At 46.8% G+C, this 137,172-nt stretch overlaps 16 protein-coding genes, 1 long non-coding RNA gene and 1 pseudogene across 29 annotated transcripts; 7 read left to right on the forward strand and 11 right to left on the reverse strand.

Annotated features, from left to right (window-relative positions):
- Positions 1-14,667: 14,667 nt before the first annotated feature.
- Positions 14,668-15,648, reverse strand: LOC120648278. Its single transcript, XM_039925002.1, has 2 exons — positions 15,251-15,648; positions 14,668-15,082 (listed from the first exon to the last, which is right to left on the reverse strand). The coding sequence occupies exons 1-2, from the start codon at positions 15,646-15,648 to the stop codon at positions 14,668-14,670; spliced, it is 813 nt and encodes a 270-aa protein (XP_039780936.1).
- Positions 15,649-22,017: 6,369 nt separating this feature from the next.
- On the reverse strand, positions 22,018-24,996 carry LOC120647411. The gene is made up of 2 exons (XR_005664782.1): positions 24,492-24,996; positions 22,018-23,630 (listed from the first exon to the last, which is right to left on the reverse strand). It is a non-coding gene; the product is annotated as an uncharacterized LOC120647411 (long non-coding RNA).
- Positions 24,997-25,438: 442 nt separating this feature from the next.
- LOC120647412 (expansin-like A1) lies at positions 25,439-27,449 on the reverse strand. Its single transcript, XM_039924192.1, has 5 exons — positions 27,131-27,449; positions 26,914-27,023; positions 26,613-26,791; positions 26,209-26,341; positions 25,439-26,107 (listed from the first exon to the last, which is right to left on the reverse strand). The coding sequence occupies exons 1-5, from the start codon at positions 27,273-27,275 to the stop codon at positions 25,859-25,861; spliced, it is 816 nt and encodes a 271-aa protein (XP_039780126.1). The 5' UTR covers positions 27,276-27,449; the 3' UTR covers positions 25,439-25,858.
- Positions 27,450-32,239: 4,790 nt separating this feature from the next.
- On the reverse strand, positions 32,240-35,884 carry LOC120647413 (4-coumarate--CoA ligase-like 4). Its single transcript, XM_039924193.1, has 5 exons — positions 34,483-35,884; positions 33,051-33,196; positions 32,862-32,929; positions 32,677-32,779; positions 32,240-32,558 (listed from the first exon to the last, which is right to left on the reverse strand). The coding sequence occupies exons 1-5, from the start codon at positions 35,693-35,695 to the stop codon at positions 32,445-32,447; spliced, it is 1,644 nt and encodes a 547-aa protein (XP_039780127.1). The 5' UTR covers positions 35,696-35,884; the 3' UTR covers positions 32,240-32,444.
- Positions 35,885-38,986: 3,102 nt separating this feature from the next.
- On the forward strand, positions 38,987-40,429 carry LOC120647415 (probable signal recognition particle 43 kDa protein, chloroplastic). Its single transcript, XM_039924195.1, has one exon. It carries the CDS (start codon positions 39,058-39,060, stop codon positions 40,213-40,215), a length of 1,158 nt encoding a protein of 385 aa, XP_039780129.1. The 5' UTR covers positions 38,987-39,057; the 3' UTR covers positions 40,216-40,429.
- Positions 40,270-46,505, reverse strand: LOC120647416 (thiol-disulfide oxidoreductase LTO1-like). 10 transcript variants are annotated; one of them, XR_005664785.1, is made up of 9 exons: positions 46,322-46,505; positions 45,923-46,190; positions 45,371-45,627; positions 45,169-45,281; positions 44,785-44,932; positions 44,605-44,629; positions 40,863-41,099; positions 40,699-40,770; positions 40,270-40,610 (listed from the first exon to the last, which is right to left on the reverse strand). XR_005664785.1 is itself a non-coding variant. In XM_039924201.1 (9 exons), the coding sequence occupies exons 1-8, from the start codon at positions 46,415-46,417 to the stop codon at positions 40,867-40,869; spliced, it is 1,053 nt and encodes a 350-aa protein (XP_039780135.1). In that variant the 5' UTR covers positions 46,418-46,501; the 3' UTR covers positions 40,270-40,610; positions 40,863-40,866. The 10 variants fall into 10 exon arrangements, 7 of the variants coding, with proteins under 7 accessions (XP_039780135.1, XP_039780132.1, XP_039780131.1 ...); XR_005664788.1 differs by lacking the exon at positions 40,699-40,770 and having other exon boundaries at positions 40,863-40,993; positions 41,086-41,099; positions 46,322-46,500; XM_039924201.1 differs by lacking the exon at positions 40,699-40,770 and having other exon boundaries at positions 40,863-40,993; positions 41,081-41,099; positions 46,322-46,501.
- A 1,203-nt stretch (positions 46,506-47,708) lies between these two features.
- LOC120647417 (sorcin-like) lies at positions 47,709-51,495 on the reverse strand. The gene is made up of 11 exons (XM_039924203.1): positions 51,463-51,495; positions 50,638-50,814; positions 50,464-50,522; positions 50,319-50,359; positions 50,185-50,216; positions 49,817-49,845; positions 49,238-49,274; positions 49,017-49,073; positions 48,528-48,604; positions 48,167-48,240; positions 47,709-48,050 (listed from the first exon to the last, which is right to left on the reverse strand). Exons 1-11 carry the CDS (start codon positions 51,478-51,480, stop codon positions 48,031-48,033), a joined length of 621 nt encoding a protein of 206 aa, XP_039780137.1. The 5' UTR covers positions 51,481-51,495; the 3' UTR covers positions 47,709-48,030.
- A 113-nt stretch (positions 51,496-51,608) lies between these two features.
- LOC120647414 (poly(A) polymerase I-like) lies at positions 51,609-57,293 on the reverse strand. The gene is made up of 14 exons (XM_039924194.1): positions 57,033-57,293; positions 56,814-56,904; positions 56,350-56,460; positions 54,997-55,094; positions 54,831-54,917; positions 54,607-54,743; positions 54,408-54,480; positions 54,261-54,306; positions 54,076-54,185; positions 53,780-53,887; positions 53,615-53,674; positions 53,136-53,197; positions 52,279-52,591; positions 51,609-52,179 (listed from the first exon to the last, which is right to left on the reverse strand). Exons 1-14 carry the CDS (start codon positions 57,195-57,197, stop codon positions 51,955-51,957), a joined length of 1,686 nt encoding a protein of 561 aa, XP_039780128.1. The 5' UTR covers positions 57,198-57,293; the 3' UTR covers positions 51,609-51,954.
- Positions 57,294-57,939: 646 nt separating this feature from the next.
- LOC120647418 lies at positions 57,940-68,664 on the reverse strand (annotated as a pseudogene).
- A 582-nt stretch (positions 68,665-69,246) lies between these two features.
- LOC120647420 (ubiquitin domain-containing protein DSK2a-like) lies at positions 69,247-74,088 on the forward strand. Its single transcript, XM_039924204.1, has 8 exons — positions 69,247-69,720; positions 71,496-72,230; positions 72,309-72,523; positions 72,621-72,734; positions 72,810-72,868; positions 73,032-73,060; positions 73,457-73,540; positions 73,685-74,088. The coding sequence occupies exons 1-8, from the start codon at positions 69,495-69,497 to the stop codon at positions 73,831-73,833; spliced, it is 1,611 nt and encodes a 536-aa protein (XP_039780138.1). The 5' UTR covers positions 69,247-69,494; the 3' UTR covers positions 73,834-74,088.
- A 275-nt stretch (positions 74,089-74,363) lies between these two features.
- Positions 74,364-77,243, forward strand: LOC120647421 (catalase isozyme C-like). The gene is made up of 5 exons (XM_039924205.1): positions 74,364-74,601; positions 74,730-74,826; positions 75,223-76,435; positions 76,566-76,659; positions 76,784-77,243. Exons 1-5 carry the CDS (start codon positions 74,587-74,589, stop codon positions 76,841-76,843), a joined length of 1,479 nt encoding a protein of 492 aa, XP_039780139.1. The 5' UTR covers positions 74,364-74,586; the 3' UTR covers positions 76,844-77,243.
- A 2,073-nt stretch (positions 77,244-79,316) lies between these two features.
- On the forward strand, positions 79,317-80,337 carry LOC120648279 (disease resistance protein RPM1-like). Its single transcript, XM_039925003.1, has 2 exons — positions 79,317-80,130; positions 80,243-80,337. The coding sequence occupies exons 1-2, from the start codon at positions 79,317-79,319 to the stop codon at positions 80,335-80,337; spliced, it is 909 nt and encodes a 302-aa protein (XP_039780937.1).
- LOC120647422 (disease resistance protein RPM1-like) lies at positions 79,760-82,552 on the forward strand. Its single transcript, XM_039924206.1, has 2 exons — positions 79,760-82,151; positions 82,242-82,552. Exon 1 carries the CDS (start codon positions 80,631-80,633, stop codon positions 82,098-82,100), a length of 1,470 nt encoding a protein of 489 aa, XP_039780140.1. The 5' UTR covers positions 79,760-80,630; the 3' UTR covers positions 82,101-82,151; positions 82,242-82,552.
- A 12,078-nt stretch (positions 82,553-94,630) lies between these two features.
- Positions 94,631-100,149, forward strand: LOC120647423 (protein NLP1-like). Of its 3 annotated transcripts, none has more exons than XM_039924208.1 (6): positions 94,631-94,869; positions 95,366-96,338; positions 96,568-96,615; positions 96,701-97,727; positions 98,143-99,646; positions 99,736-100,122. In XM_039924208.1, exons 2-5 carry the CDS (start codon positions 95,520-95,522, stop codon positions 99,027-99,029), a joined length of 2,781 nt encoding a protein of 926 aa, XP_039780142.1. In that variant the 5' UTR covers positions 94,631-94,869; positions 95,366-95,519; the 3' UTR covers positions 99,030-99,646; positions 99,736-100,122. The 3 variants fall into 3 exon arrangements, with proteins under 3 accessions (XP_039780142.1, XP_039780144.1, XP_039780143.1); XM_039924210.1 differs by lacking the exon at positions 94,631-94,869 and having other exon boundaries at positions 95,193-96,338; positions 99,736-99,823; positions 99,928-100,149; XM_039924209.1 differs by lacking the exon at positions 94,631-94,869 and having other exon boundaries at positions 95,193-96,338; positions 99,736-100,149.
- Positions 100,150-100,241: 92 nt separating this feature from the next.
- Positions 100,242-103,140, reverse strand: LOC120647424 (probable serine/threonine-protein kinase PIX13). Its single transcript, XM_039924211.1, has 5 exons — positions 102,825-103,140; positions 102,460-102,734; positions 101,675-101,810; positions 101,019-101,158; positions 100,242-100,925 (listed from the first exon to the last, which is right to left on the reverse strand). The coding sequence occupies exons 1-5, from the start codon at positions 102,895-102,897 to the stop codon at positions 100,398-100,400; spliced, it is 1,152 nt and encodes a 383-aa protein (XP_039780145.1). The 5' UTR covers positions 102,898-103,140; the 3' UTR covers positions 100,242-100,397.
- Positions 103,141-104,338: 1,198 nt separating this feature from the next.
- LOC120647425 (probable serine/threonine-protein kinase PBL21) lies at positions 104,339-109,124 on the reverse strand. Its single transcript, XM_039924212.1, has 5 exons — positions 108,297-109,124; positions 108,055-108,215; positions 107,772-107,961; positions 105,265-105,656; positions 104,339-105,117 (listed from the first exon to the last, which is right to left on the reverse strand). Exons 1-5 carry the CDS (start codon positions 108,376-108,378, stop codon positions 104,812-104,814), a joined length of 1,131 nt encoding a protein of 376 aa, XP_039780146.1. The 5' UTR covers positions 108,379-109,124; the 3' UTR covers positions 104,339-104,811.
- A 5,979-nt stretch (positions 109,125-115,103) lies between these two features.
- LOC120647426 (bromodomain-containing protein DDB_G0270170-like) lies at positions 115,104-120,757 on the reverse strand. Its single transcript, XM_039924213.1, has 9 exons — positions 120,368-120,757; positions 119,694-119,742; positions 119,513-119,600; positions 119,374-119,419; positions 119,193-119,291; positions 117,810-117,878; positions 116,911-117,223; positions 116,707-116,828; positions 115,104-116,517 (listed from the first exon to the last, which is right to left on the reverse strand). Exons 1-9 carry the CDS (start codon positions 120,638-120,640, stop codon positions 115,690-115,692), a joined length of 1,887 nt encoding a protein of 628 aa, XP_039780147.1. The 5' UTR covers positions 120,641-120,757; the 3' UTR covers positions 115,104-115,689.
- Positions 120,758-127,395: 6,638 nt separating this feature from the next.
- On the forward strand, positions 127,396-130,105 carry LOC120647428 (nucleoside-triphosphatase THEP1). Of its 2 annotated transcripts, XM_039924216.1 has the most exons (6): positions 127,396-127,545; positions 127,626-127,716; positions 127,849-127,936; positions 128,964-129,048; positions 129,147-129,303; positions 129,724-130,105. In XM_039924216.1, exons 1-6 carry the CDS (start codon positions 127,501-127,503, stop codon positions 129,837-129,839), a joined length of 582 nt encoding a protein of 193 aa, XP_039780150.1. In that variant the 5' UTR covers positions 127,396-127,500; the 3' UTR covers positions 129,840-130,105. The 2 variants fall into 2 exon arrangements, 1 of the variants encoding a protein (XP_039780150.1); XR_005664789.1 differs by lacking the exons at positions 127,626-127,716; positions 127,849-127,936.
- Positions 130,106-137,172: the final 7,067 nt, after the last annotated feature.

A 137,172-nucleotide genomic window follows, 5' to 3' on the forward strand; every position in this document is an offset into this window, starting at 1 on the left:
TTTCTTTTCTTTTCTATTTATGCCTGAGCGAAATGTTGAAATGTTTGGTAGGACATAGTACAGCTACTTTTATTTTGCTCCTCCCACAAACTAAAATTGATATAGTAAATCGAGAAACCGTTTCAAAACAAATCAACAAAGACGTGATGGGTCCGAGGAAGGAGTCCGAACAGCAAGACAGCTAGCTAGCTCTCGAGTCTTGAGAACCCTGGACCCCAAGCTTTGTGAAAACACCTGCGCTGCACCTGAACTAGACCTTTTTTTTTCGAAAGACCTGAACTAGACTTTTGAATTCCACGATCCACACGCAGCAGAAAGTACTACTAGCTTCCACAAGAATGAGGGCGATTTGTTTAACGAGTCAACCGCGATACCGGAACAGTTCAATTCCTGAGTCTCCCGGGTGACCTCGCTTGACCTGCTGACCCGGTCAGGTCAGTCACCGCCACGGCAATGGTTCCGCAGCTGGCCTTCGGTTTGAACCTGTGTGTACGCAGCAGCCCCCAAAGCAAACCGTGTCCAGGTTTCGCGTTTCGGTTTCCACACTGTCGCGGGTAACTGATAAAGGTCCTGTTCAGTTGAAACGCAAAAAAAAATTCGAAAGAATCTTACTAATTTGAAATACTAAATAAAATCTATTTACAAAATTTTTTGTACAGATGGGTTGTAAATCGTGAGACGAACCTAATGATGCTAATTAATCCATGATTAATTCATAATTAGCTGGTGGTACGGTAACATCATTGTTGCAAATCATAGATTAAGTAGGCTCATTAGATTCGTCTCGCGATTTACAGCACTGATTCGTCTCGAGATTTACAGCACATCCATGCAAAAAGTTTTGTAAATAGACTTCATTTAATACTCTATGTATGTGTCGAAATATTTGATGTGACGTTTTTTTGTGTTTACGTGGTTTATGGGGTGGGAATTAAACATGGCCTGATTAACTTTCAGAAAGCAATGTGAAGCACATCAGTCGTGCTGATCCGCTGTTTTCCACCTAAGGCCGCGTTTAGTTCCCAAAAATTCCCAAATTTTTCCGTCACATCGAATTTTTCAACACATGCATGAAGTATTAAATGTAGTTAAAAAAATAACTAATTACACAGTCTGACTGATTACCACGAGATGAATCTAATGACGTTAATTAATTCATAATTGGACATTAATTACCAAATAAAAACGAAACATGCTACAGTGTCGTAACCCAAAGTTTTTCGCGATCTAAACGCGGCCTAAACAATGGGGTTCACCACTGTGGCAAGTACAAGGGTGCAAGGCAGCAAGCATCCACTCCACCGACGCAGGACAGGTCGGCTCAATTTTCAATGAGGGCGGCTGACCTGGCACGCACACGGACAACGTACGCCACCATGTCGCCGGTGTCGTCTACTCCCTCCGTTCTAAAATAAATGCAATTCTAGAACTGAATATGTAAACCAAGGCTAGGTGCAAATTATCAAATTGCCCCTTGTCTTTTGTAAGAAAAATCTAGACATTAGCTTGTCTTTTATATGAGAAGTTTCCGAAAACTCCTGTCTTTTGTGATTACTTAGTCAAAATTGCATTCTTTGTAGGATAAATTTTAAATCATAAAATTGTATTTATTTTGAGACGGGTGGAGAAGTACCGCACACGCCCAGGTCACTAGCGGTGGCAATACGGACGCGTTTATTTTAGCGAGGAGCAGCTTTTGTTACCGCCAGGCTGCCACTGCTGCCTGCTTGCCCAGACGATCATCAGAGGACAGAGCACGCACGAACTCCATTAAAAAAAATTCAGCATCGGGCATCGGCTGCGCCGCCAGCTAGTCGCCGTCCTCGTGGTGAGGGCGCGTTTAGTTCCAAAAATTTTCACCTCGAAATTTATGACTCTATCTTTATACACGTGTATGAAGTAATAAATATAGTTAAAAATAAAACTAATTGTACAGTTTGGATGTACACAGCGAGATGAATCTTTTGAGTCTAATTAGTGCATGATTAGTCATAAGTGCTACAGTAACCAACTTATGCTAATGATGCGGTCAAAGGGCTCAAAAGATTCGTCTCGCGGTTTCGAGGTAAATTCTGAAATTAGTTTGTTAATTAGTGTCCGAAAAATCCTCCCGACATATAGTTAAACTGTTGATTTGACAACAAAAAATTTTTGGTTTGGAAACTAAACGCGCCCTGATCTGCTTCTCTCCAAGGGTCTGTTTGTTTCATACTACAAAGTTCATGGTAGCCACTTTAATTATTAATTAAAGATATTAAATTATTAATTAAAGATATTAAATAAAGACAGTTTACAAAATTAACTCTAGAAGTCCTGCGCTACGAATTTGGAAGAATTTAATGAGACATTTGACTGCGTGATTAGAGGATGGTTACTGTAGCAGCACTGTAGCCAATTATCAATTAATTACTGTTATTGGATTCATCACGAAAAATTACACTCATCCCTAAAAAAATTTGTAAATAGACTTCATTAAGTACTCCATGCAGTGAATTTTTTTTTTTGGAAATGTGCGCTCTAGGATTCCAGCGTCATACAAACAGGGACCGTCTGCCTCCTGGTGTGCCCTAGACCTAGAGCCACCAAAAGGTTTCTCCTCCTTCATCGAAGAGATTGATGAATTCCACTGGCAGTGCTCACGTGCGCTGAGGCAGTGACAGCCCTAGTTAAGCTTAAACAATAATAGTGACTAGTGAGTCTGAGGTGGCGGAACATTACAGTAAGCTGCCACGGATTCTTGGATGGCTTCCAAGTGGTCTCATAATTTATTGGCTACTACTTGGGGATTATTCAGACCCTCATCAGAGCCGTCCGTAATGGACTAGCGTGGCACGGGACCGGGGGTGCATGTTGATTTTACTCCTTGTGGTATGCTGTAGCACGTGCTGATTCGTGGCAGGCTATGATTAATCAAGGTGCTAATTGTGCTACTAGGAGTAGCTTACATGCATAACACGGCGCATTCTTGTCTTTCTTGCATGCTTGAGTTTTTCTTTTCTTCTGTACCGTACTCCTATTGCCTCTTTTTTTGGAGATACTAGAGAATTACCATTGGAGTGAGCCTAGCTCCTCGATTTACTTGCTGCTTCCCTTAACAACCACCTCATCTACTGCTAGAAAAAAGAGAGTTAAAAGTACTATCGGGGTGAGAAATCACACACAATTTAGGTGACGGAAAACTAATCCAATGTTCAGAGAGTAATTAAGGACTAGTACTACAATGTTGTATATAACTTGAAAAGAAATACTCGGTTATTTAAATTAAACAACGATCATATCGAGTACCTGATTGTCCAGCTTAATTACGCGATGCTCCGTGTATTGTCTTTTAGCACTGATCTGAACCGTGAAACATCTGCCACGACAACATCGATCTTAAATTAGATTTAGAGATGTGCTCCCACTTTACACACAAGTGGGCGCTAATTAACTTGCTCAGAAAGCTCCGACGAACATCGGTGGCAGCTGACGTGAGGGAGATCGAGATCAACAAAGTCTGGTGATGATGATTAAAGCGAATGTGATCTGAAAAAGGGGGGAAAATGCGTAAAGGTTATACTAGTACTACTTACTGGCGGACACTGGACGACGTTACTAATGCAAAGCTCCTGGTACAGTACATCCTAGGAGCCATCTCTTTCTGATTGTACGTGTGCCGACCAGGGTTTAATTAACCAACCGGTCCGGTCAAACCGGCGGGGTCCGGTACCGGTATATCGGATCGGTTTGGCCGGAAACCGGTAGAAACCGGTCAAATTCAAATTTGAATTCAAAAAACTCAGTTCAACCGGTTCGTACCGGTATACCGGCCGGTTTGATCGGTTTGAATTCAAATCCAAATTTAAAATCGCATGTGTAACCGGTTTGGAACGGTATACCGACCAGTTTGACCGGTTTACCAAGTGGGTCTTAATGTGCCGTCTCATTTTTTTTCCTTTTTTTGTTTAACTTTAAATGCCCGAAAAGTATGTTAAACGAACGAATTTTTTAGAAGATTTGACACCATTAGATTCGTCGCACCTTGAAATATTTTTAGGAATTTTTTGGGAATTTTTTATTTTTTGAATTCAAATTTGAATTTTGAATTTGGAATGGTTTGGTACCGACCCAAACCGGAACCGGACCGGACCGGTTTGACCGCCGGACCGGTTCCCACCGGTTTTGTAAACCCTGGTGCCGACATCGTAGATAGAGCAATCGACGACGGAGCGGAGTTTGCGACGGCACCTGATTCGCGTTGCACCACACATTAGTGCCGCCGACTATTATTGCAGGCCGCAGATGCATCCCACGGAGAGGGAGAGGAGACGATCGAGCGAGTTCAGACTTCACTTCAGACGCATCTTTTTCCTTGCTTTGCCTTTTCTTTTTCTCGTCAAAATTCCACGCTCTATCTTTCTCTCATGATTAGTCCAGCACGTTTCCTTTCAGTGTTTGAGATCTATCTCTTTTAACTTATATTGAATCTGTAAGTTTTTGGACCTGCTTCTCCTTGCTTAAATAACATAGTAGTGCTTCTGCAAAATTTTCAAAAAAAAATCACACTCTAATAAGTACTCCCTTTAGTTTTTTTTAAAGTACTCCATCCGTTCCAAAATGTAGGTCTTTTTGAATTTTCTAAATTTATAGTGTTTGCTATGCACCTAGATATAACACATGCCTAAATACAAAACAAAATATATAAATCGAGAAAAATCAAAATGACCTATATTTTGGAAGGGAGTAAGTACTACAGTAACTAGCACTAAAGCCGGCGCTGAATCTCCGATCCCCCACCAGAAAATAAAGGATGCACGCGGTTATTAGCAGCAGCAAATCCGATCGAGTCAATGATTATTAAGCAGGATGAGAAATCACAGCTGATCGATACTACTCCCTCCTTCCCCGTTTATAAGGCATGGTGGAACATGACACGGTCTTCTAAACAACACTTTGACCATTTATTTATCATATATTATATCACTTTTGATTATAAACTTATAATCATTGTAAAATATATTTGATTATGAATCCAATTATATGAAATTTGCATTATAAAAATAAAATTTTAATAGTCAAATTATTGGTCAAAGATGACAAGGTTTGAATCTTGATATACGTGTATGCCTTATAAACAGGGAAGGAGGGAGTACTTAAGAGCAGGACAAGGACATGTACCGAAGCACCACACAAGCACACTCCCGCTTGCATGCCGGGCAGGTATGTAGATAGACCAGGGACGGGCAGGTGCCATTCCGGAAAGCCAAAGCGGCCGGAAAGGGTTGGGTTGCGGCTGCAGGTGCTCATCTACGCGGGATTCGCTGACAACGCCCAGCCGCCGCCGCCACGCCCTTTCTTCCGTCCCATTTTCCACCATCAGCGCGTGCTCTGCTCTCGCTCTCGGTACGCAACGCCACCCAGGTTCTGTACGTGGCACAAGGCATCGGCAGGCCCAGGTCCGGCACCACTGGGATGTGATGTGACCGGTGACCACAGCAGCACTGTACTGTGCAGCACCGCCATGTTTTCCGGCGGTCTGTACCGTGCTGTACAACTGCTGCTTGTGCTTGCTGTCCTCCCTCCCCCCTCTCGGTCACGGGCTGACTCGTGCGTGCGTGCGTGCACGCGGCCCACTCACAACTTGAGACTTTGCAACACCCATCGTACTAACTCCAAATGAGGCCCAAAGAAAAGGGCTTCTCCGCATCGTTAAAGGATTTTTTGTCCTAAGAAAAGGAAAAAGGATTTGGGAGGGAAAGAAAAAGGAAACGCAAGAGATTGTAATCCCCAAAGACAACCATGTTGCTACGTGTGGGAACATTGGGAAAGTACCATGTGGCATGCGCCTAAGGTCTCCTGTTCGACTAGTGTACGTGTGGCTAGTCTGATTGAGGCGCGCCAGCCAGCCACCATCGCGTCGCGTTTGCGTCCCACGTCGTCGAGGGGTCGGTCGGTCATGTACCTACTCAGTACTCATGTGTCCTATCTCGTCTCATCCTCGATCCACAACGCTATGTGCACAAAGGCATTGTTTAGATTTGAAAACGCAAAATGTAAAATTTTTGTAAATTGCTTGTATGATGTACTAAATATAGTCAAAAAAATAAATCGCATTACACAAATGGACTGTAAATCGTGAAACGAATCTAATAAGCTAATTAGGATGTGATTAGACACTAAATTGCCACAGTAATACTACAGTAAACAAGCTCTAATGATGGATTAATTAGACTCATTAGATTCGCCTTTTGTTTACAGACGAGATCTGTAATTAGTTTTGTGATTAATCTACATTTAATACTTCAAATATTGAAAATTCCCTTCCAAAAACATAAAAATACAAAATGCAAAGTGAACTAAACACACCCAAAGTTTTGGTCTGGATTGTCTCCCGCCCATGTCGTGTCGTCTCGTCTCGTCTCGTCTGGGCTTCTGATCGCAGGCCCCTGTATGTCCCGTCTGGCAGAGCGGTTTTTTCTTTTTTTATATTTAAAAAAATTAAAATTTCAAAAATATATGTCCGTTTTGGAAAATTTCAAAAATATACCCCGGTCACCCTATGGGGGGCGACAGGGCTCAAATGTAATTTTTATCTTCTTCAAATTTGCAACAAAGTTCCTGGAGAAAAAAAAGAGGGGGCCTGTCGCCCCCCCAACGGGCGACAGGCCCCTGTCGCCCACCCCAGGGGCGACCGACCAGTGGGCCCAGCCTACAGGCGCCAGGGGGCCGGTCGCCCCTCCCGCGGGCGACTGGGGGTCTGTCGCCCCCCCCCCCCCCCAGGGCGACCGGGTCAGTCCTCCCTATATAAGGCCTCCCCCTCTCATTCCCTCCTCATTTGACCTCAAAAAATCCACCAAAAATCCAGAAAAAAGAGAGGGGTAAGGAGAAGGGAAGCGGCGAAGCTCTGCCGAATTCCGCACTTGTGATCTACAGGTAACTTCTGTATAAATTCGTTGATATTGTATAACAATTTAATTTAATTAGTGGATTAGCTGAATTAGATTTGATGCTTTAGAACACTGGTTTAGTATTACAATTTGAGTACTATTACAGACTTTTTCAAATAAAATAATTATACATTAGAATAGAATTATGACAGTACATTATTGATATTGCAGTATAAGACAATAGAATTATGACAGTACCTATATTTTCACGCATCGATTTGGTATACGATATGTGCATTGCTTAAATCATTGTTTTTTTATTTGGCGCACCACACAATAGCGCCAATGTCTTCGTCAGGATCAACCTACATTCCGTGGAGCAAGTGTAAAGCCACCGTACCCGAAGGAATTGATGTGCCAATGTGCTTCTGCAGTTCGTTATGCAAGTTCATGCAATCTGAGGTTTTAGGAGATGACTACGGCATGAGGTTCTTTATGTGTGAGAACTACGAATATGATCCACCTAAGCGATACAGCAAAGACCGGGCCAAGGTAGCAGGAGAACATACGCTATTTTTCTCTGTGACCTAACATTGAGTTATGATTCTAACTTGTGTTGGACAAAGTCTCCTCCGCCTCTTTGTGAGCAAGGTGGGCTGCAGAACGTTGGCGCCGAATGAAGCACGAGGAACAGCAAGAGGAGAAGCGCAAGAAAGAGCAAGAAGAGATCCGCAAGAGGATTGAGGAGGTGGATCGTAAGGCGGCGGCCGAACGTGAAGCTGACAGGGAGAGAAAGCGAGAGAGGGCACGCCGTGCGAAGGAAGCCGGGGCCGAAGCAATTAGGAAGGGCAAATATCCTAGGTGCACTCAGTAGAGTAGTACCATGTAATCCCGGCATTTTACATTCCATAAGGCATGGTAGGTTTAGATGCAACAAGAAATTATCTTGTCGCGTGCACATGCCACTACAATTAGTTGTTTATGTTTTAAGTTGAGAGCTTAACTTTGTGTGTTGTAGCCTTTACCATTAATTTGTAGTTATAGCCGGGAGTCTATGAAATCTTTGAACTTGTCCTTAATATTTTAGGAGCTTTTCATATCACTAGAATACTAAAAAACACACATTTTATTAATATAACGATAAGAATTAAGAACTAAGAAATACATCGGGGTCTGCTACTAAAAAGCACACATTTTCATGTCACTAGAATACTAAAAAGCATCCGGAGACCTCACCCGCCAATGATGATGACGACTACATGCTCGAATAGCTCAAAATAAGAACCATAGTGTATCTAGCTGCGAGTACGAGATCACAGGTTGCCACTGCTCAGCACGGCGATCACGGGTTTCAAATAGCAGTGCTCTTCCACCATTTCAAATAGATGTGACAAGACGGCAACCACACCAGCTCACCTTCAAAGCAGTCTCTCTGGCGAGGACGACGGACCTGTCATTCTACAGCGAAGGTCTGTGGCGTGTAGTGGGGAAGGCGGCATCTAGGCGCGATCGACCGAGCGGCAGCAATATAGTGCTGTGAGTCTGCATGCACAGAGATGCATCGAGTAGTCATTTCGAGCATCGAATCTAGCCTTTTCAATATTAGGTCAGCTAGCCTCTTCACTGTGTTGTCATGTAGGTTTTTTAGGTGCATTTACACTCCACACTCCGGGTATCAGACCTTTGTGCGCCTATAAATACTCCCAAGTTTGTGAACTCCCAGCACAACTCAAACACCAAATCTCATTGTATACCCAATGTCTGGAGGTGGGTCTAGCGGGAAGAATTACTATGGTTTTGGAAAAGGAAAAGGGGGAAGAAAGGGAGACCCCATAATATGGGAGGGGCCTCTTGGACCTGATTGCTTTCCGGAACCAGTGTTTGAGTTTCCGCCACAGCACAAGAGTGAATTTACCAATGAAACTCCTCTTCGACAATACGATAACCGTAGAGAACCGTGGCCAAAATGCAGACATGGTGCGGACTGCTTAGTGCAGATGTGCACCGACGGGATGGATGACGGTCGGCGTTTCTTTAAATGTCCACACGCATGGGTAATACTCGGTTGTTTCATTTCTTTATCTTCAATGAGACACCTTACATGAAATTTATTTTGCAGTCTTCCGATGCTCCAGAAAACTGTGGTTTTACTAGGTGGGTAGATCCTGCACCAATTGATTCTGTTCAGGAGTTCATCGAGTACCTCCAGATAAAGATCTTTGATCTGGAATGCAAGGTGAACCATTATGAGGAAGTGAGCGAGGGTAACAAAGACGACGAAGTTGATGATGCCAGCAATGCAGCTGGTTCACAGGATGAACCATGCACTATTCCTTACTGCAACTGCCCTTGTCACAAGAAGAAGGGCCCTGCGCCTCCGGCACCACCGCCTGCACCACCTGCAATGGGTGGATACTGCGGAGAAGGCTCAACGCAGTTTGCTACGTGGGGGTACGGCTACTAGGACTTCCCTAGTGCTAGTGACATGCTGCATCGTTGTGTTTGTTCTGTTTTTTTTTAAATTACCTAAGGCATGTTAGGTTAGTCCGGAATCTGTTTACCGTAGTTTGTAACGGGTTCTGACATGCCACTGCATGTGTGATAGCTGTGGACCGCTTATTTATACACTTCAACGTTCGTCACTGATCACTCTCGTATTTTCCATTACATACAATAGATGGTATGTTTATACTTCGATGCTCCATTACGACTAAGTACGATTCAAACTCGACATTATGTATGTAGCGAAAATGGCCTCTCATGCAATATTTCAATATAATGTTTTGGCGATTGATGACACACGCAACACTTGAACTAATGTGTTTGCTTAGATGATATACTCAGGCTTTTAGGTTCAAGTGATGACAAAGAGAAGAGAGGCGAAGCTAGGCCCGAAGGGCCGCCCCTACGGGGGTTCCGCTTGAGCACGTCTGGGAGTTTTTAGTATCACCGGTTGAACCGACGCCAAGCAAATTACACACGTCGGTGCATTGACTTGAGCACGTCTGGGAGTTTTTAGTATCACCGGATGAACCGACGTAAGGCAAAATGTACTCATCGGTGCAATGACAGAGATGGCCTGCGGGCTAGGGTTTGGCACCGGATGAACCGACGATAGGAAGTTTGAATACGTCGGTGCAATGGCAGAAGCAGACCAAGGAAAATGCATACATCGGATGAACCGATGATGCACCGGTTAATGGCGTCGGTGCAGTTGTCCAGAGAGTTTGTTTTTCAAGGATCAGAGGACAGTTGCACTCACCGGTTAAACCGACGCTAACATTACGTACACCGGTCGATTGCGTCGGTTGATTGCCCGTACACGTAACGGCTAGTTTTCAGTGGGCAGTTTAGTATCACCGGTTAAACCGACGATGGCGATTTGGGGAGCATCGGATTAACCGGCGTTAAGCGTTTTTCTGGCAGCTTTTCTCCAACGGCTATATTTGCTTGTGCTGCCTATATATACCCCCAAGGCCGGGTCATTTGAGAGTGCTGGAGTTCAAAGAAGTATACTAGAGCTAAAGATCATCTCCAACCACCATAGAGCTTCATTGTACATCATATAGGCTTAAGCACACTTGTTAGAGTGCTTAGTGCTTTATTAGGGATTAGTTCTTGCGAGAGCTCCCTTGAGAGAAGTCTTGCTGCGGCAAGCAAACACTTGTACTCGTCGTGTGACCCTCCGACTTGGTGTGGAGTGGCAACGACACTTTGTGCGGGGAAGGAGGCCCCTACTTGGTGTTAAAGCTCCAAGATAGTGAAGACGGTGCCGTGGTGACGCTTCGAGATAGACGGTGGCGGTGACCTCGTCTTTGTGACTTGGTGTCACTTAGCCTTTGCTTGTCGGGAGCCTTGGAGGCGTGGCAAGACGGTGATCAAGCGAAGAGACTCGGTATCACACTTGTTCTTTGTGAGCAAGTGGCCGTGGACGTAGGGAGGGACTTTGGTGTCCTAACCAAACCACGTTAAATCGTGTGTCTTGGTGTCTTCACGGGAGTTTGCATATCCTCTCCCTTACCGCTTTACTTACCGCTTTACGTTTCCGCATTTACTCTTTCTTGCTTACCTTTACTTTCCTAGTTAGTTTGATTAGGATTGACTATAGGTTGCAAGTCTTTTGGGGTAAGTAGAGGGTAGCATAGATAAACTTTAGTCATAACTAGCATGTGTAGGACGTGTTAGGTTTATCTTATGCAATTAGATTGAGCCCTAGGATAGAAAAGCGATTAGCGACCCTATTCACCCCCTCCCCCTCTATGGTCGGACACCCCGGTGATCCTTACAATGTACATGTCCAGTGAATGCAAGTTAGGTACGAGACATACATACAAGCATAATATAACATTAACAATACTAAATGCGAATACATCTTAAACCGATGAACATCATATGTTATAGATCATGGCATGAAATCATCTAGGTCGTCATCCCAGTTGACAGATGGTGGTGCTGCAGGTGGTGTAGTATGGCTCGACGAACCTCTTGGCTTTCCCTTTCTCTCTTTTCTGGATCTACGTTCATGTACAGGGGGAGGAACATCATGTGTTGGAGGCCATGGTTTGGGGGCATGAAGTCATCCATGTCGTCATCCCAGTTAACACAAGTTTGTGCTGCAGGTGGTGCAACATGACTTGACGAAACTCTTGCCTTTTCCTTTGTCTCCTTTTTGATTCTAGGTTCATGTACAGGGGGAGGAACATCATGTGTTGGAGGCCATGGTTTGGGGGGCATGAAGTCATCCATGTCGTCATCCCAGTTAACACAAGTTGGTGGTTGAGGTGCTGAAGCATGACTCGACGAACCTCCGGGCATCTGTTCTTGCGCAGGCCAAGTACTATCACCCGAAGATCTTATCCGCCTCCTTCGTCTAGTTTGCGGCATAAGTCCACCACCGAAGATACATACCAATTTACGGAAATTTGGTATCGTTTTGTTAATCAACTCCGTGTCCTCGGGGTAATCCTAGCATATAATTAAAAAACAATGTTACTGTTTCATAAATATGGATTCGAAATGACGGACGGGATTAGAACTGAATGAGAGTTACCTTAATGTGCATCTCATACACCTCTGGCCGCATCCATATCTTACAAGAACTTTGTAAGAATCCAATGATATTAGGATGATTTGCTAGTTCACATACTCTCATGTATATCTTCCGACGTTCTAGCAGGTGTCCCATTACATCTTGCGTCGTAATACCTCGAAATAATGTGAAATCTTTAAACTCTACTACTTTGGACAACACCATCTCTATCGTACCATTCGCTAACGGATCCAACTTCTTACTGATAACAAGATGGGTCATGATATCAAGTATTATACTAGATTTTTCTTCGGTCCATGAAAATCCTCCACAATTTGAGGCAGCCATTGCCTTATGCTGCAATATCAATAAGGTACTGTCATAATTCTATTCTAATGTATAATTATTTTATTTGAAAAAGTCTGTAATAGTACTCAAATTGTAATACTAAACCAGTGTTCTAAAGCACCAAATCTAATTCAGCTAATCCACTAATTAAATTAAATTGTTATACAATATCAATGGATTCATACGGAAGTTACCTGTAGATCAGGAGTACGCAATTCGGCAGAGCTTCGCCGCTTTTCTTCTCCTCACCCCTCTCTTTTTTCCTGAATTTTTAGGCTCAAATGACAGGGAATGGCGGCGAATGGCGGCCAGGGCTAAAATAGAGGGGAAGGCCCCTGTCGCCCCCCCAACGGGCGACAGGCCCCTGTCGTCCCTGGGGTGGGCGACAGGGGCCTGTCGCCCGGGGGGGGCGACAGGCCCCCTCTTTTTTTTTTTCTCCAGGCACTTTGTTGCAAATTTGAAGAAGAAAAAAATTACATTTGAGCCCTGTCGCCCCCCATAGGGCGACCGGGGTATATTTTTGAAATTTTCCAAAACGGACATATATTTTTGAAATTTTAATTTTTTTTAAATATAAAAAAGAAAAAACCGCTCTGGCAGATGGAGTTTTAGGCCCAGTTCACTGTGGCCCAGAGGGCAAAAGTACGAGAACTATCCACCACCCGGTTAAGACTTTAGGACTTCCTGGGCCGTACTGAGTTTGGGCTGCGCAGCCCATCTCTCTTCCTCAATACAAAATCTCTAACAACGTCAACCACAACGACGTCTGAAATAGGAAGCACAACAACGTCTGGCATCAGCGAGAATTTGCATCCAAATACAGAGCACCATAAGAAAAAAAAAGGAAGATACAGTTTCTAATGAAATGCAAAGAAAGAATCTGGATTTACATCTGAATTAAAAGCACAATGCGTCAATACCGACGACACCACTGAAGATACAGTTTTAGACATGCTGCCCATGATCTAATCTTCATTTAACTATTCAATACGCTTCAATACCATGCATACAACAAAGAAAAAAAAAACCACAAAGATCATGTTAGAATCGAAGCTTGTTAGACCGACCCAACGCAACACATTAACGCCTTGACTTAAAATCCATGTGACGCCGGACCGGCCTAACGACCTACGTGATTTAACAAAGATCCACTTCATGATTGGAAATGCGTGCGAATAGAAAGAAGAGGGTGCACATGCTCAATGCGGTCGGACTCGCTCGTTAGTGCACAAAGTTCAAATTGGAAACAGTTATCAGAATAACCAACAACAATCCATACTTTAGCTGTACTACTAGTGCTACTATATCGCAAGCAGGCCAAGAGCTGAAGCAAGAGTCTTGAGAAATCGTGCGTTACTCGTTGCTATTTTCTGCACTGATGCATGACCAAAGTTTAAATATCTGAATTTTCTACACTGAGTGACTTTTTTTTTACTACGAAACAGACAGCGGGGTAAGTTTTTTTTGCATGACCTAATCAAGCTGTAATGGTAACTAACCGCAATTGATTAGGTGCACCACCTAAGTTATTTGTCCTTTTCGTTTCATTTCATCTGCATCGTCCAGGTCGCGTTTGTTCGTTGGATTCTCTTTGCTGGCGGATGCTTTGCCGCCATTCCGGTCTGGCGGATGCTTTGCCGCCGTCAGTCGCGTTGGTTCAAGTTTGCTTCGGGCGGATGCTTTGCCGCCGTGGTTGGTTGTGCGGGTGGATGCTTTGCCACCTTTGTTAGGTCGTAGACCTTTGCACCTGGACGTTGTTGTTTCTGCTAGCATGTTCAGTGGTTGGATTCTGGTTAGAGGGATGTGTTGTGCCCTTTGTCTTCTCTGTTTTGCTCTGCTGTTGTTCATGTTATCGTTGTGTTTCCTCGTTTGTGTGTATGTTTTTCAGTGTTTCTCTATTTTTAGTCTTTTGTGCTCTTGTGCTGGTCAAGCTCTGCTTGACCGCATCGAGATTGTGTCTGTAACTGTTTTCTTCTTAATGAAAAACGTGCTCAGGCACGGTCGCGAAAAAAAATTATTTGTCCTTGGCACCCTAGTCTGTCTAGAAAAATCCGTTTTAGAATTGCATTTTTTTTTTGCGAGTGTATGGCAAGTGATTGCTATGTGCTGCATGACCAATGTTTAAATATCTGAATTTTACGTATGAACTTTTTCTAGAAACAAACGACAGAGTAGTTTGTCAAATACATGAGTTCAAATATTTTCGTGACATTTTGAAGAGAGAATTTGCAGTTCGGAGCTAGATTATCCGAATAATCCCCTACTTACATTTTCATTCCATTTCAGAACGATTGCTATACAACATGTACATTTTGCACACGATCTACCAAAAAAGAATTGGTAACATCACCCTACTTAAGGATGATGAAATCTTGCGTGATAATTTTGAAGGCAATTTTCCCTCCAAAACCACCGCGGGACGGATCAAAAGCACGGCGTGAGCACGTTGAGCAGCGACACCCTCGCGTTAACGAGCGCCCGGTACACCTGCTCGCAGCCGTCCTCTGCCGCCACGACGCACTCCTCCAGCCTCCGCAGCCGATCCATGGCCGCCTGCCTCTCCTCCTCCTCGTTGCAGCACTCCTCCAGAGGCACCTCCTTTGCAGCGGGTCCGGATTCGCTGGCGGCGACGGCCACCGTACGCCGCCGCCACCGAAGGAGGTCGGCCACCCACCACACCGGCACGGCAGCCACCTTCGCCGGAGAGACCGCCAACGGGGACGGCATTGCGCGCGAGGACGACGAGGCGGAGGCGGAAGCGAGCCCGGCAAAGATGGCGGCGGACGCGGCCGCTGCGGCGCACGTGGCGGCGGCTACGGCCTCAACCACCGCGGCCTCGCTGGAGTCGGACGTGGCCGCGGCGGACGTGGATCGGTGGGCGAGGCAGCGCAGCGTGGAGGCGAGGCGGGCGAGGTCGCGATCCGACCGGCGCCTGGCGCGGAGCGCGGCGGCGAGGCGCGCGGCGTCGCGGCGGCGGAGCGCGGCGTGCGCCTCGGCGAGGAGCTGCCTGAGCACGAGGAGCGCCTCGCGGAAGCAGCCGTGCGCGTCGGCAAGGAGGAGGAGGTCGTCGAGGAGGCGCTCGGTCCACGGCGCCGTCTTGCTCCGGCGCTGGAGCGGGTCCCGCGCCTGCGGGTGGTGGAGCAGGTCGGTGAGCCCAGCGAGGAGGCGGCCCAGGTGCGCCACCCCGTCGCCGACCCACGCCGGGCTGGCCGGCGCCGGCTCCTCCGCCCAGGCGATGAGCGCGTTGGCCGAGTCGTGCAGGCCCGCGACGACGGGGTGGAAGCGGCCGGGCAGGCTGTGGGAGCGGACGCGGGAGTAGGAGAGCTTCTTGTGGCGCGTGCGGCGGAGCAGGGCGGCCTTGGGGACGCCGAACGCGGTGAGCCGCCGGCGGAATCCCACTGCCATTTCGTCTGATTTGCTTTCCGGCGCCGGCGGTATGGGTTGTATTGTAGCTCGGTGTTTGACTTGGCGCCGGCCTTGGTGAAGAACGGTGATGGCGTATGGCAACTTGGATGGGTGCGCTTATATAGGAGGGGTCACCGCGCATGATTGGTAGAGCCCGCACGGGTGGGTTGGCTGCCATCGGCCATGAGAGGAGTGTATGGTGCAAGCTGACTGGCGGAGTGGGCACGTTGGATTTTCTTTTTTCTGTTTTACCACCTTGGTAGGGAAGTTTTTTTTTTTGAGGGCCCTTGGTAGGGAAGCTTGGAAGAAGGCTGGAAGCGGGAGGGTGCCGATGGCGATGGGACGAGGAGGCCCCGTGCGCGCAGTACTAACACCTAGATGTGGATGGTCCCCCGCCAGTGCGTGGGCGCGCCCGGGCTGGTGGCGCCCGCCATCTGTGGCGCGGACACGTGCTCCCCAGTCGGCGGTGCCTGGGGCCCCGCGCCGCCGGCCCACCTCGCGCACAGCTCACGCCCCGGCCCGCCCAATTCAATGCCGTCGTGGCCGCGCGCGTCGGCGTCGCGCACCGGACCCCCAACGCCCGCCCGCCGAGGCCTTGGCGGACGGGTGCACCGCACGACGTCGCGTCGAGGCCCCGGCTCGGGCGATCGGGACATTCGGCGCCGGTTGGCACGGACGGGACCGGGCCATCGATCCTGTATCTTGGGCGTTCAATGCGCGTCGCCCATCCATCCATCCATCAGCCTCTCCGGAGGAGGGGCCGTACGGCAGGGATCGGTATCGGTTCGTGCAAATCATTGGGGGCTTGCCAGCCTGCTCGCCTGCGGCGCCATACCCTCGACCCCCAGTCCTCCATGAATGAAAATGAGGTCGTGTTTAGTTCCCTTAAAATTCCAAAAAAATTCTAACGCTACAGTAATTTTGAACGTTTGATCACTAATTAGAAGTTTTAAGTGTGGATAACTAACAAAACTCATTCCATAACCCCCGGGTGTAATTCGAGACGATTATTTTAAGCCTAATTAGGACATGATTGGACAACTTTGTGCTACAGTAAATAATCTCTAATGATAGATTAATTAGGCTTGTTAGATTCGTCTCGCGATTTAGAACTCATCCGTGTAAAAAATTTTATAAATAGATTTTATTTAGTACTTCTAAATGTCAAGATTTCGTTTCTAAAAATTTTAGAAAATGGAACTAAACACGCCCTAATTTTGGTAGTGGTGGGGTTTCTTATCGCGTCTGAATCATTGGCGTCGCATGGCGCCCATCTCTGAACCGATCCTACTGTTCCTTGTGCTCTTGTTTGGTTGGGATCGCATTTTCAGATCGTTATTGTCATCACACCGGTAGTACTATTTGTGTACGCCTGGCTCTGGCTCTGGCTCTGGCTCCTCCCATCGAGCAGGTCGCGACCTAGCTGACCCTGCACCTGGTTGTTCTCTTCTCTCCGACACCGCAATTCTTGGTGCCCCGTCACATCTTCTCCTTCGGGCACGCTTTTGTTTCCATTGCATTTCCCTGTTCAGTTTACTCGCAACCTGGCACTTTTTGTTAACTGAAAAGCCTCTCGAGCGCAGAAAAGAATCTTTACCAGCGCAGTAGCGCGCCGTCAGTACGATGCACACATGCTATTTGCAGACCCAGGGCAAAATATAACTGAACTCTCCAACGGCCACCTGGTAATCTGTACCGCGGATTAAGCAGAGCTGCAGAGCATGAGCATGGCTGCATTTTACTAAGGTCCTGTTTGGAACCAAACTTTTTTCAGAAGTCCCTATCACATCAAAAGGAATTTTTATTATTTTATAGTATTAAATAAAATATGTATATAAATGTTTTTTGACAGCTGAGTGTTTTTTCGCGAGACGAATCTAATGAGCCTAATTAAATCATACTTTGCTACAGTACCATTCGCTAATCATAGATTAAGATACCTCATTAGATTCATCTCGCAGTTTAGCCTCAGGATTCTGCAGTTAGTTTTATAATTAACATTTATTTAATACTTTTAAATACTAAAAAATTTCAGGGACTTAAAAAGTCACTGAAACCAAACAACCCCTAAATACTCCAATAATCTTTGTTTGGGGGAATCCTTAAGATACTCCTCCGAATAGGCAGCTGCTACATCGATCTACATCGATGCGTGGGACTAAAGAAATCAGAATCTCCGAACCCCCGTGACCTACCAGGGCACGAACAGGGGGCGCAATCACATCAGATGCAGTGCCCTGGCTCTGCATGTACTCCATCTGTCCCTAAATAAGAATCGTTTTTTATTATCGTGTCATAAGTTTGATTAGATTTGTAAAAAATACGTACAACATTTAAACTTTAAAATAAATTTTATAAAAAACTAGATTCAAATATCTATCTAATGATATTTAATTTGTATAATAAATATTAATATATTTATATATATTTGATCAAAGTTATTTCTCGGGAAGCGAAAGCGACAGTTATTTAGGAACAGAGGGAGCAGTTCAATGCAGGACAACTGTGTGCTCCGATTAAAGATCATATCCACAAACAAATCCATCCATCTCTAAGTTCTCAGCCTGTTCTCAGGCTTCCGAGTGGGGCCGTCGTCTCCCAGCTTCCCTCGATGAGGAAGGAACGAAGGGCGCTAGCTGCTTCTTCCAGCAGCATCCGTCTCTGTCACTGCAAGGGCGACAGAGTTGAATGGTGTCAATCAGAGCGTGCTTTTGAGTAATGGTGGTTATTAACAGCTAGCGGCGATTCTTGATGAGCGGGCGACGATGTGGACGCCGCCGTCTTGTCTAGGGTCTGGGCTTGTGTTTAGAGGCGCAGGGAGTTCAGTTGATGCAGCGGTGGCATATAAAAAGTAGTTTCCAGTCTGAACCTCGGGACAGTCAACATGAAATCCAATCGTATCATCCTCTCGTTTGCAGTGACACCAAATTGACTTGCTCAGCACTTCAGCAGGCTCCGTGCATGAACGTGTACTCTCAGGATTGCAGTACTTCATACTCCATGACTTCGATCAGATTCAGACATGGAAATAAAGGCTTTAAAACGAAGGTTCACACATGAAAAGGGCACGTCATCGGAGACCGAACTCCGATGTGGATCCTTGGCAGTTCAACGAGGTCCAAGTCCAACTACTGGAAGAAGAAGATCGCATGTGCCCCCGTTGTTTTGTCTCGCATGCCACCGGCCGCCGATTTGGTCGGCTAACTTCAGCACGGTTGCGGAATCTGTTCCTTGTATGATGTGTGAGCATGTTCAGATCGTAGAAAATCTAACGATGGGTCTAAGCATGTGATGTGCGGCAGGTAGCCCCCGCTACTAAGCATCACTCTACTGGAGTATATAGTGCATTGTATAATAATAGGACGACGGCGGCGAAGGACTTAAGAAAAAAAAAGAAATGATGATGTGCAACATTGTCAAATTTAAATTATTCTTGACGATCTTGTATTGATAAAGCAACTCGCAACAAAAGAAATGATATTTTGCACAAATCTTTTAATAAAACAAGTGGTCAAACTTGGGATAAAAAAGTCAAACAAACTACATTTTGGAACAGAAGGAGTAGAAGGATGCCCTCAGTCTAGGGAGAATTCTAGCTGTATTTGTTTTTTTATTTAAGCAAGCATTATTTGCTTTTTGGATGAATCAGAAGAGATCTGTCAGATAACGTAAAACTATACGACTGAGGCCTTGTTTACTTGGGGAAATTTTTTTGAGTTTTGGAACTGTAGCACTTTCATTGTTATTTGGTAATTAATATCTAATCATGAACGAATTAGGCTTAAAAGATTCATCTTGTTGTTTACAGTTAAACTATGTAATTAGTTATTTTTTCAACTGTATTTAATACTTCATACATATATCCGAAAATTCGATGGGATGGATACTGTAGGGAAACTTTTGGGAACTAAACAGGCCTGACTGACTGAGAGCCGAAAACTCTAGGCCCGTCCTGGAACGCAAACGGGGCCCGAGTTGTCGTCAATATTCAAATGGGCCCAGGCAGGAGATGAATAAAAAGGCCCAACAGATTCCCACCAGGCCTGCAAAAGGCTTTTCTCCACGTGATCGACAACAGGCCTAACCGAGTAGGACTCTGCTAACTCAGCCCAGTCCCGAGGTTTGGGTCCACCACCGGCGGCCCGCCGGTGCTACTGCAACGTCACGTCCCCCCATAAGAAAAAAAAGGAAAGAAAAGTGAGGGAGAATTGCAGAAGGGCCGCTCTCAAAGCAGCAGCAGCAGCAGGAAAACAACCGGGCATCTCACTTGCGTGCCGAGGAACGTCCCCCATGATGATGATGGGCTAACGTCAGCTCAAGTACACGTATGGTGATGACTTGTTGCGATGCTCAATACTATATCGCCCACCTAAAAAGATATAATTGAACGATGGCGTCATATTGGTAATCTGACATGAGAGATGTTTGACAGTTTGAAGTTTGACATTTGTCGCCATGGACATCGTCTCAAGTCTGAACAGACTGAATCTCCCCCCCAACGCGCACATCGGCATTCAGACGTGTCCCAGTACCTAGCTAGAGCGCCACATGGTTCGCTCTTCATCTGCTGCGATGCTTCTTTGTTGCCTACGTTCTGTGATCTGTGACTTCCTTCCCTCCCCAATCACTGGATTATTTCGACACATGGTTTCCCGGATTTCTGCTAAGGGTCTGCTAATACTGTAGCCACCAAACTTCTTCAGCTCCGAGAGCACTCAATTAGTGACTCGCTCAATCATGAAACCGGCCGGATCATTTTGAAAGTAACATCAGCCATTTCTTGGAGCCTCATCTCAATTCTCACTTCTAAGTAATTAAATGTAACGTTGCCTTCCTTCCTTCTGTCATGAATAATTTTAGCAACCCGCTCCATCAGATAAAATGCGGAAAAAGTTGCTCCTGGACAACCAAATACTATAGAGCTGCTGGATGACATGACAAAAATCTATATATGCTAGAAATGGTGACGTTTCGAGAAGAAAATACCATGTGTCTCACTTTTTCTCAGGTAGCCACGAGTGACAATTAATTAACATAAACAAGGGCTGCAAAAACATTAGTACTAGTTGTTTAGTTCTATCTGATTGACAAGGATGACATAAACCAATCACCTAATAACTGTCAGAAAGGTGGTAGAAACTTGAAGTCCACAACGGCGAGACCGTTGGTTTAGGTTGGCCACCAATCTAGCGCACCTCATGTCACGATAAATCAGCTCATGAAGCTGATGTATACTTGCTCCCCCCTGTTTAATAGCCGCGTTGCAACCTGCTCCAGCGTACTGGATAAGAACCGAGAGGTATGCATAGTACTCTCTGAATCTGACCTTAGCTACAGACATCTTCAGGCTGGCTAAACAGATGCCCGTTTCGGTACACTGTATCTAACAAGGAGACGATCAGTCTCTGTGCTAGGTTTTGCAATGAAATTTCTCTCTGCTTGGTATGAACAGATTTTCTGAAGAGGTAGCACGAGACTTGCCTGCATTCTTTTTCCCTCAAGAAAAAAAACTTGGCACTGTGGTAGCTTTTCAACTAACTGCTCATCACTAACTCCAAGATTCGTGCACCTATAAGATGGTTCAACCATTCTGACGACCTAACTAGAACTGCATTGCGCCCTCTAATAATGAGCTGAGAACCCAGGGCTGGACAGGCTCAAACATGATGTGACGATGTTCGAGTTTAAGGACAGGAGCAGAAGGTACTGGTAGCAGTGGTATTAAAACATCCAAATAGTAGTAGCATTCAGATTAAAATTTGAATTGCCCGTTTGGATGGCTCCTAACAACCAGATTCGAGTCTCCTTTTTGTACTGGGTCAACCCGTATGATCGGTCACGACGCGGCAGCAAGAGGCCAAGTGTACTCTGCTCATTTCCTATGGCAGGCAGGCAGGCAGAAACAAAAGGGGCAGCGAATTATGCCACAGGGCCGGCGCCTGTGTCTCACTCACGCACCGCTTGTTCTGCCCGGCCTTGCTCCGCGGCCATTCAGAACTTACTTCTGATTCGCGTCAAGGAGAAAACTTTAAAGAAAACATCATCCATCCATATGGCGCTGCGCAGCGGCTACAAGTGTTGGACCCTCGCTAATCAGGACGCTGCCGATCGATTGATTGATGCTGCACGCTTTGATGTACGGCACGTCACCTAACCATTCGATTGGAATCTTTTTTTTTTAAAAAAAGGCCCAGGCATTTGATTGCCCTTCCATTAAAAAACATTTGCGTGCCCTCAGGCCTTTCTAGTCACCTACCAAGAGGACTACCAATATTGGCGCGCTAACTCCGCGCCTTCAGAAAAAATGTGTATGGTCTGTACAGTAAGTATACTGTCATGATCAACGGACAAATCTAATTTGTATTATTGAAAATAAATGTGGTAGTTCTTGTTCATATATAGCAGGTATATTTACAGTTCCGTCAAACTTAATAGATGGCTATATCAAATAGGGGAAAAATACTACAAATGATCATTTTCTGTTACATCCGTACATAAATAATTTGATATGAAGCATAATAAAAGGTACATGTGCCAAACTATCTCGAAGCATAAACTTTTTGCCTCCAATCAGCAACCAACACAACATATAGATAAAAGAAATCTACAACAAATGTGAGATTTTTATGAGATATCCTAAGTAGAAATTATAAGAATTTGCAGTAACAACAAAATCTACTAAACTAACTACAGATATATTCTAGAAATATACAACAATCTAAAAAATGATAAGTCATTTAAATTTGTCCAAGTGATACATAGGATCATGAATTACCTTTGCTGAACATGCAACAATGCACATGTAAACTTGTGATAAACACGCTAATGCAACTAAATCAAATAAGCAAGGATCAAACCATTGTTTGATGAACTTTACTGTGGTATGCTAATGTCAAACCCCCAACATCAAATTAACAATGGAGATAAACTTGTTTCAGCAATGGAAAATTTGCCCCTATGTTTTCTGTATTTTGGAATGGCAAGCTGCTTCAATCACATAGTAACACAGTGGAAACACCAACTTGTAATGAAAAAACTCAAGATCAAGCAGAAAGAATGTGCATATACCTTCCTGACACAATTTTGCAATCAAACTCTTTTGAACTATAGAAAAGTATTTGATATTGAGTGGTGCAGCGGAGAAAATGATTGGTAATATTTGTAATGCATGTACCATATACTACCAAGTGCAGGAGGAAGCCACTTGAAATAAAATCATTTTGAAACTATAGAAAAGTATTTGTAAGTGCAGGAGGAAGCCACTGGAAATAAAATCAGTTGTCAATAGGCCATAAGCACTTTGTCCTTTAAAATCATAATGATGACATTGCCAAGTGCATAAAATAATGATAATAACTGAATGTAAAAATTATGGCACTGGCATCATGATCTCTATCTTAAAGCATTGCAGTTGAATCCATTATAATCAGTAAACATAGCACCTCTCATGTGAAAAGGCATTGAAGATATGACCACGTCTTTTCAAGCACTCAAGCCCAGGCTGAGACAAATAAGAGGAAGTAAATGCTTATTTGTCTTCAAGATGATATTCCAAGAAAATATAATCTGCCAAAAGAAAAAAAATCGATACACCTCTCATGTGACTAAAGCAAGATATGGTGGATCCTGAATGTTATCATGTTGATAGGCCAGCTGCGCCATAAGCAGTTATATCGACCAAAACTGGTCAAATTTGGTATCTCACAAAACTGCATTGACCTCATGTATGCACATCACATTTACTCATAAAACACATGGTATAAATATGCATCTTAATAGATACAGGAAGGTGCATGAGATGTTCAAGAGCTACAATTTTATAATACTAACTTTATCTATTCTTAAATAAGCTACCATTGGTAACATAACTACTCAAAATAATGAGCAAATTTCATTCAATTTATGTTAACACACCAGCTAAATTTTACGCCAAATATGAAAAGCAAGTAGCTTTCAGTTCTGTACATCTCCTTGCCTCGTACCTGCACATTGATGTAACCAAAGTTAAACTTGCAAGTCTGTATCAAATTCACAATATTTAATTATTAAATGCTAATATGGAATATTGGCTTAACATAAAACAATAATCATAACACTTAAATAACCAATCTATCAGGAAATTTAGGCCTACCAAACTACGGAAACCAGCAAGACCGCATCCTTTAGAATTCTGACCTTTCCAATGACATCAAACTGAACTTTTTAACATTGAAATAGAGTTCAGTTATGTGTAATGTGTTTCATTTGACCATGTCCAGGAACATTTCCTCGACAAATAATCCACTTCTGCAGGCAATGACATGCCCACATGCACTGCATAACGTGTAAGAAACAAAACACATCTCATGAAGAAACAAAGCTATAACGATGCTCCTACAATCTTTTTTAAAAAAGAAATTGAGCTATATGCTGAAAAGCAACCAAGATGACAATATATAAGCATATTTTCAGGCTCCATTCAGAAGGCACATATATATTTTGTAACACGAAGAAAAAAATTTAAGTGTATATGACTAACGCGATAATGTAAATCGATCAAAGAAAATATGAAGTATCTGTAAAGTTTAAGGCAATCAATTTATATAAGCCTAGCTAAATGTGTCGAGAGAAAGAAAGGGGAGGGGGAGTAAAATAATCACATCAACCCTGCAAATGGGGATAGCGCTGGAGCTCCATAAACCCAGCCATCTAGGAATCAAAGATTGGACGGGATCGAGCAATCAGGGGAGAGAGAGAGAGCCACCAGCAAGGCAACCACACGGCCGCGTGCTTGGGCTCCCCAAGAACTGCGGCCACATTCACAGGTGAGGACGGATGTTGAGGCTGATTGGGATGGCACCAACCTCAGGGCAGCGGCACCATCTCTGATCCGAGCAGTCCCTCCGCGAGGGCCATGATGGCAGTGGCGGCGATGGCATGCGGAAAAGGTGATGGCTAACCGGTGCTCACCAGCCATAGCCATGCCTGGCCGCTCTGCGAAGCCACAGATGGGGTGGTGGGGGGGACTCACCAGGACATCAATATGAGGCTCGAGCAGAGAGGCGAGGAGGGATTGGGAGAGGCTCGTCCGACCGGAGCAGTGAGAAGAGGAGAAGAAGGCAACACGATCTGAGCGATGGGTGGTCTCCTGTCCTCGATTTGGTGGAGAGGCAAGGACGTCACCCCTGATAGGTAGCGAGTAAGCGGCGGTTGTCCGACTCCATCATGCGCGTAAGGTGCACGCGAGGGTCCGGCCGGAGTTTGCTTCGTGGCGACATGCTCGGCGCCTCCGTGCGGTAATTTTTTTTCCTTGCATGATAAAAGCCACACGCGGCGCAAAATGACTGGCGAAGCAGTCGAGAGACTCCCGGAGACCTCTTTTTGTTCGGCGATATAGAGTTAGATATTGCACGGTGCGACGCCCTCCCAGCCAGGTGTCACGTAGTACACTGCAAAAAATACGGGCCGGTACACCGAGCTTCTACTGTGTGGTCGACCTGACCGTCGTCGTGAACACACCGCGCACTGTGGACTTGTGGCGCGCATCGTGGCAGCGACGGGCGCAACCACCAACCGCGCGCTCGCTCGCTTGGTCGTCGTCGTCCTCACTCCTCGTCCTGTTCCGCTCTCACTGAATCCCGGAACGGTTAACGCCTTCGTGCCGTCCTACATGTTCACCAACCCATTTGCAACGAACAGGGTAAAGAAATGCAGGCATCGCAAAGCAACAGACAGACCATCAACTGTTCTGTACATTCACAGCTCAGCTCACGCAAGGCAAAGGGACAAAGGAGATAGGAGAAGTAGGCTGCCAGAAGCAACGAGCCATGTGATGCTGTTGAAATGAAAATCACTGATCCGCCATGGCTGGCTCATCGCCGATAGGGGGAAGTAGCTGTTGCTTCACGTTCAAGAAGGCGGCGGCGACAGCCCCGCCGCCGTGAGACGACTCGTTTCGTTTCGTTTCATTTCATTATTCTTTTTTTTTTCAGCCTTCGGGACTCTTAGGCTACTACTTATCCGACACATCAGCAGCTCATGTACATGGGGGGATTTGGACAAGGAGAAGAAGCGAAGGTTGCCGAGGGATTCGGGCTCTGATCGACGTCACTCTGTCAGTCTTGTCTGTTAATCGTCGTCTATCTCTAGTCCTCTGATCAAAGCCCGGCCAAACAGGCAGTGTCAGGGAGGAGGGTCGTGGCAGGAAGCTTCGGCTTGGGTGAGCATGCCGTCACTCCCACTCGTGCGTGTCGCAGGGGTAGCAGCCCTCTTGGGCGATGTCGGCGATCTGGACGCCCGTGTCGTAGACCTCGCCGGCACGCCACCGCCGCGGGAGCACCTCCCGGTCGGCCCAGACCCACTTGCCGTCGTACCCGCCGGTCACCACCACCCTGAGCTGCAGCGGCCCCGGCGGCGCCTGGCTCGTGCTCCACGCCGGGCCGTAGTCGCGCGCCATGAACTTCCAGTTGGACGAACCAACCTAGTACATCCGAATTCCAGGCAGAATCAGAATTCCATTCAAATCCAACAAAAGTGTCAAGCGAACTTGGATGCCGATTTGAACTTGTCTGCGTGTTTTACCTGCGCGACGTCGACGGCGACGATGTCGGTCTGGCCGCCCTGGTAGAGGAACCTGATGGTCAGCTCGGCGGGGGCGCGGCTCTTCTGCTCCACCCTCACCGAGAGGTTCCGGTGCTTGTACTCGCACGGCACCCTGCACATGGCGCGGCGCTGACAAAATTTGAGGGGACCCTCCGGTTTCCAATTCATTCGAGGGACAAAAAAGAAAAGAAAAGAAAATCCTTTGCTTCATCCGTGTTGGTTTATGGCTGCAGCCACCCAACACGAAAAGAATGGATATTTACTTCTCCTACAGTAATCTACCAGCAGCTGTTTCTTTGGTTCTTCTGGCGCTAGATGATAGTATGAGACGCATGGCGCGGTTGGTGAAAGAAAAAACACAGGTGCTTTTACTTTTGACCCACCTCTTGTACTCGACGTCGACGGTGCGGAGCTTGGCGAGGCGCGCGGCCATGCCGGGGCGCGCCATGGCGGCGAAGGCCGGGCCGCTGAGCACGAGGTCGGCGCGGTTGGTCCTGGCGCGGTCCGTGACGACCACCCGGGCGCCCGCCGCGGCGCAGAGCTTCCTGTCCTTGCACCGGACCTGCAGCCCAGAACGCACGCACGCACGCACGCCGGAATCGAATCACTCACTTGCTGGCTTTCTTTGTGGCGACGCGCGCGTTCTTCCCGGCCATGGATGTCGAGGAGGAGAAGGTAAGTTACCTGGAAGCAGGCGCCGCAGCCGACGCCGGCCCGGTACAGCGCGGGGCCCGCGGCGGCGAGGAAGCCGGCGCCCATGGACGCCGCCTCGGCGCCGTACCCGCATGAACCGCCTGCGCAACCGAACTCCGGTCAGAATCAGAGCAACAGAACCATAAGATGAAGCAAAGAAACATGGCGAGGTCGGGCGATCGGCGGCGGTGGAAGGGAAGGCGCGTACCGGCGAGGGTGAGCGAGGAGGCGTAGTAGGCGGCCCTGGAGCGGTGGACGCAGCGGTCGCAGGCGGACGCGAGGAGCGGTGGTAGCAGCAGGACGAGGAGGAGGAGCACAAGGGATGAGGCGGCGAGGTGGACAGGGACGGCCATCTCCCCCTCACTTGGGCCTCCGCGGGGAGTGGGTCGGGTCGATCGATCGTTTTGCTTGAATTGGCTCGGCAAGGCGGCGAGAGGAGGGGGATCCTTGTGCTTGACGACTGCCTTTATACACCACCACGACAGAGCTGAGCTGAAGGCTGAAGCTCCCACAGCATAGTGGTGTAGTACTAAGCGCCGGAAGGAGCAAGCCGTATAACTAACCAGGCTCGGTCGGCTAGACGGCGGCTACGAGTAGTAGGAGGAGCGAGGTTTACATCACGCCAGGCGGCAAGGAGGCCGTGCCAAAACGGAGCGGAGCGGGGGGCCACCGACTCCACCTCCTCCACGCCACGCCGGCCCGGCCGTATTCTGCAACACCGCGGCACGGGCGGTGTAGTGTCAAGGCGGACCACTGCCCTCGAGTATCAAACGTGATTTCCCTGTCTCCGCCAAGTACAGAGTAGCAGTGTATCAGTCATGTCGTCAGTCTCGAGCCCTGCTTTCGCAGATAATGTACCTTTTTTTTCTCTCTCCCCCCCCCTCATCAAAATTTTGCTACGATATTTTGTATTGGACTTTAACTAGAATTACTCTGCTTATAAATAATTTATTTATATAATAAAGAAGTATACTCAAAAAAGAATTTTAAGTAGGAATTCTAATGATACAGTATGAGCAATAGAACAGCCTTTTGGTCAACACAAAGGTACAGATAATAATCTCAAACGGAAGGCACACCACAGTTTCTGGAGCTCCAGCTGTTTCCGTTCTAGGACAGCAGGGGCCACCGTGGTCGCGGCACGGGTTCTGCTACGTTTAAATGGTTGCGTTTTTCTGGTACGTTCCATCAAATGACGTTCCGGACGGCGGTACACGGCGGCTCCTAGGGGTTTTCATGCTACACGTACTCGTTCCGTATCTACTGGTACACGGCTCATCGATACTATGAAATCTTTGCTACCCTCGGTGTGTACCGATTCTTGTCTGCACGCGGAATTTGCTTTTGAATTTCAAAGACAAAGGAAACTGCGATTCTTCACTTGAAAAGGACACGGCAACAATTTTGGTTAAAAAAGGATTTGTTCGCAGCTTCGATAGCAAAGCCTTTCTAATGGATTTGTTCGGATGTAATCTCGAAGTAAAATAAGAAACCAATCATAGCGTTTCTAAAATAGTACTCATATATATCTGATGAATAGCCTAAAACCTAATAAATAAATAGATGTGCAGATATACTCTAGGAAAATGTAGTATATACTGGACAAATAAAATACAAGTAAATGGATTATCTATGAGCAATGATCGGCGGGGGTGGGTCGCCAAAGCTTGTGCCGGCCGGTGAGCTTCCTTCTTGTTGCTGAGCGTTGGATTTATTCCATTTCTGGTCCACCCATTGTCGAGTCCGTTCTTCATCATTGCCTATTCTCGCCATTTGTTAAACCACTAATCAACACAGAAGTAATCAAGAAGCAGCTTCACAAAAAAAATGAGGGGAAAAAATTAATTTGAATAGTGTCAAGATGGCAAGATGAGGAGGCAGCGCGCGGTGCCGTGTGGTCTTGGCGTTCTTGCACGATCGCAGCATTGAAAATCCGCCATGGTGGGGGTTGGTGATGAACAAGGTGTGCTGCTAGCAATCCCCTTTCTTCGGCTCCATCAGACGGTCTTCGTCGACTGATTATTTTGTGGGGGAAAAGATTATCCCCGGCCGCCCGGGTGCTCGTCGGAGCCGCCGCCACAGCCAGCCTCCCCCATTTCCCTCCTTTACAACTCCGACCGACCAGTCGGCGGGATGCATCCAATCCAAGCATCGGTGACTTCACACTGGAGAGCTCCACGGCCGCAGAAATATCAGAGACACTTGAGGCACAAGATTTTGAACCGGGGTAGCGATCGCATGCATCATCCTTTGGAGTTTTGGACACAGAATTGACGGGTTTCGTTGCATCCGACTGACCCGGCTGACTGGTGTTGGATTCACGACGTTCACATGGAGTGTTGCCGATCGACGACTGCTAATCACTGCTGGAGCCTTCGCAGGGGGAATCTTCTTGCACAATGTTTGGACTAGAAATTAAACAGCATGCGTGTTCAAACATGAGAGCTGATCAAAGTGCGTGGCTCGCTTCTGTGACACAGCATGTAGCATGTATCGTCGGTTGAGTCTCGAGCACGTTTTCAAACATGCATGTACTACCAATCATACAGTACTGCTCCAATATACTTTCACAATCATGCTGTACTGTTGGTCTGTTGCAGGAGTACTTTCAGATATATACGCACAATGCGAGCATGCCTAACCTAACTTAGTGCGTGCTAATTGTGTATGCATAATTGCATACCGGTATCGTCCCCTTTTTGTGTGATAGGTATACAGCTAAAGCTGTGGTCAATCAGACAGACATATACTCCTGCTAATTTTATAGGGAAAAAAGTAGGAAGCACTACGAAATGGAGCGGCAGAAAGCAAGGGAGAACTTAGGGGGCGTGCGTGCAGAGAAAGGCCGGGAAGAGACAGCTGAATTGACCACAAGCAAGGGCTGAGGCTGAGTGGGGGTGTGGGGATAAAGACTGATGAATGGATGGGGAGCAAGAGCAATAGACCGGAAGTGGCCGCCGCCTTTGCATGATGTGGAGGGGAATGAATGAAGCAAGCAACGGCAGCCCCCGGCCGGAAAGGGCGGTCAGGCTCATCGTGTACGGCATGCCTGATGCTTCTCACACACTGAGTATGTAGCTGCTAAACACAATGCCGCAGGAGCAAATAAGACCACCGGTGAGTGGTGGCCTGCGCGGCCACGCCACACAGCCACACAAAAAAAACTGGAAAAGAAATTCCTCAGTGTTACGTTCATATGACATGATATGGGTGCCATGATGCATGCATCTTATATTCTCCCTCAGCTCCAATGAGGGACGGCGACACCTATCAGTTTTGGATAATGCCGTTGTGCAAGCATGAGGGCATCCCCGTAGTGTGTGTGTGTGTATTTTATTCCGTAGGCCATAACTCCATAACCGAAACAGCGCAGAAAATTAATGGACCTACTGTTTTAATTTCTTAGTGATGCATCACGTACTAATCTAATTGTTTGAAGCTGGTTTTTCCTTTCTTGTGTGTGTTTCTGAAATGTAGCAGCAGCAGTCTAGAGCAGACAGGTAGGTAAGAGGCCAAGGAGGGGGGTGGTTTATAGGATGTAAGAGTGGAACTTTCTGAAAGCTTTGTTTGGCAGCCAAGAGGAATGCAGTCTTTGTATGTGCAAAGCTTCTTTTCTTTTATATTAGTGAGTAGTGACTGTTTGGTTTGTACTTTGTAGGAACCCTTATAGCGGCATGTTCCCGGCGTCCAAGAATCATGGTGGAAATAGTACTGAGATTGGGTGATGATTCAACAATTGCAGTTGACATGCATGCAAAGGCTAACAACTCCATTGACCCATTTGATGAACGTTTTATCGGACCTGCAATTTCCATGTATGGCGAGCATACGACGCCGGACGCTACAGGCGACGATCCGGTCCCTTTTAATTTCTGAATGAACTAACCGTGACAGGCCGCGGCTCGCAAACTGCTCCCCACTTCCACACTGGCCTCTGGATTCGATCGCATCTCGCACCCGTCGATGCTTCGATGCGGCTAGCTTGTCACCCCGGCCGTCCGGCCTCGTCGCGGAATAGAAGTCGCTGGTCCCTCCTGGTGGGCTGGCGGCGGGCGCCCGTGACGCTACGGGACACGTACGGGGCGCCAGGTGACGCCCAGGTCGGCACTGCATCGACGGGCGCGACCACTCTGATTGGACGACGTTCGGCTCGCCGGACGCCTGGCCAACGCTTGCCGAGAGCCCCCTCCACTCCTCCAGTTCCGCCGCCTTGTCCAAGCTTGTGCACGCGCGCGTCGCGGGCGGCACCTCCGCCCTTCTCTCCGTTTCTCGTTCTACTGCTACCGCGCAAGCTGTACTGCTGGTGCTGGCAAAAATGCACGCTTGTTCACCTCCCAGGATCGCGTCGCGCGCACTGTAATCCGGCGACACGCCGTGCTTCCTGGGAAGGCTCGCCGCGTAGGCCCGGGCGGCCATGGGCCATCGCTGGGGCCCGTATGGCCGGCCGTATGTACTTCTACGGAGGCATGGCATACGACGCTCCCCTTATACATGCATGCATCTGCCAAAACCCAAATCGAGCTTGGAAACCTCGGCCTCGCAACCTTTTTTGGCCCAGGACTCTGCTCTCCCTGTCGAATCCGGCTTTGCCTCGACCCGGCTCCCCCTGCTTTTTCTCCAGTCATTCTCCTTCTTTTTCTCCGAACGATCCATGATCCGCCCCCCAGCGGTCGGTTTCGCCTTTATTCTGTCGGAGATCGGATCGGAGAAAAAAAGAAGCAGCAGGCGTGCGCGCCGTATGCGCCGAGCCCATCCCGGCGGCGCTGCGTCGTGATGGCGTCGATGGAACAGCAAAGGGATCGCCGTGCCGGCAAAAGTATTCCTTGTACACACACGTAACGCCGCCGTGCAGCAGCTACTAGTATAGTTGCGGGTGCGGCTGCGGCTGCCGAATCAACTGCGGCCAGCTGCGCCGACCACCTACCGCTGCTTGCATCGCATTCGAAGGTTTTCTTTCCAAAGGGCGGCTGATGTCTAACGCTCGGCCTGTTGCGAATAAACCCGATAAAGTTGTAACACTATGCTAACAGAGATCCTGGCGCAGGTGTAATAACACCAAAACAACGAGGCTGTTCGTTGGATTGGACTCCTGTGTCCATTTTTCACGTTTGTTTGAATCGCACGGCTCCTTTTTTTTTTCTTTGCCGAAACCACTGACTAACGGCCATGGCCCATGCTGCATTTGGCGGCCCACGGCCCACTGGACGCCATCAGGAAGCAGGGGATGTGGTAAACGTTCTGAATCACAACGGCCAGAAGCTACGAGTCTGTAGGACAATACCCCGTGAGGATCCGTGCATGGAATGAAAAAAAAAAATCTTGTGATACAACACTACAACTCGGAATTATTTACCAAATTGATTATTCATTCCTGGTTACAGACGCAATAACCTTGTACATGAACAGCTTACACAGGCAAATAGCCCCCAATGGGATCTTCAGTTAACACTCGCCAGTACTGGGAAAGTGCAGAGCTCACTGCCGCTTGATGCCAACACAGTAAATTCGGACCAGTAGACATCTCACAATTTTGATGTGGCGAGCTTGATGAGATCCTTCCTCAGTATCTTGCCGGACGCATTCTTGGGAATTTCTGTCACAAATGCCACCTTCCTAACCTTCTTATAAGGCGCTACCTGTTAACATTGCGTATACAGCAGCAGGTCAGAGAAATTGCGTCAATTAGACAAACGCCTGTCTATTTACCGTTGTTTGCTGGATCGTCTGATGATTCATGAGTCACATATTGCATACCTGCTTCGCCACAAACTCCATCACCTCGCGATCTGACAAGTTGCTCCCCTTCTTCCTAACTACGTAGGCCATCGGGAACTGGCCAACCTCACGATCAGGAAACCTGCCAAAAGCACCAATCCATTCAGAACCTGAAACAGTTAAGATGCCAACAGAGTGTTTACTAACATCTCGATGCCACTTACGGTATAACAGCGACATCTGCAATTTCCGGATGTGTTAGCAAAAGAGCCTCCAACTCTGCCGGAGGCACCTGTCCATACACGAGTTATATTTCAGATGCCAAGAAACACTTACTAGTTCAGAACTTTAGACTAAAATGGATCTCAGCACGAGTTATATTTCAGATGCGCTCACTCCTCAATGATGCTTACCTGATACCCTTTGTATTTGATCAGCTCTTTGAGGCGATCAACCACGAAGAGATACCCATCCTCGTCTATGTAGCAGAGGTCCCCAGTCTTGAGCCATCCGTCAGGTGTCAACGTTGACTGTGTTGCCTCTGTGTTCTTGAAGTACCCTGGGAAGATCAACATCGCATGCTCATCATGTATTAACCAACCTGTTCTAAAAGCAGTAACACGGAATCTACTGACTTGGACTGCACATTTCGTTCTACCAGAGGCCACTACGTATGTCTATAGCTGATTGGTAAGTTTGAACGACTCCCATGCCTCACCTCCTGTTAGCTAACGTTCTAAAATGAAAGAGAGACTATATTCTGGTAATTGAATCATTGGAAAGTAACAACTGAGTGTTGATGCTCCGAATCCTGAGCATTCTATCACATGTTTGGGAGAGAAAAGAGTCAAACTTGAAACCCTGCAACCCGTATAGGATAGCCGTCAATCTCGAACACATGAATATTTCAGTTAATCCTGTTGTTTTGCAGTGCCTTGCTTCTGCCTACACTTCTGCCTCTTCAGAAAGCCAAACCCTGATTACTCGTTCAGATCAACATATATAACCAGCAAAGTTGCAGTGTAGGATTAACCATAATAATCAACACTAAAATGGTGCTATTTCATACGTGTTGCTGGGAGCATGGGGACTAGTTAATAACCGTTTATTGACAGGTGAGACTAGATGCTAATGATACATATGAAGGGCACGTTCTCTGCAACTCGTTCTAACTGTATAAACTGACTGGGTTTTTTTTTTAGAAGAATTGACTCTGTATTTGTGAGATGAGTTCCACCTCAGTACAAATTTAGCGGTCTGGAACAGAATGAGCATATGGAGAGATTCATGTAAAATACATAGGAACTTTGTTGTTGTCTAAATACCGAAGACAACAATGCCATTACTCTCTGACTTGTGCATATTATGTTCTAGTACTCTACTAAAATGGTTGGAGTTCAATACTGGACTCCACTTAAAAAGGTGAGACTGGGCAAAAGGCATCCAGAAATTGAGAATTGAACACGATAGTAGTCCGGAACAGCTAGCACAGTTTACTGACAAAATGCAATTGGATCGCTGATATTAACAACTCTAATGAACCATTAGAGTTGAATGTTCGCTGATATTAGCTGACATATTATTGCAAACTAATTTCACATTTGGACTAATGAACCATTACTCTCTGATCTGTTTTCTTGCAAGTTGTGCAAGTATTATACTACTCCTACTTGCTTATCTCTAGACAAATGCTTATCGCAATTAAGAACACGTTTATTCAGTACGCTTATTATTTTAACCCCACGCCCTGATTAAAGACATTCAGAGTTGGTCAAATGCAATATATAAAATCATGGACATAGTACAAACTAATTATATATTGCGGTACGTGATTCCCGTTGTTACCTTTCATGACGTATGGCCCCCGGAACCAGAGCTCGCCTGTGCGGTTCACCGGGAGCGCCTCACCGGTGTCCGGATCGACGATCTTAGCCTCGGTGTTGGGCGAGAGCAGCCCAGCCGTGCCGTAGCGGCGGCTCTCCTCTGCAGAGTCCGTGGACGCGCCGATGGCCGTGCTCTCCGTGAGCCCGTACCCCTGCAGGATCTCCACCTGCGGGTACTTGTCCCTGAACCCCTCGATGATCTCCTTGCTCAGCGGCGCGCCGCCGGAGAGCACCTTGCGCAGCTGGCCGAGCGGCAGCGGCTTGGGGTGCGCCACCATGGCGACCAGGATGGGCGGCACGAGCGGCAGGTAGGTGACCCCGTACTCGTTGATGGCGCGCAGCATCTCGGGGAGCTCGTACTTGGAGAGCACGACGATGGTGGCGCCGCAGCCGAGCAGCCCCGTGGCGAAGGCGACGAGGCCGTAGACGTGGAACATGGGCACGGTGCAGAGGAAGGCCTCGGTCCTGTCGGAGCTCTCGAGGCGGAACCGCGTGATGATGATCTGCACCATGGAGATGAGGCTCCGGTGCGTGGCGACGACGCCCTTGCTGGGCCCCGTGGTCCCCGAGGAGTAGAGCAGCGTGGCGGGGTCGTCCTGCGTGACGCGCTCCCTGCGGCGCGCGGGGTCGGGCGTCGTGGCGGAGATCTCCCCGATGGTGGCGACGACGGCGGCGGGGTCGGAGGGGAGGCGCTCGAGCTCGAGGAGCACGACGCGGAGGCCAGCGGCGGGGAGCTTGGGGAGGAGGTCCCGGGTGGTGAAGGCGAGGACGGGGCGCGCGTCGGCGACCTGCTTGGCGATCTCGGCGGGCGTGTTGAGCGGGTTGGCGGTGGTGAGCACGGCGCCGAGGGACATGGCGGCGAGCGCGGCGACGGGGAAGTGGACGGAGTTGGGGGAGAGGATGAGCGCGGCCTGGCCCTTGCGGAGGGAGAGCGGCGGGGCGGCGAGCGCGGTGGCCGCGCCCGCGACGGCGCGCCAGAGGTCGGCGAAGGTGACCCTGCGCCCCGTGGCGGCGTCGACGAGCGCGACGGTCCCCGCGTGGCGGCGGGAGGCGAGGAAGGTGACGACGTCGAGGTCGCGGTCGGCGGGGAGCGGGACGTCGGCGCGCTTGCTGCGGAAGGAGCGCGTGGCGGCGCAGTAGCCGCTGCGCGGGTCCACCGGCGGCGGCGGGGCCATGGCGATCGGCGGGATCGGATGGATGGATCGCGCGCGATCTGCCTGTTGGCTCTCTTGGTCCCGGGTGGTGGCGCCGCGCTCTAGTCCTCCTCTGCTCTGCTCTGCTCTGCTGTGCTGTGCTGTGCTGGTGGTTGGTGCGTCTGCGGGCGTCTCTCTGCTTGGTCTGACTTGGCGGGCGTGGCAATGGCAAGGTCGCAGTAGCCCTCCTCCGCGTCCGGGCGACATGCCGAGATGCCGTCGCCGTCGCCGTCGCGTTCAAATGGTGGCTGGTGGGCCCTCTGGAAAGCGTGCAGCATGTGCAGAAAAACATACCCAAGTGGTTGGCAAAGCAGAGCTGCCGCTGACTGACTCGCACTCGCAGGCGTGCGACGACTGACGAGCGGGACCACATGCCCACATCCCGTCCGTGTGCAGGTGCACCACCTGTCGGTGCCGGGGTGAATGCGGCGCAAGGGTGGGTGCCTGGGTGGGCTAGACCTCAGAAGAATCTGCGTCCTTCGGTGCCCGACTGCCGTCGTGCGGCCTTGGGTGCAACCTGGCTCCTGTGCTCCGTCCCAGTTTAAGGAAACCGAGCTAATCGGCACTCATTATTACTAGAAAAAAAAAGTTTATTTTTGACCATCTAATTCTGACCTCAGTTTAATTTTGGCCATCGAACTCCAAAACCGGATATCTTTGGCCATCCAACTATCAAAACCGTTCAAATTTGACCATCAAACTATTTTTGGTGGGTGTTTTTAATTTTTTTTATTTACAATTAAGTTCTTAGATCTTAAAATAATTATTACTTTCTGTCCGTACCTCCGATTTATGTCATTGTTGCGGTCACGCATTCGTAACGGTGAGCTTTATTTTTTAAAATGTTCTTCATACTATTTTATCACTATAGTCCTTGGATCTTAAAATGATTATTATTTTTTCTAGTATCTCCGATTTAAGTGATTCTTGTGGTCATGCCTTCGTAACTATGAGTTTTGTCTTTTAAAATATTATTTATATTATTTAGTAATTGTTTATTTTACTTTTCTTATATTGTTATTTTTACACAACAATATAAAAAATAATATAACAAATAGTGATAAAATAGTATGAAAAATATTTTAAAAGATAAAGCTCACCGTTACGAATGCGTGACCGCAAAAATGACATAAATCGGAGGTATAGACAGAAAGTAATAATTATTTTAAGATCTAAGGACTTAATTGTAAATAAAAAAATTAAAACCACATACCAAAAACTAGTCGATGATCAAATTTGAACGGTTTTGATAGTTGGATGGCCAAAAATATCCGATTTTAGAGTTCGATGGCCAAAATCAAATTGAGACCAGAATTAGATGGTAAAAAATGGACTTTTTTCCTTATTACTAGCACACGTGCAAACAGCAAACGTACGGCGTCTGACTTTGGCTCTCCTCGGCAGGAGGTTGGGCCGTCTTTCATCATGCTCCAGAGCCAGCACGAAACTCAGAATTGTTTTTTTTTTCTGTTTGGGCAATGAAAGCGTTGCTGGTAATACAAAAAGGCACACGACGATTAGGTCTTCATATAATGCTTGCTTGGTTATCCGCTACTCCGGCGTCAGTCGTTCAGAATTCAGATAAGCTTCCCAGCGGCCAGCCAGGTCAGTGCCTGCGCCATCTGAGCCGTTCGAGAAACCGTTTAGCAACAATGGCAACACGACAACCCTGCGTCCAGCGAAATAGTAGCATCAATCTAATTGCCCCAGAGAAGGTTAGGCCCGTTTAGTTCGTGAAAAAGTTTGGGTTTTGACACTGTAGCAATTTCGTTGTTATTTGCCAATTAATGTCCAATTATAAATTAATTAACGTCGTTAGATTCATCTCGTGAAAATCAGTCAGACTGTATAATTAGTTATTTTTTCAACTATATTTAATGCTTCATGCGTGTGTCGGAAGATTTGATGTGACGAGTACTGTTGGAAAAAATTTTGGGAACTAAACGGGGCCTTATACACATTCGCTCAACTATGAAAGGGCACCCCGAAACATAGCACAAAAGGGGAGCTCGGATTCTCGGAAGGAGCAAACTTCCTGCACCGGATAATCATTTTTTTCTTTTTGAACCATCCAACACCAGACAAAAGGCAATGCAGTCTGCATTCAGTCTGTACCTAAATGTAGAACTGAACTGAACAAATGCACAAAACAAAAAAAAAATTGCTTGGGCCAACAGCTCAATTTGAACATGTGTTAGGTAGCGTTTGGATGTCTGTATTCCAGGCTTGGAATCGGCATTGGCATTGCCAGCCCTAAATACCAGCTGTTTGGGTGGTTTGGAATTCGGAATTGGAATTCCAACCCAATACCAAGCGGTATTCATCGCACGGGAACTCACTTGCCTCCAATACCGAGCCGGACCCCTTCGTATTCGCTGGCATTGTTCTTCTCCGTCGTCTCCCGCATCTTCGTCGCGTTCTCTTCCTCTCCGCCGCCCCTCCCGAGGGTCCCTCTCCAGCGAGTTGCCCCGCCCCCCTCCGGAGAGCCGTGCTACCCTTCCTGCGGCCCTCCTCCGCCGCCCCCTCCCCTTCCTTCTCTCTGGGTAGCCGCGCCGCCCCTCGCCTTCCTCCTCTCAGGGGAGCCGCGCCGCCCCTCGCCTTCCTCCTCTCAGGGGAGCCGCGCTGCCCCTCCCCTTCCTCCTCTCTGGAGATTCACCTCGTCAGGGGCTCCCCAGGCGGACCGACGGAGAACTGGAGGCCCACGCGTCCGCCTCCTCGCCAGGGCTCCTCGTCGGGGATGGGGAAGAAGAGTGCTGGTCCGTGTGCACGGCTCCTCGACGGCGCGGAGCAGGAGACGAGGGTAGCGCGGAGCAGGAAGGGGCGAACAGCTCTGGCGTGGAGAAGAACGGGAGAGGTGAGGCGACGGCGCGGTGGTGGGCGGAGGCGGAGTCACGAGTCTGCTTCTCTCTTTTAGCTGGTGTGTGCATCCAATTCTCAATTCGATGGTGTATGCATCCAAACACGATTTGTTATTTTTCATCTCGTCAAATTCCATCCACCAATTTCATCTCCATCCAAACAAAAACATTGGTATTAAACCCAATGCCAAAGCTAGTCAGATTTGGCATTTAGCCCAATTCAATACCAAGCCTTTCAATGTTTACATCCAAACAGAGCCTTATAGATATTTCTGGCCCATGAACGAAAAAAAGAACAAGACACCACAACACCACACGCCATCTGCGCCGTCCAATGCAAATTGGACGGCCGATGTCGCCCCAGGATCCACAACCCCATCGCCTTATCCACGACCACCCCTCCCAGACCCAAAACTTCGCCGCGTTCCCTCCACACGCGCCAGCGCCACCAGTCCACCATCACCACCTCCCCCGCCGGTTTCTACAATGGAGGCCGTTCTACGACATCCATCGCTCTCCCGCCTCAAGCCACCGAACCCTCACAGGACGCCATCGCCATCCCTCGCTTCCCCTTCCCTCCTTCGCCTCCGCGCTCGCCGGCTCGCCGCCGCCGCAGTGTTCCAGGACCAGAAGCCCAAGGAGCCAGCAAACAAGGGAGGCGATGAGGAGGAGGAGGCGGCTTACGGCGAGGTGGACCGCATCGTCTCCAGCCGCACGGTAAAGAACCCGGTGTTCGCGGAGGACGGCTCCGCCACCACGTCCGTCGCCACGGAGTACCTCGTGGAGTGGCAGGACGGGCACGAGCCGTCCTGGATCCCCGCGGAGGCCATAGCCGCGGACGTCGTGGCGGAGTACGAGACGCCGTGGTGGACGGCGGCCAAGAAGGCGGACGCCGAGGCGCTGGCCGCGCTGCTCGCGGACGAGACGCTGCAGCGGGACCCGGACGCCGAGGACGCGCAGGGGCGCACCGCGATGCACTTCGCCGCGGGGCTGGGATCCGAGGACTGCCTGCGCGCGCTCGCCGCGGCCGGGGCGGACCTGGGCCACCAGGAGCGCGCCGGCGGCGGCCTCACGCCGCTGCACATCGCGGTGGGGTACGGCCGCGCCGTGGCCGTGCGCACGCTGCTGGAGCTGGGCGCCGACCCGGAGGCTCCCGACGGGCAGGGGCGGACGCCGCTGGAGCTGGTCCAACAGGTGCTCGAGAAGACGCCCAAGGGCAACCCGGCGGCGTTCCAGCTCCGGCAGGGGCTGGAGGCGGCGCAGAAGGAGCTGGAGAAGGCCGTCTACGAGTGGGCCGAGGTGGAGAAGGTGATCGACGGGCGCGGCGAAGGCAAGTGGCGCGAGTACCTGGTGGAATGGCGCGACGGCGGCGAGCGGGAGTGGGTGAAGGCGCCGTGGGTGGCGGAGGACCTGGTGAGCGACTTCGAGGCCGGGCTGGAGTACGCCGTGGCGGAGGCCGTGGTTGACAGGAGGCAGGCCGCGGCGGAGGACGGGGAGGAGAAATGGGAGTACCTTGTCAAGTGGGTGGACATCGAGGAGGCTACGTGGGAGCCCGCCGAGAACGTGGACGCCGAGCTCGTGCAGGAGTTTGAGCAGAGGCAATCAGGATCCGCTGGTGGCGATGGCAGCGGCACTGCACCATGATGATCATGATGAAGGTGGCCATGTATGCTTCCTCCTGGCATTCTTCTCCTGATGCTTGGACTGACTGAGTTGAGCCCTCTCCTGATTCATGTATCAATAGCGATTTGGATTTTGTAGTAGGATGCAACATTTTGTGAGTGTCATATTTCGACCGAAATTTGCAGTTTCAGCAGATTTCATCCTTGCCCACTCCGGAAATGATTACTTTTTTTAATTCTCTCTTCGGATTAGAAGAAAACAACTCTTGCTAACCTGTTCCTCGGACCTGTCTCACATGAAGGCATCAGTTTTGCTAGTCTGCAAAACAGGATGCACAAGATACATTGTGCAGGTCTTTACAGGTTAGTGGATGACATCAACTCTAGACTGATCGAAAGGCTTCGCAGATTCATCAGCTACAAAGAACGAATGAAGAATTCTTTTTAGGGAAACGAATGAAGAATTCTGAGCATCATTTAAAAGAAAGGCAAAACTCTTACATACAGAAATGTAATATGTTCTTCCCATTAGTGAATAAATAATAAATCATCTCTCGTTGAATCCATCCTCGCACATCTGAAGTCCAGCTCTCTTGGTTAACAGAACTCTCTTGTTTCTAACTCATATTGCATAAACAAAAGGAGTATTGCCTCTGAAGTATACTTTACCAGACTATAGCAAACGAAATGCTCCGCCTCCGCTGAGATGCGCTGCAGGATGGCAACAATGGAAATTCAACCGGAAATTCTCTTTAGGTAGCTTGAAGTACGAACTCGAGCTTAGGGAATCAATCAGCAACCTGCCAAGATAAGATTCAGAGTATGTTAGTCCCACCCGGCGAAAATTCGGTGAAAAGAAATCAAAGCAAGTGAAAGCGCGATCCCACGGCACCGATATGACAAGAAGTTCAGTGCTCAAATCACTGTGAAAGCGCTTCTTAAGTCTGTGAAATAGTGGTTAGTGTAACAACCGCCTCGCGGACGGTCCGCACTGGGCCGGCGGACGGTCCGCCCGAGGTGACGCCCAGATATTTACCTCCTTGTGGGACCCGCCTGTCATATCTTCCTCCTCCCTCTGCTCACTCCGTCCCGAGACGAGCAGAGCCCGACCGCTCGCCTCGACGTCGCCCCCTCCCCTCGATCTCCCTTCTCCGGCCATCTTTCCTCGATTCCTTGCGAGAGTACCTTCCCGAGCCCCTCCTCCACCTTCTCCGACCCCTAGCCCCACTCCTCCCCGGCTGAATCGTCTCAACCACCGCGGGTCACCATTGGAGCCCCTTGAAGCTTGCTCCACTGTCGATCCGCCTCTCCAGTCGTCCTCCGCTCTAACCGACCGCGGGAACGGGTTTGTGGTAAGTTGCTTGTGCTCCCTAGCCTTGTTCCCCTTCCGTGGGTGCTGCCGGCGTCGGTGAGCGACCGCCGCCGCCGTCACCGTGCTTGCGGCCGCCTGGTGCATGGTGTCAAAGATAGGAGTCGCGGACGGTCCGCCCAGGGGGCCGGACAGTCCGCAGGTCAAGTTAGGTTTCGTCCAGAGACGGTGTCGTCTCTGGTAGTTTAGTAGAGTCGCTTGCGGACAGTCCGCTATATGGGAGCAGACGGTCCGCCGTTGGGGCTTGAAATTGTTCCAGAGACGATGTCTCTGGCGGGGTTCGCAGGATTTAACTGCGGACGGTCCGCCACTTGGGCGCGGACAGTCCGCAGTAGAGTCAAGGAGTTTGTCCAGAGGCGTTGCCGTCCCTGGTAGATCGATTATGTGAACCGCGGACGGTCCGCCAAGGGTGGCCGGACAGTCCGCAGGCGGTTTTAGAAATTGTTCCAGAGAAGTTGTTGCCTCTGGTGGGTGGGCGTAGGTGTACTGCGGACAATCCGCTAAGGGTGAGCGGACGGTCCGCCATATAGATGGAAGTTTGTCCAGAGACATACTTGGTTCTAGAGGGTCGGTAGATTAGTACGGCGGACGGTCCACCCCTTGGGTGCGGACAGTCCGCAGGATATTTTTAGTTAAAGTAAAGTAGTTACATCTTTGGGCTGCACTCATTTATTCCATATGCATACGTGTAGTATCCGCAGCTGAGGGCGCCGTATTTGAGGTGATTGCGGCACCGCAGGAGCAGCCGACGCAAGCCCAGGAAGAGAGGTGTGAGCACCCGGCCCAAGGCCCGGTTGAACCTAGTGTCGAGCAACAAGCGCAAGGCAAGCCCCGGAGCACAACCTATTAATTTTAAATTTATTCCATCTATATGTATATCAATTACTTGTGCATTACGTATAGAAATTGGTTGAAACTCTAGTTGCATGATCTCTAGGGTTCCTTGAGTTTATACTAGTATAATAGGACGATAGTAATGCTATGCTTAAGAGTTCTCGGTAGAAGTCGAGTGACTTCTTGTCACTCGCGAGATATAGGATATATAGAAGTTGAGTAATTTCCAGTTACTCGCGAGACAAATGATATGTCTACTTATATTACAGTACTTGCGTTTTGGAAATGGATATGGAGATGTGAGACCGGGCGGGGATGGTGTTTAGGTATGGCAGCAGGACAGCGTTCTTGGTTGTCTTAGCCCCGTCTGTGTCGGTTAAGGACGGCGGTTACGCTTAATTAATCGTTTTAACTCGGCGGGTCTGTCACAGTTGGTATCAGAGCTGAAATGCACCAGGGGGTACCAGCATAATTATTTTCGTGTTTTAAAAACTAAAAAAAAGTTTTAGAAAAGTATGTTTCCTTGCGCTTAAGGGATTAGCAGATGTTAGTTCGTAAGCCCTATATAGTGTAGGTTATATCAGGTGGCTATAAATAGAGTATTAACTAACTCCTAGTCATTTATTAGTGTTGTGTATATATATCTATATTGTGATTCTTCTGCAGGTACACTAATTCCGTTTACGTAGGAAAGATTAATAGTAAACGGCTAGTATATAGGGATAGTACGTATTGTGCCACCGAAGGATATCCGTATATTGTCATAGTGTGATTGGCAAAAATTTATTTTTGTGAGGACGTATAGGTCATGCATACATCATACCATACGTACTGTTTTCGCTTTACTCGTTTATTAGCATCTCATTGTATTGATCATATGGTGTTTTTTTTCGTTTAGGGGTTTATTGGGTGGGAACTAAATAAATAGGGCGAGCCTGAGAATTCCTCGAGCCCGTTCGATCCACGTGTCATGTCTCGTTACTGCCAGCCGGTCGTCCAAGCGGAAGAGTGACCACGACGACAGGAGCAATTATTACTTCCAAAAAAAGAAAAAAAATTCGACCATTAATTATTAGTATTAAATGAAGTCAGTTTGCAAAAATAACTCCACCTTTGTGCTACTTCACGAGAAAACTTTAATGAGACTTTTGACCGCACGACTAGACGATGGCTACTATAACATTACTGTAGTCAATCATGAATTAACTATCGTCATTAGATTCTAAAAAGTTGCACCCATATATGAAAAAATTTCACAAATAAACTTCGTTTAATACTTCGTGCATACAAAATTTCTTTTATGGCGCTAGCTGTGCTAGCGAACCAAACGGTGCCAAAACATTTCATTTCATCTATAGAATATATATCAACACGAAGAGGCTATCAAATGCGCTCCAACTGTTGTTTACTCCAGTGTCAACTTAAATTTCATATAAGCGGGAATGGCATTACATAGTACTGTATATATATACGTCAAATGAGAAAGTGCGTGTTTTCAAAGGATTACACATTTTACAGTACAAACTAGGACTACAAAATGGTTGTACAACAAGCTGCCTTGGGGTTTGTTTCCTCTTCTCGGAGAGCAAGCAGAGTTGCTACAAATTATAATGGTTAGTTGTCAAGTAGACTATACGACCTTCGGATGCAACTGCTCGAGTGCATATTTTGTTATATTGATGTCTGAAGACTCCACCGAGATTTTTCAGAAAGCTCTCAGTTTATAAGTTCAAAAGTTATAATATCAATTCGGTGCTATTTCCTTGGATTGTTCTGTACCCTCAGCAACGAAGCCTGATGCTTCTGCCAGAACTTCAAGCTCCTGATCACCGCTCAGGACCTGAGTAGGCACAGACTCAATTTGTAAACAAATGAGAAGAATTAAATCTGAAGGCAAAGTGGGTGCTGGTGTAAGTGTGTTTTATCTGCAACACAAACCCCCCAGCAACCGATAGATTAGCATCATTCAGTTTGCTCTATATAAAACGTGAAGTAGAGGTGTTGCAGACACGGAATTATATGTCAACATGACAATGACCTACGGAAGGGGGAAGGAAAACATAATGTCTTCATGCAAACATCAGAACTTCCTTACCTTTCCATTGATGAACCATGTTGGAAAACCTTCAAGACCAGCAGCTTGACATTCCGAACTCATTTTCTTTCCCTTACCAGCACCATTTGGGAAACACTCCACATAGTCTAGAATTTTTGTAGCTTCACGACCAAACATCTGCATGAAACAAGATTATCATATTACACATACTAGAATGGAGTATTCCAAGCAAGATTCATACCTACAATCCCTCACAAAAGAATAATGTTCTACAGCGGTGAAATCATTTGGTTTTTAGTAAGGTAGAGTCAACAAGGTGAACGAACATGTACCTGTTTTTGTTCATTGCAATGAGAACACCAGAATGCTCCATACATCTTAGCACCTATAGAGTGCAAATGTCTAGCCAATGATATAGCGAATGGGGATGATTCGGTTGTTATCTCTGTTTCATATGGTTCTAATACAAAATCATCTGTGCTGCAAAAAATGGAATCTTAAAGTCATTTCCAATAGTATCAACAAAAAGGAAATATGTAAGTTCACATAGTGTACTAAGGAAAAAAAGCAACAAAAAAAAAAGCAAAGCGGCAAGGCAAATGAGTGATTGCAGTCAAATGCACTAAACGCCTAATGCTCTTCATAGGTGTACCACGATTCAGTATAAAACCAATTCAGATACAAGAATGTCTGTGGCATCAATAAGGAGGCCTCACCCCTTCAACTGAGTAGTAGCTGAACCGTATGAGTTTGTCAAAGCTAGAGCTATAATGACAACTACAGCTAACTGAATACCAGCGAACTTCTGGATACGCTCAAAACCGAAGTCCTGGAAGTACAATATTGAATGTGGTTACTTAACTGGACTACATGGTTAAAGCTTCAAATGAATACACTATTTTCTTTGCGAACACATACCTTTACTCTGATGAAAAGTAGAGTGAACGAGAGAACTGCTGACAACAAGCAGTAAGAACAGGATACCCCGACGAATTTAGTGCTTAGAATATAAAGAAAATAAGCACTTGCAGTCGCCATAGAAGTAGCAATCAGAAGCAATGTTAACTGAATATCCAGGTCATACAATCCAGGGAGCAAGTCCGTTCCATTTTCTTGCAGAGAAAGTGCTGTAACCAAACCATATGCCACCAGACCAACTAAGGGAAGGGGTATCCCTGTCAAATGGAAGAGAGCCAAACCATTATGCATTTTATCAAATTATACAAATGTAGTTAGTAAAACCATATGGTTAATTCGGAAAAGAAATACCATAATCAACTACGATTTGGAATTAAAATGTGGTTATCATTGTATACAAAATAATAAGCAAAGCACAACGAGATCATTTATACAAACTCGATCCAAATCTCATGGCCCAATAGCTACTATTTAGTTTACATTTACCAATAAGCGGTCAGCAACTACGCCAAGAGATTGCCCTAAAAACAAAAAATTGCTACAAGAGATTACCAAAGACGGCGGAGTAGTCGCTGTCGAGGACGTCGCCGCAGCCTCCGCCGCTGATGGGGCAGAACGCCTCGGATCCCGTGAGCTTGAGGTACGTGAGGTACCCAGTCTCCAGGAACCCCAGCCCAGCGACACCCGCAGACCAGGTGCTCGTGGAAATGCCCAGCAGAGACGAAGTGGACTCTTTTGCGGGCGGCAGGGTAGGAGGAGCGGCCGCGGTATCCTGCTCCTGGGAAGAAGGCTCCGCACAGCACCTGAAGCGCGCCGTTCTCTGCACGAAGATGGAGAACACGAAACTGGATAACGCCGGGGAATTGGCTAACCAAAGATCTCCCTGGAGGTCGGGGGAGATGACGCTAGGAAGGGGGAGGCCAAGAGGGAAGGGAGGTGAAGGAATTATACCTTTATGCGCGAGGACGGGGAGGCCGTAGTGGGGACGGGTAAGCGAGTCGGGGACGGGAGGAAGGAGATGGCGAGGGCTGCAGAGATGGTCGCCATGGGCGAAGGTGAGTGCTGAGTGGTGACCGGTGAGGGGGAGGGGGAGGCGACCTGGCTCCGCCTCAGAGCAAAGCTCAGAGCTCTCTGGACTCTCCTGGTCTCTACGCTCGACTGTCTCGTGGGCCCACAAGTATTGGGCCTAATGGGCCTGCCAACCTTGGGCCTAATTTGGTAATGGGCATCCTGGTCCTACCTAGTTAGCCTATCATTTGGGCGGCTTTTTTATTTTTATATTTTTTAAAAAAACATTTTTTACATAAATATATTTTCGGTTTCACATTTTACAGTTTTATATCCCTACCGCTCGATAGGGGGCAGCAGAGACCTACATGTAAATAAATATAATTTTTTTTGCGCGGAGGCCCCTGGTGAGAGCCTGCCGCCCCCGCCTGCCGGGCGGCAGGCACCTGCCACCCGGTGGAGGGGCGGCACCTCGGGATGCTTTACTCCTAACCCCATGACGGTTCCGAGACGGAGGGGGCGGCAGGCCCCCCCTCCAAATATAAAAGCTGAGCCCCTTCCCTCGCACCCTCATTTCCTGCCCACGAGATCCAGAGAGAGGAGGGGTGAGGGAGGTAATTCCACCGACGAAGCCCTGCCGGATTTTTGATCCGAACTGCAGGTAACCAATATTTCTCAACTATTATAGACTTGTTTCTAAAATAATTATGAATTAGAATAGATTTAGTTTTTGGATAGTGAAATATAGAATAGTAAACTTAGAATGACAGTACCTTATTGCTATTGCAGCATAAGGCAATGGCTGCCTCCAATCGACAGTAAACTATTCTATATTTCACTATCCAAAAATTAAATCTATTCTAATTCATAATTATTTTAGAAACAAGTCTATAATAGTTGAAAAATATTGGTTACTTGCGGTTCGGATTCAAAATCCGGCAGTGCTTCACCGGTGGAATTACCTCCCTCTCCCCTCTCTAGATCTCGTGGACAGAAAATGAGGGTACGAGGGAAGGGGCTCAGCTTTTATATGGGGGGAGCCTGCCGCCCCCTGCCGGGTGGTCTGCCTGCCGCCCCTCCACCGGGCGGCAGGTGGCTGCCGCCCAGCGGAGGGGCGGCAGGCTCCCGCCAGGGGCCTCCGCACAAAAAAAAATTATATTTATTTACATGTAGGTCCCTGCCGCCCCCTGCCGGGCGGTAGGGGTATAAAACTGTAAAATGTGAAACCGAAAATATATTTCTGTAAAAAACATTTTTAAAAATATAAAAATAAAAAAGCCGCATCATTTGGTCCATCAACAAACCTGGCCCACCAAGCCCCATAAAAATGGAAAGTCACATGCAAGAGTGTAATGCCTAGATTAAATGATATTGCTACAAATACAGCCACAGATTGCCATGTCTTATTCTATATATACAGCCCAGGATTATTGTAAATTTGACACAAAATGACGGACAGCCAACCTTGAAGAAATTCAAGTAAAATGGCGGTACAAGAAGCCTTGTTTCGCAAACAACGAACTGAAAGAAGCCTTGTTTCGCAAATTGCAATACCAACCAGCTGCCGATGCTGAGGTTTGATTGGTGAAAGGTTCTTGCTTCACACTGCAGACTTTTTGTCTGTGTTTCCATGTGCAGGTGTCAAGTAGAAGCTATATCCTGCAGTTTGCCGCTGTAGGACGAGGTAGAGAGACAAAGTATCAATTTCTATGCCCTCAAGGAATATATATCTGAAGTGAAGAGCGAGATAGAGCAGCAGTGACACGGACACAGGGAATAGGAACTCACTGCAGTAAACAAATTGGTTAAAGTCCAAACTCACTCTTCCTTGCTTGCTTGTATCGAATGAGTTGAACAAGTTACTACAGAAATGAAGCAAGTAGATTAGTAAACCATAAATTTTACCACAGAACACATGGGAAATACTGCTTTAAAATTGCAAATCATGGACAGCATCATAAAAATTACAATTCATCGTTCAGAGAGAAGTCATAACTAATAATATAAATCATAAGATGATAGCAAAGTACCAAGTAAAAGACCACAAAATGCTTAAGATTATTTGATACGAACCGAAAGAATAGAGCAATCCTTTTCTACAAACAGTATAACTAGAGGTGAAGAATTTTAGGTACCACGGAGTACATACCGAGCTGATTGCACAAAAATGCAAAGTGATATAAATTCATCCAAATGAACCATCCCCTTCTTGCTCTTGTCAAAGCTCTGCAGACGCCAAGGTATTGGTATTGAGCATCGAAGGCAGTAAAACTAAATTTGACATCTTGAATGGAAAAAGAAAACATTGTATGAAGTCTAAGCCGTGCAGGTAGGAAATTAATGTTTTAGCACAAAACAAAGAGGAAGGAGTCAAGGTAGCAGTATCCATATTTCTGAGAGGCACTGAATAAAATGGTAAAGATTATGGGTTCATGCTATATAGCAAAATCTGCATCGGCTTTATGCCCCTGGCTTCAGTTGTCAACCACCCATAGAAAGCTGACAGTCCAGCAACACAAAGTTGGATAAATAACTCCTCTTACAAAGACTGTAAATTAAACAGGCTTAAGACACACTCTCTAAATCAAGACATGAATAATCGTGGGCCAAATTTACAGTAAAACTGAGCAGGAATTACCTCACAAACTGTGTAGAAAGCAGGTGAATCCAATGAGAAACCAAGTTTGATTAATCCCTGTAGTGAAGATGGATCATGGATGTAATTATTAATTAAAAAGGAAAGGTCTATGAAATGTTTCTCATACATGGAAAAGACGTGTGTGTAACCAACACAATGAACTAATATTGTTGAAGATACGCAGATTAACTAATCGAGACTAGAAGAAATTATTATATTACCTCATACACCTCCTCAAGACTGAGAAATCCACGACCCCTGAAGTTAATGAGAAAGAAACTTAAACAGGAAAAACTATGCATATGTTGTAGATGAAAACACACACCTTATGGTATAAATGAAAGAATAAGCATAACAAGATTGTCCAGCATATTTCATTTGTTTCCTAAACAAAAAGCCAGCATCGAGGATGATAACAGTGCTTTGAACTGAAACAAAGAACTTCGGTACTATGGAAGGATGGAGTGTTGTTTGATGCAACTTTACGGAGGTGATTATGGACGGGTCACAGGGAGATGGCCAAGGAAACTTCATGTTTCACAAGGAAATACAGTAGTGTTTTCTAGCTTAAAGAACACGTTGAATTATCATCTTTCTAGCCTAGCTACAAGATATCACATACAGAAGTATCGGTTATAGGTTCTTAAGAAGCACATTAAAAGACACTAAAACTCATGAAAAATGTAGATTATGACAAACGCTCAAGTAAGCACATCAACATTTTCTGTGCTTGACCCTCAAAAAGTAAACATTTCTGCGCTAGACATGACACCATTTCTATAACACATGAAACATAATACCTTTCTAGGGTGGAGAAGACACCTTGCACCTGCAAAATGAAAACAACAAGGAAATACAAGAGAGTCAAATAGGGAGTTTGCTGCTAGGGATGCATTACAATGAGCCCATTACTCTAAGGTATACCTATACATTGTAAATTATAACTTTGTACATCATATAAGGCCATTTCCTTTTCACAACTGAAGCTTAAATAGCATTCTCATAGGCCATTACACTTTCAAACAAGACGTGCACATTGTTTATTACAAAAAGAAAAAATTGCAGTATGAACCCCTGAATCATTCAACAAACTTGCATGAAATGCTTGCATCAGTTAGTAACACTAATTCCTGAATGTGCAGCAGATCCAAATATAGAGCCCAAATACCTTCTGAAGGAACTTGTTAAGAGCCAGAAACTCTGTGAAAAAACGCAGCAGTACAACGCGTCAGGTCAAAGCAAGTTAATATTTGAGCTCCATTAAAGCAGCTCTACATTTACATACGCAGAATTCTGGCTAACCTTCGAAGCTCATGGTTCCGTTCCGATCAAAGTCATACATCCTGCATGGAATCCCGTCCAATTAGGCTCAAGTCAGCACCCAATCAAACAATTGAACAGCAAAAAGCCTTAACAAAGCACAAACCAAGGGCGAGAGAAGAGTGACCTTATCATCTGCTGCACGACGGAGAGAGGGAAGTCAAGGTTGCCCACGGCGAGAGCGCTCTGGTGGGCGGTTCGATAGTTAGCAGTCAGCTCCTCTAGCAAGTGGGAGTTGGTAGGGGTAGAATAGAATTGGGGGGAAGAAAGCTGCGGAGACGAGGATGGAATGGAAGCGGACCTGGAGCTGAGGAGCGGTGATGTTCCCGGTGCGGCCGGCGTCCACGCGGTCGAACCACTCCCGGAGCACCACCGCGTTCTCCATCTTCGATCCTCCGGCCTCCAGGCTCTGAGAAATTTCTCCCAGGCTCTCCGGCGTGGCGTGGGTATCAAAAACAAGTTTCTCTCTCCTGATGTTCTACGAAGGCAAAATAGTAAAAATCATTCTTAATTATTGGTTTCAGCTCAATTTGATTTCTGAACTATAAAAATATCTAATTTACTCCTTAAACTATCCTAATTGAACCAACTTCGTCCCTGAATCCAATATGGCACGCCACATAGACTCCTCCTGTCATCGCCCTGAATCCAGTCACAGTTTGGAGTGTGAAATGCACTTTTTACTCTCCATCCAATCAGCAAATTTAACATGGGCAACTTCCGGCCCACATCGAGCTGACCCCTCCCTCCCCAACTAGGTCATCACCCCTCCAAGGCTCGATGCAGGCAGAAAGTTACCTGTGTTTAAACCTGCTCTATGGATGAAGGGTAAAAAGATATTTTACACCCCAAACTGACTGAATGATAAAAAGATATTTTACACCCCAAACTGACTGAATGATGACTGGAATGTGGCGTGCCACATCACATTCAAGGATGAAGTTGGGCCGGTTATGATAGTTCAGAAACTAAATTGAACGTTTTAATAGTTCAGAGACCAAATTGAGTTGAACTCATAGTTCAGGGACAATTTTGGCTATTTTGCCTTCTACCAACATGTGAGACTTCTAATTCCCAAATAGACATCTTTATTTATTTATTTTGAAAATAAGGAGTATGCAACTACCGGAGCAGGGAGCACCATGCGGCCTGGAGCTGTGGACCAGGTGTCGGAATTCCGTAGCCAGGTCACTCAGTCAACGTATCAACCTTTTGAGCTAAAAATACGTAAAGATAAATTTGAATTGTGAAGAAACCACTAGGGTCATGATCTATTACTACCCCTATAAGATATCATTCTCTCTCTTCATTTTAAAGAAAAAATAGACACTATTTTCTCCAGATAAATTTAACTACACCAATATAATGCGGCCGGTTGGCTTGTGGTGTTGCCACCCTACAGCGCCGGAAAAATCTCAACCCTCGCACTCAAGTATCAAAAAAAAAAAACCCTCGCACTCCTAGTCCTATATGTTTAGCAGCATTGACCGAAAACATGACAGATAGACTAATTTCTTCCCAGCGATGACTGCTGCGGTGCTGCTTCACTAAGGCTGAACACAATGCGGACGATGGCGGACGGGACGGATTTCATCGGCAAGATCTGCACCCGACTATATCAGAACACCAGAGCATCCTCATCAGATTCACACAGCGACTTATCGCTCATAGTATCCAGGATCACTTTTCCGATAACAAATCGGACCTCAGCAGGACTCCCATCTTTCAGCGACCAGTAATCGATCTTATGCAACCATCTTCGCTCATCATGTGAAGTCAAGTCAGAATCAAAGGTCCCAAATATTTCCAGCAACCTGCTCCTCTCTTTGTTGGATGCGAGCACCTGGAAACAAACACCACTATGTATAACGTAGACGACACGAGTAAACAATAGCCCAGGCTGTCGGGCGGTTCAGAAATAGTATGCTAAAGAAACACTTACTACTCCCGAAAATTGTGGAGGCTCTGAGAATCTGGCTAGTGATTGCTCCAGAGCATCAGAACATGTCAATGTAAGTACTGAAGTACTGACTAGTGATGCTAGGTGTGATGTTTGTTCCATAAGATCATCCAGTTTGGCCTGAGAAGGACCCAGTGTCTCTGGGACAAATGGAACTTGGGCTCCAGCTTCTTCTTTCAGAAATTCAATTGCGCTTTCCCATGATCCGAAATACAGAAGTGCAGCAAAAGCTCTTATTACCAGGGTGTCTTGTGGAGAAATAACCAGGGCAGTGTGAAATACCAGCAATGCCATCCTGCAGAATACCAGATGTCATGGGCGTGGCAGACAAAAAGCGCTCATGCTGAATGTGGTGCAGAATATCAGTGTATCTCAATTTAGAAACAAATAAGCTGTGGCTGTGCTTTGGCCCCGATGGGAAAACTGTAACCTGACTGCACAGGCATTTTCCACAGAAACATAGGGTAAAGTCTGATACTACTGCAAAGTCATGCATATATTTTCATATTGTGATCTAGAAATAAAGGAGATGCTGATGATTATATGAGTATGAGGTGAGGATACCAATTAGAGGTCAGAATAGCCACTGGACTACATATATACATCCGAATCTACTAGAACAGTCCCTAATAATGGCTTAAGTTAGCATCACTAGAAATCATGAGCAAGATTACAGACATAAAGGAACCACTATAACAGCCAGTTCAGTGAAAGCCAAATCAGCTGGCTTAGCATTTTAGCATACCTAGTACTCATCATTTCCTGAGAAGTATACAATTTACAGCTAAGAACAGCAGTAATAAGAATAATAAGCACAAAGGCATTTAAGGTTTCTTTACCACAAAGAGCAGTGGCAGGGCCGGTCTGCAGAGAATAATCTGTCAAGATTAGCCAATAGTTTCTGCGAATTTGAAGTCAACAGAATGAGATAACATATTAAGCCATATCTTAAAAGTCAAGTATCACCTCACATTAAACTAACATGAAGAACAACTATATAACCTTAACTCATACATGTGGTAACAGAAGTCTGAAAGGGTATCAATAGGAAGCAAATTCTGAAGCAACAATGCAACATATATATATCATACTGTTGATAGATGGCACAGAAACTGTAAATCATTATAAAAGTTTATAATCAGTAGAATATTCAAATAGTAGGACAAGGAAAATATAATAAGCCCTTCAATTCAGATTGCACTATTGGTAACACTCTATGGATATACAGAGGGACCAAAGGATAAGAAAAGGCGGACAATTAGCCAATCTAATCCTTGTTTATTCTAAAGCAAGATCAAACATTATCAGAGTTACTCACCATAAGCATCAAATCTTTGTCACTTGTCCTACCCTTCATCTGATCAGACAAATATGCTGCCTAAAACATAAATTGGCGTTCAACATTGATAAGTGAGCTGAAAATTGACAAGGTTGTGACAAGGAATATACTATTTTAGCAATAGGATTGTATTGTTAAAATTACCTGGAAAGGCAGTAAAATATCAAGTAGTCCATAATTTCTAAGTAACCTAACAGAAGGTTCTGCTGCCCCATAAGACAACATATAGCTCATTTCCATCGTCAACCTTGCCTACATAGTAGATGAGGCCAAAAGCAGAATTAAGAAGAAAAATATATATAAGAGAATATGCATGCAATCAGTATTTTAAATAGCGGACTATAGCGGCTGAGCAGAGCTCTTGCTAGATGTTGTAGCCCATTATTTAAAACAGTGCATACAATTGTTAATTTACTTTCAGGGGAGCTAAGAAAGTAAACCTTGTCAATATTAATTATAGATGAAGAAAGATCGTGTATCGCATTAGAAGTTTCACTGGAAAACTGGAAACCAAGGCGAGCAGCAATTCTCAAGCCACGTAAAATCCTGGCTGAAATATATTGATGTATAAATTTTACTGGGCTAGATAAGGTAATGTCAATAAAAGTGTTCCTTAAACACCTACCAGGGTCTTCCATGAAAGAAATATGAGCAGGAACCACTGTACACACCTGATTGTACATTTAAGGAGTTAGACAAAGGAAAAAGGAAGAGAAAACAGGACATTGCCGAGTCCATGCTTAAAATAAAGATGGAGGCCAGTGACTATTACTTTGTTTTTTCTCATATCCCTTACTCCATTCACGTAATCATAAATCTTGTAGTTCATTGGGTTAAAGAATAAACTGCCATACAAGTATTACAAAACTGTTATGAAATATCTCCTGAGATCCCTCACACATACAAAAAAAAATAAAGAGCACCCTTGAGGATTTGAAGCACTAGAGTTGCTTTTGAGTTTCAAAGATTACCCGTTTATTGTGAAGTCTCTTCTCATAGAATTCTTGCAGCGAAGGATATCCCCATCATCATAGCCACTCAACTCTTCCAAACAATCTACCTCTTTACTTTTATTCGCATGTTTATCAACTGTTCGAAAGCTTGAGACCTGTTAGAACAAATGAAAAATAATGTGAGCGAACATTGCTAGAAAAATCATGTGGACATGATGGTGATGTTTCTATGAAGAACATACCTCAATTACTGAGTCCTTCATTTTAAGCAGGCATATCGGAAAGCGTCTGCCTATAATCATACATCGCTTGAATATATTTTTCCTAATCTGTAAAGCACAGAAGTGTGACAATGGAGAAAGGACATCAAAACTTTCAGACAGTCATGATGTTTGAATGGACCAAAACCTGTTCGAGACTTGCAGTGGTAATCACATCAAAATCTTTAGGTACCCTTTTCAGTAGCAAATCTCTCACACATCCCCCAACAAGATAAGCTTCAAAACCTGTAATAAACTTTTACCTTGAATACTGCACACCTTCTTATATGCATTGTTTTATGATTTAACTAAGAATATTAATGCCCTCACAAGGAATCCAACCAAAAATCAAGAAGGCGAAGATGCTGAGTAAATGAGTTTCAAAAGCACCTCGCCGTAAATTTTGAAACTCTTGCTGCTTTCATCTCAACCGTAGATTTTGAATCAAATGATATACATGAATGGATGGCAATGGCAACTGAATCGTGATAGAATAAGACGTAACATTATGCATCATGGGGACATGTAATACGGAATTGCCCTCTTTTATTTGCCCTTGTGAAATGTTAGAGCTGTTCAGCTTGTGTACTTAAACAACAGAAAAAGGGGAAATAAATAGAAAAGAAGCATACTAACAGATTTCACTAATAATTTCATAATCTATGTAATATAGTACTCCCTCTGTCCATTTTTTATAAGTTGCACGTTTTGACTACAAATTTCTCTTGAAATACTATGACTCAAATACAAGCCCCCCCCCCCCCCCCCAAAGTTTAGTTCCACCCCCAACTAAAGTTTAGTCCATTAGCCCTCAAAACCCACCTAATTTGGACTAAAGCGACCAGCGAACTGTGAAAAGACCAAACTACTCCTCATTATGCGCATGCAAATACAGCGGCAAAATCCATGGGCAAAAAGAACATTTCTATATTTCTATGTGTGTCCCATCTAATTTTTAATCCTAGGATCCAAACAGGTATGGACTAAAATTTAGTCACCTAAAGTTTAGTCCGGACTAAACATCTGGACTTGTGCATGGGAATTTAATGTATATTCTAGAAGTTCTGTTGCCCATCAATGATTGCCTTAATTTTGGTAGCTGGTAGTTGGCATGTGTCACAAATTGATCAGGTTGCATATAAATAAGGGCAAAATAGCAAAGTGAATGGTAAAAATATGAGTTGAAGTTGTAGATGAGCTTATTTATGTAGAATTGGAAGGATTGCTTGATAGACCTTTATTTTAAACTGGAGTATGTATATTGTATTATTGTTGCTAGCAGCAAAATTCTAACCACAGGATGCGAATCCAGTTGTACCACTTTTATATCGCTAAACTAATATATGGTCAGTTACAAAGTTTGAATATTGAAAGGTATGCACGCCTTACATTAGTGTATGGAAGAAGTACTAAGAAGAAAATATACATGGGATGACTATCAGACTGACATATCAAAACTCTCGACTCACAAAAAGAAATGGCCCAGAGAATAGTTATACACCTTTTCGTCTGAGCTTTTTTAGAACAAACAATGCATCTTTAGGTATAGCATCCAGGTTAATGCCAAAAGCCCTCGAGTCAAAATGTCTCCATTTTGAAGGATCCACGAATCCTGCAGGAATGGAAAAGTTTGATATTTACACGCATACGCCAAGGTGGAAACATTGAAAAGTGTCTTTGGTTGACGAAGCTTTACACGCACCATTTAAATTAAAATGCGATTGTTACTAAATAGATTTATACCATCCAGTAGGTCAAAACCATCCAACGTGAATGTGAATGTGACCAAGAGCAGTAGAGCACTACATATATAGCTAATAAATCGGAAACAAGCTCTCCAGCATAGGGCGACGAATAACAATCGCAGAAAGAAGCAAGTGATATAAATACGATTTGCACAGGGGAGCGGAAGTATACGATCCCTGTAGCCAGCGCAGCGCCCATAAAGAGGGATGAAAATATCACCTGGCCTGAGTGTCCTAGGCGCGGAGGAAGAGCCGCCACCATTCCGCCGAGCAGTGCCGTCACCTCCCTTATCCGTGCTGTACTGCCGGGACTGACAGCAACACGACGACGTCAGCAAAAAGAAAAAGGGAAAGCTTCGATCGAGCGCCCCGCCGGCGAGGTGCTCGACGAAATGCTTGAGAGAAGGGGTGTGGCAGAGAGGCGAGTTCGGCGACTGACCAGGAGACCGGACGCCGCGGAGCGCAGGCGGGAGAGGAGCGAAGACGAGGAAGAGGGCGAGGGCGACAGGTCAGCGCGCCGCGGCGGCGTCGATGACATGGGCGCGGACGGCGGTGCGGCGCGATAGGGTGGATCTCTGATGCGCTGCTGCTTCCGAGCAGGCATCCAGTCCACAGAGGGAAGGGTTGTTGCTCTGGGCGGCTGCCGCCTGGACCCGCCGCCGTGGGTTTTTGCCCGCAAACCTGCCTGCCCGGCCCGCAGAGTAACACTGGGCGCCTGGGCCCAATTGCTTCGGACTTGCATAATCGAGTACATTAACATGCGGAAGCCCTGCAATTTCTCCATGGTTTCGACTTTATTAAATTCAGGCAAGTATTTCTATTTGTTATTTTTTGTACTCGTATGTTTATTTTTTGTTGCCACGCGTACATTGAAGTTTGCACTAGGGAGCTCTAGCTTCGCCTTTTGCACTATATGTATGTCCATTGGATAACTTTGTATTTATATAAATTTGTTTATATATGTACTATGTTTCGCGCGCTTGAGGATCGATGGACCTCGAAAGTGTCCTGCTTGGTTCTCAACCCCATGACTGTTGCCTGGATTTGTTGTCTTGTCGCTGGCACAAACCAAATTGCATCTGCTCACAAGAAAGCATTTTTCAAATATGAAACCGACTCACGTACCCACCAGAGTCATTATTCCTCCCGTACCCGCGTGGACATGAATGAAACCTATATAAGATTTAAATTTTGGATTCATCACAAACAAGTAAAACTGTTGCAAATAAGTTAAAGAGGGACTTCTAAGACGGAAACAATTCTTTAACATAGGATAACTAATAACACAAACACGTCTAAACAAACGACCTACGAGGACCGGACCGACGTGCACCTCGTACAACGAAGCGCGCCGCCGGCCGGGCCCGCCGTGCAATGCATGCGTATGCGTTTACATGGTGTAGTAGGGCGACTTGACCGCCGACATGTCGATCCCGCGGAGCTTGGCCGACGACTCGAGGTGGCCCCTGAGCGTGCTCGTCTCGCGGAACCTGACCACCTCCGCCCGCCACCTGGCCTTCTCGGCGATCTCCGAGAGCTCCGCCGCGTAGCTGCCCCTGCTGTCGCCGGCCTGCAGCTCCGACGAGTCGAGCGCCGGCAGGCCGTGCAGGCTGCGTTGTGTCGTCGCCCACTGCGCCTCGCGCTCCTCCCGGCCGTACTCCTCGATCAAATCGTCCACTGGGATTGAAGCAGTAGCCTCATCTTTGGTCTGCCCAAGCAGAGCTGACGACGGATACATGTTAGTGCCCATCCCTAGCCGTCTCCCGGTCTCCTTGGCAATGGCAACCTGTAGGGTGTCAAAGTAGTGTCACCTTGCTTGAACCATTTATATTTTAAGGTCTGTTGTGTAAACTAGTAGAATTAGGTGATGAAAGACAAAATGTACCAGTGATCATCTTCACATTAACACCGAGGTTGAGAGCACGCGTGATGGTGTCAGCGCTGTCTGATCGGGGTGGGTCAAGTAGAGGAAGCAGTCCGACAAACTCCCAAGGCTCTCCGGGGCTATCTTTGCTCTTCTCCGGAACTACCTGCAAAGCATGGCAAATGTCAGAAGACATAGTACGTTACTCGTAGATGTAAAATTGACTGTGTCTGAAAAAGGTAAGTCATGCCTGTCTTGCAACTGCAAGAGATCGAAGGCCACGTTCGGCGTAATTGTCGATCACAATGTGAACCGGGTTCCTGACGTTATTTCCACAGTTGCAGAGGTCCAAGATCTACATGGATATGGATTACATGACATGGTTAATCACAGATGTGATCTGTGCAGGAAGAAATTAAAGACAATTTTTTTAGTGGGAGACAATGATAAACAAACAACCTGCTCAGGTGCGCCCTTGCTGACACGGTGCCAGCTGCCGTCGGCGAGGTCAATGTAGGTGAGGGCCGTGCGCTTGTCGACGGGGTTGAAGGGAAGGAAGTGAACCTCCTCGATGCCGTCCCTGGCCTCCTTGGGATCACTGAGCATGCCGACCATGGCGGCGTCGATGGCGTCCTGGTTCTCCACCCTGGAGGCCCTGGCGGCGAACAAGACGACATCGTCCTTCTCAACGCCCGCGGCAAAGATCTCGACAAGGCTGCGGTCGACGCTGAGCTTGTTCAGGGTGAGCGTGCCGGTCTTGTCGCTGCAGAGCACGTCCATGCCGGCCATCTCCTCAATGGCCGTCATGCGCTTGGTGATGGCGCCCTGCTCCGACAGCCGGTGCGAGCCGATGGCCATGGTGACCGAGAGCACGGTGGGCATGGCGATGGGGATGCCGCCGATCAGGAGCACGAGGAGGTTGTCGATGCCGTCGCGGTACCGGCGGTGCTGGATGGGGTACATGACGATGATCTCGACGATGATGCCGACGGCGATGGAGGCGATGCAGAAGTTGCCAATGGACGTGACCACCTTCTGGAAGTGGCCGACATGGTTGGTGCTGTCGACTAGGTGCGCCGCCTTGCCGAAGAAGGTGTGGACGCCCGTGGCTATGACGACGGCCTCGATTTCGCCCTGCTTGCATGTGGAGCCCGAGTAGACGCTGCTGCCGGGGTTCTTGGTGACCGGGAGGCACTCGCCGGTGAGAGCCGACTGGTCGATCTTGAGGGGATCGCCATTGTCGGTGACCACACAATTAGGGACACTCTAATCGGGTACTAAGATCATCCTAAAAACGCAAAAACATATTAGACAATTGAGCCCACGAAGGCCTACGGTCTTCTTCCAATCTGAAAGAAAGGAAAGGACTCAAAAAAGCCCAGCATGCGGTCTATCCGCACCCTCTTTGGACTCGCGGGGTGGTCTCCGTCTCGCTCGAGGGCTCCATCGAGACTTTTGACCGTGCCCCGCGTCTCCGTCTCGCTCGAGGGTAGCGAACCTACCCTCGAGGAGGCAAATCATCTCCGCCTCGCTCGAGGTCATCCCTCAATGTAAAGGACAAACAGCCCTTCCGCTCACCCGCCCGTCGTACGGAGGCATTAAATACCAACCACTTCTCACAGCGCCCAGGACAGACGGCGTCAGGTCGCCATTCCCCACAGTGGCTGTGACCGGAGTCCCATCCGCCAACTCCGGACGCTGTGTCGGCACTGTGGGAACCTGCGACGCGGGACGAGACGTGCTCGGCACAGTTCCCGTTACTATTCTGCCAACTCCTGTTGTCCGGACCCACCCCCTGCTCGGGAAGGGGTCCGGTGTCGCCACGTATCCCCCAAAAGGGGATGCTCAGTTCTAGCAGCCGGAGGCCCGGACTTCCCTCCTCGAGGGGTCCGGGACCTCCACGTGACTCCCGGATCTCTTAGTGCACGCGCTAGCACTCCGCCCAAGGGGGTCCGGGACCGCCACGTGCCCCACTACCGCTGGCGCACATGTGTATGCAAGACTGGCCTGCAGGGCCCACAAAACGCCACCACGCCACATCTGGAAGATGGTACACCCTACAGCGACGACCACGCCGCCTGCTGGGGCTGGCAGGACGCCGGCGCGATCTCCGCAAGACAAAGGACGATGCCCAGGACGACTGCTACGCCCCACAGTGTACTTTCCACAGTGCTCGACCACTGCACCCCCGCGATTCGAGGGAAATACGACGACTTCCACGATCTATTGCGCATGTACACCGTCCCTCCTTGTGTCTATAAAAGGAGGAGACGTGCTTCCTTTAAGGGGGTCGTCGACACGCGGTCAGACCCACTCGATAGTCAGACCCACTCGATAGAACACAACACTCAGCACCACCAAACACCCGATATTGGCACTCGCCTCAATCGACTTCACCTCTAGCAGAGACTTGGGAGCTTCCCTCCCTCTCTCGCCTCGCCTGTACCCCCTACTACAGGCACCTCCGGTGCAAGATAATACAGTGCCCTCGCACACCCCCTTGCTGGACGTACGGTCCCGCGGCTGGAACCAGAATAAATCCGTGCGTTAATGTGTTGCCTCTTGCATCAACATCTGGGACAAGGAAACACGCGGCATCATCATTAGTTGGGATCCGGACCGCCGGGTCAGAACACCGTCAGCCATGAAGCAGGCGCGCGTCGGCCGGGACGATGTCGCCGAGCTTGATGCTTATGACGTCCCCGGGGACGAGGACCGCCGCTCCAGCGGCCGTCGCGGAGCACCTTGGTCCTGGGCGCGAGGTTGGCCATGAGCTCCTTGGCAGCGCTCCCGGCGTTGTTCTCCTCAATGAACGAGATGGTGGGGTTGAGGACGAGGAGCACGACGATGCCGACGAAGTCCTGCCAGTCCGGTGGCCTGTGGTCGCCATTGGCGAGCCCGATGGCGATGACCGCGGCCATCTCCATCACCCACGACAGCGGGTTCCACATGAACCCTAGGAACTTGAGCACCTTGCTCTCCTGCACGCACGGCACAATATAATTGTCACACACGACGCGAATTAACCTGAATCAGATCTAAACAGTATACACATAAACGGGAAAGAAAAAAAAAGAAAAGGAGCCAGATCAGGCTAGCTACGCTCGACGGATCGATCTGTTGGAGTAATGGGCTTGGCCCATTTATTCTAAAGCATTAAAAGAATTTAAAGCCCACTATTAATGCTAGAGAATCAATGTTTAATTCCGTACCGGGAATTGAGCAGGATCTCAACCGACTTAAAAGGTGGACTTCTTGTACACCACTTGTGAAGCCGGTAAGAGGAGGACGGTGAACCACACGCGCGCGCGCTCGCTCGCCTCGCCGAGCCGGGCCGTGTGACAGCAATTAATCGTGCGATTAAACGTGCAATTAAATCTGTAATTAATGGCCATAACCGCATCACCTAAATGACTCTGATGGTGTCCAGGTTCAACGATCCTGAGCACCTGAGTCACTATATAAGGAGTGCCATTCCCCTCATCCATCCTACACCAGAGCACTGAGGCAACTCGGCTCCTCTCTTCTCCCTCTCCAGTTGCAACAACTGAGTTCCCCAACGCTAATTTCTGCGCGCACAGAATTAGCGTGAGCAGGCCTCCGAAACCTTGCTCGCCTTGAGATCCTGCACGGGATAGGCGGGCAATCAGGTTTTTGGGTAACGCTTTAGCGTGACTGCTCAAAAATACTAAGGCTTTGCCCGATTGTACGACTACTTCCTGGTGGACGAGCCGAACGACTACGTCGACTACATTCTGGTGGCCGAACGACTACGTCGACTACATCTTGGTGACTGTTCGTGGGACTGCACTGCGAACTTCTTCCTGCACCGATTTAGTTCGACTACTTCGACTGAGGCCAACCGAGTAGATGTCTACTCCAGTTGGTAACAGCGCAGCCAATGCCTCCGGCAACGGCCCCGCTTTAGGGTACTCCCTGAAACTTTGGTTATTTATATTGTTTATGCTTATATGTGTGATAAGTATAAACATGTTCACATGTTTTATTTTACTCCCTAAAGTCATAGAAATATTGCTAGTTTATACATTTAATTTTGGAATTAAAATATACCAAAAATTGCCTAGATTTCTAACAATCCAAAAACCTGATTATGTTAATAGGCTTTCGGTATCTAGCTTTGCTGCATCAATCAAACCATCACCTTTTGATGGTTCAAATTACAAACGTTGGCAAGAGCGGCTTATACTGTGGTTAACACTATCGAGAGTGATCCATGTGAAAGAGGGTAAGCCTGAACAATTCTCTCCAGAGGAAGGGAGTGCGTTCGATGAGGCTGATATCCTCTTTCGAGGCTTGATCATTAGTGTTCTCGGTGATAACCTGGTGGATTCTTATATCCGGCTGCCAACTGGCAAAGCTTTGTGGGATGCTCTTGAGGCTCAATATGGAGTATCTGACGCCGGGAGTGAGTTGTATATCATGGAGCAGTTCCTTGAGTACAGGATGGTCGAAGACCGTTCTGTAGTGGAACAGGCTCATGAAATACATACTCTGGCAAAAGATCTCAAAAATTGCAGTAAAGAGTCCCCATGTGTGTTACCCAATAAGTTTGTGGCTGGAGGTATAATCTCTAAGCTGCCACCTTCTTGGAGGGACTTTGCTACTTCTCTAAAACATAAGAGACAGGAGTTCACAATAGATGGACTCATAGGGACTCTTGATGTTGAGGAGAAGGCGAGAGCAAAGGACATACGTGGGAAAGGAGTTGTTGGTGCTTCAAGTGCCAATCTTGTTCAGAAGAACAACTCCCATAAGAACAAGAAAAAGCCACCGCAGAACCAACCAAAGACTAAGAAGACAACCACTTTTAAGAAGAAAAAGAAGACGGGAGCTTGCTATGTGTGTGCTAGTACGGATCACTTTGCTGCAAAGTGTCCGAACCGCAAAGGCAACGACTCCGCCAACATGGTTATTAGCGAGCCTGGAGGAACTTCGGGGTACGGTAATTTATTACCTACTGTTCTTTCAGTCTTTGGTTCACCCGAGTGGTGGGTTGACACTGGTGCTAATATTCATGTTTGTGCTGATGCTTCTTTGTTCTCTTCTTACCAGACCGGCGGGACTTCCTCCTTACTGATGGGGAACGGATCACATGTGCGTGTTCTTGGTGTTGGTACGGTAAATCTGAAGTTTACTTTGGGGAAGACCGTGCAGCTGAAGAACGTGCAGCATGTCCCCACCATCAAGAAGAATTTAGTCAGCGGCTCTCTACTGTGTAGAGATGGTTTCAAATTAGTCTTTGAGTCCAATAAATGTATCTTGTCTAAGTTTGGTACTTTTGTTGGAAAAGGTTATGAAAGCGGATGTTTGTTCCGTCTTTCTTTGTCAGATGTTTGTAATAAAATTGCATACAATGTTATTAACGTTGATGAAACAAATGTTTGGCATTCGAGGCTTTGTCACGTTAATTTTGGTTGTATGATGCGCTTAGCTAATTTGAGCTTAATTCCAAAGTTCACTTTTGTCAAAAATTCTAAGTGTCATGTATGTGTTGAATCAAAACAAACTCGTAAGCCTCATAAGACCGCGGAGGCAAGGAGCTTGGCACCCTTAGAATTAATTCATTCCGATTTGTGCGAAATGAATGGAGTGTTGACAAAAGGTGGTAAAAAATATTTCATGACTTTGATTGATGATAGTACTAGATTTTGTTACATCTATTTGTTGAAGTCAAAAGATTAAGCTTTACACTACTTTAAAATCTATAAAGCTGAAGTAGAAAACCAACTTGAGAGAAAGATCAAAAGAGTTAGGTCAGATCGTGGTGGAGAGTATTTCTCAAATTTATTTACTTTATTCTGCGAGGAACATGGTATTATTCATGAGAGGACGCCTCCCTATTCACCTCAGTCAAATGGGGTTGCCGAAAGAAAGAACCGCACTCTAACGGATTTGGTTAACGCCATGTTAGATACAGCGGGACTTTCCAAGGAATGGTGGGGTGAGGCTATATTGACTGCATGTCATGTCCTAAACCGTGTTCCTACAAAGAATAAAGAGATAACTCCTTTCGAGGAATGGGAGAAGAAAAGGCCAACACTGTCATACTTACGTACATGGGGTTGTTTGGCAAAAGTGAGTGTGCCAATAACCAAGAAACGTAAGCTTGGACCTAAAACTGTGGATTGTATCTTTCTAGGTTATGCTATTCACAGCGTTGGATATAGATTTTTAATAGTGAAATCTGGAGTACCTGACATGCATGTTGGTACTATAATGGAGTCCAGAGATGCTACATTTTTTGAAAACATTTTTCCCATGAGAGATGAAACAAGTTTATCTAGGCAAGAGTTCATCAAGGATGATGGCTCTGCTGAGCCGATAGAACACAATGAACATACACTTGTAGAAAATCCTGAGGAGGATAACAATGATGCTCCGAGAAAGAGCAAGAGACAAAGGACTGTAAAGTCTTTTGGTGATGATTTCATTGTATACCTCATAGATGATACACCCAGAACCATTGAAGAGGCATATTCATCTCCTGATGCTGACTATTGGAAGGAAGCAGTAAGGAGTGAGATGGATTCTATTATGTCTAATGGAACCTGGGAGGTCATTGAACGTCCTTATGGATGTAAACCGGTTGGATGCAAGTGGGTGTTCAAGAAAAAGCTTAGGCCAAATGGTACTATTGAAAAGTACAAGGCTAGGCTTGTGGCCAAGGGTTATACACAAAAAGAAGGAGAAGATTTCTTTGACACTTATTCACCAGTTGCCCGATTGACCACAATTCGAGTGTTACTTTCCTTGGCAGCCTCTTATGGTCTTCTCGTTCATCAGATGGACGTTAAGACGGCTTTCCTCAATGGAGAGTTAGAAGAGGAGATCTATATGGATCAGCCGGATGGGTTTGTATCAAAGGGTCAAGAAGGAATGGTTTGTAAGTTGTTAAAATCTTTATATGGTCTCAAGCAAGCGCCTAAGCAGTGGCATGAAAAGTTTGATAGAACTTTGACCTCTGCCGGCTTTGTTGTGAACGAAACTGACAGATGTGTGTACTATCGCTATGGTGGGGCTGAAGGAGTGATTTTGTGCTTGTATGTGGATGACATACTGATCTTTGGCACTAGCCTTAATGTGATTAAGGAAGTCAAAGAGTTTTTATCTCAAAATTTTGAGATGAAGGATCTGGGAGAAGCTGATGTTATCCTTAATATAAAGCTGGTAAAAGAGATCAATGGTGGGGTGATTCTTACACAGTCTCACTATGTGGAGAAGGTGTTAAGTCGCTTTGGTTATAGCGACTATAAACCTATCTCAACACCATATGATGCCAGTTTAATTCTTAGAAAGAACAAAAGGATAATGCGAGATCAGCTGAGATATTCTCAGATCATTGGTTCATTAATGTATTTAGCGAGCGCTACAAGACCTGACATCTCGTTTGCTGTAAGCAAACTGAGCCGGTTTGTTTCAAACCCGGGAGATGATCATTGGAAGGGTCTTGAAAGAGTAATGCGCTATCTGAAGGGGACAATGAACTATGGAATTCACTACACCGGGTACCCAAGGGTACTAGAAGGGTATAGTGATTCAAATTGGATTTCTGATGCTGATGAGATAAAGGCCACAAGTGGATATGTGTTTACACTTGGTGGTGGAGCTGTTTTCTGGAAGTCTTGCAAGCAGACCATCTTAACGAGGTCAACTATGGAAGCAGAACTCACAGCATTAGATACCGCCACTGTTGAGGCTGAGTGGCTTCGTGAGCTCCTTATGGACTTGCCGATAGTTGAAAAACCGTTACCGGCAATCCTAATGAACTGTGACAATCAAACGGTAATTGTCAAGGTGAATAGTTCAAAGGATAACATGAAGTCATCTAGACATGTGAAAAGGCGGTTGAAATCTGTCAAAAAATTGAGAAACTCCGGAGTTATAGCCCTGGACTATGTTCAGACGGCTAAAAATCTGGCAGATCAGTTTACAAAGGGTCTTTCACGAAATGTGATAGACAATGCATCTATGGAATTGGGCTTGAGACCCACGTGAGTCATTCTATAGTGGAAACCTGTCCTATGTGATCGGAGATCCCGTGAATTAGGATGGTGAAACAAACTAAAGTCTGACTGTGAGAAGAGAACCTTTGTGAAAAGGGCTCATTCCGTGTATAAGGTGCATTTCTCTTCTAATCTGTATGGCAGGTTGGTCTATACCTTAATGTGTGCCAGGTGGTTTCTTTTAAACAAATGAGTTGTTTTCTTGAAACAAAGATGTTGTCCTACAGAACATCTGAAAGGAACACACCTATATGAGTTTGACCACTGGTCATGGTCTATGAGAATTGTGTATTCTCTAGAAACTCATGAAGGGCCTGGAGTATGACTTATAAGCTCCAAACCGCGGGGATGCTTTTGCAGCCTAGTACCAGTGTAGGGCTCTGGTCAAACTTGTTTGCACAAAACTGGCAATTCAAGGCATAGTCCATTGCACAGTTGTGAATAAGTGTAGCCTTTGTCCTAGATGGAAGTTCAACTTAACAGTCTCTGTCGAATACTGGTATATTAATGAGAGAATGAGGGTATTTCTAGTGTGGCTTGAATTTCTTGGTGGGGATTGTTGGAGTAATGGGCTTGGCCCATTTATTCTAAAGCATTGAAAGAATTTAAAGCCCACTATTAATGCTAGGGAATCAATGTTTAATTCCGTACCGGGAATTGAGGAGGATCTCAACCGACTTAAAAGGTGGACTTCTTGTACACCACTTGTGAAGTCGGTAAGAGGAGGACGGTGAACCACACGCGCGCGCGCTCGCTCGCCTCGCCGAGCCGGGCCGTGGCCGTGGCCGAGGCCGAGGCCGAGGCCGAGGCCGCGGCGAGGCGCGGCGCGGCGCGGCCGGCCGGACGGGCGGCGCGGTGCGGCGCGGTGCGATGTGATGGCTATTTTGCCGTTGACAGCAATTAATCGTGCGATTAAACGTGCAATTAAATCTGTAATTAATGGCCATAACCGCATCACCTAAATGACTCTGATGGTGTCCGGGTTCAACGATCCTGAGCACCTGAGTCACTATATAAGGAGTGCCATTCCCCTCATCCATCCTACACCAGAGCACTGAGGCAACTCGGCTCCTCTCTTCTCCCTCTCCAGTTGCAACAACTGAGTTCCCCAACGCTAATTTCTGCGCGCACAGAATTAGCGTGAGCAGGCCTCCGAAACCTTGCTCGCCTTGAGATCCTGCACGGGATAGGCGGGCAATCAGGTTTTTGGGTAACGCTTTAGCGTGACTGCTCAAAAATACTAAGGCTTTGCCCGATTGTACGACTACTTCCTGGTGGACGAGCCGAACGACTACGTCGACTACATTCTGGTGGCCGAACGACTACGTCGACTACATCTTGGTGACTGTTCGTGGGACTGCACTGCGAACTTCTTCCTGCACCGATTTAGTTCGACTACTTCGACTGAGGCCAACCGAGTAGATGTCTACTCCAGTTGGTAACAGCGCAGCCAATGCCTCCGGCAACGGCCCCGCTTTAGGGTACTCCCTGAAACTTTGGTTATTTATATTGTTTATGCTTATATGTGTGATAAGTATAAACATGTTCACATGTTTTATTTTACTCCCTAAAGTCATAGAAATATTGCTAGTTTATACATTTAATTTTGGAATTAAAATATACCGAAAATTGCCTAGATTTCTAACATGATCATGTTCTAACCTTCTTTTCTTCCAATTTGTTGGGGTCAAACATGGCGATGCGTGCCTAGGCATCCGATGTGGTGAGGCCTTTGTTGCTGCACTTGAGTTTGACGAATACCTCCTCCACCGGGTTGTTCTCCTGCTAAGTGGACGCAATGTTAATTAGATCGAAACAAAGAGCACAATTGAAGGCCGATCTCAGAACTTCAAAACTAGCTGACCAAAAACAACACTGCAAACCGGATCGACAGATCGATTGAAAGAGGAAAACGCCACAAACGAACGAAAAAGACGCAGATCGAATCAATTCTTACCAGATCGACGGACTCGTGCTTGATCTCCTCAAGGCCCTCGTCCATGGCGGCCGCCATCGCCGCGGGGCAAAACCCTGGCCGCCCTAAACCTCCCACGAGAAAACGGGGCGCTATCTGCTGCTGCGTGCTAATCTATCCACGTCTTTTTATTTATAGAAGAGCAGTAGTAGCAATCGGGCAACGAATAAACACGTAAGGAAATAGGATTTTCTTTCCCCTCCCGGCCCGGGCCCCGCCTCCCCGGGGGGCGTCTATTTATCGTGTTTTGCGATTAGAACCCGTCCAATCGCAGAAGCCGGCTGCGCGGGGAAGATGAACAGCGCCCCCGGCTCCGGTGGCGCCTCCGCCGCTGCCCTCCACCGCCGCCACGCTAACCAAGCTCGCCGCCGCGCGCCGCCGCCTTCTCCTCGCCCCCGCCGCCGGCACCGCCCACCAGTTGTCCGGCCCCGCCCCGCCGCCGGCGCTCCCGCGCCGCCTCGCCCTCCGCCGGCCGAACCGCCGCCACCGCCTGGCCGCCGCCGCCCCCGAACCCCTCCTCTATGGCTGGCGGCCATGGAGCCGCCCCACCCCCGGCAAACCGGAATCATAAGGCCGCTGCCGCCCTCCACCACCCCGGCCGCCGACGATCTCGCCGGCGGCCGCTCCGCTCCGCCCACCAACCACCCCTCGGACCCCGGCCACCCCTCCCCTAACCCCGGTGCCAACCACCATCGCTGGCTCGAGGTTGAAGAAGCACAATGCGCACGGGCCCACCTATCAGCGAGCTGTGCCTCCCTTCTGCAATAGCCTCCCCGCGCCTCCCCACCAGAGTCATTATTCCTCCCGTCCCCGGCTTGTGGGCTGCCTGCCTTGCCTTTTCTTCCACCTCCCCCCAACGCCTCGAGCCCGACCCCTCCAGCGCACGCGCTCTCCAAATAGCGGAGCGGAAGGGGACAGAAGCCACGAGTCCACCACCTCTCCCCCGTCGCGTCGCGTCGCGTCGCGCGAGCGCACTCCGAGAGCCGAATCGGAGCGCGAGGCAGCACCCCCGGGGCGGATCGAGCCTAGGGCTAGGACATGGGCGGAGGGGACGCCGACGCCGCCGGCGAGCCCGCGGCCGCTCAGGCGACGCTGCACATCCGGTGCACCAACGGCTCCAAGTTCGCCGTGCGGGCCGACCTGGGCGCCACCGTCGGCGCCTTCAAGGCGATCGTCGCCGAGAGCTGCGACGTGCCGGCCCCGCAGCAGCGGCTGATCTACAAGGGCCGGATCTTGAAGGACGAGCAAACCCTAGCCAGCTACGGTGCGTGCTTCCCCTCTTCCACTGAGACTGCTCTCGCCTTGGCCCGTGATTTCCCCCGATTGTGCTGTGGTCGATTTGATTAGTTTTGTCTCTGCGTGAGCTGCGATGTTGTAGTCCTCATTATCCGTCTCTGCTCCTGCTGGCGTGTTAGACGACGCAATGCCTGTTAATTTGTTTGTTGCCGGGAGGTCAACGAACAAGGAGGTTGGTCCCTTGGCGACGTGTACGTACGGAATGCTCCGTTATAGGATAGCGCAGGGAGGGTTGCGTGTTGATTGTCAGTTCACGGTACCAAAGATGCAGTACAAGAGAACTACATGCTGCTTTGATGATTTGACTGGAATGTAGTTCTGTGTATGTTGAAGCCATGCAAACGTTACCAAGTTGTATATGAAGCATTGCATGTACTACGCAATGCCAAGTTATTGGTTTTGCTGCATGGTCAGGGTAGTAGAGTTATAATCAGCAGCTGTGCAGAACTTATGCATATCATGCTGGGTGATTACATCAAGATGGCATCTTAGTGACCTGTGACTTGGAATTTTGAAAGTTCATCATTTTGATTTTTGAGTTCTAGACAATAATTTTAGTTGTGTCGATAGCAAATGATTCTTTTCAACCTTTATTGTTGTGATCCACGTGTAAGCCGTAAGTGATAGTAGTTACTTCTTGTCGTCTTTTGATGTTAGCATGAACCATCCTTTCTGTTTAGCGGGCACATGGCTGTTCCCCCATTAAGTAGAATTACTCTAGATGAAATAGAAAGATATGTATAAAAAGTATCAGTGCTTTACAAATTTGATCCATGGCCATCGAAACTTTTTGCACCCAACCTATTTTTATCTGCACTTGCAAATACCTGATCATATTTATATGGGTTATCTTGTTGTGCTCTTGTGGCAACATTTGTAATAACAGAGATAATTTCTCTATTTTTTGTACTGCAAGTTTAGAAACATTTGATTGGATATGTCTCGTACAACATCAAACATTATTATTGCTGTTTTGTTTTTGTGCTATCACAATAGATTATGTAGGTGCTTTGTGTTGCATCTTTGATTCCCTAATGGTTCATGCGCTTGTGGTGGAAGCTCAACAATCCAACAGTTTGACTGTTAACTAAAACATATAGGTCACCGTGATATATGTTGAGCATACTCAGTTGGTAAAGCTGAGGTAGAATGTTGTCGCTTGTCGAACAGTAGACAGTACAAGCTAAACATGAAACTTGCTTATGCTGTATAACTAGAGTTCTGTGCAGTGGTGAAGCTAGAGTAAAATGGAGAGGGGTGTGATAAGGCTATTGTTGGACTGTCAAGCCTGTGGGGGGGTGCAGAATATTATACTGAGGGGGTGCATATAAGGCAAAAATCTAAGTGAAGCAACTGATTTTTATTTTTTTGGGGGTGCAGCTGCACCCGGTACCTTGTACTGGGCTTCGGCCCTGGTTCTGTGGTAGAACATCAAATGTTGATAGGTGAGAATCTGTGGGAACTTTATGGAGGAGGCATTTTTTATTTTTTATTTGTGCCTATTCAAGTTTGTATTCACGTGCACAGCAATTTTATGTTGCCATTTACTACAAATTAGAAATCAGGACTTTCTGAGTTTGGTTAGCTTGATGATGTAAACACTTTGTGTGGCCGAGTCCGGGTGACAGCATGTTCAATGTTTTGATTTGGTAACAGCTTACCTGATTTTGGGAACTTCAATAAGCAGTTAGATGTTCTACTTTTATTCATGCTTGTAACCTTGCATTGTTTTCCTTTTTGAAGGTGTAGAGACAGATCATACGATTCACATGGTACGAGGTGCTGCGCCACCACTAGCATCAACTGCACCTGCAGCTAACCAAGAAACTTCCACTACTGCTCCTGCCAGTTCCCCAGCAGCAGGATTGGGTGGCTTGTTGCCAGGTCTTGGTGCTACAGGGGCTGCTAATAGTCGAGGGTTGGATTTGTTTGGATCTGGCCTCCCAGAATTAGACCAGATGCAACAACAGCTAGCCGACAACCCCAACTTGATGAGGGAAATAATGAATATGCCACTCATGCAGAATTTATTGAATAGTCCTGATCTCATACGCAATATAATAATGAATAATCCTCAAATGCGTGAGCTCATTGATCGCAATCCAGATCTTGCCCATGTCCTCAATGATCCAAGCATCCTGCGCCAGACTGTTGAAGCAGCTAGGAATCCTGAACTTATGAGGGAGATGATGCGGAACACAGATAGAGCCATGAGCAACATTGAATCTTCTCCAGAAGGTTTCAACATGCTCCGTCGCATGTATGAAACTGTCCAAGAGCCTTTTCTGAATGCAACAACAATGGGTGGTGAGGGTGATCGAAATGCAAACCCATTTGCAGCTCTTCTAGGAAATCAGGGGACTAACCAACCAAGGGACCCAGCCGCAAATGCACCAACTACAGCTTCAGACCCTGCAGCAGGGTCTCCAGCTCCAGCTCCAAATACTAATCCACTTCCGAATCCCTGGGGCTCAAATGGTAACTTTTGGATATTCCATCCTTTTCTTGTTGGTGGTTGTGTGTATTTTTGTTCTATCTAAGACTTAAAATTGACAGCTGGCTCTGCCCAAGGAGCAGCAAGGCCCCCTCCTGCTAGCAACACCAACACAAGGACTGCTACAGCAGGTGGTCTAGGAGGGTTGGGTTCAGCAGATCTGGGAGGTGTGCTTGGTGGTGGTGCTGATGCTTCCTTCTTGAGTCAGGTTTTGCAAAACCCAACTATGATGCAAATGATGCAGAATATTATGTCTAATCCTCAGTCCATGAATCAGGTATGATGCTTCAAGTGCTTTTGTTATGCAATATTTGATGAAGTGCATATTTCTTGTCCAGCCTTATACATAGAGTATTGATACCCCCTCGATGCAGTTGCTTAATATGAACCCAAATGTACGTAATATGATGGAATCGAATACTCAACTAAGAGAAATGTTTCAGAATCCAGAATTTCTTCGCCAGTTGACATCTCCGGAAACATTGCAGGTGATCAATTATACTGCTCTAGTTACATGTGCATCATGCAATTCTATGGAATTCTAAATGGTCTTTTTTTTGTAGCAATTAATTTCATTCCAGCAGTCCTTGATGTCACAACTTGGCCAACAACAAACTGGACAGTGAGCATCTCACTTTTGACCTCCAGCTCTTTCTATATAAGATACAATATGCTTATTGAGCCTAAAGCTATGAGATTGCCCCCCCCCCCCCTTTTTTCTGATATTGCTATGTATTGCTTTATGCACCAACTGCCTTTTTAATTCTTCTTGTTATTTGATTCAGGGAGCATACACGATCAGGCACTAGTGCAGGTATGTACCGTCTAGCTTATCTTTTTCATTTGCATCAGGAGTTAGGACTTACTGATGGTTGTTTGTTTACATTCTATGGATAAACCAGAAGATCACTTTGAGCATGCTTTTCCCATGCCATTTTAAATACCGGTAGTGAAAATTTCAGCATGAGATAGCAATCTTAAGTGAAAAATAGAAAAATAATTAAATGTCCTCTGGACCAAGTGGCAACTAGACTTTTTGAGCTGATCTGACTCCACTGGGATGGGATCCCTAGTCTTTGTGCCAATACAGTTTTATGTCATTCTTGGGGATTTGAATCGAATTAAACTTTATTAGACAGTTGGGTGCCTTTCTATGTGGATTTACATATGCTTGTACTTATTTAACAATTTTGTGGAACTTGAATGCTAGGCAATGTCAACCTCAACACCTTGATGAACATGTTCAGCGGGCTTGGTGCTGGTGGTGGCCTAGGTGTTCCAAATGCCCCTAATGGTTAGTATGTGTTTCATATTCTGATGTGTTACTGGGGGAAATAATGCTGCAGAGCTACCAAATGTGAACCTTTTGAGGATTTTTCTTTTGAATGGATGATTTCTTGAAGCTTTCACATTAAGCAAGTACTATAAAAATTTGCAGTGCCTCCAGAAGAGCTGTATGCAACACAGCTAGCTCAGCTCCAAGAAATGGGTTTCTTTGACACACAGGAGAACCTCCGAGCCTTGATCGCTACCGCTGGAAATGTTCATGCTGCAGTGGAGCGACTTCTCGGGAATTTGGGCCAATAGAATGTGATAACTGTACTCCCATCCTATGACCTGTAATTGGCATTGTAAGATCCTGTTTGGTCCATTGGTTTTACACCCGGTGAGATTTGAGAGGCGGCATCTAGATTCTGTGTTCTAAGACGAATAAACGAGTGTGCCAGTGGAACCTTGCATATAAATGGGCTATGGTGTCATTGTTAAAATTGGTGTTGTTGATACTTGGGTTGTTGAATTACCGGGTCTTACTGCAATGCACATGGCCGATGTCTTGTAGCCTCTTCTTACTTTGTGTTTGCTGAATCCAGAAAGTGCACTGATTCTTCAGAAATGAGAACTGATGATCGTTGGATAGCTGTCATCAAAATCCCTTTTCCTTTTGTACCTCTCTTTTTTGTCATGTTGTGACTTGGTAGAGTCGATTGAAAGCGAGATGAGGCTGCCTGAAGTTGGACAAACAGGCCCTGAACTACCTGTTTGGCTGTTTCAGTGTGAACGGCATCGGCAGCAGGCTATCAAATATAAGCCCCCTCCCCGTCTTTTTTCTTTTTTCTGGACACGGTGTGGCAAGCCGGTGAGCGTGTGGATGAGGCGCGGCCCATATCCACCCCCATCCAGGAGCTGCGGAGGCGTCGGCAAGGCCCGGAAAGATCGGGCGCGCGACAGAAGCCGCTGCGCCTCTCGTTCTCGCTTGCTTTAATATAACCGGCGCTGTGTCTGTGTGGCGGACCTCGCGCACGTACGTTGCTCGCACGGCTCAGTTCCAACCCGCCATCCATGGACCCCTACAAGGTACAGAGTACACCTGAGTCTCTAGGAGCTCGCTGCTCTGCTCTGTTTTTTTTTTTGAAGGATATGCTCTGCTCTGCTTGCTGCCTCTCTCTGGTGGTTGATCGGTGGTGGGTGTTTTGTTGGTGCAGTACCGGCCGTCGAGCGCCCACAACGGCCCGCATTGGAGCACCAACTCCGGCGCGCCCGTATGGAGCAACGACCACTCCCTCACCGTCGGACCACGAGGTGACTATCTGTTCCTACTTCCTACCCGTTGGTATACTAGTTCCCTGTATTTCGTGGGTGTCCAAGTCTGTGCTTCCATCTCCCCGAGTACTATTAGTGCTGTTTACCACGCCATAGGCACCGCATGCAACGGTTTTTCTGATTAGTTTAGCTGAATGCATGGTCCGTCCGTTCTTAATTACTCCTACTAGAAAGCGTGAGCAGCAGCAGGACGAAGCTGCAGAGGACGCGCGCTGATCGGCTGATGCTTGCAGTAGGCTGCTCTGTGCCCTTTGTTGGTGTGTTTGATTGAGTGCTATACGGTGGTGGGTTACTTACTGTTGATGATCGTAATACTAGTCACTAATAGCGATTGATGAACGACTTGTGGGGGGCTTTTAATAATATATTTATTAGGCCCGATCCTGCTGGAGGACTACCACCTGGTTGAGAAGCTGGCCAACTTCGACCGCGAGCGCATCCCGGAGCGCGTGGTGCACGCCCGCGGCGCCAGCGCCAAGGGCTTCTTCGAGGTGACCAACGACATCTCCCACCTCACGTGCGCCGACTTCCTGCGCGCCCCCGGCGTGCAGACCCCCGTCATCGTGCGCTTCTCCACGGTGATCCACGAGCGCGGGAGCCCCGAGACCCTGCGCGACCCGCGCGGGTTCGCCGTCAAGTTCTACACCCGCGAGGGCAACTGGGACCTCGTCGGCAACAACTTCCCCGTCTTCTTCGTCCGCGACGGCATGAAGTTCCCCGACATGGTGCACGCCCTCAAGCCCAACCCCAAGACCCACATCCAGGAGAACTGGCGCATCCTCGACTTCTTCTCGCACCACCCGGAGAGCCTCCACATGTTCACCTTCCTCTTCGACGACGTCGGCATCCCCGCCGACTACCGCCACATGGACGGCTCCGGCGTCAACACCTACACGCTCGTCAACCGCGACGGCAAGTCGCACTACGTCAAGTTCCACTGGCGCCCCACCTGCGGCGTCAGGTCCCTGCTCGACGACGAGGCCGTCACCGTGGGCGGGACCAACCACAGCCACGCCACCAAGGACCTCTACGACGCCATCGCCGCCGGCAACTTCCCCGAGTGGACGCTCTACATCCAGACCATGGACCCGGACCACGAGGACCGCTTCGACTTCGACCCGCTCGACGTCACCAAGACCTGGCCCGAGGACGTCCTCCCGCTGCAGCCCGTGGGGCGCATGGTGCTCAACCGCAACATCGACAACTTCTTCACCGAGAACGAGCAGCTCGCCTTCTGCCCGGGGATCATCGTGCCCGGCATCTACTACTCCGACGACAAGCTGCTGCAGACCAGGATCTTCTCCTACTCCGACACGCAGCGCCACCGCCTGGGGCCCAACTACCTGCTGCTCCCGGCCAACGCGCCCAAGTGCGCGCACCACAACAACCACTACGACGGATTCATGAACTTCATGCACCGCGACGAGGAGGTGGACTACTTCCCGTCCAGGTACGACGCTGCCAGGAACGCGCCAAGGTACCCGATCCCCTCCGTCCCGCTCACCGGCCGACGCGAGAAGACTGTGATCAAGAAGGAGAACAACTTCAAGCAGCCCGGGGAGAGGTACCGAGCAATGGACCCGGCAAGGTGCGAGCAACAAACTTGTTCGATCATCCATTCATTAATCAACGCTCTCTTCTCTACTGAACTGAAAACTGAAGAAGTGCATGATGCGTGCTCGATCGTCTGAACTGGACTGTACTGATTCTGACTGCAGGCAAGAGCGGTTCATCAAGAGATGGATCGATGCGCTGTCCGACCCTCGCCTCACCCACGAGATCAGGAGCATCTGGCTCTCCTACTGGTCTCAGGTAATATGCATGATTAATAAGCCCAGCTTCTTCAGATGATAAAATACACATCTCCATGCATGCACTCCATTCATCAAGGAAAAGACGATATCTGAATTTCTGACTGTCTGATCGATCGATGAAGGCCGACAGGACCCTGGGTCAGAAGCTTGCCAGCCGTCTCAGCGCCAAGCCGAGCATGTAAGACCAGCCAGCGACACCAAACATGAAAGGACGCCGACTTGAAACTGAATCCAGGCCCTCTTATCGGCGAGATCGATCGAACCTGATGCTACAAATATTCTAGCATGCATACTGAGTCTCTATTTGATTTTGTAAGAGGACATATATATGGTTCCGTCTCGTTTCTGTATCTCTGTATCATCATCATGTAATAATTTGTACTTGCCAAGCAGACGCCAGGAATTGGTGGGCTTGGCGCCGCCTGTTAGCAATGGGAGCGTGATGTTTCTGGTGCACCATGCATGGTGCTGTAATAAGATACTAGTTCCTTTGCTCTTCCACCTAGCCAGCGGAGCTGTGCTGCGAGAAACCTGTGCTGTAAACTGTTTTGCTACGATCCTTTTTTGACGAAAGTTTTGCTACGATCTTTGCTTAAGTAATAAGTCTGGGACTTTAATTTGGCCCTAAAATTCTTAAAAAAAAATATTTTGTACTTGCAGAGACGTTCCCCCATGACACTACATACACTTCTGTATTCGTAATTGTTGTATTCAGAATAAATTTCATATGGTAAATTAATAAATGTATCTGTTAGTACTTTTTTTGAATACTTAGTACAAACTGTACGGTAGCATACTATCACGACATAGGCGATCTATAAAACCTATAAAATTAGTCCCCACTAAGAGTCATTAACTCTATTTCTTTCAACATGCAAGCTATCCACGTCATCATCCACTAAGAACTTCTATTTATGCCTTCTACCGATTTTCTGTGCACAATCGCAAGTCACTATTGTAAGTCATCAATTCTAGCGTAAATGATTCCTCCACCACAACAAACACACCTCAAAGGAGCTAAAGAAAATCAAAAGTCGCCGCTGCAATATGAAGAAACCCAAAGATTGTCACTGCAATCGGGTTTAAATAACTCCACTTCACCTTCGGCATGCCCTGCCCTATTCGGCACGGCTGTAACTAAGGGCACCGTCGACTTCATATTCGACAACGCTGCCGCCGTGCTACAGGGCTTCAACCTCCATGCCCGTCGTCTGCTCCCCAACCAGAGCAGCATCTCGGGAAAAGGAGATGAAAGGTTTTTGGTGGTGTTTACGCTCATCTTCAAGGTGTTTGGTTTTCAATCTCCTTTTTTATGGTTTTCTAATGGAGAGGAAAAGAATAATGTAATAATAAGAATACAAAGATAAGGATTAAAGGGAGAAAAATAAAAAGAAGAAAAAAAGAAAGGAGAAAAGGCAAAGGTAGAGAAAATAAGCAGAAAAAAATAAAATGAGAGAGAAAAAGAAAGAAAAGTATAAAGAAATAAAAATAAAAATTTGTCTCATACTTTACTAGTATTATTTTGTCATTAACCTTCTATTTAGCTAAAATAATCTCACCTAGTTTATAAAAAAAAGATCTTCTTGGGCCATTAAATGGGCTTAACTGTAACTTTCTGGCCCAAAACAAGGCCTTCATCGAACGATTGGCCCACACGAGCGATCTAGCAGCTGCAACTGCATTTTTTTTCCTAAAAAAAAAGCAGCTGCAACTGCAAATCCCCAATTTCCGAGTGAACGAGAGCACCTTCTTCCCTACGACACAGGGTTAATTACGCAAGCTCAGAGCTCTGCATATTTTTCCCCCTCTCGTACTAACACAGTGAACCATATATAGCCCAGTTCTTTTTTATGAGTCCCGTGAGGCTGTCCGCACCGGGTTGGGATGCGGCATTTCCATATGCCCAAGCAGGTTTGTTTAGCCTGTTTTCTACTTCGATCTATTGGCGAGTTAGTTATTTATTATGTTCATCACTGAAAGCTTACATGGCCAACATGGTCGATGACAGTAATAAGCCAACGTGATAATCACGATCTACTCACATGGATCTCGATCGCAAAGCCAGCACTCTTGACCTCTGACTTTGCTTTATTGAATTGATCGGTAGCCAATAAGGCACCCATATAATGTACCAATAATGAACTTAGCAATTCTTCCATTAAACAAGACCACTAGGCTGCACCAGCGCTGGCTTATTCTACTCACCTTCTACGACAGCTGACAACACTGCCAATTAAAAACATTATTGTTGCTTCCTCAATTATTTTTCTTACTCCTTCCACCCTCCCTGTTGCTTACTAGTAGTTGCCCAAGTACAATCAGCACGGGATGAAACGAAGCATTGGTCGCTGACTCGTTAGTTTCTGCTCTTGCAAGGGCTTGCAGCATTGTTTTGCTCATCAACCGGATGCAATTCCTCCCACTCCATCGAACTTGATCTAGACATCAACAAAACCGGGACGACAACGCCTGCTTGTTCTTCAGCTGCTCGAATTCAGGTAAACCTTCATCAGACTTCATCAGTTAGTTTTTCCCTCCTTCAAAAGTTCGTAGCGTTGACCTGAAAGCTAGCTAGAGTTGACTTGTCAAATTTGTGACCGGATTTTTCTCATATACTTGTAACGCTGAGCTCTCCGATAATTCCATGCAGCCATCATGGCGGAGGCTGTTGTGGGAGTCCTGATCGGCAAGCTAGGTGCGGCCTTGGCAAAAGAGGCAGCAAGCTATGGTGCATCCCTCGTGTGCAAGGAAGCTTCTGCCCTCAAGGGTGTCTTTGGCGAGATCCGTAAAGCAGAGGTAGAGCTGGAGAGCATGAAGGCCTACCTGCGTGACTCGGAGAAGTTCAAGGACACCGACGAGACTACTGGCATCTTCGTCAACAAGATCCGAGAACTATCTTTCCGGATAGAGGATGTTGTTGATGAGTTCATGTACAAGCTTGAGGGGAACAAGCATGGAGGATTTGCAGCCAAGACAAAGAAGAGGATCAAGCATGTCAAGGTTTGGCGCCGCCTAGCTCTCGAGCTCAATAATATCATTGTTGAGCTTAGAGAAGCTGCAAAAAGGAGGGACCTATATGCTAGGCCAGGAATGGAGAACTACGCTGGGAGTACCGACCATCATGCCAGATCGACCCATCAAACTTCGTGTTTTGCAAGGGAAGATGATCTAGTGGGTATTGAAGGTAATGCAACCAAGCTCAAGGGGTGGCTAGTTGATGATTTGGAAGAAAGGAAGACGAAAATCACCACAGTTTGGGGGATGGGTGGAGTTGGAAAAACTACTTTAGTTGATCATGTCTATAAGATTGTGAAAGTGGAGTTTGACGCTGCTGCATGGGTAACTGTGTCCAAGAGTTACCAAGTCGAGGATTTGGCAAAGAAGATTGCTAGAGAGTTCAGCATCTCAATTGATTCCAGCAATATGGATATGAGAAGAGTAGTTGATGTCATTCGTAACCATCTTGAAGGTAAAAGGTTTATCTTGGTTTTGGATGATGTTTGGGAACAAGATCTGTGCATTAATAATATCATGGAAATCTTTCCAACTAACTGTATCAGCCGATTTGTCCTCACATCTAGGAACTTTGAGGTTGCGTCATTGGCAACTAGTAACTGCACAATTGAGCTGGAACCATTGGGAGAAAATCAGTCTTGGAACTTATTCTGCAAAGTAGCTTTCCGGAATAATGATGGCAAAAGGTGCCCATCAGAGTTACTTGATTTAGCGTTAAAGTTCTTATAAAAGTGCGAAGGGTTGCCTATTGCCATTGCATGCATAGGCCGTGTACTGTCTTCCAGACCCCCAACATACCTTAGATGGGAAACTGTGTATAAGGAGCTAGAATGGCATTCGTCTAAGAATGGGATCCAGAATATTGACAACATTCTGAAATTCAGCTTGGAGGATCTTCCATATGAATTGAAGAATTGCTTCTTACATTGTGCAATATTTCCGGAGGACTATGTAATGACGAGGAGGAGGTTAATTAGGCACTGGATTACTTCTGGATTCATCAAGAAAAAGGACAACGAAACACTAGAACAAGTGGCAGAGGGCTACCTGATTGATCTTGTAAACCGAAGCCTACTACAAGTTGTGAGGAAGAATGAGTCTGGGAGAGTGAAACGTTGCCGAATGCATGATGTTATCCGCCGTCTCGCCATTGAAAAAGCCGCGAAAGAACGCTTCGGTGTAGTCTACGAGGGACATGGGACACTTGAGGTACATGGAACACGTAGACTGTCAATACAGAGCACCGATATTGCACTAATAAATCAGCCTGGTGCTCGACATCTCCGTGCAGTATATGTTTTTATGAGTTCTGTTGATATTGTTTCATTGAAGCCTATCCTTACATCTTCGATTTTATTGTCAACATTGGATCTGCAAGGTACTGAAATCAAGGTGCTGCCTAATGAGGTATTCAACTTGCTTAATCTGCGTTTCTTGGGTCTTCGGGATACCAGAATTGAGATTCTACCAGAGGCCATTGGGAGGTTACAAAACTTAGAAATACTAGACACAGCGCATTCTTGTTTGCTATCTTTACCAAAGGATGTAGCAAAAGTAAACAAGCTTAGGTACCTATATGCGACTGTAGAGGTCACTGAAGGATGTATTATCCTTCGGCGTGGAGTTAAGGTACCTGGGGGCATAAGGAACTTGACAGGACTGCATGTTCTGCAGAATATTAAAGCTAGCTCAGAGACTCTACATGACATTGCAGCTTTGACTGAGTTACGAAAATTAGGAGTTGACGGTTTAACAAGTGAGCACTCGTTAAGCTTGCGTAATGCTCTCCTGAACATGAAGAATCTTGTCAGTCTGGTAATGAAAACATCAAACGAAAATGAAGTTTTGCCATTGGAAGAACTCTGTTTACCAGAAACTCTTTCTAAACTTGCTCTGACAGGGCAGCTGGAAAAGGAACGGATGCCTCGTATTCTCTCATCCTGGTTGCATCCCAACAACCTCACTGATCTGCATCTTACGTTCTCCAAGCTTGATGGAAAATCATTTTCTAACCTCATGGTGTTGCAGAATTTATGCTTCCTTACCCTTTTTAAGGCTTATGATGGAAGGACGCTATGCTTCTCTAGGCAGTCATTTCCTAGACTGAGATTCCTAAAAATATTGGATGCTCCGCACCTCAACCAAGTTGAAATAGAAGAAGATGCACTGGGAAGCCTTGTTACCCTAAAGTTTTCAGAGTGCCCAGAAATGAAGCGCCTCCCTCAGGGCATTGAGCACCTCAGGGCCCTTGATAATATATATTTGCAAAATACTGTATATGAGCTTATAGAGATGCTCAGGAAGGAACATGAAACTGCTGAATGCAAGCAAGAACTTATGAAGATTGGCCACATTAGAAGGGTTATCATTGTGTCAACTGAGAAAAACTTTTGGCGAAGAATCATTTTCAGAGGGAATGAATGAGCTGTCTAAAGGCTTGTATGCTAGCTGCTACACCCAAAGTCAACGTACAAGGTATGCGTTTATGCAGCTTCTTTTTTGTTAGGTCGGCCGGCGGCAACACATTATCACTCCTAAACGTCTCGTTGGTTTCATTTTCTTCAGGTTGCTGCTGCCTCTGTTGCGCTGCGTTGGTGGTTCAGTTCAGTACTCAGTGGTCACTGGTCAGGGAACATGCATTGAGCTACTGAGCAAGGAGGCATAGGCCGTTTACTTAAGCAAATTAGTTTGAAAATTAAGCGCTAACAATGTTCTAATTTATGTGATCCACGCCATTTACGCTTGGCATTGATCTGAACATAAAAGGCTGTGCCTGGTGCAGAGAACAAACAGTGCTTTGCTTTGGATTTGTGTTTAGTCAGTGGTCGGAATGGATTATATTGGCAGATTGGCTTGATGTCCATGGGTGAGGCATCTCCAGGTCTGTAATAAACTTGCGGAGCCGGCCCTTCCTTTTCCGTTTTGCTGAAGATACTTGTATTTCGTGATGTCTTTTTGTTGGTGCATCAAGAAATTTGATTTGAATTTCATCCAGCAATTTGTTTATAAATAATTTCATTGGGTAAATGGAAAACCACACGATTGGTCGTTGGTTTTACTAAATTCATTTCCTTCTAATTAAATCAAAGCTGTTGTGGTTTGTGGAAACCCACGACCAGATGGCGTAGTGCACCCGTCTAATCCCAGAGGGTGAGTACTTGGGGGCGCGCAAAGCGATTCAGCAGGTCTACCTAGGGGGCAAGAACACAAGAACTCTCGAGGATTTATAGTGGTTCGGGCCGCCGGAGCGTAATACCCTACATCCACTGTGAGTTGTATTGCTCTTGCATATGAATGAATCTATCCTCTGCCCAGGTTGGGTACTGGCCTCTGCCGGGACTCCTCCTCCTTTTCTCTAACGGGCGTCTCCCTTTTATAGCCCAAGGGGACGCGTACACAGGCGTTGAAACCCCGATAGGTGGGTCCAACGCGGATGTATATTATATTACGCAGAAGGCATTAATGGTGCTACATTGGTTGAGAATCTCTCCCCAGATACGCTTCATCACCCTGTGGACTGTCTGACCGAGGAGTGGATTCACATGTCCCATCGGTGAGGCGCCCGTTAAGGTAGTGTAGGTTGCGGTGTAGACTGTTGGGTCTACCGCGTAGGCGTCATGATGGTCGAATGCGAGCCGTCGTGTCCAACTGGCGTAGCAGACTGACATGCGTGGCGTGGGCGGCGCCAGTGGCTGCACAGTGTGCCTTGGTAACGCGCGATCAACAGTGAGGCCTGGCAAAAGCCGCCTCGGGCTCTGCTGTGGCAGAGCGCACTTACGTCTCCCATATTGAATGCGGTAGGTGGGCGAGTCTTCCCGAGGAAGCTTCGCGGCCGCGCGCGTGACTGCACCTGCGGACACGTGGCGGCTCCGGACCCCCCAGGCGGTGTGTCTGTTCCCTCCCCGCTGAGGGGTCCGGATAGTATATGGGGGTCCGGGACCCCGTGGGAGGTCTGGGCCCCCGGCTGTTTTGGCTGAGCACTCCCTTCTCGGGACACGCGGCGTCACCGGATCCTTCCCTAGCAAGGAATGGGTCTGGGGCCGCTGACCGGGTGAGAAGGGCTTCGGACCGCGGGGGTCCGGCTGCTCAGGCCGTCAGCGCGTAGTCAAAGATAACTACGAGGCTCTCACAGCAACACCTCTGGGACACGTGGTGACACCGGACCCGTCTCCGAGCGAGAAGCGGGTCCGGTACCGTTGGTCTGGTGAGATGGAGTCGGACCCCATGGGTCTGGCTGGTCAGCTTTTTAGAACGTAGTTACGGATACGCGAGTCTTGACACAGCAAGAGAGGATACCCTAGTCCAGAGGTATCAACAAAAGCGATACACAATGCCGGAGCAAATTCAGGCATGCAAAAGTATTCTGAACATCGCGGTCACAACAGCAGTTGGAATCTATAGGCATTTTGATAAGTTAAGGGGGATGCAGACACATTTCTAATCGCCGTCAACTAAAAGACACCATCAAGAAGTAAGCAGAGCAGGATCATACGGACAAAGCTTTCTCTAATTCATTTTGAAAGAATCATCCAAGGCCAGGCACACCAGCGCATGAACAGACATGCCAAGTCGTCAACAGAATGGGAAGCTGAACCCCACCCACGTGCAACCAGATCACAACGAAGAAGAAGAAACAGCATCCCCTCCAAGAACAAGAAAAAATGAGAACCAACCCAACAAATCAATCTGCACGCAAACCGCAAACGCGAACGAACCAACTGACAAACGAAGGCCAGAGCCATACATCCAAGGTTGATCTCGCCGAAGCTGGCAAGGCAGCTCCGGCGACCGGCCGGCCGCCGGCCGTCGTCGCGTGCACGGGCAGGCCTCGCCGCCGCTCCTCCCGCCGTGGGAACCCGGGCGCCGTTGGAGGCGAGAAGAGAGAGGGAGACGGAGACGGAGGGATATGCCGCTGGGCGCTGGCCGCGTGAGCTCTAAGCTCTTGTTGATGCAAGCTCTTGTTAATTAGTTCCCTTACTTTTCCACCTAGCCAGCGGAGCTGTGAGGGCTGGATAACCAGCCAGCTCGGCTGTTACACCTACTCGTTATAGCTTGGCTCATTAGCACACTGGCTCAGCTCGGCTCGGCTCATTAAAAAACTCGAGCCAGCTCGTTTGGCTCGCGAGCCAAATCATAAAAACACATATAGAGAGATTATAAAATCAAGTGAGCAGCAAGCACAAAATACTTATAATTTTAACATTAGAGAACATAAATCCATCCATCAATTGATCTACAATTTCACAGTTACATATAACGGTAAGTCCACAATTTCAGAATTGGACTGGAATGAGCTATCAAAGGATGTTAACTTGGCCCGTTATGACTCGCGAGCAGCTCGCGAGCCAGCTCGAGCTGGCTTGTTATAAAACGAGCTGGCTCATTATAAAACGAATCGAGCTCGAGCCGAGCCATTAACGAGCGAGTTACCGAGTTACGAGTTTTTCGTCCAGCCCTGGCTGCTGCGAGAAACCTATGCTGTAAACTGTTTTGCTACTGTCTTTGCTCAAGTAATAAGACCGGGGCTTTAATTTAGCCCTAAAATTCTAAAAAAATAATTTGTACATGCAGAGACGTTCATTTCTGTATTCGTGATTGTTGTGAACACACCTTATTAAATTCAGAATAAATTTCAAATGGTAAATTAATAAATGTATCTGTTAGTACTTAGTACAAACTTACGGTAGCATACTATCACGACATAGGCAATTTATCAAAATAAAAATGCTAATGGGCTGTTAAATGGGCTTAACTGCACCTTTCTGGCCCAAAACAAGACCTTCATCGAACGATTGGCCCACACGAGCCAGCCTTCTTCCCAACGACACGGGGTTAATTATGGGGCGTGGTTATATATTGCTTCATGCGATAATTTTGCAAATCATCACCTGAAGAGATGTACCATAGATGCTGCTATTATATGTTGTATTTAGGTCCATTGTTGAGATGAACTCCTTCCGCAAATCGACGCGTGCTCCAGATGGCAAAAGATTATGTGCATGCAGTGACGTGACGTTCCCACATGCATGCAAACTTGAAATTTAAAAAACAATAAATATTAAACTGAGCATTCAAATTAAATTCAGATTCCACCACTGTGTTTTTTTGTTCAAGATCTTTAAAACAAGACCACACTTGCCTATATTTACGCAACTTTTTTTAGAAAAATATTTTTAATACTAAATAATTAGTTTGGGCGACTAGGAATAAATAATTTAACAATACGAACAAATAATTAGTTCTATGAACAAATAATTAGTTCTACGAACAAAAAATAAAAAATTGGAAACAAATAATAATGTACAACGAACAAAATATTGAACATCACGAATATTTGATTGTGTAGGGTAAATAATAGAAAAGGCATCACGAACAAAAAAAATCAACATTGCCGAACAATCTAATCTACAAAGGGAACAAATAATTTGACGTTGCGAGCAAGTTAGTTACATGCAGCCAAATAATTTTACATAAAGAACAACATATGCATTTGGCATATAAATTTTTTTTACACACAAATGGAATATGAATATGAGCCGAATAAGTAGTATATAACTAAATTATTTTACAAATCAACTAATGACTCTAAAATAATAAATTAGTATACATTAAACATGAGACATTTTTAAATATGAAAAAATGGATAGGAATAAAAGAAAAACTAACTCAATAAATACAAAAAATATCGGTAAAAGGAAACACCCAATATTAATATATTGATATAACTCAGCACACTTAAACCGCTAAATGTAAAAAAAATAAATATGAATTATAAAAATATAAATAAATAATACAAATACTATATAGTTAAAGTAGAAATTATGAGAATAAAGAATTAGAAACCAAATGAAAAGCAAAGAGAAATTATCATTAAAGAATTAGAATCAAGAAAGAAAATATAAGTAGGGAGAAAAATAGGAAAATAAAAAGAGAGGAAGCACTCCAGTGCTAGAGCGGCATCACTGGCTCACTGCTAGTGGGCATGCCCGTACAACCGTATCGGTGAAAGCAACAAGCACAAACTCCAAACATATGTGTTGTCAGAAGTAACAGAGAAAAAGTAAACTTCAAATATTAATACATGCATAAAGAAAAACATGATGCAACACATATGAGTTTTCAGAATATACAGAGAGAGAAAATGATGAGAAGGACCGTGCAAGCATAAAGCAAAGCATATTTTAAATATAAAAGTTGTCAGAATATATGGAGAGAGAAAGCTAAGAAGGTGTTTTAGAACAGCGACTTCAAAAAAGTCCCAGGGACTTTTTAGTATTTAGAAGTATTAAATAAATATTAATTATAAAACTAACTGCAGAACCCTGGGGCTAAACTGCGAGACGAATCAAATGATGTATCTTAATATATGATTAGCGAATGGTTACTGTAGCATCACTGTAGCAAATTATGAATTAATTAGGCTCATTAGATTCATCTCGCGAAAAAGCACTCAGCTGTCAAAAAACATTTATAAACATATTTTATTTAATATTATAAAATAGTAAGATTTCTTTTGATGTGATAGGGACTTCTGAAAAAAGTTTGGAACCAAACAGGGCCTAAGGAATGGTCATGCATGCATGCAAAATATGGTTGGTGTGAGAAATATATGGAGAGAGAAAAAGAAGAGAAGAATATGGACACATGCATACATGCAGGAATATCACATGGGCTAGCATGTGAGAAATATATCACGTGGTGTGCCGAGTCCTTCCTCTCAATCAAATCAATCTTCTCATCTACAGTGATAGGCTCAAAATTATAATTAATGGTATAGTAGGGATTTAAGAGCCAGCGGACCAATAAATTGAGCTGACATCTTATTGGCCCGCGAGAATCAATGTTAACATTAGGTCCAACCCATGCCATCAACTTGCCTGTAATCCTTCAGGCTTACATAGCCCGAGTGGTATATAGCTGTGGCATTAATTGTGCAAGCTCAGAGCTCTGCATATCCCCCCCCCCCCCCCCCCCCCCCCCTCCTCGTACTAACAGTGAGCCCGGTTCTTTTTTATGGGTCCAGGCGTCTAGTAGCTGCAACCATCCGTGTGCGCATCTCTCTGCACTCCACTGATGAATCCACTAGAAAGAAAGCAGCTCGACTACTGAACATTTTTTTAGGGTAATGAACAATAGTTTTTAGCAGGCACTACCAGCGCACTCCCCTGACTGCCACCGGCCTGTACCATTGTCCATGCACCACCAGTGCATCAGTTTTCTTAATCACGAATCGACTCCAATCATGCACGGATATAGTTAGGGCAAACTCAAAAACCTATGACGATCGACGACGAAGACATCACCGAACCTTAGTCTCTATCCACAAATAGAAGCCGTACACGAACACCCACGACCTGGATCAGTGATCGTGCCCCGCGAGCTAATCTAATCAGAGCACCCAACGCGAGCCGCATTATTTTACTACTAGATGCGTAAAGCAGCTTGTGCGAGTTGGAGAAGAAAACAAATCCGCTTTACTAATTACTACTCCATATATTCACGCCCTATTTAGTTCGAGCGCAATTTTTTTTGTTGGAATCTTACTAATTTGAAGTACTAAATAAAGTCTATTTACAAAACTTTTTGCACAGATGGGTTGTAAATCGCGAGACGAATCTAATGATACTAATTAATTCATGATTAATCAATAATTAGCGGATGGTTACTGTAGCATCACTGTTGCAAATCATGGATTATGTAGGCTCATTAGATTCATATCGCGATTTACAGCCCATCTATACAAAAAGTTTTGTAAATAGATTTCATTTAGTACTCAATGTATGTGTCGAAATATTCGATGTGACAATTTTTTTTGTGTTTATGGAGTTTATGAGTGGGAACTAAACAGGGCCTCAGGATCTGGATAGGAAAGCCACACGAGCAGGGCATGATTGGCACAGCTAGATGAGCAGACTTCCCGGGGCAGGGAAGAATCCCATTGGCTGACGCCAGCGGAAGAATCTTGGACGAATGGTTGTTGGAATTATTAGACGAGCCCAACAGACTGAATCATGCACAAAATACTAATTAATAGTAAAGTGAAGAATCACAAGTGCTCCTTTCATTAGCGTCAGTGGTGCCTCTGGCTCACGGGAGGCACGCCAGCGGCTAATAACTTAATCGCAATGCTCTCTCTCCGGCCACCATGGCAGGATCCGTATCTTTGATGGGAGAAATAGTTTAGTGTCAGCGTTGGATATTATGCGCCGAGGTCAAGATCGATGAGACACTCGATTTGTCTAGCTCGATCGGTGCCTGCTGCTTTAGTTGAATGCATTCATGGCGAGGGGGTTTAGGCCGTGTTTAGTTCCCCCTATTTTTTTTTTGAAAATGTATCTTTTCATATTTGAAGTATTAAACGTAGACCAATCACAAAACTAATTACAGAACTCGTCTGGAAACTACGAGACGAATCTAATAAGTCTAATTAATTCATCATTAGAGCATGTTTACTGTAGCTTTAATGTAGCAATTTAGTGTCCAATCACGGCCTAATTAGATTCATTAGATTCGTCTCGCGATTTACAGTTTATTTGTGTAATGCAATTTTTTTCAATTACATTTAATACACCATGCAGGCGATTTACAAAAATTTTGGAATTTTGACGTTTGGATCTAAACACAGGAGACGGAGAGGTAGTGCGCTTGCACGCACAAGAACTGATGAATCTGCAAGCGCATCAGACCAGTCGTACTTTCAGGTGAACTGACCGGCCTCGTTAATGGAGAATACTTTGATTCTGCAGGATCCGCTAGTTGGATGCTTTGTGGGTATCATCAAGTGGTTGAAATAAGATGCTTAAAACAATCAACAACTGCTTGCGGATTTTCTAATCTATCTATTATCTATTATCTTATTATTTGTTTAACAAACGGAGCCTCCACGTTCGCTCTCAAAGCCTAGAAAACGGAGCCTCCACGTTCGCTCTCAAGACCTAGAAAATCTCACATTAATCGGAGAAAAATAGAAAAATAAAAATTAACCACAACTGCCATTACGATAAAAATTAGCCTAAAATACCCCTGTGCCTAATTAAAAATCACCCACCAATGCCATTATGAAAAATTAAATATAAAATACAATTTAGCTATGTATCAGTTACAAATATATACTATTAATAAAAACTAAAGCTAACAGCAATCAAATAAAATAAAATAAAAATAATTATCTATATAATATTATTAAAGCTCAACAAATCAAATTGTTATTATAGGTAGATCATAGTTGAATTGTTTTAATCAACAATAAGACATAATTTACGATAATGAACAAGATGATTTATGGTAAAAAAATAGTATAATCTTTAAATAAACATACAACGACATGCAAATTTTTGAATTTTCAATACTAGCCGCGCAAATGCGCGAGCTATACGTCTAGTTTTGATATAAACGGTATGCGCAAAACCATGTGAGCCTTGCACAGTAGTTATGTACAGCTAGCTTTATTTGCATTGGTTGTATTTCTGAATCATTTGTTTTCCCCGGGAGTGTTGGTTTCTGAATTCTGCTATTTGGTGAATCTGTGTGTCTGAATCACGTCTCATCAAATCTGAACATACCATGTTTTCAGTCTAGAGAAGTGTCGAAAAATAAAGTAGACTCGAGCTGGCGAAGAAAAAGTTGGGATCTTGCTGACGTCACAATTAATAAATTTGACAAGTTGCCCCGTCAATTAAGCAATGGAGGGAAGGAAGCATAATGGGACAGATTCGCCTTTGCGAGCTGCGTGCCGCCCACGGGTGCTGGTGCCAAGCACTACCAACCTGTACGCATTCAGCTCATCACGCTTTCAACCAATAATCACATAAAACATCCTCAGAAAAAAAGCAATTATATATATTGACACATAATTATCATATGGTTAGCATAGAATATCTGCCTGTCATAAGTTGAAACCGCGTATCACAAAGAGCCTTGTTTAAACGTCAAAAAAGAAGAAGAGAGAAGCCTTGTTTAAGAGGGAAATAAAGAGAGAATGACCCCCATACCTTTGTTAAAACAAACTGATCCATCACCTATAGCTTATTACTAATTCCCTATGGACTGAAAAAGCAGCAGGCATGGCCGTTGATCGTCCGCACATGCAGACGTATTATGGAACCAGCAGAGCCTTCAGCTCTTCACGCCTTGTTTGGTTTGTATGTGCTAGTTCCTAGCATGAATTTCTTTTCCATGCATGAAGTACTAAATGAAATTTATTGCAAAACTTTTGTAGGAATGGATATAATTTTTTCCGATGACTGGTAATTAATCAATGATTGGCTATAGTGATGGTATAGTAACCATCCTCTAATTGTGCGGTCAAAAGCCTCATTAGATTCTTCATGGTTCCTAGTGCATGGGTTGTGGAGTTAGTTTTGCAAACTGTCTTTATTTAATACCTCTAATTAATGGTCAAAGTTGCTACAGTTCCTAGCATAGCACAAATCAAACAGAACCACTGTCCAATGTCAATGAAGCAAGTAGCTAGTTTCCCTCAAACAGACAAGAGATTCAGACGCACTGATTGCTGGTAACAGAAACCAGCACGCAACAGCTTACCGTGAGCTACTAAACAAACACGCATGCCTATCACATTATTACCAGCTGATGCAGCCGCCACTAGAATTTCAGTGGCTGCTTGTTGCATATCATCATCATCAGCTAGCCCGGCCCTCTCTGAAAATCTACTCTGTTCAGGTACCAGAAGTCTCCTCTCCCGGCCACGTTCCACAGCACGTATGGCGTGGTGGATGGGGATTCCAAGTCCCCATAAAACAAACGAATTCCGTTTGGATCTTGGACCATTATTCCATGTCATCATGTGGAATCCCTAATGACCGCATCGCCACAAGAATCGATCCCATCTGGTTCTAAATAACTATCAGGATCGTTCGCTATGGGAAGAAAATTAAAGCCCCAAATTTAACACTAGAGTATACTATATAGGAGAGCACTATATGTTTTTTTTATGAAAAGGAGAGCTATATGTTATGGACAATCAACTTTAACACTTTGCTCTCAATTAATCCCCATGGCAGTGCAGACTTGAGTTTGGTAGTTAACTGTGTATCAAGTGGAAGTGGTACCCAAAGCAGCCCTGATCAAGTCTGAACACACCGGATGCCTTTTCTTCACATGAGTTTGGCTGTACTAGTTCACCAACCCCTTAGTTTTGAAAGATACTATATATACTGTACTGCCTCAGTCCCTCACCAACCAGTCCACCAGTTCTTATAAAAAACAGTTTATACCATGACTACCACCATGGTTACAAGGCTAATTTGATCAGTGTAACGAAACACCTCATGCATGCATGGCATCAAACCAACTACCAAAGCACAGCTTTCTGGACATCTCTTCCACTAAATTAAGGTCTATACATGTCAGTGTCGAAACATGGTATTTTATTTGGAGTAAATTGCACCCACCATACAACAACTTGTTAGGTGAGTGCAAATTAGTCCAACAACTTGTACAATGCTCAATTTAGTGCAATAATTCAACAGGTGGGTGCAGATCAATCCAACAACTTGTAAAATCAATTTAATGCAATAACCATGCAAATAGGTGCATTCACAGTCCAAACATTACACAGCTATGTAACTAACACACGGTCTCAATAAAGAGTATATTCATGTTGGGACAAATTATTAAGTATTATTTGACAATTGATTTATATGCTGCGCCTGCGTGGCAATGTATTTGGCAAAGATATAAACCCTAAGTATTTATAAATTAATGTTATGTCTTTACATTATAGTGATTTAATTTTGATTAAAATTATTTAATTTGATATTCAATATTGTAATTTTTTTCCTCATTGTTTTTGATATGTTTGATTATATGCACTGTTAAGCTAAAAATATCAATATGTTGATACAAACTATTGATACTTTTAGGTGCTTGGTACATATATTTTTAAAGCCTTCTAGATTTGTTAGAATGGAAAATGAGCTAAATAAAATAATAAACAGAAACAAACATGAGCATAGTTGAATACATGAGTAGAAGCACAGAAAAAACCTAAGGTTTCAGGGTCTCTCTTATCGACTTCAGTGTTTCAGTGATGCTAACGGTAATTTTAAAATTCGATTGAATTTGAACTAATAAAAAATTGTACATAGTTGAAAAGTAACAACCGGTCACCATCAATAATTTCTATTTATTAAATTTAAAAATTATTGACGTTAATCTACTGTGCTTAATATGTTGCTGTTGTAATGGTGGTTAAATAATATACTATTTTTACTAAAACCATAATTAATTTATTTTGAGAATAAAATTATTGGCGTCTATTGCGACATGAAAATTTATGGTCAAATAATACGTTCTCACGTGAATATATTGTTTACTGTTCATTGTGACATGACGCTAGCAAATACATTGTCGTGTAAGATTTGGACTGTGAATCCACCAATTTACCAAGTTATTACACTAAATTGAGCATTTTCTGAGTTGTTGGATCAATCTGCACCTAGTTGTGAAGTTATTGTACTAAATTGAGCATTTTACAAGTTGTTGGACCAATTTGCACCCACATTTATTGTAGGGTGAATGCAATTTACTCTTTTATTTGCTCCCCAAGCTCCAAACAACAGGTCAGTCGGCAACCAGCTAACTTGCTTGCTTGAGTTGTATTAACTTTATTTGCCCGAATAAATATACTGAAGCTAGCTAGTTGAGAGTTGAAATACCTGTCTCGGGGATTCAAGACAAACTGAGGAGAAAATATCAGTTGCTCACGTAGCAACAGGCAGTAGTGCAAACGCATACGAGTATGTGTTCATGTGTGCATAAACAATCCTCGGAACTAGTAATTAATTACCTGATTTGATGCTGATATGAGCTGCTAGCCGCTGCATTGCATTGGCTCTTGCAAAATTCCACGCAAAAGGACAGCGCTGAGGTGACGAGAGATCCTCAGATAAAGAAAATTAATTAGTGTCGTCGTCTTCATCAGCATTGTGTTGGCTGAAAGAAACCTCTCAAGATATTCTGCCAGATTAAATTAAAATGTGTCATGCTGAACCATTTCTGACTGCGAGAACCGTCGGCCGTACGTTCTGCGACTCCAACTAGTATTTCGGCAACTGTACTGTACTGTATGCTCCTCTTTTTTTTAAAAAAAAAAACGAACCAAACAGAAAAACTGCCGATTATATTACTGTATACTCCCACGGACTCTCATTCTCTCTATTTTGTGTGGACATACTATATGTATGGCACTATGGCCACCAAATTGGTCGCAAAAGTGTAGCGTGATGTGTACGGTTTGATTTTTATTTGTCCGATCATAATCGAACTCCAACACTGCAAGTAATCACAAATGGTTTTCGAGTCAAGTTTGGACATAATTTTCCTGTTTTCAAAGTGTTTTTCTTTTGGAAAAAGTTGAATAGTACAACCAATATTTTTTGCCCAATCATATGCAAGAGATAAACGGCAGGCGCGGTTGATTCTTTCATTCTTCGGTCGACCATAGGCCACAGCCCACAGGCCACGCCCAATCAATCCAGGTTATTCAGCTTGTCTTGTCTTGACTTATCTCGATTTATTTTGATTTATTTTCTCTCACAAAATACTATTCATTCTACCGGCACTACATTATTAATAATGGGGCCAACCCGAGGCTCCGAGCAGATGACAGCCGCACGGGTCGTCGCCACGTCGTCCACCAGCGCATAGAAGGCGGGTGGCCCACGGGGGCCCGCTGCGCATACAAATCCTCCTGACCACGTCATCCCTCTCCCGGGCGAAATCCCGGGCCTGCCCCTCCAGGGCCCATCGGAATCCGGTTGACCCTGCTGCCCCCACCAGCCCCCGTGGTCCCCACCCTCCAAGCTGGGGGCGAGGAGATTCCGTCGTCATCGTGCGGCTGCACAAACAAAGATGCAGGCGGCAGGCGGCAGGCGCACTCCGAGGACAGGACAGGGCGCTTCCACCTCCGCTTCTGACCTCACCCCACTCTCCATCTCTCTCTCCCTGTCTGTCTTTTCCAGCGGAAACGATCTGATCCACGAAGCACGCGGACAGGAATCGCCTCTTCATTCTTCTGAAACAGCCGCGTCTCTCTCCGTGTCTCTGTGGCGATCAGATCGATCGTAGAGAGCGAACCGGCAAGGGAAGAGGTACTGGCTGCTGCATCCACATCCACTGTTCTATTGGCGCGCCGCTGCCGCGACGAGCGAGAGATCGGCATGAGAGTGAGGTGGGTTAGTTTTGTTCATGGCGGCTGATGCCGTAAAGCTGCTGTTTTTTTTTCTTTCCTTCCCTTCTCTTTCACCCTGTCCCGTCTTGTTCATCCTTCCGTTCTCTGGTGGGAAGGGGAGGCAGTAGCAGCAGCAGCCTGGCAGGCAGGTCAAGTTGCGGCTGCCGGCAGGGCACGATGAATGGATGGGTCGGGTTGGTGAGGTGGCTAGTGTCGTGTGTTCTTACTGCTCCCACTTTCTTCCTCCATTGGGGTGGTGGGGCGCGCGTTGGCGATGTGTCTGGCTCTCTCTCTCCGCGATGGGGATGTTTCGTCCGTAAGCTGCGCGCCAGAGAGAGAGCTCTGCCTCCCCCAGTCCCCTCCCTACCCCTTGTGTTGTATGGACTACAGGACTAGTGCCGTCCGTTGTGGCAGCCATGCGCCCCGAAAAGATCGCCGTCGATTCCTTGGAGTATTTGACGGACAAAATTATTGTTTTCTTCTTTTTGGTGCCCAGTTAATCCAGCCTCCTCGGTTCGTGGCTCGCGTCGCGTTGGTTGCTTGGCTCAGGCGCGGCGGCGGTTCCAGTTCTCGTGCTGCTTTCCCCGATCGGCATGCCAAGATTCTCAAGTCCAGCCCATCAGTGAGCTGCTTCTGTTTGTCCGGACGGCATGGAGCAGCCGGCGTCCCGGAGAGACGAGGACGCGCTGCCGGGCTACGCCGTCATGGAATTGGAGGACGTCGCGGTCGGCGACCTGGATCTCATGGAGGAGCTGTTCATGGCGGCGCCGGGGTTCGATTTCTCCGACTTGTCGCTGCCCGGGGCCGGCGCGCCCCCGGGGGCCTGCTTCTCGCCGCTGTTCGACATCTGCAGCACCACCACCACGGCGACTCCCCCCGCGCCGGCGGGCGAGGACGACAGGGGCGACCCGGAGAGGGCCGACCGGCCCGACGCGGCCGCGGCCGCCCCGCCGCGCCCCGCCTGGCTCTTCCAGCCCGGGCAGGAGGTGGAGGCCACGGTGAAGGAGCGGCTGCGGCGCGCGCTGGAGCGCATCGCGTCGCTGTCGCAGACGCAGCCCGGGGAGCTGCTCGCGCAGGTCTGGGTCCCCATGCTCATCGGCGACCGCCAGGTGCTCACCACCTGCGGGCAGCCCTTCTGGCTGGACAGCCGCAACCAGCGCCTCGCCAATTACCGCTCCGTGTCCATGGAGTACCAGTTCTCCGCCGACGAGAGCGCGCGCGCCGGGCTGGGGCTGCCCGGCCGCGTCTTCGTCGGCCGAGTCCCCGAGTGGACGCCCGACGTCCGCTACTTCTCCACCGAGGAGTACCCGCGCGTCCGCCACGCGCAGTCCTTGGACATCCGCGGCAGCGTCGCGCTCCCCATCTTCGAGCCCCGCACCCGGGCATGCCTCGGCGTCATCGAGCTCGTCATGACCACGCAGAAGATCAACTACAACGCCGAGGTCGAGAACATATGCAGCGCTCTCAAGGTAGATTGCCCATTGCTGACCCTCTTCTTCATTTGTTTCCATCCTCCAACCCACCCCCAACTTCTCTGCAGGCTATGTTGTTATGCTCTTAACCTGTTTGATGAAATGCCCTTAGGAAAAGACGTGCTACTACCGGGCACACCAATCCCCGAAGTAATCCGTCTTTTCACTTTCCTTTGTTTGGTGATGTTCTTATCTCAGAAAGTTTTGTGTTTGTGCAAACTTGCAGGAGGTTGATCTCAGAAGTACTGATGTTTCAAGTGATCCCCATGGAAATGTGAGCTTAAATATAGAAACACTTACATGTTGTGCTCACAACTGACATGTTGCTATCGTAACATAGGTTGCTTATTTCTTGTTAGGTGGCTGATATTTCTTACCGAGCAGTTGTACCGGAGATCATTGACGTTCTCAGAGCTGTTTGCGAGAGACACAAGCTACCACTAGCCCAGACTTGGATACCATGCATCTGCCAAGCAAAGAGGGGAAGCCGCCACTCCGATGAAAAACTCAAGTACTGCGTGTCCCCTGTGGATGAGGCATGTTATGTTCGTGACCAAGCTGTAAAGGGCTTTCACCAAGCTTGCTCCGATCATCATCTGTTCAGGGGTGAGGGTGTTGTTGGTAGGGCATTTGGGACAAACGAGCCATGTTTCTCCCCGGACATTACTGCCTACAGCAAGGTCCAATACCCTCTCTCACATCATGCAAAACTTTTCAGCTTGAGGGCTGCAGTTGCCATCCGGTTGCGAAGTATTAGGACTGGAACCCTTGACTATGTCTTGGAATTCTTCCTGCCCGTGGACTGTATAGAGAGCGAAGAGCAGCGGGCCATGCTTAATTCTTTGTCCATTACAATACAGCAGACCTGCTATACATTACGAGTTGTCAGCTTGAAAGAACTAGTGGATGAAGGATCATTTGAAACAAGTACACTAACCCCAGCAAAATTTTACGACAAGCCTATTCATGAAAACTTGGATGAGGTTTGTAGCAACATTGAAGGTCCTGCGAGGACAACATCGCTGGAAACTTCTGAGGAAGTATCTTCGTGGATAGCAAGCCTTGTGGATGCTCAAAGTAAGGGAGCAAAAGAAATGTTTGGTGACCTTCCATTTGGATTCAGCAAGCAAGAGGATGAAGGGTTCAGTGTTACGGCTGGCTGGCATACTTCACCTGTACTAGGCCCGAAAGGTAGCATCTTTTCAGAGATTAAGCAGCACGAAGAATATGAGGTCAAGGAGCCAATTTGTTCCAGAGGTCCAAGCCCTTCCAACATGAACAAAACAGTAGAGAAGCGGCGCACTAAGATGGAGAAAACTGTTAGCCTGGAAGAGCTTCGGAAGCATTTTGCTGGCAGCCTGAAAGAAGCTGCAAAGAATTTAGGAGGTAATTTCTAACCCACAGATCTTTGTCACTCCTTTCGTTTTAGTACCTTTGTCTGTTTGGATGGATAGGCAGTAGCTTGTAGACAGCCTGCTTGAAACCACGTCGTCTTTCGATGCCCATAACTTCATTTTCATGCTACAAATAGAACTGGTAAACTTTTACTCAGTGTTATTGCTGCTGAACAATGCGTGGTATCCTGGTAGCCAAGAGTTGGATGTAAATTATGTTGAAGTCTGTGATCAGAGGGACACTCGAATCAAATGTACTTTTAAAAATATTATTTATTGATCTAACTTCCATTGTTTTTGCACTGTGGCCGGAAAGGTACACCAGTCTTAATATTTCATTCTCTATTTGCATAGATGCAAACTTCAATGCTCATACTATGATTAACCATTTCAACTGCTTCTTTCAGTGTGCCCTACAACATTGAAGAGAATATGTAGGCAACATGGAATTAATCGTTGGCCATCACGGAAGATTAAGAAAGTTGGGCACTCCCTGAAGAAACTGCAAATGGTGATTGATTCGGTACATGGTGCTGAAGGAACAGTTCAACTCAGCTCACTCTATGAAAACTTTACCAAGACCACATGGTCAGAAAGAGAATTACAGGGGGATGGCACTTATCCATTATCTGAGCAAAAAGATCACTTGGAACCTTCGGTTCCTGATCGACAGTGCGAGGGCAGATTCACTTCGCATACTTCTGGCTCTAATTCTCTCTCTCCCTCATGCAGCCAAAGCTCAAACTCCAGCCATGGTTGTTCCAGTGGTTCAAAATCACAACAGGATGGCAATGCTCCTCAGCTTGCAGTCAAGCAAGAAGTTTTAATGGAGGAGAATCAGAGCTCCACACTACTGAAAGCTGCGAGCCATGCAGAACTGCAGATGTTTACTGAAGAAAGGCCCGTCGTGCTGCCTAGGTCTCAGAGTCAAATGCTTGTAAGTGAACAAAAGCCAGAGGAAAACATGTCAGGCATGCAAAAGTCTAAGCCGGTTTCTCTCAAAATAAAAGCCATGTATGGTGAAGAAAGATGCATATTCCGACTTCAACCTAGTTGGGGTTTTGAAAAGCTAAAAGAAGAAATTGTTAAGCGGTTCAGTATCGCTCAGGAGATGTACGTGGACCTAAAGTACTTGGATGATGAATCTGAGTGGGTTCTTTTAACATGTGATGCGGACCTTCTGGAGTGTATTGATGTCTACAAGTCATCAAATGCTCAAACAGTAAGAATCTTGGTAAATGTTAATGTTCAGCCAGTGCTTGGTCCTTCCTTTGGTCAAACTGGTTTGCCCTGACATTGGCACTATGCCAAACCAGGATGCAGAACAAGCATGAACATCTTTTACTGAAGGAGTTTGACATGGCCCTCAGTTTTAAGTCATGATATGCACAGGCTGAATCTGTAAATACCTATACTTCTGTTATCATCCAATGGTCATATGCCCAGCAAACCGTGATCAACCAATGGTCAAGTGGTCTGTAAAGTTCTGTCTCCTGGGTATGTGCTAGGAGTGGAAAGGATGTGATTGTCAATGTTCCCTGTCAGCGGTTGGGTACTGCATACAGTCTTGTTCGTGGCAGGGGAAGATGGAAATTTGTGCTTCTAGTTCAGTTTCATAACTGTAAAGTAGTGTATTGCAGCTACCAAACTAGTGTACAGAAAATATAGGTAATAGGGTTAACTAGCATTGATTTGCCGAAATGAAGCTTTGGATTAAGTTTAGCAGTCATTAACAGGTTAGCGCACAGATATGAGTTCTTTGGGGGTTTTACCTGTTCCAAAGTTGTGTAATGTTCCCTTTGAGGTTCAACTTTTGAAAGATCGCCCGTAAGTTACAAGGTTTGGAATCAACAGAATTTGCCAATGCTATAATGCATCCGACAAGGAATGCTGAAGCGCCTCCTCACCAGTGTGAGTATGCAATGAAGCTAGTGCTTATCGGTAGTCGTATCTCACCGCAATTGCAGGTAAGCTAATGTTGCTTGTATCCCATCTTGCAGAGGCAAAGGATACATGAGAGCAGGGCACTGGAGCTCAAGAGCGCTTGCAGGCAACAGTGCACGCATCAAGCTCGTCTCCTTATTCCAGGTGCAACTTTGTTGGTACCGGATCGATGTTAAAAAAATCAGATTTTGTATGGACACCAAACATTTCGCAGTTTTTTCATGCATGTCTCTGCTTCACCCTTTCAGAAGGGATGGTGAATAATTTGTCAAGTTACAAGGCTGGACATGTCTAGTCTCCTAGACCCAGTGATCCATGTAGATTTTTTGCTGTATTGTACTCGTATGATCATTTTCTTCCTGTACTGGAAATCTTGAATACTAGTAGGATGTTTTGAGGTAATATGTTGTGTATTTATGCTCAATGTACATTTATTTCAGAAATCATAACCTGTAATTCTGTATGTGCTACTCCTGCCTGAGTTGCTTATATACGGCCTTGTGATTCGGCGGTCGGCTTCTCTGTCCGATTCCGACAGGATCACGGAACCTTGGTCGCCTGGTTAATGAGGAACTACAGTAGTTAACCAGGTGCGTCCTTTTGCAAAGTACGTAGTAGTAAAAATCAACTTTACACAATCTATTGGTTAGTCGAATGAAGAATTAAAATCCAAAGTGTTGTTAATTAGCAGCATGCTTGCTGAAGCAGCAGCGACGCGTCAACGCGGCCTGGAAGAATCATGGTACGGCGCGCGGCGCGCGACGGGCCTCGGCGGCAGGTCCCGGTGCCCCTTGCCCCCCGCGGCGGGCGCCTGCTGCGTGGCCTGGATGCCCTCGAGCGCGTCGACGACGTCGGCCATGGAGGGGCGGCTCCTGGGGTCGCCGGCGAGGCACTTGCCGGCGAGCCTGGCGGCCTGGAGCGCGGCCTTGGGCGGGTAGTGGCCGGCGAGGCGCTGGTCCATGAGGCTGGCCAGCTTGCCCCGGCCGGCGAGGTAGGGGCGCGCCCAGTCCACCAGGTTCTGCTGGTGGCTCGGCCGGTTGAGGTCGTGCGCGCGCAGCCCCGTGAGCAGCTCCAGCAGCACCACGCCGAAGCCGTACACGTCGCTCTTCACGTACAGGTGCCCCGTCGCCACGTACTCGGGCGCCGCGTAGCCGTAGGTGCCGATCACCCGCGTCGTGACGTGCGACCTCCCCGCCGACGGGCCGTTCTTGGCCAGCCCGAAGTCCGACAGCTTCGCCGTGAAATCCTGGACATGGAAATTTGCAAATGTGGTCGGCAATTAACCTGATTGAGTTTGCAACGATGAAGAAGAAGTGACTGAGATGAGTGGATGGTTTACCGTGTCGAGGAGGATGTTGGAGGCCTTGAAGTCCCTGTAGATGACCTGCTTCTCCGACGAGTGCAGGAAGGCCAGCCCGCGCGCCGCGCCGATGGCGATCTTGAGCCTCGTGCTCCACGGCAACGGCTCCGTTGTCCCCCCTGCGCCACCAAAGGGTTCGTCTCCAGCAAGTCAGACACGTTTAGTTAGTTTTACCACGTGCGGTTACTTTTGCTGCCAAGATACCGAAAGAAATGCAGCAACCAAAATGACATGGGCGACTTGCTCAAACCTGCCAAACTTCGTCAGGCTAACATGTGACGCAGCCAGCTAATAGGCTGCTGCTGTGCTACGATTGTCTACTATCCAAAAGTCAAATGTGCTTCTAGAACCTAGAGGTAGAGAGCCAAGATCTGACACACTTCTTCACATTCAGACAAAATTCATGCACGAGATGTCAACTGCCATTTTCTTGCTAGGTTAGGCAGGTGATTAGTGACCAGGAACGCTGTCAGAATGTCAAACACACCAAATTAAATCACTCCTAGCTCTGCAGTTTGTCGTTCTTATGGAAGTTCAGTTACTGGATGGGCATTTTTGTCAATCAGAAATTCAGAGTTGCTGAAAGGTACGGTGTAATGTCAATGCTAGCGGTGGTAAGGTGAGAAGTTGCTTACTCCTGAAGAGATGGTTTTCCAGGCTGCCTTTGGACATGAACTCGTACACCAGGAGCAGCTCCCTGTCCTCGCCGCAGTAGCCCAGCAGCCTCACCAGGTTGGGGTGCGACAGTCTGCCCAAGAAGTTGACCTCGGACTGCCCTTGCGAAACAAGAAAATGCACATGATGATTATTGATCAAGAGGCGACACTTGGATTGGATGAGTCGACACGCCTATGAACTCGCAACAAGCAATACGACAGCTCGAATGAACATGGAACCGAGGACTAAACAATGCAGGTATCCAATCAAACAAAAGCAACGGGCCAGGTTGACACTGCGTTGTTAGCACATTGATTGCCATACCATGTTCTCAGACGTCAGTCATAGCAAAGATGCATGGTACTCGTATGATACACGCAGTGATGGTACGGTGGATCAGGGAGCCCCAATCTAGGGAGGAAATTAGCAGTGCAAGAGGAGCTTATTAGCTTAATGGCAGTTGAAAACTTGGGCGGTTGACTTGCACAGTGTTCCACACAGAAAGCGACGGAAAATAAAAACTCAACCACAGATATAATTTAATGGTTTCGGTCAAACAAAAGAAGGGGATAATTCAATCATGATTCAGCATAGATCGTTCATAAACTCCAATATGATGGAACATCAAAATGGAATTTATTAGCCACGAAGAGATAGAATCAGCTCAGGCACGCTATCGATCGAGCAGCTAGCGAAGCAAATCACGGTGGATGGATGATGGCCAGGCAGGGGGATAGCAAGATAGGAACCTAATTAAGCTCACCTGCCACTCCTGCAGGCCCTGGACGCTCTCCGGGTTGAGCTTCTTGACGGCGACGATGACGCCGGCGCTGCTCTTGGCCGGGTTGAGCGTGCGCTCGTCGACCCAGCCCTTGTAGACCCGGCCGAAGCCGCCCTCCCCGAGCACCATCTCCGGCTTGAACCCCCGCGTGGCCGCGCGCAGCTCCGCCAGCGTGAACTCCCTCAGCCTCGGCGCCTCGAGGACGCGCCCCGCCCCGTGACCGCCGTCGTTCGGCTTCGGCCATGCCGGCGGTGGCCCTGCACACGCACACAACATCATCAGCTACGATCAGATCGAACCATCACGAACCGCACGACTGGACCGGCCCAACTAGCACCAGGGCGAACCTTTGGCAGGAGTACTCGGCGGTTTCGCCGCCGCGGCGGCGACGGCGTCAGGGGAGCCGAAGCAATTCCCCATGGCGAACCAGCCTAGGAAGCAAGCACGCGTCGGCTGCTTCTTCTTGTTGTTCTTGTTCCTCGCGGCACGCGCACGTACGGGCGCGTGTGATCCTGTAGTGGTGGTGCGCGTGGACGATGCACTTGTGGTAGGCTAAGAGCGGAAGGAGACGGGACGTGGATAGTGCGGGAGGAAGGAGATGGCGCGAAGAAGAAGAGAAGGGGCCGGGGGGCGACATGGAAGGGAGGAGTGCCAGCGCTATCTATCTCGTCTCGGGCGTGGGCTCGGTCTACGGACCCCACTCACTGACGCCATCGTCGCGGCTTGACGCCACCGGACACAGTGTGAACTTGCTCCTGGACTTGGTCAGCGGCAAGTGTTCCTTGCCGTGCCCTTCTTTGGCCTCTCCGCACTCGTCACTCTCCAAATTCATTTTTTAAAAAGAATATTCTTATCTGGTCATCGAGATTCTCTTCTCTATATTCAGTTTCTCTGCACCCATCCATTCTCTATATCACTCTCTATACCAACTACCATGTGGTGGAACCCATACGTCAGCATTTTGTTTTTTTCCTCAATCCACCCTCCTTCCTCCCTCTTCTGCGCTCGCCCTTCGCAGCCGCTGCGCTCGCCCTTCGCAGTTGCTAACGCCGGCCTGACCTGGACGGCTGGACCTACCACGCCCTCCCCTTCCACTGACAAGTGGGCTGGGACAGGTAGGTGGTGAAGGGTCGCCAACTCGCCATGTCTGATCAGGTTTTTTTTTTTTTGAAAGGTATGATCAGGTTGGTTATTGCCAGGCAGACGGGACGAAACTGACACGTCGGCGACCGAAAATGACAAAGCTGCATCGCCACACCTTCAGCGCAGCTGCTCTTCCCTTTCCCGGAAGCGCACTGGCGCGAGCTTCTCTGAAGCCGCCCGCGCCGGCCGACCCATGAAGCATGGCGTGGTCGCCATCACTTAGCTTCTCGGCTTCTCGCTCGGATCGCGGATTTGGAGTTTCAGACTAGTAGACTTTGTTGGTGAAAAAGGAAAAAAAAAACTACCGCCACTACTTAACATCACTGTCCATTTCCTTTGCGCATCCATTTATCCACTTTATTTTCACTTTTTTGTTTGAAAAAGAAAAGAAAAGAAAGATGTCCCCAACTGAAGAAAGTGCAAACCGTTTGGAGAAGAGCAAGACGGCGTCAAGACCAGTCGGACGCCACTGTGCTTCTGGACCGCGACCATGTCAAAAGCATGACGTGGCCACTTGGCGGACCAAATCATCAGTTTGCCTTTGGCCACGTCAACGCCATGGACGATTGCACCCATCGCCACGGGCACAAATGATCTGAAACGTTCCACGATATGATGAGAGTGTTATGCATTGACTCTACTGACGAGCAAAGCATTGAGCCAAAGGATATCTGATGCCCCGCATTTGACATGGCCCTTTCACTCTACGAATACCAGCTAAAAAAATATCCAACATTTGATAATCTTCTGCCTTTTCAACTAAACCGACCATTGTGAATTACTTATTGTGCCTACTGGCCAACATGGACCAACCATGAGAACTTTTGTACATGACTGGTAACTTGATGAACATCCCAATAGGGGGTCACACACACTTGCCCTTTTCTACCTGGACTGACGATGCACTTGTTTACCCCGCAGAAGGAACTGATCCTATGTACACTGGCTACAGAACTTAAAACTGAAAACAATAAAGCACAGGAAAAGAGCAATAGTCATTGTCAGCTTGAACTCCTACCATCTGCCACATAGAAGATACTAGAACTCTTGTCAAGCAGGTCACTCCAGACCGCTTCCTCGATCAAAAAGGCTCAGACTACATGGAATTTGACGGCTTCAGTGTCAACAGCCCTAACGGTCTCATCTGATTGAGATATCTTGCTCTTCTTCTAGACAAGCAGTCAATCTTGGCTACGCATACTGTGAAGTCCTCCTACCACTTCTCCTTCTGGATGGAGTGCGGACGAACTGTGGTGACCCGCTGTTCGCAGGGGAGCTTATAGCTACTGGCGGGCGCTCAGGCGCATATGGCTGGCTTGAAACATGGTTCAGGCCTATCACAACATCAGCGATGATTGGGCGGACATGGGCCTGGTCCTGGAGACACATTATGCTGATCACAACTAACTGGTTCAGAGCCGATGACGGGTAGCAGCCCAGCAGAGCCGGATCAGCAAGTCGGTAGAACTTCCTCTTGTCATGCAGAAATGGCCTTGACTGCAAAATTCAGAGAAAATGATAAGGCACAGTATGAATGAAACTTTTTTTTTTTACCTACGATCTTAAACATTTTACAAGGTACATCTAAAAGACATTAGAATTTTTTTTAAAGGAAAAAAGACAATAGAAGTTAAAGCTGCTTACCCATGTTAGCAAACTTTGCTCTGGTTTAGGCCTTGATGCATCATAAATCCTCCTGCCAGTTATCAGTTCCAATAGAAGAACACCAAAACTGTAGATGTCCGATTTCATGGTAAGTTTACCACTCACAACATAGTCAGGAGCACAGTAGCCATAGGTACCCATAACTCTTGTGGAGACATGAGTTCTGTCACCAACTGGTCCGACTTTTGCAAGTCCAAAGTCAGAAAGCTTCGGACTGAAATCCTCACCCAGCAGAATATTAGCAGCTTTCATATCACGGTAAATGACAGGTGGATCAGCTACATTGTGCAAGTAAGAAAGCCCTTCTGCTACTCCAACAGCTATCCTCACACGTGTATTCCAATCAAGTGGTTTCTTGCCAAGAGGCACATCTAATCAAATGTGAAAGGAAACCTTTGTCAATCGAATGAAAAACAAAAGTAATATGTTGAATGTAAAATTGCGATGGCAGCAACTGAAATATTTTATTAAAATATTTAAATGGCTTATATGCTACTTCAAACTTTTTAATAAACAACAGCACCCACAATCCATAAGCACAGCATCAAAAACAATGGTCCACACAAAGATCCAAAATACTCATACAAAAAAAAGAACATAAAGATTTAAGGGCTCACATGATACCCATGTCTAGCACTGCTATAATCAAGAAGAACATGTCATGTCCAGGCATGAGACAAGCCATGAGAACCTCAGGACTTCAATAATTCTTTGTGGGGACAATTTGGCTAGCCTTAGGTATTATGTGGCTGAACAATTTTGGGATTGTCTGTTAGAATAAGGAGGTTTTCCAGGTCTCAAACGCTAAAACAAACAATTATTACAAACATTTTGTGTTGGTTGCATGATGGAATCGGTACAGTGTTGAGTACTTGCACCCTTTAACAAAATGGGTTGTTCAATGGTTTAACTATACAGTTATTAAATGCCAAACTTACAATGTTTGTCTAGTTCTTCATTTAGTAAAATAATTAAACGAAGCCAGTTGCTTGAGCCTACTACTCTGACTTTGTGGCAATACTTAGGCAAACAACAGCAAGGACGTTTTCTTGACTCGCTCCAAGAGAAAATGCCACAGTTTTGACAGCTTGCAACATAGAAAAACAACAAGCAGCATTCTTATCCATAGCTCTGAAGCTAGCTAGCAGCTACATAATTGTTGTTTCTAAGAAAAAGGAGGTGCAAACCACAAAGGCATGTTAAAAGGAGGCGTACATTTAGATTGTTGAAAGTTAAACAAAGAGAAGCATATAGTTGCAGTTCAATTGCTAAAATATATGAATGTGAAGGAAAAATAGGAGCCTTCCTACAAAAAGTAACATAGGGGTGTATAGTAGAGGTCAACAGATTAAAAAGGTGCCCCGATTTTTCTTCATGGTTCTAGTACAAATGGAAATCTTAGCTTTTCGAAGAGTAAAAAAAAATGACCTGGATTCAAATAAAGAAGGCAATAGGAATAAAAGTAATGGTGGTGAAACTTCATTACTCATTTACGGTGACAGAGCAAGAACATTGGTGGCACAAATTTGTACTGGTAGGTTATTTTGTGCTTACCGGCACAATCGATGCCTCACTTACATTAGCAAATACTAGTAACATAAAAGGTCATACTTCAAAATCATAAGATTCCTGCCTACTAAAACCTAAAAAAATACTATGATCATCATTATCATTTTCATAGTGATATTCATAATGTAATAACTGGATCGCCTGAGCTTTGGTGTGGTGGATAGTTCATATAGGAACATAGTGGCATCTGCACTTGGTGCATGTAGTGAGGTGTGCGGATGAGAGTGTTTGCAGGCTGTTAAGCATGTAGGTTGGGTGGGTTTTGAGCGATTTGGGGATGAAGGGTGCTGCAGTACATTTCATTATGGATCTGGTTGCATTTTGATTAGGAATTCAGTTAAAAAAATCAAGTCTGTTCAGAGCGAGTTAACCGAAACTGAAGAAGCAGAGAGCATATATACAGGCAAGAGTAATAATATTCCTAGCAGTAGAAAAGTTGGAACATCATCTGACGAAAGATTTGAAGGAACAGAGAAAAAAATATCGTTCATTTCTTGAACCGAAATTGAAAGACATAAATGGGTGTTGATTTTATCTTCTATTTTATTCAATTTTACATCGGGGTACTTCAATCTTTAATTAGTTTCTCCTGTTATCTTTTGCCTTTAAAACTTCTTTTTGTTTTGAAAGACCCCTTTAAAACTTCTTTACTGCTTAACAAAGCGCATTACCCAAATGAAGGAATACTGGACCATAAAATGCTAGAGCGGCTTGTAATCTAAAGGCTAAAGCATACAAGGTATCCAATGCAGAGATGTATCATAAAAGTCAAAGGAAAAAAAAAGTAGCCAAACATTTCAATTGATTTTTGTAGTCTGCAAAAACAGACAGACCCCTGATCCTATTCCAAAAAAAATAAGACAGACCCCTGAACATACCAAACAAGAAGAACAGAAAGTTTGATGAGAACAAATTACCAAACAAATGGCTCTCCAGGCTGCCGAACGGCATGTACTCGTATACGAGAAGCCTCTCGTCCCCCTGCGCGCAGAACCCAACCAAGCTGACTAGATTGGGATGGTTGAGCACAGTCAACATGAGCACCTCCACCAAGAATTCGTTCCTCCCCTGCACACCATCTTGAGCGAGCTGCTTCACTGCAACCATCTACACATCACAAGTCACAAGAAGAAAATACATTAAGAAAAACAAAATCTTTAGCCACAAAACTTTAAGAAAACAGAGTTTTTTTTAGCTCACCTGGCCATTGATCTTGCCTTTATACACCTTCCCAAATCCACCTTCTCCAATGAAATTGGCCTCGTTGAAGTAGCCGGTCGCCACAAGCAGATCCTTGAAGGTGAAGCTGTGTGCGTAGCCGTTTGACACATCCGGGGCCACCTTCCTCCTCGCATCAGCCCCTGTTTCCCAGCAAAAGTGAGGCAGCAATCCAGGCCATTAAACCCACCCGAACACACTGCGCATGGGAATCGAGAACGGACCTGATGAATCATCGGGCTTGGAGGGCTTGTGGTCCTCGTCTCCCTCCTCCGCCTCCGGTGCGAAGCACCCGAAGCAACCCATCAGAACCTTTCCAAGAACTCTTGTTGCCGCAACCAGAATGCCGCACCCCAGAACAGAAGCGAGGACACGAGAGAGAGAGAGAGAGAGAGAGAGAGAGAGAGAGGAGAGGGGAGGGGAGGGAGGGAGAGGACTATCACAAGGAAGCGGCTATTAATGCACGGCCAAACCCGGCAGCAAACGAAACACGCCCCTGGGCCCCAGGAAAATCCCCCAAAAAGCTCCAAATCAGGAGCTCGACTGATCAGCAACCGGCGACGAATTGCGGGGTTAGGCAGGGCATCTGCAGTGAGCGAGCCATGCGCCTACGTGGAGCCAATGGACCGAACCAAACCCATTGGCCTCTTTGCGCCTCAGTGGAGGAGCCACGGGACGGCAACTGGATGCGGCGGCGGCGGCGGCAGGAGGAGCAGGGGAGGGAGAAGTAAGCGATGCGAGTGGAGAGAGGAGAGGAGACGAGACGACCCGGGGGGATCGCAGCTCTATGAGGCAACGGCGCGAGGGATTTGGCAAGAAATCATAGCGCGCGCCATGGGAATGGAAGGACTATTGGACTAGGAAGGAGGCCCCGCATTTGACCCCACGCTGAATCGGGAACCAAGATTAACGCCGAAATCATCGCGCGTTTGAAGAGTAGTAATTTCTCGCCGCGTATGGCTTCAAGATTATCTATCCACCCTGGCGGACGGGTCAATTTCTACGGGGACGGGAAGCCTGAATCGGACGAAGCGCTGCCGCTGGGCCTGGGCGGGTGGATCTTCTGGTGCGCGGTTTTGTCCTCGTTCCGAGGGTTCTTGGCTGGTTTCCCGGGGCGGCTTTTCCCGCGGGCCGGGGAAGGGAGGGAGAGGGCGAAGAGTGTGGGAGAAAGTGATTTCTTTGGCGTGTCCCGCGTGCTGCGACCGTTGCTCTCGTCGCCAGTTTGCACAGGATATTTGCCATGCCGCCGCGCCCCTTGCTTTCAGTGGATGCACGGCGAGGTACTGACCACCAATCGCTGCTGCCAGCAGAACTGCCATGTGGGAGGGAGACGACGAACATGACGCTAGGCCCACATGTCATCCCGTCCCAGTCAATACTGGCATTCCAAAAAGAATTTGTCCCCCGTTTCCACGACGGAAGACGATTGTTAATTCAGTGTCATTTTCTGCCTTGTTTAGCGTCGCATTCTGATTTGTTAAACACGAAATCTATCAATCATCGAAGCAGGTAAACTATAGGGGACGATGAATCTGAAGGACAGGAGCTGCAAGTGCCACATCAATGTCATGCATCGCTATGATACACCACACAGTCATCCACAGTGCATCGTAAATCTGGTCTGGTTTTGTTCAGATGAGATGAGCGTCGCCAAGACCTGTGTGGAGTCGACAGGGCATCATGCTCGATCGTAAATGCGTAGCAATGTTGCATCGAACGTGCCTTGTTCTGCATCCTCCGAGTGCATGCATATTGAGGTCTGCTTTTGCATAGCGCGGAGCAAGAATTTGCTACAGAAGGTTCTTTATACGTGGGAGCAGTTAAACGTGCTCTGTTGCTGTATTAGTAGCAATCATACAGATGCTGATGCATGTATGGTCAGAAATAAAACTCATCAGCGCAGGTATTCATCCATGGAAATCAGGGGTATCTGCTTGTGGAACACTTCTTTTTTGTTACAGAATGTGCTCTGATGCTTTCTTTCTTCTTTTTTTTTTTTGAAAAGATCTCTGATACTTTCCTGATCTGGGTTATTGGATGATGGTCAAAAGCAGAAGGAATCAGGGGCTCAAAGTGGTAGGAAGTGGTAGAGAGAGGCTGTGTTAAGGTCACTTTCACTTTCAGTGACCAAAACGTTGGAAACTTCCTGTGTACTTTTCCGTTCGCTTCAAGAAATAAACAAATTTCTTGGGAATTGTGAATTAATCAGGGAAATGCATATGCCTGAAACTGCATGCTTCCTGCTGAAGCATAACAAGAATAAAAATGCCTTGGTTACTCCAAATGACAGTGTGGACAGCGAGGGAAGAGAAACTGTCGGTGCTATCTGATATTCTGATGAGCCGCCCCCTCCGATGTGGTCTCCAGCCTCTGGCCCATGTCAGGAAAAGTGCTCCCTGAGATGCATGCATTCCTGCTATTATCTTTGATGGATACAAAACAAAAATGATAACCATATAGTGTGGCATGGGTCTACAAAGTGCTTGCTACAACATGAAACATGGCCAACAAGGGTCGTGGGGATACTCCTACACAACACTGCATGGCTATTGCTGCTTGGCAAGCATCAGCTGCTGTAAACCTCTGACAGTCTGACATAATCCTACGAGTACTCTACAGAAAATGATGCCTGATCAGATCTGATCACTGGACTTACGTCCTATTTCTCTGCGGAACAATTATTTGCTGATAAAGAAAACACAGCAGGGATATGTTCCCCCGACGAGAACCCAGCTCATTTTCTAGTGTGTACAAGTATAGCTAGTTTCAGAAAAACGAAACCATAATGCAACCAACTTTCTGGCAGAGACCATATTAGGCTGTTAGGCTGATAGCCATCCCGTGTACTGAACTTTCCCTTCTCTTCTATAACAACATTTTGATGCAAAATCTAAATAAATCACCTAATGAAGGAGATGGACAATTCAATTCTGTCCAAAAGTCGGCGATTGCAAGACCAGATTGCTCTTGACCTCTTTGTGCATGCTGAGTGGACAAGTCAGCATGACACCTGTATACCACATCCCCCCTCTGTCTTTCACAGGTGACCAGCTGACAGTAGTAACAAGCGAGTGGACACCACCATGATACCAGCAGCAGCAGCAGCAGTAGTGATAGCTGCAACGTGGACGCATGATTTCGCTGCAGGGCGGCGAGGTCATGGCCATCAAGTGCCCAGCAAGCAGCTTGGGATGGATGGATGATGGATGGCGTCGGTCGGTTATGTCACTGTGTGGGAGCTAGAGGATTCCAGCTGCAGCTTGCGCCATGGGATGGCGGGCAGGGACAGGCGCGAGCATGATGGATTGGAGCCTTGGAGGGACCGAGGGAGAGAGGGAGGAGGCTGGCGAGGTCAGTGTGCCTGCTGCTCCAGGGAAAGTTCGGGTCATGTTTGGTTTCACCCTGAATTTTTTTTACAAAAAGACGAATGTATATATGGAGTACTAAACAAAGTTTATTTCCAAAACCTTTTTTACGGATGGGCGTAACTTTTCAAGACAAATCTAATGAGTTAAGTTCCACCATGATTGTCTATAGTGATGCTACAGTAACCACCTCTAATTATCTTCTAATTATGCTGTCAAAAGCTTTATTAGTTACAACACATACTACAGTACAATAATTGTGGAGGTTGTTTTGTAATTAAACTTCATTTAATACCTCTAGTTAATGGTCAAAGGGACAAAAAAAAATCACCCCTAACCAAACAAGGCTTCGCAGTCGGAGTGGTCAGTCACTGTACTCTCCTCTTCCTCTCTGCTCTAAGCTCAGCTCTCTCCTCTCCTCCTCCCTCCCATAATTGCGTCAGGATTCGGGACCAGCGGCGGTAGTGGTACGACCAGTTCTGTCTTAATACGCGGTATTAATGGAGCCTTTTTGAGAGAAGCTTTTTTTAAAAAAAAATCAGAATCGCAGCCTAATGATTGGCAGTGGTCACTGGCAGGGCCAAGCATGGTGATTATTGCTGAACTGGATGATGGAATTTGTTGCGAGTGCGACTGAAAAATCTGCAAGCCGGCCGTCCATCTGCGAATAAACGTAATTTCATCACAATCTGAGAGCAATCTATAGGCATCAGGTTTCTTGGCGACAAAAGTAATTTGTCTCTCAGTTTGGTGGTGGTTGAGGGTGTACATGGTGTGTGGACAAAGGAAGTGAACAAACATGCATTGTGAGCCCGGCCCGGCTGGCGGACACTAGCAAGCAGGCAATGCAAGCAGCTCATCAAGATGCAGTGCACGGGGGCGTCAAATGCAGCCGGAGAAGGAACGAGGAGTAAGACAATGTGGTTAGTTGAGCTCTCGGCGGCAGATGCGTGTCATCGGCTCCTGCATCTGCGTGTCTGTCCCATCCGTCGCTGAAAGGCTATACACATGTGGTAGAGTATGATACACAGTGCAAGACTAATGCTAGTGGTGGCATATGATACGCAGTACAGTAGCTTCTTCCATAGACTGATCGATGCAGTCATGGGGAAGCACTTTTAGCCGAGCTCTGTCCCTGGGCTTTTAGTGCCTTTTTCACTCTCGGAAAGCTGATGACGACGCCTTAAAAGGCTACCACCAAGCAGTTGTGAGCATAACATCACCTGCTTTAATCTCTTTGCCATAAAAAAACAGAGAGACTTTGCTTTGATCTACAGTATGCCATGGTTCCAATTCATATATTACTACAGTTCTACAATATTAACTGAAGGATATTTTTTGATAATTTTTTGTACTAGTGGAGATGTACGTGTCTATGACATGTATTTAATTTTTCTTCCATTAAACAATGATGTCATTTTTTTCTATCAAAAATAATATATGTCTTTTTTCCTTCCGAAAACAATGATGCCAATCATTATTCTTCCAAAACAAATAATGACGCAAACTATGAGTGAATGCATGTGCAAAGGAAAGTGTCAAAGGAAAGTAATAAGCGAGTATAAGGGGTGGGTAGATGAAAGTAGTTATTGTAAAAGCTATTAGAATTTTGGTAGAAATATTTTCCTTCTATCAAAAAATGGATCTCCACCCTCTTTCGTCAAACCTCTAGATCTGGCAAGTGGGTCATCGGTGAGGAGTATGGTGAGCCTAATCTTGGTGCGAAAAAGTAGATAGAGATATAGATGAGAGAGTGGCCAACACTTTAGTGGCTCCTTTTATCGTTTAGCCTTTAGTGGCCTAGTATAATTTGTATTTTCCCAACATTGTTGCCAAATTATCAACAAACAATTGCCAAGAGCTTCATTGCCACCATAATTTTGGAATGTAGTTATAGTCGTCCAAATGAATTAAAACCGTAGGTTACCTGCAAATAAACCGTTGGGAAAGTTAGCAATCTTGTACTGTTTATACCCAAAGTGTTGTAAAATTTCTTTTTTCTTGACTACAGCAAAGCACCAAAGCTCGACGGCTGTGACAAGTTAAGGCACCTCATTGGCTCACAACATCACGTGCCTGGCGGATTCACGGTGCAATAATCAGTTCTGAATCAGCCACTTGCGTTGCATGGTGGCTGTCACTGTCACGTCACGTCTATATTGTATCGTCCTAGGTTCCTAGATACAAGAGGTTAAGCGAGCGAGAGCGTGCGGTTTGTTCGTGTCATCACGCAACAAACGGGGTGCAGTGGCGGATGATCAGTAACCTCACCTATCCCGAGAAGACAAGCAAGACGCTGCTGCTGCTCTGTGAAGTGCGAACCACTCCACTGATCACTGCCGATCGATCACTTGCTTGGGTAGCCTAGATTATCGATCGATCACTCACTCAGAGGCATGCAGCCTTGCTTTGCTCGCAAGGCACCCAATCAATCACGGCCTCACGAGTCACGAGGCCAGATTTCCCGGGACGATGATTGCCTACGCTAACCGGCGGCAACAAGTGTTGCTCGAGGCAAACAGAACAAAAAAAAAATAACAAGAGCAGCGTGCGTGCACGGTCTGCGTCACGTGCCGCGGTGACCGCCGGGACGCAGGAGCAGCGTCCACCCCTGACAGGCTTACAGAATGAAAGTACTACTAGTAGTAGCATGCAGTAATTGGTTTCAGTGGCGAACAGTTGTTCAGAGTTTTCTGTGACACGGGTAAACGTGACAGGCTGACGGCGTGTTCCACGGCGAGTGCGCCGTACGGGATCCGAATGATTGGCTGGTGCCTGGCCTGGTGGCGCGTCGCCTCGCCGTGGTACTGGAAGGCTGCAGCGCAGGGGTACGAGCCGTCACTGTGGGGGAGTAAAGGGGCGGCCGGGCCTGGGCAGCCTGCCCTGCCCAGCAATGGGTGTCCATGACTCGCTCGCCCTCGCACCTATCCATCAATCCATGCATGATGCATCAGCCATCGGCCATGGCCAGCCACAATGAATGGCATGGATGGGGAGAGGAGGAGCGCTGTGCCGGCGAGAGCCCGGGACGAATTTAATGATTCTAATTAATTCATAATTAATTAATAATTAATGGATGGTTACTGTAGTATCACTGTTGCAAATTATAGATTAAGTAGACTCATTAGATTCGTCTCGTGATTTACAACCCAACCATACAAAAAGTTTTATAAATAGACTTTATTTAGTACTTCGAATTAGCAAGATTCTTTTTCACTTTAATGCGTTTACAGTTTTTTTTGTGTTTACATGGTGAGAACTAAACAGGGCATGATGGCGTTCAGGCTTTCAGTTGGGGAGAGGAGGGGAGCTGGGGAGCCGACGGGTAGAGATGGGCGCGCCAGTTCAGGGCTTTGGGCGTCGACGCATTCACGTGCCGTCACGGCTCCCTGCCAATTGGCATTCGCTCCGGGTGTCGGCCTGCCATGGCAACTGGCTGCATAGATGCTTGTGCCGCTGCAGCTCTCGCCTCGGCCCGGCATCGGTAACATATGCTGGAATATCCGTGCAGATCCGTAAAACTTTTGTACAGTTCGACGTAACAGATTAGAGGCAGTCATCCACATTACATGACCTGCAAAAGGTAATCACTAGTTTATTATGCGGTAAAAAAATGACATCATTAGTGTCAAATTTGGTGGAACGGGCCATTCGACATATCCAGAGTAAACCTAAAAATAAAACAAGAAACATACTGGGCCAAAAGTCAAAACAACTTCAACATGAACAAATGGTAGCACAGCACCAGCCACCAGGTCACGCTCAAGCAAGCTTTGACCGGGGGTCGCTCAACTGGAAAAATTGCCACTCGTACATTTGGAAATGGAACGGATCTTCCCAGGGATAAGGCACAATTATTCACTGCCTTTTGCTTGTATACTTCCTCTTCTACTATAATGTTACAAATTGGACAACAGGCGCCGCCTCATCACCAAACATTATCATCTCCAATAGGATTAGAATCTGTACAAACTACCCTACCCTTTTACAACAATTCACTGGGGTCAAATGATTAAATGGAGGGCCTTGCTGCTCCGCTTCCCACAACCACCACCGTTTGTGTTATTCTCCGACGATAAATCAAATCTTTTGTTACTTCTTCTTCGCTTCTGGTGCTCCACTTAGTGAGTTGTAAATGTCTATCGTCTATCAGATGGTTCAGCATTGGGCCCGGAGAAGCAGGATTCAACGCATGCCTCTGCGTCAGAGATCACATTACTAAGGCAAACTAAGTCAATGACTACTGCTGTGCTCATAGCTGCAAAGCCAGATCAGGATGCTTCGGATTTGCCAACTTCCCCCTAGGCGGGGAACCTGATGACTTGACACCCGCATTTAAGCTTGGATGAGCTGAATTATTATCATTTGCATTCTTTGGATCCTGACCTGCACCTTGCACAGGGTTGACTGTTGCCCTCCCAACATCTCCATTCTGTGCTGTTTTAAGACTATCAGCAGTTAGTTGGTGGCCATGGATATAGCCATTGGCTTTGCCATTCATTCCAGAAAACATCCCAAGCACTTGAGCATGTGTCATAGGAATGCCTGATCCAAATAACCCTTGCCCAGCATATTGACGACTCATGACGTTTGACATAGCAGTGAAGCCATTGATATTAGAGTGGATTTCTCGACTGTGGCTGTGCTGCTGTAATGGAGGCGCTGTTCCAGTACTATCGGTACCACCACACGACTTGTTAACTCCATTCTCATGCTTCATTACTTTACTGGCAATTTCAGAGCTCTTATCAAAGCTTGCTGATGTAGAAGCTACTGTTTCAGTTCTAGTTAGAGCCTCACCAGTAACATCACCATTTGAAGACAGTCCAGACTTGTGATGGAGCACATCAATCTTGGATGGCATGTTGGGTGGAGCAGTGTCCTCAGAGGGATTGACAACCGGAGGACACTGAGAGTTTTGAGGTGGCTCACCATCTACAACCCATCCTGGGCCAAAATTTGTCCCAGGGGGGAGTGCCCTTCTGATACGATTTGCTGCTACATCCCAGCCCACTGGGCCCAATTTTGCTGCGAACCGCGCCAAGCTCCTGGCATATGCATGTTGCTGCTGAACCCCTACCTGGTTCAGATAATAAGGAAAAATAAAATAAACTAGAAATATTAGCATAGCAAGTTCCTGTCAGCATAGATTGTTAAAGCAGTAAGTTTCAATGATCAGGAACAGTTAAGTTAGCAGGGTTATAAGTCAGCCTACAATCAAATTTGTGAATTCTTCAAAATAAACTGTATCTGGTCAGGATGTGCTTACTGGAACCAGTAGTTTCCTCTCATCATCAAAGGCAGCAAACAGAGAGCATGAGTAATGCTGATCATATGTACTCCGGCGGTCGTCATCTAAACTAGGGGGTTTTTTCCCCCACTTGGATGAACCTAGAAGATTTACATAAGTCATGTTTATAAATCAAAAGTTTAGCAACATAACATATGAGCACTTATAAGTAGAAGAACTAACCTGAATAATCACCGATTTTATCTGTTCTTTTTGCACTAAAGGAACCAAACATACTGTGAAAAGTTGATGGATCTTTCAATGGGGTACTTGTATTTCGAGTTCTGTCTCCCGTCGATCTTTTTCTTATTGTATCGGCATTGTCTTCAGGTTTATTTGTTTTTACATTGGATAGATCTGGTGAAACATCGTCCTCCGTCTTGGGATTCTTTGGTGGCCTGCCTCTTCGAGCTGGTGGCTTGGGTTCTTCTTCTTCATCACTAGGTTGCCTCAAGTTTTCAAAATCCTTTTTGGCAAGAGCTTCAATAGATCGTGCCTAGGAGATTATTGAATGTTTCAGATAAGTAGACGGCTAGAAGATAAGGTATTGCGGTATTGCCAACTTGTCCACGATACAGAAAGATTCAAGGGAAAAAGAACTGAGCTAACTATATATGTTGATCTATCAGTATATTTTTGCATTGCAACAAATATATGGTGTCTTCTATAATGGTAAAGTATGTAGCTGGAGGAGACATGCCAAGGAAAACAGCCAACTTGATGTTCAATTCGTATACTTAGATTATTAGCATTCGGAGAAATCAGGTGACTTAAATACCCAAGAGTCAAAAAGCAGTCGCCAAGTTAATATGTCAAAAGGAATGAACGTTCATAGACAAACAATTGCAGTAAGGAAACAAAAGGTGCACACTGTTTATGCAAACATACATAAAAATTTGCATGTCGGAACCATAAAAATGAAGGAAAAGCCAGAACAATTTTCATGCTTAACATATATTCTGAACACCAGAACTACCAAAAAAACATACATGATCCACAAAATATAGAAGTGCATGCGACAAGATGGGTTATGTAATACAATAACAAACAGCATATGCACTTCAGTATAGTATAAAAATTACCTGCCGGAAGTAGATTGTGTCGGCTGAATTGTAAGACATGGCATTTGATGTGAGTAGAAATACATCATCCTGCAAAAATAGAAAAACATAAGATGTCAAAAAGAAGATCCGTGATACTGAGGCACAAGTATTACTCCATTAATTATGATTTGATTTGCTACAAAGTGTGCAATGAAATACTCAATCTTATGTTTAACATATACATGCAGGAAAAATCCCCAGTGTTTCTGTGGGAAATTAAATATGCCAACTTTATACAATTTTAAAATACAAGGGAACACCCACTGCACTTGGTATTCTCAAAGAAATAAAAAAACTACAAGATGCATTATATATTCTGCTTCTGCGTTTAGAGAATGGAATTCAACAAAGCAGCAACACTCCATTCAGTGCAAACCGATGTCAATAGATGAATTTGGCAGTTACAAAGAGCAAATATTTAAATATCTGCTAAAGCCCAGATATCAGTAATGTATATAAAGCAAGTATACGCAAGAAGCACAGTGCCACTGTGGATTAGAAAAGTTCTTGAGCTACTGATACTTTTTATTAAAGCAGCTGGTTTATAGGCATATATAGCAATCAGTTCTGGGATTTTATTCATTAATTATCTGGATTAATTATTCCCGTGAAACTTCACTTTAGCAGTCTATGCATCCAACCTATGTTAGAATAAAACAGAACTCTGAGCAATGAATACAGCTCATAACCACATAGGTCCAACTGATTATTTACGAATGCTTACTATCATCAGACAGTATAATCTAAGATGGAGTTTAATGAGTTAATATAGGTCAAAATCTTTTAGTTCAATGGAATTCTCTTTCACTTGGAACTGTGTAAGACAGTCATTATATCACAACCCATGAAGTCTCAACATGCCAATCCAAAAAGTACCTTTCATTAAGGACATTAACTCATATGGTATGAGCCCACTTTGGTCCCCGGTAAAAACAGCAAGAACCATAGAAAATGTACATAGAGATATAACGTAGTGCATATTACTCAAGAATTTCTTGTCCAGGGCATCAAAGTGCAGAAAGCAAACAACTAGCACACTCTATTAACAATACCAAAAGGTAGTATCTAGTTCCTCACAAGGGATTAATGAAAGCTAGACAGGTGCAACTATATCAACTAAACATTAATTCATTATATACAAGATTAAATTGGAAAGAACAAAGGCAGATTTATGATACAAGAAAACAATAGAGAAGTTGTTAAACCAGTGAATTGGACAACAAATACAGTAGTACAGCGCAGCAGGTTGTATCAAACACCAGTTAAATCAAAGATTCAAATGAAAGCTGGTAACACAAAACAGAGACCTAAAACACAACCTACAATAAAAGGAACCAATAAAAGAAACAGTCACACATATACCTCAAACTGCTCCAAGTTAGAATACGAGTCATTCAACAGCTTCTCACGGATTGTCGAGAAGTCCATTGGATGCTCAATAATCTCATGGTAATCTGGTAACTGCAGTCACACATAAAATGCCAGTATTAGGCATCCGAGCTCCCATATGAAAACACAACAGAACTACAGCTCCATGACTCACCTCCTCTGGGTCGACAGGCTCTGAGAAAACTCCATAAGTATCCTTCCTGGGAGCAGTGCAAGGTAGACAGATAAGCACACATAACCGAAGCAACCCTTATTGGACGAGAATTACATCAGGATGGGGCCAGGGCACTCACTTCTGGAGCCTATCGAGGATGAAGAGCAGCAACTTTTTGTCTGGGAGGGGCGTCCCCGTGGGCCCGCCGCCATCCAACGCAGCAACCCCTGCTCCCACAAACGCAAGAAACGTTAACCAACGAAAAATTCAAATCCCTGAACCACTTCAACGCTAATGCTTTGCTTCCCTCCAAGTCTTACCTTTCCCCGTCGCTTTCGCTGCGTCCTCCTTTCCTTCCCCCGGCTCCTCCTGCAGCATCAAAGAACCGAAACAGCAACAATCAGAACAGAAATCCACCAAAACAAACACATTCTTGCATGACAATTTCTGCTTAAAAGCGTCACTATCCCATCATGTAGTGGGGATTGCAGCAAGCTCCGCTCTGAAAGCGATGACTTTTTTCTGCCTCTCGCAGTCCGGACAGTGCTTGCAACCCATCAATAGGAGAAAAAGGAGGTCAAATGCGTCAAAACTTGTCAGATCCGCTTACTATTCCCTTCAAAGGAAAGGATTAAAGCGCTGACGAGGGTCAAGATCCCCAGACCGGCCGGACTCCAGAGGCCCCAAAAAGAATTCGAAACCCGCCGAAAAAAGCAACGCCCTCCAAGAAGCAAAAATCCACAACCGCCACTATCACAGCTCCACTGATCCCCGCTAGATTCCCCACCACGGAGGCGAGCCGCACTGATCCCCGCTAGATTCCCCACCACGGAGGCGAGCCGTACCACAAAACACCCCCAAATAAATCCCGAGCCCGCAGATCCAACCACTACGGCTCCGCATCGCCGCGTGTCCCGCGGCCAAAACCCCCTCGGGGAGGTCCCCAAACCCCGGAATTTTCGAAAAAATGGCGCGAGAGAGGTAGGGCCCCGACCTTGACGCCGCCGGAGAGGACGCTCTTGAGGCGCTTCTGCCGGCGCCGCCCGCTCCCCGCCCCATCATCATCGTCATCAGAGGGGTTGGGGTCCCGGCGGGAGGGTGAGGGAGCGGGGGTAGGGTTTTGGGCCTGGAGGCGGAGGCTGCGGCGTTGGAGGTCGAGGAGGGAGGGGCGGCCCTTCTTCTTGCGCCGCCGCTGCGGGGACGGCGTTTCTGCGGGGGGCGGGGGTGGGGGAGGGGGAGGGGGAGGAGGCTTGCGGGTCTTCGCCATCGCAGGCCGGCAGGCCGCAACGGCGACGGCGACGGCGGCAGCGGCGGCGGCGGCGGCGGCGGCGAGGTGCGGACGGGGGCGGGAGGTGGTGGTGGTGTGAAGGCCTGGGAACGGGTCGGGGTGCGTGTGGCTTTGCGTGCGTTTGGTATTTTTTTCCTGGGGCCTTTCGGTTTGCGTCGGGCGGCTCGGCTCTTGCGGGGCCCGCCATGGCATGACCCGTGGGGTAGGCTATATGTGGCCCCACATGGAAGCGAGAGAGGATAAAGCTCCCCTTCTTGTTGTTGGGTTCGGATCGGCCGGCCGCGGGCGCGTTTGGTGGGGTGGGTGGGACCGGGCGCGTGTGTGTCGTGGGCGGATCCGATTGGTGGGTCTCCTCAGGTCGTGTGGGTGGTTGTTTTCCAGTTGGAATAGAAGGCCGTGTGCCCCCACCTGTCAGCGAGATGAGGAGTTTCCTTCTGCTGTGTTTCCCGCGATTCTAACATGGAATCAACCGCACCGTTTTGAAAAGGTTAATCGATCCTCTCTTGAGCTAGTAAGTGACAGTCAGCTAGTGTTAAAACGTCTCACGTATGGCTTCAAACAAAAAAAATCCTCACATATAAGTTTCTTACGTGTTCTATGGAAAATGGTCGATCTTATGAGAGCAAACATGCAGCGGTTTATGGCAAATTTATTCCTTTTCATACCCTGTTTATGTTTTAGCATGGAGGAGGCGATCGTATGGTTTTTCGAGAGGGGATGTTACATGTATGTTTGTAGGTGTGAGAAATTGCCATTATTCATTGAATATCCCTTGAAATGAGTTGTAACAGGCATGGTTGAATATCCTTGCATGATGCATCTTATGGTAGTGCAAGACCACAATGCCTCAACTCGGATCACCTAGCTCTGGATTGCTTGATGGGAAGACCTATTTTTTTATAAATTCATGTGATGACCTATAACTCAAAGACGGAGGTTCAATATTTAAGTAGGAGTTTAAGGATACGCGTTTATTATTAGTTTAAGAAATTAAGACTACGCGTTTATTATTACAATTGCAGTACTATTAGAGACGTGTTTATAAATTAATTATGATTTAGAATAGAATTTCGCATATGCAGTATAGAATTTGAGTGTCATCACGTAGTTATGAATATTTAAATGTTGTAGTTGAAATCCATACTTAGTTTTTACGGATTATTGAATAAAGTAGTGAAGTAAAGAGTATAACTCGATAAGTATTCTGTGATATACAGATATGTCGAGCAAGATGCAGTTTCAAGTATATTTTGGTGACTACAATGTTTTGTATGGGCCAAATGGAGTAGACCTTTCTGCCTTTAAGTGCACATCTAGCGTCATAGATAAACCTCTGGAGAGGAGTTTTGGTTCCATATATAAGTGGCTGCAGCGTGGGTTCCGTGTTGATCCAGAGACACATGTGATGACCGTCCATTCTCTTGTTAATTGGGAAGTAGAAAGTGATTTATGAGAATTGATGATGATACACAGCACTGATGACTGGCAGAAGTACATGCAAGCAGCTCTAGAGCGTGGGTGGCCTCTGACCATTCTTGTTCAAACTCGGGAGAAGACACAAAATGAAATCCGACATAGTGCAGATCAAGCAACTCCGAGTATTCGAAGAGAGACCAATTATGTTGAGTAAGATGAGTCAGAAGAGATAGAAACCAAAACATCGGACCACATGGTCTTGCTGATGAGGGAGAGAGGATACATAGCATCGTGGACGAGATGGAGGCAGAAGACCAAGCCGCAATGGAGATGGAAGAATATGAGGGCTCATCTGATGACGAGCAGTACTCATTGCCAAAAGAGTGGAAGGAGCATGGTTTTGGCAATCATGTCGTAGAAGACGTACGAAATAACATTGAAGCCGTAAAAGATGCTGTGAGACTATGGGCAATATCATTGAAGCGAGAATTTAGAGTCATGAAGTCTGGCAGTAAAGAATATGAGGTGAAGTGTGTGAATGATGGATGTCCATGGCGAGTACATGCATTCAAGGGAAAATAGAAGTCGAACTGGAAATGTTCCATTGTGACAGAGCACACTTGTTTGTTGTCAGAAGTTCAGCCCTCGCATCGCAATATATCATGCGACTTTGTTGCAAAGCAAATATATGGGTTGATTATGGACAACCTAAATTATGAGCCAAAAATGATTGTTCGACACATTGAGCAGACTTACCAGTACACCATTAGTTATTTGAAGGCATGGCGGGCTAAACAAAAGGTGTTCGAGATGCGGTTAGGCACATACGAGGCATCATAGTTTTTTGAAGGCATGGCGGGCTAAACAAAAGGTGTTCGAGATGCGGTTAGGCACATACGAGGCATCATATGATAACCTACCTCGTATGTTATCCTAGGTTGCTGTTAGAAATCCTGGAAGCTTTTATGACACATACCTCGTACCAGCCGTGACTAGGGGCAAAGCATTCTGCAACGAGCCTTCTTTTGCCTAGGTTCCTGTGTTAGGGCATTTCAGTGTTGTCTTCCGGTGATCTGCATTGATGACATATTTTTAACTGGAAGGTATAAAGGTCAGATACTCACCGCAATCGGGGTAGATTGCAACAACCAAATAGTTCCGCTCGCATTTGCATTTGTTGAGAATGAGAACTTAGACAGTTGGTATTGGTTCCTTGAACGAGTGAAGGTTCATGTTGTTGCTGCACGTCCAGATGTGTGCCTTATTAGTGATAGGCATGCAGGTCTGCTACAATCAATAATGAAATTGCAATGCGGAACTGCGACAACGCCTCCATTATGGCCCGATGTCCACAACAGGTGGTGCATTAGGCATATGGGTGCAAACTTCTATGACCACTTCAAGAACAAGGATCTTAAGACCATGTTTAAGAGGTTGTGCCTCCAAAATCAACAGAGAAAATTCAATGCTTTTATGGCAGATGCTTGATCAGTTGACTGCAGAGCAAGTGAAGGTATGGGCATCAGGAACCAGCACGAGTCATGCTGCAGAGGCTACGAATTCAATTGAGAAGCCATTTTCACACTGGATTTGAGGTGCACCTAAGGAGAAATAGTCATTCCTTTATGATACTAACGGAATGCGGTATGGTATTCAGACAACGAACCATGCAGAGTGTTTCAATATGGTTATGCGGCGTTGTCGTGCCTTTACTCTTGTGGGAATTGTTGAGTTCATCATGTATGGGTGCATGAAGTATTTCAGAGAGCGTTACATGGCTGCAAGCATAAACATCAGCAACCCCCAAATTCAGTTTTGCACAAGAGTGAAACAATATATGCAATAGAAGATAGAAAAGACCAAACTACACTGCGTCATATCGACAGGTACAATGGAGCATAGATTTGAGGTTCTATGTAAGGATAGAACTGGTCGTGGTATCCGTAGAGATATGGTGGTACAGGAGAGTTTGATTACAATAGATGGAAAAGCCTTCTGCTCCTGCATGAAGCCTAAGTTATTGCATTTGTCATGCTCGCATCTCATTGCGGCATGTGCAGAGTCTGAGTTGCAGCCAGGAGTATTTGTTTCACCTTACTTCAGCAAGGAAGCAGCTGTATCCACCTGGGGACATGAGGTATACAGGATTGGAATAGTGGGACCTTTCATTCAGGATAATGAGGATAAGATGTTTATTCCTGATCTAGCCACTAAGAAAGGCAAAGGCCGCCGTCAGACACGTCGTATTCGGAATGGTATGGACGAGTCTGAAGTAAGCAAGGCACAAAAACGTTGCAGCCAATGTGGAGCATTGGGTCACAACTACAAGAAGTGTCCTCAGATGCACTTCACGACGCTGCTGACGTCGGTCATTCCGGAAATCCCAGAGATGTAGCACCTCCTACGTTCAGACGACCATCGGCGAGAATTGCTCGTGGAAGGCACTCGGTGTCATGATCCACCAATGTGCAGTTTGTACCTATATACTAATCGTGCGTGGAGTTTGTATCGAACCTATCTGTAATATGTAGTAATCGTGTATCCAGTTTGTATGAAACATATCTGTAATGTATAAATATCGTGGCTATCCTGGCGGGGTGGCCACTACTGCTGCAACTTTAGTCGTACGAGAGGCTAGCCGTTGGTCGGTCCATCGTCAGCCACGAGCCTTACCACGAGGCCATGTACGGCGACGAGGAGGACGACAGGCCCACTATGGGAACTCTCTGGATCTGGCGTCATGTACGTTCGCTACAAATCTAATTTTGTTATTCATTGTTACACGATGCATTAGCGCACTTTTAATTTTAGTTATTCGGACTGCAGAGGTCCTGGGCGCATGCGCAGGTTAGACGTGCATATACTGAGTTTGTTTCGGAGCTCGACATGCTGACGCCCGAGGACGTTGTCTGGGAGCCTTACAGCCCAGAGGCTGTGGCTACCCGTGCACCAGCAGGCTTGTCTTCGCACTGCTCCGCGAATGCGAGCCTGTGGCTTACTACAGCCGTCCTGGTTTACGACATCGCGGTTGAGGCATATTGCACCTGGAGAGTCAGGAGACAATTTGGACAGCGCCAGGAGTTTCCGGTGCCCACCGCGTTGGAGCGTGTCAGTCGCCAGGACCATAGGTAATTATGAATGAACTTGGCTCATTCATTCATGTCCAATCTAACGATTCTTCGTGGTCCACTTTTGTATGTTGTCAAGGAGTGGCTTGTCGTGCTCTGCTGATTGGCTCACCAAGATGCAGCCGTGGGTGGACCAATGGGAGCAGACAGACGAGCACTTGGTCCATCCAACAGGACCACACACAGACAGCTCCTTTAGGGCTTACCTCACCTGGTACTTACCCCGGACTCGGGCTCGTCTGGTTTATTTTGACACTCACCCGCAGGCACACCAGGCGAGGCCTCAGGATGGCTATGCCCGGCACCACATGGAGGCGCTAGCTGGCACAGCTAGGAGGAGCACCACTTGGGATCTCTCAGCAGCATACACCGTAGCCCCTTTTGCGTCCTGAGCGACAGGTGAGGTCTCCGGATCGTCACACCTACTCCGAGGGCCATGTCCGTGCCCAGCAGAGAGCTAAAAGGTTCCGACGCCCTAGGGGTGGTTAGATATATCCGATGTTTGTATCTCTGATGTTTATTTCTAATGAGATAGCTGTGGACCGCTTATTTGTACACTTCAATGTTCGCCTCTGATCACTCTCGTATTTTCCATTACATACGATAGATGGTATGTTTATGCTTCGATGCTTTATTAGGACTAACTACGATTCAAACTCGACATTATGTACATGTCCAGTGAATGCAAGTTAGGTACGAGACATACATACAAGCATAATACAACATTAACAATACTAAATGCGAATACATCTTAAACCGATGAACATCATATGTTATAGATCATGGCATGAAATCATCTAGATCGTCATCCCAGTTGACAGATGGTGGTGCTGCAGGTGGTGTAGTATGGCTCGACGAACCTCTTGCATTTCCCTTTCTCTCTTTTCTGGATCTAGGTTCATGTACAAGGGGAGGAATATCATGTGTTGGAGGCAATGGTTTTGGGGGCATAAAGTCATCCATGTCGTCATCCCAGTTAATACAAGTTGGTGCTTGAGGTGCTGCAGAATGACTTGACGAACCTCTTCCCTTTCCCTTTCTCTCGTTTCTGGATCTAGGTTCATGTACAGGGGGAGGAACATCATGTGTTGGAGGCCATAGTTTGGGGGCACAGAAGTCATCCATGTCGTCATCCCAGTTAACACAACTTGGTGCTTGAGGTGCTGCAGCATGACTTGACGAACCTCCGGTCATCTGTTCTTGTGGAGGCCAAGTAATATCACCCGAAGATCTTCTCCACCTCGTTCGCCTAGTTTGCGGCATAAGTCCACCGAAGATACATACCAATTTATGGAAATTTGGTATCGATTTGTTAATCAACTCCGTGTCCTCGGGGTAATCCTAACATATAATAAAAAAATAATTTTACTATTTTATAAATATAGATTCCAAATGACAGACGAAATTAGAACTGAATGAGAGTTATCTTAATGTGCATCTCATACACCTCTGGCCGCATCTATATCTTACAAGAACTTTGTAAGAATCCAATGACATTAGGATGATTCGCCAGTTCACATACTCTCATGTATATATTCCGACGTTCTAGCAGGTGTCCTTTACATCTTGCGTTGTAATACCTCGAAACATTGTGAAATCTTTAAATTCTACTATTTTGGACAACACCATCTCTATCGTATCATCGCTAATGGATCCAACTTCTTACTGATTAAAAGATGTGTCATGATATCAAGTATTATACTAGATTTTTCTTCGGTCCATGAAAATCCTCCTGAATTAGAGGCATCGATTGCCTTATGCTGTAATATCAATAAGGCACTGTCATTATAAATCTACAATTCTATATTTCACTAACAAAAATTAATTCTAGCCTCGAACTCGTACTTAAATTGTTCTACTATAGCACTAGTTATATTAACCCGTGGGGGGGGGGCGACCCCCCCACGCCGGCCGAGCCCCCGCGCCCCGCTGACCGAGGACCGGATCGTAAACTTTTTTTTTACAGAAAAGACCTGTCGCCCACCCCATAGGTGACAGGAGCCCATTTTTGAAATTTCTTGGAACGGCCATATATTTTTGAAATTTTAATTTTTTTAAATATAAAAATAAAAAAAACGCCATATGCATATCGGCTCATAGCCTAGTGGGAAATCCAGCCCATCAAGCCCACGTGACAAAATTCTGCTTTCACACTCTAGTAACGTAAAGCAATGAACACAACAGCAGTTTCCGTCTCCGCCGCCGCGTTGCGTAGGATCACAGAACTCACTCGAACGCGCGGCGCCTCCCGCCTCGCCGTTGGCACCCGCCGCCGCCTGCCTCACCGCCGGTCCCATGGCAGCCGCGCCGTCGAGGTGCCTCCTCGTCACTGGCCCGCCGGTAAACCCCTAACCTCTCGCAGAACCCTCCTCCTCTTCCCCCAACAGCCGCCTCACGGCTTGGGCTTCCGGTGCTCGCAGGGCGTGGGGAAGACGACGCTGGTCATGCGGGTGTTCGAAACCCTCAGGGGTTCCCACCCGAACCTCTCCATTCGCGGATTCTATACCCGTACTGCGTTCACCTAGCCCTCTCGAACTCCGATTCGTTCGCGCTTCGCAACTGGCGACCAGAAATTTCACCAGCTTTTGTGTGTCGTCTTGTTGGCTTGGGGGGGGGGGGGGGGGGGTGGGGGGGGGGGGGGGGGGGTGAGGGAGAGTGGGGAAAGGGTAGGGTTCGAGGTTGTCACGGTCGACGCCCGAAGTGGACCGCTCGCTTCATCCAAGGTTTCCAGGTCGGTCTCACCTTGCTGTTATGCTGCTTCTGGTTTGATTTGTTTAGCACTGTGCATTTGGGTAATTGGGATTTTGAATTGTGCCAGTACTATGGAAATTATCTGATAATATGGAGTTGTAGGCTACTTATTCAAGCTGTCAAGCACGATAGGAGCTATTGCATTGCTGTGTATCTAGACAAATAGCCCAACATGTTTTTCGAGATTACTTCCCTGCAATTCTAGTTCTAGTTAAAGTCACTGCTCAATTCTAAATGAATGTCCCATTTCCAACATGCCAACGCCAAGCAATGGCCATGCTTGGACGACTTAAACCAGTGGCGGACCCAGGAATGGAATGGAGACTAGGCGAAGTCAAAAGAGTGTCCTCTTTCAATCTCTAGCAGGAGAGGTTTGCGACCACGGTTGATAGATTTGTACTGCTAGCTGTTGGATTCAATAGATCAGGCCGGTCTCTTGAACTTTTGAAATGCGTCACTGCTGTGAAAATTATCTGATACTATGGAGTAGTAGACTAGTTGTTCAACCCTTGAAGATCAGGCAGGAGCTACTGCATTGCTCTGCATCAAGCATATTGTCTAACATCTTGAGATTGCTACCTGCAATTATATTTGAAATTTAGCGCTCAATTTTAAATGAAGGCCCCTTTCTAGTGCACCAATGCTAAGTAATGGCCTTGCTCGAATGACTTAAACCCGTCTTTGCTGATGATTGGAGAATGGTGCATCTTGTCTAATACACAGATTATCTGACCAATTGTGCTGGTCTGTGCTCATGTATAACACAATATTTCAATTGTCACATAAACTTTCCATTGTCAGATGAACATGGAATTTGCCAATTCCTTTTGTCATACTTCCCTCCTACATATACAAGTTAGTCAAAATATGACAGCTTAATGAAATATTGTGTCCATTACCTCTTTGCCCGTGTAATAATTTTCAACCATCACGATGATATATGGGTGCTGAATTCTTTTGCTTAGATATGTTCACGCATATCATCAAGCACTATGTTCTTTTTGCAGCCCAGAATCTGTTCGATGGCCTACTGTTGGGAAATACAAAGTAGATGTAGCATCCTTGGAATCACTAGCATTACCTGAGCTGCAGGTAAGCAGTTCTGAGTTATGTTTCGAAAGTCTGTGTTGACTGATTATGATGCAAAAGCCAAAAGGTAATGCCCTTCATATTCCTTGTTGAAATGTCAGGTCAAGGAAGAAACAGATCTCTTCATCATTGATGAAGTGGGTAAAATGGAGCTGTTCAGTTCAGCATTTTTCCCTGCTGTAATGAGAGTTATCGAATCCAATATACCAGTGTTGGCCACCATACCGATTCCTAGAAATGGCCGAGACATTCCAGGAGGTACCTTGTTATCTTCTTTTGCAACTTTGCAGAGGCTACTGATCAATATTCACTCTGTTCGCTGTGCTGTCGTTGGTGTCTGGTGCTGATTTGTTGTGAGAGAAAAGTACTACTGGTGGCTGGTGGCTGGTGCTGGTTTGGTGTGAGAGAAAAACACTATTGCACAAAGTCTTGCATAAATTACCATTTCCTTGGTTACCTTCAACAGCCATTTCATCTATGTATTTGAGGAATCTGCATCCGTGCACATGTTTAAAGCTTGCTAATTCAGCCAACTATGCTATGTTATGTCAATGAACTAATTGATACCTCATACTGAAATACTATTCCAAAATTTTCTTCAAATTTAGTTGCAAGTCCCGATTCTGACCATGGTTTGCCCCTGGAGTTCTCATTGAATACTTTTTCTGTAAAATGCAGTTGCAAGGTTGCGGAATCATCCTGGAGCAGCTATTTTCACCTTAAATACTGGTAATAGGGATATGATGAGAGAAACAATCTACAATCAGTTAAAGTGTTTGTTGCAGAAGAGGTGATTTGCTAACCACCCTGTGTGCTCATTTTGTTAGTCTGACATAAGGCTTGAAATAAATCTTTCTTGTATGCAAAATCAAAAGTAGAAGTTTTCATTCACTATTTGTACAATATAGCCTATAATAGAACTTATGGTCACGTCTTATGGTGTTGTACCTGAACCTGAAATACCCTTTTCCATGTTTACCGACCAACGAAAAGGCAGTCGGATTACTATATTCTTGCACTGTACTGGTAAAATCTTAATGTACAATAAGCTTACTGTTTAGTTTTTCTTAGCTCTATGTGCGGTTCTTGAATCATGTATTCACATTCACTGAGTCGAAAAACTTCGGCGCAACAGCTCTCTTGTATGGATGCATTTAGCACCTCTACAACTACAAGTATCACATGCTTTGCACAACTTGTCGTGGTGCTGCAAACCACGGCCGGGTGGCGGAAGGCACCCGCCCTAGCCCAGAGGGTGTGAACTCGGGGGTTAGCTAGTCTTAGTTCGATCTCACTCAAGAACACGATGAACACAGCTGGTTTAGAGTGGTTCGGGCCGCCGGAGCGTAATACCCTACGTCCACTGTGTGTTGTATTGCTTGCGCTCTCTAGCTGAGTCTTGAGAGAGTCTGAGGATCTGTGTTCTAGCGGGTGTGCTCTCCCTTTTATATGTCCAAGGGGAGCACGTACACTGAGCGGGGCCCCGACATGTGGACCCGGCGATGTATTATAAACTACACTTTGGCCTTTAATGCCTCAGATCCGGAGATCTTGTCGTCGGCTTCCGTGCGTAGCTTCTGACCAGGGATGATCTTGAGCTGTCCTGTCAGAGTAGAGTCTAGCCTCTGCAGCCGCGCGTCGAGGTCATGATGAAGCGCCGAACTACTGACTCAGTCCACTGTAGCAGTGTGCACTGTTGCTCCAGTCAGTAGCTGGTCATCATGACTCGTCGCGCATGCGCACGGCGCTGAGTCTTTAATGGTTGTCTTGGTAAATGACGAGCCGCGTCGGTAATTGGCGATCCATAGTGTGGACTGACAAAAGCTGCCCCGTGCCCAGAGGCAGCAGAGCCCACCTCAACCACTCGCACTTAATGCGGGTGGGTGAGGGAGCTTCCAGCGGAAGGCTTGCGCCCGCGCCCGCGTGACACGTGGCGGCTCCGGACCCCTCCCGAGCAGCTAGCTGAGCCGAGAGCTCACGGGGGTCCGGATAGGCACGTGGAGGTCCAGGACCCATCTGCGGGAGTCCGGATGGCACGTGGAGGTCCCGGATCCATCTGCGGGGGTCCGGGTCCGCGGCCACAGGTACTGAGTATTTCCACCTCTAGGACACGTGGTGACACCGGACCCGTCCCCGAGCGGGAAGCGGGTCCGGGACCGTTGGTCCGGTGAGATGGAGTCGGACCCCAGGGGTCCGGCTGCTCAGCTCCTTAGGGCGTAGTTACGGATAACTACGCGAGTCTTGGCACAGTAGGAGTGGGTACCCCAGTTGCAGGGTACCGACAGAGGCCCCCGGGCCCGCCTCGGGAGAGGCAACGAACCCGCAGGTGGGGCCACTACTGTGAGCAACTTGGCTGCTTCTGGCGCCCAGCGGTGCGCGCCGCAAGGGTCTTGCCCCGCGTCGTTCATCCTTTGGGTCACCTGCTGCATCATCACGTTTGGACCTGCACATGACTCAAGGTAGATGCTTAGTAGCGTGCCCACGGGTCCCAAATCCTGTTGGCTGCAATCCTTTGAGATAGACAGCTAGGTTCAGTGAACGGAGCTCAAGGGGCCGGCCTTTAGGTTAAGAGAAAGTCCGGACCTCCAGGTTCCCAGTCCTAGGTACTACGGCACTCATTCACAGGAGGTGGTGCGTGCAGGCTTAGGGTACGGAACCAGGCTAAGCGGCTACACGGCTCCGGACCTCCCCGGAGAATGAGTGCGCTTCCCTGAACCTGCAGGTTCCCAGGGGTCCGAACCCCTCTCTTCCATGAGGGGTCTCGAGCTAAGTCACTAACTAGCCAACTCAATTCGGACCACAATCACCGCACAAGAGTAAGAAGCCACGTGGGGGTTAGCGCAAACAGAATGCGTAGATCGAAATTGGAATGTAACATCCTTAGAGGCGAACTGAGAATAAACTTTTCCTTTATAACTAGATGTACATGAGATGTGCGATGTAAGCCAAAACACGGGTTTATGAGGCCGGAGCTGTCCGGACCTCCGGGCCCCCAGTCTTAGGTACTACGGTACTCACCCTAGGGAGGTAGAGCATGCAGGTTTAGGGTACGGAACCAGGCTAAGCGGCTACACGGCTCCGGACCTCCTCGGAGGGTGAATACGCTTCCCTGAACCTGGTTCGCAGAGGTCCGGACCCCTCCACGGGGGAGGCTCACCGGACTGGACCACAGGGAAGTACTACATAGTTACAAAGGAAAAGATTTTATTCCCTGCTGGGCCTCTAAGAGTAGGACTTACAGAGATGTAGAGTCGGGGGTACGACCGGAGTCGGCTTTCTGCCGGAGAGAGCCACTAGAGCCGGCTTTCCGCCGGAGCGGGCTTGGTGCGACCGGAGTCGGCTTTCCGCCGGAGCGGCTTGGTGCGACCGGAGTCGGCTTTCCGCCGGAGCGGCTTGGTGCGACCGGAGTCGGCTTTCCGCCGGAGCGGGCTTCCTCACATGAGTGAGGTATGCTGCGAGCTGGGATTTGTCGCTCCGCCGCTCGCAGCTTGTGAGGGGGCCCTTGACGGGCGCCCTGACTCTTGCCGACGTGCAGCGCGCGCCGCTGCCGACGGTGGCTGCTCCACGGGCACGGTTGCACCTGGCGCAGGAAGGCGAGAGGCGTGTGGTGCGGATGACGCCACACCCTCCGTCATCTCCAAATGTCGTCGTGGTGGGAGTGCTCAACCATCCGAGCCATGGAGATGAGCAAGAGATGAACTAAAACTAGCTAAAGCCCCCCTACCTGGCGCGCCAAATGTCGTGGTGCTGCAAACCACGGCCGGGTGGCGGAAGGCACCCGCCCTAGCCCAGAGGGTGTGAACTCGGGGGTTAGCTAGTCTTAGTTCGATCTCACTCAAGAACACGATGAACACAGCTGGTTTAGAGTGGTTCGGGCTGCCGGAGCGTAATACCCTACGTCCACTGTGTGTTGTATTGCTTGCGCTCTCTAGCTGAGTCTTGAGAGAGTCTGAGGATCTGTGTTCTAGCGGGTGTGCTCTCCCTTTTATATGTCCAAGGAGAGCACGTACACTGAGCGGGGCCCCGACATGTGGACCCGGCGATGTATTATAAACTACACTTTGGCCTTCAATGCCTCAGATCCGGAGATCTTGTCGTCGGCTTCCGTGCGTAGCTTCTGACCAGGGATGGTCTTGAGCTGTCCTGTCAGAGTAGAGTCTAGCCTCTGCAGCCGCGCGTCGAGGTCATGATGAAGCGCCGAACTACTGACTCAGTCCACTGTAGCAGTGTGCACTGTTGCTCCAGTCAGTAGCTGGTCATCATGACTCGTCGCGCATGCGCACGGCGCTGAGTCTTTAATGGTTGTCTTGGTAAATGACGAGCCGCGTCGGTAATTGGCGATCCATAGTGTGGACTGACAAAAGCTGCCCCGTGCCCAGAGGCAGCAGAGCCCACCTCAACCACTCGCACTTAATGCGGGTGGGTGAGGGAGCTTCCAGCGGAAGGCTTGCGCCCGCGCCCGCGTGACACGTGGCGGCTCCGGACCCCTCCCGAGCAGCTAGCTGAGCCGAGAGCTCACGGGGGTCCGGATAGGCACGTGGAGGTCCAGGACCCATCTGCGGGAGTCCGGATGGCACGTGGAGGTCCCGGATCCATCTGCGGGGGTCCGGGTCCGCGGCCACAGGTACTGAGTATTTCCACCTCTAGGACACGTGGTGACACCGGACCCGTCCCCGAGCGGGAAGCGGGTCCGGGACCGTTGGTCCGGTGAGATGGAGTCGGACCCCAGGGGTCCGGCTGCTCAGCTCCTTAGGGCGTAGTTACGGATAACTACGCGAGTCTTGGCACAGTAGGAGTGGGTACCCCAGTTGCAGGGTACCGACACAACTAATTTGCTAAAATGCCATTATTGCTTGCATGAAACTCCAACTTGGTTTGGCCGCTTGCATATGTAACTTAATTGTTGCTGTAGTTCTTACTTCTTACCCTCATTATGTCTATGAAAGATGACCCAAGTAGTTGAAATTTGTATGTAGTTCTTACTCTCATCTTGTCTATGAGAGATGACCAAGTTGCTCAAATGGCAATCAAGTTGGATAGTAAAATGATGCTTCAGAACTATCTTTGACCAACACTTTGTTAGAGCATATGATCACTAATATTAACTGTTAACTGAGCTGTGACTTGTGTTTGGTAGTTTAATGCAAATGGCATCACTTTGTTAGAGCGTATGATCACTAATATTAACTGTTAACTGAGCTGTGAGCCTGTGACTTGTGTTTGGTAGTTTAATGCAAATGGCATCATGTAGTCTTATAGCTCACGGCACCTTTGATTCTTTTAAGGATGCCTAACCCATAATAAATTCCTGAAGTGTTAAATGACGATGAAGTTGAATACTGAAATGAAGATCAAATTTCTGCATTAGTAGGCAGCTATGCACAATGATGAAGCCTATCAAGAAAAGTGAGTAGAAATAGATTAGATTTCTTGATTTATACCAACTAATGAAAACAGAGTCAGATTAATCTGTTGTTGCACTGTCCTGGTCAAATCTGATTGTGCAACAAGCATGTTGTTGAGATTTCCTTAGTTATGTGTGCGGTTCTTCAATCATGTATTTACATTTACTGTGTCAAGGTTAACATCACAACAGACGATGCTCTTAGCATAGTATCACATGCTTTGCACAACTAATTTGCTAATATGCCATTATTGCCTGCCTATTTTGGGCCCATGATGACTCCTGCTTGGTTTGGCAGCCCCATTGTAACTTAATTATTGCCGTATTTCTTATCCTCATTTTGTCCATGAAAGATGACAAATTAACTGAAATTTGTCGTAGTTCTTATCCTGTCTATGAGAGATGACCAAGTAGCTGAAATGACTATCAAGTTGGATAGTAATAATGATAGAAGCTTCAGACATATCTTGAACCAGCACTTGTGAGTTGTGACCTTTTCTTGTTAGAGTGTATGCATAGTCACAGAAATCGGGGTCGAAGGTACCGTTCCTCGACCCGGAAACACCGATCTTGTCCTGGAAGGGTCATTTTCATCTCCGCCTTGTAAAAACCTCTCACAAGGACCGTATCCCGTTCCTCGACCCCATCATCGACCCCGAATCTTTGTGACTATGTGTATGATGACTAATATTAACCGTTAATTGAGCTGTGACTTATGTTAGGTAGTTTAGTGCAAATGACATCAAGCAGTCCTATGGGTCACCGCACATTTGATTCTCTTAGGGATTTCTAACCTGTAATAAGTTCCTGAAGTTTTAAATGATGATGAAGATCAAATTTCTGTATCAGTAGGCAGCTATGCACAATGATGAAACCTATCAAGAAAAGCAAGGAGAAATAGATTACATTTCTTGGTGTAATGATACAGTGCACAAAAGAATCAATGCATAGGTGTCAATTTGGCTGAGAAAGGAGGTTTTCTCAATCCCCTCTGCATTTCTTCCAGCATTTTGGACCACTGCTGCTAAGACACCTTGTAATGGAGTAGGACATATCCTAGAAGCAAGCAGCAACTTCACATGACACATGTTCTTGTGGGGGACTCTTGATCTGAACGATCACAGGGAATTTTCACCCAAAGAGGCACACTCTTTTGATTGAGGTGGGCACAGAATTAAAGCGCAGTGTACTGATCATGACACCCCTTTACAACCCACTGAGCTCCATCCCTCCCCATTGAGCCCTCCCGGAAAGATGCCATTAAACGCCAATGACGTGAGTTTTGGTAACATTAGCAAATGGCAAGTGAGGCCAGGACCATCTGGGATTGAGTTTTTTCAGTTTTAAGAACTGAAAGCTCCTTTGAACTTGTTGACAATGTTTTGTTGATGGCAGAAAGTGCAGGGCAATCTCTCAGGAGATACGATACTCCATCTTTGTGTAAATAAACAAATGCTTAGGCGTGAACCATTTATAAATGCAGATTACAGATTATCCTGTACAAGCTGGAGCTGGAACCATTGAAGAACTTCAAGGAAATCTGCATGCACAGGTTTGCCCATCCTACTGCATAACCGGAAACTTTTTTGTGTGTCAGTAGCCTTTGAATTGAGTCTGAATGTAGTGAATAGTCATTTGAGAGGAACAAACAGTTGTCGAGTGGCACGACCACAAGACTCATAAATAGTTTCCCATTTCGTGCTTGGTCTGAAACGTCCTTGCTGTTGAGCTTCCGAGGAAATCTTGTGCTTTCCGGGAGGACAGCCTTGCGGATGACCCTAGCGCCCTCCCCCTCGCTTTAGGCAGTGCCAGTGTAGCTGAAACGCTGAATGGTATTGATTCGATGGCAGCCCCACCATGTGATCTCTTCATGTAGTAGGGGCCGCCGGTTAACTTGTTTAATCCCGGCTGCATTTTTTTTTCCTCTCCTCCAGTGCAGGTTTAGTTTAGCGCCGAGGAATGATGGCCGTGCATGAACGCACGCTGCCGGTTGATAGCACTTGCCGGATTTAAGAACGGAAAAGGGGCCTTGATCCTCCTACCGAAAGCTTGCGCTGTGCCCTTTTGTTCTTGTACAGGAATGATGTTTGCTTGGTGTCCTGGAGAACCCCATCATCAGTCATGTTTGGTGCTTTACCTTACCTTCAGGCTTCAGTAAGCCTTAATTTCCCAAAAAAAAAAAGAGAGGCTTCAGTAAGGGGCCGTGCCTCCCTGCTGTGCTGCTCATCCATTACCATGAGTCTGCTCCCTTGCTGCATGGATGGAACACAGGGGCCAGTCTCGTACCGGGTGCAGTTGGCAGTTTGGTGAGACATGGTGTTACGAGCGAATAATAATACAGCGTTGGCAATGTCAGCTCCGATAGCAGCTAGCGGCAACTAACTAGTATAAGCCTCTCCCGGTCAGGCCAGCGAAGCCGGCGCATCCGCACGACACGCATAAGAAAACAAGCAGCGGCCAGCAGCAGTTGTTAGCCGGGTGACGGAGCGTGTGCGTGTGCGTGTGCGTGCAGGGCGGACGTCATCAACATTCCCATGACGCCGAGATCTCACACATGACACGGATCACGCGTCGCTCTCGGCTCCCGCGCGACACCGCCCCGGCAGCCAGCCCTTACGGGCGTACCCCGCCGCGCCATTGATGTGCCCCGCCCGCACCAGCAAACACATACGTTTTTTTTTTCATGAGCAGAATTTTTCAAAGAAACGCAAAAGGGGAAGGAA

The sequence above is a fragment of the Panicum virgatum genome, chromosome 9K (genome assembly GCF_016808335.1).
Source record: "Panicum virgatum strain AP13 chromosome 9K, P.virgatum_v5, whole genome shotgun sequence".
In the NCBI taxonomy this organism is placed as follows: Eukaryota; Viridiplantae; Streptophyta; class Magnoliopsida; order Poales; family Poaceae; genus Panicum; species Panicum virgatum.

Coding starts and splice junctions, on each gene's coding strand:
- LOC120648278 (XM_039925002.1), bottom strand. CDS start 15,648: ATGGCAGTGGGATTCCGCCGGCGGCTCACCGCGTTCGGCGTCCCCAAG. Junction 15,083..15,250: donor GAGGCGCTCCTCGTGCTCAG/GCAGCTCCTCGC, acceptor GTCCGACTCCAG/CGAGGCCGCGGTGGTTGAGG.
- LOC120647412 (XM_039924192.1), bottom strand. CDS start 27,275: ATGGCCGTCCCTGTCCACCTCGCCGCCTCATCCCTTGTGCTCCTCCTC. Junction 26,792..26,913: donor GCTGCGGCGCCTGCTTCCAG/GTAACTTACCTT, acceptor TCTGGGCTGCAG/GTCCGGTGCAAGGACAGGAA. Junction 26,108..26,208: donor TCGCCGTCGACGTCGCGCAG/GTAAAACACGCA, acceptor CGGATGTACTAG/GTTGGTTCGTCCAACTGGAA.
- LOC120647413 (XM_039924193.1), bottom strand. CDS start 35,695: ATGGCCCCGCCGCCGCCGGTGGACCCGCGCAGCGGCTACTGCGCCGCC. Junction 32,780..32,861: donor GCAGATGTCGCTGTTATACC/GTAAGTGGCATC, acceptor TGCTTTTGGCAG/GTTTCCTGATCGTGAGGTTG. Junction 32,559..32,676: donor TGGAGTTTGTGGCGAAGCAG/GTATGCAATATG, acceptor CAATGTTAACAG/GTAGCGCCTTATAAGAAGGT.
- LOC120647415 (XM_039924195.1), top strand. CDS start 39,058: ATGGAGGCCGTTCTACGACATCCATCGCTCTCCCGCCTCAAGCCACCG.
- LOC120647416 (XM_039924198.1), bottom strand. CDS start 46,417: ATGGCGACCATCTCTGCAGCCCTCGCCATCTCCTTCCTCCCGTCCCCG. Junction 45,282..45,370: donor TACTTTTCATCAGAGTAAAG/GTATGTGTTCGC, acceptor TTGTACTTCCAG/GACTTCGGTTTTGAGCGTAT. Junction 41,100..44,604: donor TGGTCGTGAAGCTACAAAAA/TTCTAGACTATG, acceptor TGAGCACTGAAC/TTCTTGTCATATCGGTGCCG.
- LOC120647417 (XM_039924203.1), bottom strand. Junction 49,275..49,816: donor GTCTTCTCCACCCTAGAAAG/GTATTATGTTTC, acceptor CATTAACTTCAG/GGGTCGTGGATTTCTCAGTC. Junction 48,241..48,527: donor ATTTTTGTGCAATCAGCTCG/GTATGTACTCCG, acceptor TCATTTCTGTAG/TAACTTGTTCAACTCATTCG.
- LOC120647414 (XM_039924194.1), bottom strand. CDS start 57,197: ATGCCTGCTCGGAAGCAGCAGCGCATCAGAGATCCACCCTATCGCGCC. Junction 56,461..56,813: donor GCCTAGGACACTCAGGCCAG/GTGATATTTTCA, acceptor CCATTCCTGCAG/GATTCGTGGATCCTTCAAAA. Junction 54,744..54,830: donor TGAAGGACTCAGTAATTGAG/GTATGTTCTTCA, acceptor TTGTTCTAACAG/GTCTCAAGCTTTCGAACAGT.
- LOC120647420 (XM_039924204.1), top strand. CDS start 69,495: ATGGGCGGAGGGGACGCCGACGCCGCCGGCGAGCCCGCGGCCGCTCAG. Junction 72,231..72,308: donor GAATCCCTGGGGCTCAAATG/GTAACTTTTGGA, acceptor TAAAATTGACAG/CTGGCTCTGCCCAAGGAGCA. Junction 73,541..73,684: donor TGTTCCAAATGCCCCTAATG/GTTAGTATGTGT, acceptor AAAAATTTGCAG/TGCCTCCAGAAGAGCTGTAT.
- LOC120647421 (XM_039924205.1), top strand. Junction 76,436..76,565: donor CGAGCAATGGACCCGGCAAG/GTGCGAGCAACA, acceptor TTCTGACTGCAG/GCAAGAGCGGTTCATCAAGA. Junction 76,660..76,783: donor GGCTCTCCTACTGGTCTCAG/GTAATATGCATG, acceptor CGATCGATGAAG/GCCGACAGGACCCTGGGTCA.
- LOC120648279 (XM_039925003.1), top strand. CDS start 79,317: ATGGCGGAGGCTGTTGTGGGAGTCCTGATCGGCAAGCTAGGTGCGGCC. Junction 80,131..80,242: donor CATTCGTAACCATCTTGAAG/GTAAAAGGTTTA, acceptor CCTCACATCTAG/GAACTTTGAGGTTGCGTCAT.
- LOC120647422 (XM_039924206.1), top strand. CDS start 80,631: ATGACGAGGAGGAGGTTAATTAGGCACTGGATTACTTCTGGATTCATC.
- LOC120647423 (XM_039924208.1), top strand. CDS start 95,520: ATGGAGCAGCCGGCGTCCCGGAGAGACGAGGACGCGCTGCCGGGCTAC. Junction 96,339..96,567: donor ACATATGCAGCGCTCTCAAG/GTAGATTGCCCA, acceptor GCAAACTTGCAG/GAGGTTGATCTCAGAAGTAC. Junction 96,616..96,700: donor CAAGTGATCCCCATGGAAAT/GTGAGCTTAAAT, acceptor ATTTCTTGTTAG/GTGGCTGATATTTCTTACCG.
- LOC120647424 (XM_039924211.1), bottom strand. CDS start 102,897: ATGGGGAATTGCTTCGGCTCCCCTGACGCCGTCGCCGCCGCGGCGGCG. Junction 101,811..102,459: donor AGGGCCTGCAGGAGTGGCAG/GTGAGCTTAATT, acceptor TCGCAAGGGCAG/TCCGAGGTCAACTTCTTGGG. Junction 101,159..101,674: donor GGAAAACCATCTCTTCAGGA/GTAAGCAACTTC, acceptor TTGGTGGCGCAG/GGGGGACAACGGAGCCGTTG.
- LOC120647425 (XM_039924212.1), bottom strand. CDS start 108,378: ATGGGTTGCTTCGGGTGCTTCGCACCGGAGGCGGAGGAGGGAGACGAG. Junction 105,657..107,771: donor CCTGGAGAGCCATTTGTTTG/GTAATTTGTTCT, acceptor ACATTTGATTAG/ATGTGCCTCTTGGCAAGAAA. Junction 105,118..105,264: donor AGCAAAGTTTGCTAACATGG/GTAAGCAGCTTT, acceptor TGAATTTTGCAG/TCAAGGCCATTTCTGCATGA.
- LOC120647426 (XM_039924213.1), bottom strand. CDS start 120,640: ATGGCGAAGACCCGCAAGCCTCCTCCCCCTCCCCCTCCCCCACCCCCG. Junction 119,601..119,693: donor AGCGAAAGCGACGGGGAAAG/GTAAGACTTGGA, acceptor TTGTGGGAGCAG/GGGTTGCTGCGTTGGATGGC. Junction 116,518..116,706: donor AGAGGAAACTACTGGTTCCA/GTAAGCACATCC, acceptor TATCTGAACCAG/GTAGGGGTTCAGCAGCAACA.
- LOC120647428 (XM_039924216.1), top strand. CDS start 127,501: ATGGCAGCCGCGCCGTCGAGGTGCCTCCTCGTCACTGGCCCGCCG. Junction 127,546..127,625: donor TCCTCGTCACTGGCCCGCCG/GTAAACCCCTAA, acceptor CGGTGCTCGCAG/GGCGTGGGGAAGACGACGCT. Junction 129,304..129,723: donor TGGCCGAGACATTCCAGGAG/GTACCTTGTTAT, acceptor TGTAAAATGCAG/TTGCAAGGTTGCGGAATCAT.